Here is a 144179-nt window from a genome sequence, read left to right on the forward strand (position 1 = left end):
CTACGCTGGGCCTTTCCTGTCAAGCACCGCTGGGCCCTTCATCTCAAGCACCGCTCCGCTGGGCCCTTCCTGTCAAGCACCGCTCCGCTGGGCCCTTCATCTCAAGCACCGGTCCGCAGGGCACCGCCGTCTCTGAACCGCTCCGCTGGGCCCTTCATCTCAAGCACCGCTCCGCTGGGCCCTTCCTGTCAAGCACCGCTGGGCCCTTCATCTCAAGCACCGCTCCGCTGGACCCTTCCTGTCAAGCACCGCTCCGCTGGGCCCTTCATCTCAAGCACCGCTGGGCCCTTCATCTCAAGCACCGCTCCGCTGGGCACCACCGTCTCTGAACCGCTCCGCTGGGCCCTTCATCTCAAGCACCGCTCCGCTGGGCCCTTCCTCTCAAGCACCGCTGGCCCATTGGCAGAAGGGGCAGGCCCGGATCTGTGTCGGGCAGGGCTTCACGAAGCACTCTGGGCACCATGCCTCCTCCAGAACCAGTGGAGTCTGTAATCCACTTGATAGACTGTGGCTTTGCACTCCCCAAGATGGTCCAGTGGGCAATCCACCCACTGTAGAGACTTGTGAGACTGTGGCTTTGCACTCCCCAGGATGGTACAGTGGGCAACCCACCCACTGTAGAGACTTGTGAGACTGTGGCTTTGCACTCCCCAGGATTGAACAGTGGCCATGAAGGCCCCTCGTGGATCTGGCATCGTGGACTCATCTGGCTGAGGTGCCCCCCCTTCCCTTCCCCCTGAGGTGCCTGTAGTTTTACTATCTGATGCCCCTGCAGTGTTCTCTCCCATGGAATCGGGTCTCGTGTATGGGCTTTGCCCATGTGTTTAGGCCCATTGGCCCACAGACAATGGCAGATAGCCAATATGGGCCGGACTTTTGACCTATGTATATATTGTTCATGTTGTAATATATTTTATTTATATATTTCATATTTCACTTAACTTCAGATATGCTATAATATACTTCAATTTTAATGATTGTTTTATGTTGTCTTTGCATTCTTCCGAGGGGCTTGGGGGTGTCACTCTGAGTTGTTGCTCTGCATTGATGTGTGTGTTGTAGTGGGTGAGGGTGGGGGTGAGTGTGTCGCGTATGTGTGTGCCCGTAATTTTTTGCCTCCCCCCTCCCCTGTGTCGTAGGTGCAGTACTCACCGTTGTCATCTGTGCCGGCGTTCGTGCTCCTGGTAGAGGAGCAGGAAGACAATGGCTGGGAGGATGTGGAGTTCCGGTTTCATGCTGTCCAGATTCCTCGTGGAGTGTGTAGAGGTGAGCGTTTTCCATTCGAAAAGTCTGTTTCCGCTGTGTTTTTATCGTCGGGGCAACCGCCCCGGAAAAGGTGGCGGATTGGTGGGTCGTGATAGGGTGGGTGGTACATTGTCTCCCGCCTGGCTGTTGGCGGTGACCGCCGAGCTGTTTGTTTGTCCCGCCGTGGCGGTCGGAGTGTTAAAGTGGCGGGCTGTGTTGGCGATTCCCGCCAGGGTCAGAATTCCATTTTTTAGACCGCCAGCCTGTTGGCGGATGGGCTGCCGCATTAACACCGACCGCCAGGGTCGGAATGAGGGCCATAGACTGCAGTAAAAGCAAGCCAATTGTATACATTTGAAGTCAAATGTTTATAGGAGCAGGGAGGTGTTATGTGGTGTGTTTACAAAGGTTTTTAATTAAAAATCTAATGAATGAAAAACAATCACCTGTAGTCAGTCAGAAGTCTGCAAGAAGAGAGTTTCCTCATTAGGGCCAGATAAACCAATGGATTGAGACTAGAAAACAATATCGTACTTCTTGAATTGTACCAGACATCAAAGGATATTGATTTATACAATATGCTGTGAAATACAAAAAAACTGTGCTGTTCAACAGTTGGGATATTAATTTATAAAGAATGCTGTGAAATACAAAAAAAAAACAATACCAGTCAACAGTTGAAAATCCTGGTGTCAAGCTAGTCATCTATAAACTTTAGTTCATGTTCCCTATCTTTAAACCCGTGCGGTGTTTGTTAGCTTCACTTTATTTCAATAAATGATTGAGAGAAGCTATTCCCGACTAATGTCTGCAGCAGTTACACCAATAATCAAACATTATGTAAATGAATGTTTAAAATTTGAGCATGACCAGGGCATAGAGACCTCTTTCACTAAAATATTTACCCACAAGATGAATGTCTGTAATTCAAGGATTTTTGTATGAATTGATGCCTACTTTGTATTTCATACCTCCAGTTTCATTTATTGGCAATAATGTGCATTCACAAGGGCCGGTGATGTGTTCATGGCATATGATTTTGCTCGACTGGAAATACGAAGGTGAGTGCTTTGGCGTATATGAGGGTGGGTCTACTGGTGAAAGATGTTTGTGAGGATGGTGTGTTAGCATGTAATAGTGGATTTGTCTGTGTATGATGTTAATTGTGTGTGGCCTTAGATAGTGAATGTGTCGGTGTATGATGTGTGTGTGTGTATTTATGAAATTGGGTATACAGGGAGTGCAGAATTATTAGGCAAGTTGTATTTTTGAGAATTAATTTTATTATTGAACAACAACCATGTTCTCAATGAACCCAAAAAACTCATTAATATCAAAGCTGAATATTTTTGGAAGTAGTTTTTAGTTTGTTTTTAGTTTTAGCTATGTTAGGGGGATATCTGTGTGTGCAGGTGACTATTACTGTGCATAATTATTAGGCAACTCAACAAAAAAAAATATATACCCATTTCAATTATTTATTATTACCAGTGAAACCAACATAACATCTCAACATTCACAAATATACATTTCTGACATTCAAAAACAAAACAAAAACAAATCAGTGACCAATATAGCCACCTTTCTTTGCAAGGACACTCAAAAGCCTGCCATCCATGGATTCTGTCAGTGTTTTGATCTGTTCACCATCAACATTGCGTGCAGCAGCAACCACAGCCTCCCAGACACTGTTCAGAGAGGTGTACTGTTTTCCCTCCTTGTAAATCTCACATTTGATGATGGACCACAGGTTCCCAATGGGGTTCAGATCAGGTGAACAAGGAGGCCAGGTCATTAGATTTCCTTCTTTTATACCCTTTCTTGCCAGCCATGCTGTGGAGTACTTGGACGCGTGTGATGGAGCATTGTCCTGCATGAAAATCATGTTTTTCTTGAAGGATGCAGACTTCTTCCTGTACCACTGCTTGAAGAAGGTGTCTTCCAGGAACTGGCAGTAGGACTGGGAGTTGAGCTTGACTCCATCCTCAACCCGAAAAGGCCCCACAAGCTCATCTTTGATGATACCAGCCCAAACCAGTACTCCACCTCCACCTTGCTGGCGTCTGAGTCGGACTGGAGCTCTGTGCCCTTTACCAATCCAGCCACGGGCCCATCCATCTGGCCCATCAAGACTCACTCTCATTTCATCAGTCCATAAAACCTTAGAAAAATCAGTCTTGAGATATTTCTTGGCTCAGTCTTGACGTTTCAGCTTGTGTGTCTTGTTCAGTGGTGGTCGTCTTTCAGCCTTTCTTACCTTGGCCATGTCTCTGAGTATTGCACACCTTGTGCTTTTGGGCACTCCAGTGATGTTGCAGCTCTGAAATATGGCCAAACTGGTGGCAAGTGGCATCGTGGCAGCTGCACGCTTGACTTTTCTCAGTTCATGGGCAGTTATTTTGCGCCTTGGTTTTTCCACACGCTTCTTGCGACCCTGTTGACTATTTTGAATGAAACGCTTGATTGTTCGATGATCACGCTTCAGAAGCTTTGCAATTTTAAGAGTGCTGCATCCCTCTGCAAGATATCTCACTATTTTTGACTTTTCTGAGCCTGTCAAGTCCTTCTTTTGACCCATTTTGCCAAAGGAAAGGAAGTTGCCTAATAATTATGCACACCTGATATAGGGTGTTGATGTCATTAGACCACACCCCTTCTCATTACAGAGATGCACATCACCTAATATGCTTAATTGGTAGTAGGCTTTCGAGCCTATACAGCTTGGAGTAAGACAACATGCATAAAGAGGATGATGTGGTCAAAATACTCATTTGCCTAATAATTCTGCACTCCCTGTATTGAGATATGGTGGTGGGTGTGTTGCCTTTTGATTTTGGTTGTGTGGACCCATGATGGTGAGTGAGTGGCCAAAGGCCAGGCCCTGTGGTCAACCCCTGCTGTGCATGGCCAGAGGCCAGGAGCAGTGAGTGGTTTGCTGCATGTGGGGGGTTGGGTTCAGGGTCTTAACTTTTAACCCACTCATGCCCACCCGAACACTATTTTAAACACTAATTTATTGAAAACAACTTAAAACCAAATCACAAAAAGCACACTTTGAGTGAAGTTCTAACTCTGTGCCTAATTTGGTGTAATTCATTTCAGTCGTTTTTTCTGTATCAGAGGGCACTTTCCATTTGGAATTAAAATGCTAAATACCACTTCTAGAACTCCACCCTTTTCTTGCCCCACGTGATGGATGAGTGCAGGACTTTCAATTAAGGAGCCAAAGTGGTCAACTTTAAAAAAAAAAAAAAAGATTTTGTGCAAACACATCTTATGGCGCCAAAGTTATTAAGGAAACAAAAATGCCTTTCCTATGAAAAGTCTGATCTCACTCTAACTACACTGGTGCTAATGGCAATAGCACATCTGTATTATATTAGGTAAGAGTTTCCAATGAAAAGGCATTTTTTGTTTTCTTAATAAGTTTGGCACTGTTCAATTATTTCTTTTCTTCTAGTTTCCATTTCCCTTTTTAACCTGTTTCCTATTATTGTGACTGTTTCAGGGGATCCTCTTTAATTGTCTGATTTCATGTTCTAGGGGATTCTAAAGCCGCTGAACAGTCTAATACGCTTGGAAGAGTTTATATTTGCTTCATCCCATTCATGTAACATTTCTTTGGTTATATTTCGGTAGCTGGCCATCACACACATCCTCAAGCCTCCAGGTACTCTTCACACTTGAATGCACTTTTCTAAGGTAGAAATCACTCACCATTTGTTTAGTTATATCTTATTGAGACATTGTAGCAATTGTAGTTGTAATTTTACATACTGTTTTTCTCGCTGAATGTTTTTCCTCAATATTCTCAGTACTTTCCATTTTTTGTTTAATAATTCATTAGCTTTTCCCTTCCTGGAAGACATAGGGGGTGATTCTAACCCTGGCGGTCGGTGTTAAAGTGGCGGCCAACCCGCCAACAGGCAGGCGGTAAAAAAAATGGGATTCTGAGCCTGGCGGGAACCGCCAACACAGACAGCCACCTTAACACTCCGACCGCCACGGCGGTACAAACAAACAGCGCGGCGGTCACCGCCAACAGACAGGCGGCAGACAATGTAACGCCCACACTATTCCAACTCACCAATACGCCACCTTTTCCGGGGCGGGAGCACCGCCGATAAAAACACGGCGGAAACAGACTACGGACGGGAAAACGCTCACCACTACGCACTCCAGGAGGAAGGAGGACAGCATGGAACTCGAATTAAACATCCTACCTGCTCTCGTCTACCTTCTCATCTACCACGAGTACGAAGTCCGGCGCAGACGACAACGGTGAGTACTGCACCTACGACACACGGGAGGGGGAGGACGAAAGGTTACGGGCACACACATATGCGACCCCCCCAACTATGTACTCACCAATGCAGAGCACCAAGTCACAGTGACACCACCCAAACACCCCTGAAAAATGCTAGGACATAATCATATTTGGAATAAATATTTATGTACCAAAAAGCTCCAGAAAATTATCGTACAACCATGAAAGATATTCACAACAAAACTAATGACATACACATCAGTGTATAACTGAAGTACCAAGTCCTGCACATCCTACGAATTCAGCATGTCCGTGGGCCAAAGTCTTGAGAAATAAGGGCAAAGCCCACACATGAGACCTGAGTCCTTTGGAGAGAACACTGCAGGGGCATCAGATGTAAAAACTACAGGCACCTCAGGGGGAAGGGAAGGGGGGGCACCACAGCCACATGAGTCCACGACGCCAGATCCACGAGGAGCCACCATGCCCACTGGACCATCCTGGGGAGTGCAAAGCCACGGTCTCTCAATGTCTCTACAGTGGGTGGGCTGCCCACTGGACCATCCTGGGGAGTGCAAAGCCACAGTCTCTCAATGTCTCTACAGTGGGTGGGCTGCCCACTGGACCATCCTGGGGAGTGCAAAGCCACAGTCTCTCAATGTCTCTACAGTGGGTGGGCTGCCCACTGGACCATCCTGGGGAGTGCAAAGCCACAGTCCATCAGGTGGATGACAGTCTCCACTGGTCAAGGAGGAGGCATGGTGGGCACAGTGAACCATAAACGGTGCTTGAGACGGAGGTGCCCAGCGGAGCGGTGCTTGAGAGGAAGGGCCCAGCGGAGCGGTGCTTGAGAGGAAGGGCCCAGCGGAGCGGTGCTTGAGAGGAAGGGCCCAGCGGAGCGGTGCTTGAGACGGCGGTGCCCAGCGGAGCGGTGCTTGAGAGGAAGGGCCCAGCGGAGCGGTGCTTGAGACGCCGGTGCCCAGCGGAGCAGTGCTTGAGAGGAAGGGCCCCGCGGAGCGGTGCTTGAGACGGCGGTGCCCAGCGGAGCGGTGCTTGAGAGGAAGGGCCCAGCGGAGCGGTGCTTGAGAGGAAGGGCCCAGCGGAGCGGTGCTTGAGAGGAAGGGCCCAGCGGAGCGGTGCTTGAGACGGCGGTGCCCAGCGGAGCGGTGCTTGAGAGGAAGGGCCCAGCGGAGCGGTGCTTGAGAGGAAGGGCCCAGCGGAGTGGTGCTTGAGACGGCGGTGCCCAGCGGAGCGGTGCTTGAGAGGAAGGGCCCAGCGGAGCAGTGCTTGAGAGGAAGGGCCCAGCGGAGCGGTGCTTCAGAGGAAGGGCCCAGCGGAGCGGTGCTTGAGACGGCGGTGCCCAGCGGAGCGGTGCTTGAGAGGAAGGGCCCAGCGGAGCGGTGCTTGAGAGGAAGGGCCCAGCGGAGCGGTGCTTGAGAGGAAGGGCCCAGCGGAGCGGTGCTTCAGAGGAAGGGCCCAGCGGAGCGGTGCTTGAGACGGCGGTGCCCAGCGGAGCGGTGCTTGAGAGGAAGGGCCCAGCGGAGCGTTGCTTCAGAGGAAGGGCCCAGCGGAGCGGTGCTTGAGACGGTGGTGCCCAGCGGAGCGGTGCTTGAGAGGAAGGGCCCAGCGGAGCGGTGCTTGAGACGGCGGTGCCCAGCGGAGCGGTGCTTGAGAGGAAGGGCCCAGCGGAGCGGTGCTTGAGAGGAAGGGCCCAGCGGAGCGGTGCTTGAGACGGCGGTGCCCAGCGGAGCGGTGCTTGAGACGGCGGGGCCCTGTTCAGCGGTGCTCTTCTGCACCGCGGGCCCTGTTCAGCGGTGCTCTTCTCCACGGCGGGGCCCTGTTCAGCGGTGCCTATCTCCACGGCGGGCCCTGTTCAGCGGTGCTCTTCTGCACGGCGGGGCCCTGTTCAGCGGTGCCTATCTCCACGGCGGGCCCTGTTCAGCGGTGCTCTTCTGCACCGCGGGCCCTGTTCAGCGGTGCTCTTCTCCACGGCGGGGCCCTGTTCAGCAGTGCCTATCTCCACGGCGGGCCCTGTTCAGCGGTGCTCTTCTGCACCGCGGGCCCTGTTCAGCGGTGCTCTTCTCCACGGCGGGGCCCTGTTCAGCGGTGCCTATCTCCACGGCGGGCCCTGTTCAGCGGTGCTCTTCTGCACCGCGGGCCCTGTTCAGCGGTGCTCTTCTGCACCGCGGGCCCTGTTCAGCGGTGCTCTCCTCCACGGCGGGGCCCTGTTCAGCGGTGCTCTTCTGCACCGCGGGCCCTGTTCAGCGGTGCTCATCCAGCAGGTCAAGGGAGCCAGACCTGGCCTGGACCCCCTGCTCAGTCGCCCTCGGACCGTGACGTTTCTGGACCCTTCGGGGACGGACTCCTGGCCTCCTTAGTGTCCTCCTTCCCAGCTGGGATGTGGCATGTGGGGTCCACCTTCTCTGCGCTCCTGCTGCCCTTCCGCTCCTTTGATGGGGCTCTCGGGCCCTTGCCTCCCCTACATGGTGTGAGTGGTGAAGTGGCCGCACATTGCTCCTTGGGGGCAGCCCTGTCGGTCCTCGCACGGCGGCCCTTGTTTTTGCGGGTCCTCTTGCCGGGGGGGGGCTGGACGTGTCCTTGCTGCTGATCGATGTGTCACTGCTGGCAAAGGGTGGGCTCCAGAACCCAGGCACAACAGTGACACCCGAAGCTGGGCTGGTGGTGGCTGCGGTGCTCTTGGGACTCTTTGAAGATGGATGGGGGAGCTCATCGGGGGGAAAGAGTTTAAGGTTAGCCAGGAAATGTTTTTTAGGGCCAAGGTAAAGGGTAGGAGAAGTGGAGATGGAAGTGGAGGTAGAGGAGGTGGTTGTAGGAGAGTCAGGTGTGCTGTCATTGGGTGAAGGTGCTGGTGCTGTAGGCTGTCGTGAGGTGGATGGCTGTTGGGTGGGTGTCTGCCTGCGTTTGTGTGTCTTGGAAGAGGGGGTGACAGACACAGTGGGAGAGGACACAGGGGACGTGTAAATGGCAGTGGGGGTGGTGACTGCACGAGTGTGGACTGTCCTGGAGGGTGAGGTGGTGATGGAAGCACTGGCTGATGTTGGGGTGCATGCAGGTGTGAGTGTAGACGTCACAGGGAGGGAGGAGGAAGACGAGGAGGAGGGGGACACAGGGGTGGCAGTGGCTGTTGGCATGTCTGCATCTGGGTGTTGCTTGGGTGAGTGTTTGTGGGATCTGTGGTGCTTGTGTTTGGATGAGCTGCTCTTGGGTGTTGAGGTGTGTGCAGGCTGGGCTGATGGTGTGGATGGGATAGGCTGAGGAACAGGAGACAGAGAAAGGCTGGAGGCAGTAAGAAGAGGGAGGCTGGAAACAGGGACAATGGCTGCCGTCAGTGCTGAGGCCAGAGCAGTGAACGCTCGTTGATGGGCAGCCTGACCCGAATGAATGCCCTCCAGGTACGCATTGCTCTGTTGCACCTCCCTTTGCACACCCTGGATGGCATTCAAAAGGGTCGTCTGCCCAACAATGAGCGTCCTTACCAGGTCAATGAGCTCCGCACTGAGGGCAGCAGGGGCAACAGGGGCAGGGGCTGAGGTGCCTGGGGCGAAGGAGACACGCGCCTTCCTGGGCGAATGGGCACGGAGCGAAGACTGAGGGGCTGCTGGGAGGGCGGGGCTGGTGCGCTGGGTGGCGGCTGTACCTGTAGAGGCGGGGGGCACGGATGTTGCCGCCACCCCTAGGGAGCTCCCATCCGAGGACGTGTCGCTTTCGCTGCTCTCACCAGCGGTCCCCGTCGTGGTGCTCCCCTCGCCCTCCGGATCACTGGTGCCCTCGGTGTCTGTTCCTGGGCCCACCGGGGCCTTGTGTCCTGCAGCTCCCTCGTGCTCCGATGCCAAATCTCCTCCGCCTGATGATGCTAATGCACACATGCACAAGAAGATGAAGAGAAAGGGTGGGGGGAGAAAAAAGAAGACCAGGTTGAGTGCATGCAATGTCAACACCGTTGGCGGAGAGGACAGACACAGGTGCCTAATGCACTAAGCCGCGCATTCGGGGTACACTACTCAGTACTACTGACTAAGACAACAGGCCAAGAGACGTCAAACGCGCACATGGGAGATGCTGGACCTTCAATGGCTGTACTTGTCACCCTACTGAGGTGGGGGCCGGGGGCACAGGGCCATGCCTAAGGGAGAGGACTACACTACAGAAAGCGCCCTGGCCTAATGTCACCCACAGCCCTCCTCCCCCACCCAGACGCCTCCACTGCGCAGAAAGATAGGAGAATGTGCTGATACTCACCCCCTTGTGTCTGCTGTGATGTCTTAAAGCGCCCATCCAATTCAGGGTAGGCCACCGCCAGGATCGGGGACATCAGGGGGGTCATGGTGCGACTGGCACCCCTCCTAGGTTGGGAGGCCATCCCCAGCAGTGTTTCTGCGGTCTTCCTTGTTCCGCGGCGGATGTCCTCCCACCTCTTGCGGCAGTGGGTGCCCCGTCTGTTGTGGACCCCCAAGTTCCGGACTTCCTTGGCGATGGCACGCCAAATCTCTATCTTCTGATGGGCGCTGACCTATTTGACATGTACAGGGTGGAAAGGAGGAAATCATCAATGACCTGCATGTTAGATGTAATTGGCCCCCCCCACCCACTTTGCCATATGGCACATGCTCTCATCTGTCGGGCGTTGCACTCCTCATTCGCCCCCCACCCCACAAACTTACATCCACCCCAATCCACACAGGCATAGCCCATTCCATGTGCACCCGGTGTACTCACTTGTTGGTCTGGAGGACCGGAGTAGCGCATACTGGGGGAGGACCCCATCCACGAGCTTCTCCAACTCTTCAGACGTGAAGGCAGGGGCCCTTTCCCCAGTCGCAGCAGCCATTGTATCTTCCAGACCGAGGTCACAGCAGCACTTGCAGTATAGGTCCTCTCCTGTGGATGATCAGGTCTCGAGTGATTAAGCAGATAGAAAATGGCGGTCACGCCTGCGGCGGTGCGTACCGCAGCGGTGCGTACCGCAGCGGTGCGTACCGCGACCGCCGGCGCACTTCGTCATTGGCTCCTGAAACCCATAGGCTTCAATGTTAACCAATGCGGCTTTGCGCCGCGGTCTTCGACCGCCTACCGCCACGGTGTGCCCCGCCAGCGCATTGACCTCACATCCCATTGTCCCACTTCACAGGTCAGGCAGCCGCCATTTCAAGGGCCTACATGGCTTAATTTTGACTGCGACACACAGGCCTAGGCCTTGCATTGCCACACATACACGCCTTTCAACCCATTGCCATTCTTTAACTGTGCAAGCTGTCTGTACGTACCTGTGGTTTGGCTGACTCTGTGCTCCATGTTGTCCTTCCTAGGCACCGTCCGCTGGGACTTGCGATGAGAAGGAGGAATCCTCGCGTGTACCGACCGCTGGTGGACCTGTCGACAATGGAAGAACGCCATATAATACTTCGATACAGACTTGACCGTGCCACTATCCATGAACTGTGTGCCCAGCTGGAGCCAGCCCTGATGTCCCCCATCCGCCAACCCACAGGGATTCCCCCTCTGGTGCAGGTTTTGTCAGTCCTCCATTTTTTGGCCAGTGGGTCATTCCAGACCACAGTGGCCATGTCATCTGGAATGTCTCAGCCTATGTTTTCTAAGATTTTGAGCAGAGTGTTGTCTGCCCTGATGAAACTCATGCGGAGCTACATCATTTTCCCCGAGGAGGGTGACTTGCCTACAGTGAAGGGTGATTTCTATGCCCTTGGACATATCCCCAACATCATTGGTGCCATTGATGGGACCCATGTGGCTTTGGTACCCCCAAAAGACGATGAGCAGGTGTACCGAAACAGAAAAAATTATCATTCGATGAATGTCCAGGTGGTCTGTTTGGCTGACCAGTACATCTCCCATGTAAATGCCAAGTTCCCAGGGTCAGTGCATGACGCGTATGTGATGCGAAATAGCAGCATCCCCTATGTGATGGAGCAGCTACAGAGACAACGTGTGTGGCTAATAGGTGACTCTGGTTACCCCAACCTGCCGTGGCTACTGACCCCAGTGAGGAATCCCCGGACAAGGGCAGAGGAACGCTACAATGAGGCCCATGGGCGTACTAGGAGGGTGATTGAGCGAACCTTTGGCCTCCTGAAGGCCAGGTTTAGGTGCCTGCATATGACAGGTGGATCCCTAATGTACTCACCAAAGAAGGTGTGCCATATCATCGTGGCGTGCTGTATGCTTCACAACCTGGCTTTGCGACGCCAGGTGCCTTTCCTGCAGGAGGATGGTCCAGATGGTGGTGTTGTAGAAGCCGTGGAGCCTGTGGAGAGTGAAGAGGAGGAAGACTCAGAGGACGACACAGACAATAGGGACAGAGTGATACAACAGTATTTCCAGTAACACCCAGGTAAGAATCACCCACGCCATTTCCCAATTGCTTCTAGCCTCCTGCATCTGTACTTTCTGTAGTTCCCACCAGATATTTTTGGGTAATTTTTGATTTTCCCTTCCCTTCTCAGTGCTGTATGACGCAGTGCCTGACTTCTGCTTGGTTTGCCCATGAACTACAGCGTATTGACATTGGTATGTTGTCATCACTAATTGACAGAACAGATATTGAACAGTAATATGTAATACATTTGCTAATAATACAGCATGACTCCAAACTGATTTGTGTGCAATATGTGATTTATTTACAGGGCTAGATATTGGTACATGTGATTCTAAGGGTGATGGGTGGGGGTGGAGTAATGTCCATGGCAGAGTCCAGTTCTCAGTCTCACAGGTGCATTGTCCTTTTGCCTGTGGAAGGATGGAGCAGAGGCAGTTCATGGTTGGACAGGGTGGCAATGTGGGACAGTGGGAAGAGTTCAGGGGGTATGTCCTGCTGGCGGGGGTCTTGACATCCTACTCTGTCTTTTTTTTGGATCTCAGGCTCCTCTTACGGGGTGGTTGTTCTTCAGCAGGAGGTGGGGTTCTGGTGGCCTGCCGTGGTGTTGGGGCCTCCTGTCCACTAGCGCCGGCGGAGGTGGTAGGCTGTTCCTGGTCAGGGCTAGTGACAGGGGCCCTGTGTGGTGCCACATGGTCCCGCAACGCGTCTTCTATCCTGTTGAGGGCCAGGACGATGGTCCCCATTGCGGTCCCGATGATTCTCAGCTCCTCCCTGAACCCCATGTAGCGTTCCTCCTGCTGTGCCTGGATCTCCGTGAACCTGGCCAGTACCGTCGCCATCGTCTCTTGGGAGTGGTGGTAGGCCCCCATGATGGTGGTGAGGGCCTCTTGGAGAGTGGGTTCCCTGGGCCTCTCCTCCCCCCCCTGTCGCACAGCAGCCCTGCGAGCTGCCCGGTTTCCCCCGGCCTCTGTCCCCTGGACGGTGTGCCCGCTACCACTGCCCCCAGGTCCCTGTTGTTGTTGGGGTGTTGGGTTAGCCTGGGTGACCTGTAGTGGCAGACACACCGCTGATTGAGCTGTCCTAGAGACAGAGGCATGGGCCCGCTGGGTGGGAGCTGTGCTGGTGTTGGCAGAGAGGGTCGGGTCTGGTGTGGCCTGTGGCTGCCTGAGGGGAACCGACTGCCCAGAGGTCCCCGATGGTCCGGGCTGGTCATCAGGTTCACTGTCGACAGAGCTGCTATCCTCAGTGTGGGCCTGTTCCGGTGGTGGGATGGACACTTCTGGACCCTCCTGGCTGGTGTGTTGTCGTTCGGGTCCTGCATGGGGTAGGAGAGTTTGGTTATTGTTTCTGTGTGTGCAATAGCGTGCGTGTTATGGGTGCCCTTGTCCCCCAGTGCAGGCATTCCCTTGAGGGAGGTGTTGTGAGGGTAGTTAGTGGGGGGGGGGGTTAGTGCAGTGGTCATGCTTAGGTGATGGGTGCCCATGATTTGTGTTGGCATGCAGGAGTTGGTGTTGGGATGGGTGGGTTGTGCTGGTGAGACATTGTCAGGGAGGATGTGTGCTGGGGGGTTGGGGGTGAGGGTGGGGGTGTGGGTTGGCATGCTGGTGGGGTGGGGGGGATATAGTAGTTGAGATGGGACTTACCAGAGTCCATTCCTCCGGCTACTCCAGCGAGGCCCTGAGGATGCAGGATGTTCAAGACCTCTTGCTCCCACGATGTAAATTCGGGAGGGGTGGGTGGGGGTCCGCCACCTGTCTTCTGGACCGCGATGTTGTGCCTGGAGACCATCGATCGGACCTTCCCCCGTAGGTCGTTCCATCTTTTGCGGATGTCCTCCCTATTCCTGGGATGCTGTCCCACCGCGTTGACCCTGTCCACGATCCGCTGCCATAGCTCCGCCTTCCTGGCTATACTGGTGTGCTGCACCTGCGAGCCGAAGAGCTGGGGTTCCACTCTTAGGATTTCCTCCACCATGACCCGGAGTTCTTGGTCCGAAAAGCGTGGGTGCCTTTGGGGTGCCATGGGGTGGTGTGGGTGAGGTGTGGGGTGGTGTATGTGATGAGGAGTATGTTGGTGAGTGGTGCTTTGTGCTACTATGTGGTGTGTGTGATGGTGTAGTGTGCCTCAGTGTGTCTTGCTATGGATTGTCTGCTGTGTCTCTCTCTCCTTCTCTCAGTAATTATGGTCACAGGGGTTTGTGGGTGATGTGGGTGTGTGTTTTATAGTTGGTTGATTGTGTGGGAGTGGTGTGTGTATGTGTATCAGGTGTGTGTATTTCAAATTGTCCAATGTGGCTGTGTTTTGGTGATGTGTGTGTATTCTGACCGCGGTGGTGTGTAGCGCCAATGGAATACCGCGTTTGAATGACCGCCGTGTGGATTTGTGGGTCGTAATGGCATGGGCGTATTTCTGTTGGCGTGACGGTGGAGGTTTGGTCATCTCCAGTTTATCGCTGCCCGCAGATGTGGCGGGCTGCAGTGGAGGACGGATTTTTGGAGGTTTGGCCGTTGTGGGTCAGAATGACCGTGGCGGTTGACCGCGGCCGCGGCGGTGTTATGGCGGTCTTATGACCGGCGGTAAGGGCATTTTACCGCCGAGGTCAGAATGACCCCCATAGTGTGGCTTGTATTGCACAACAGAGTGTTTCACATAGTTTCACTAATTATCTGGTAATGCTTTACAGCACTGTTCCTTGTTCTTTTGTAACCCAACAATCATCATCCTCATGAATGAGAGTATTTGACAGCACTGATCAAAACCCCAATGATACACTAGCAGTGATTGGTGCTAAAGTGCATCTGCTGGCATTGCTATCTTTCAAATCCAATGCGAACAAGATGCTAAGGCGCTACCCCACTGCTTTCTCATAAACTGCCACAAGATGATTACTATTGCCAACCAGGAGCTATTTAGTTCCATGTTTCAATTAAAAAACACAGTAAAAATTAACATCAAAACACTGACATTCACCACTTATTTTTAGGTAACAACTATAACTTATGCCACTATCAGGCACTGCTTATGGCCTCTCCTATGACATCACTGATGACCTCTCAAATGACATAATTGATGACATCACTTACGACATCATCCAATATACTGCTGTAGTTAAAGGTTTTGATTACTCTAATGATGTGAATGATCATTTTGGTATTGGCAATATCAAGTAGATTTTGACATATTAGCATTTGAAAAATGTGTCTAGAGGGCATCAAATAATTAAGAGGGGAGCATACTTATGGGGGTTAAAAGATTGTTCACTTGCAATTAGTTTTGGTGCTGTTTTATGAATCTGCATAAAAATCTTTCAGTTCTTCCGCCAGGTCCTGCCCACAACTTATCATGGGTGGGCAAGCATGGGCCGGTCCCTTATATTTATTTTTTATGTAGAGGAAGATAGATAGATAGATAGATAGATAGATAGATAGATAGATAGATAGATAGATAGATAGATAGATAGATAGAGAGATAGATAGATAGATAGTGTATAACTATGTGATATGGGCTTACAATCCCATTGAGGGGTTCCGGTGGCATCAAAAACCACAAGTTCAAAGTCGAGTGGTTTACACATGCCACCTGTACCCCAAAAGCTCTTATCTGTGAACGATGAGTTTTGAAATTAATGGCACAGATTCAATAAGAAGATATACTTTATACAATATTATTTATTTTATGAGGCTCATGAAACCGAATCTGAGTTTAAGCCCATAAGGACTTGTGGGCCCTTTTTGGCCCTCCTGTTTCCCCAAAGGGTTTGCAAACCCAGAGAGAATTGTCAAACCCAAGAAGGAAGACTACAAAGGATCCAACTGCCCTTCCTTGTTGTCTACAGACCCAGGAGAAAGATTTGTGAAATGTAAATCCTCGCTCAGAGGTTTGCAAACCCTGGACCAGAGTCTGCAAACTCCTCAGCAAAATAAAGAAATAGGAGTCCCTTCGGGAATGTTAACAAGTTTTTTATCATCCTTCACAGGAATCAGAAATGCTTCACTGGCGTTGATGTACCTTTGGACCCAGTGAAGAGTGTGGGTAACCATACACAATCATTTCAAACTTATCTCAATAAATGTAGACATCATGACCAATATAGTCACAGAAAGAAAATTCCACTCAGTAAAGGTTCAAGCTTTATTTCACATGCACAAATCTAAAGTTACATAAATTGTGCGCAAAATCAAATTGCAAAGATAAATGAACACCGTTGGTTGCCCAAAATGGCAAAACAAGTTTGATCTACTTAGCATCAACACCATTAAACATTCAAGCAGAATAACACATAGTGGCCCTCATTCTGACCCTGGCGGTCAAAGACCGCCAGGGCGGAGGACCGCGGGAGCACCGCCGACAGGCCGGCGGTGCTCCAATGGGGATTCCGACCGCGGCGGTAAAGCCGCGGTCGGACCGGCACCACTGGCGGGCTCCCGCCAGTGTACCGCCGCCCCATTGAATCCTCCACGGCGGCGCAGCTTGCTGCACCGCCGCGGGGATTCCGACCCCCCCTACCGCCATCCAGATCCCGGCGGTCCGACCGCCGGGATCCGGATGGCGGTAGGGGGGGTCGCGGGGCCCCTGGGGGCCCCTGCAGTGCCCATGCCACTGGCATGGGCATTGCAGGGGCCCCCGTAAGAGGGCCCCTACATGTATTTCACTGTCTGCTGCGCAGACAGTGAAATACGCGACGGGTGCAACTGCACCCGTCGCACAGCTTCCACTCCGCCGGCTCGATTCCGAGCCGGCTTCATCGTGGAAGCCTCTTTCCCGCTGGGCTGGCGGGCGGTCTGAAGGCGACCGCCCGCCAGCCCAGCGGGAAAGTCAGAATTACCGCCGCGGTCTTTCGACCGCGGAACGGTAACCTGATGGCGGGACTTTGGCGGGCAGCCTCCGCCGCCCGCCAAGGTCAGAATGAGGGCCATTATTACCATTATTATTGTAACAGAAACATGTCTCAAATCAGACTCAAGATATCACGAAAAAGATAAGCACAGTATGTTTCTACTAAGTTTAGTGCTGATCTGTATAACAGTGCCAAAGTTAATCAGTGATTTTTGTACCCACCCTTTACTCTTTCCCCTGTCCCCACAGTTGGATTTTTATAAACCTCAGATCCCTTGCTATTCTACCATATTGCCAAATGCCATACAGATTTAGAAAACAGCACCAAAAGTTATTAACCCTTGAATATGTTTTTACACCCCCGTTAACTTTTCCACCCCTTTATGGATTTGCACAGAACTTGCCATACCCACATTAGACCAAACAGGATAATTGTCAGCCAAGTTTCATGTGGATTAGCCAAATGACAGCATAGTTATTATCAAATAAGCAATTTTTTGACCTCCCCTTTTAACAGCTTACCCCACACCATGACAAATCAGTACATATTACCAAGAGTTATCTCAGCATATTAAACATCTACCACATTTTGTGCAAATTCATCAAGAGGCACTAGCAATATAAGCAAATCAAAAATTAACCCTTTGTCAACTGACAAGATAGCTCTACTTTTGATTGGCAGTTCTCAGACACTTTTCTAACACTAGCTCATTAAAAACTACTGAATAAATTCACACCAAATTATGCAAAGGCACTTCCTTCATTAAAGGTTTACTTTCATGCTAAGTGTGGTGTAATTCTGTTTAGCTGTTTTCACTGTATTGGATAGCAAAGAACGCAGTGGGAGTTAAAATAGAAATCTTCACTTTTTTTTACCCTTTTTAGGTCGAGCATGGCAGCACGCAAGCGCTGCTTTTCCGAAGTGTTGGTATGTATCTGGGCTTTTAACCACGCCCACCTCACGCCCATCAGTATCACTCGTTCATGGGCTTGCCCTTCAAAAATGCTTTGATGACATTGGTAAATGGTTTATGCTTGTCCCTCCTTGTATCAATTTTGTTACCACCTTGGCCATCGCCCTGTTACATGGCTAATTGCACTTTCGCCAATCAGTTTGACTGCGATGAAACTTCTTTTTCCTTTTGTGTGTCTCTTCACGCTGGTGCTAATAGCACCCATAGTGCTATGAATCGGATCACTTCAGTGAAACTGTTTTTATTTTAATTTTTAATTTATTTGGCAAGAAAAGTCCGGTTAGGAGTTTACAACGCTAATAGCTCTAACTCGAGCAAATCCGAGACCCATTGCAATGCAAATTCTTGTTAGGTTTTGCATAACATCTTGTTTTGTTCTTCTCCTTGAGCATAGCTCATGTGCCATCCTTTGTATTGACTGACTTGTATCCTTCCATTGTTCACTTTTAGGGACCTGTTTTTTCCTTTTTGCTTAAACACTTCATGAGCATGCATGTGTTTTCCAGATTTCTCTCTCATGTGTTGCTCTTCCCCAAATATCCAACACTCTTTGATCCATTTTGCTATCTCCCTCATATTGCAAGTGCTGTCTCGTAAGCTTCTCTTCCATGCCAAACCCTCATCCTCTGTGTTGCTTTCTCGCTCGTGTGATTTTTCCCTCACCTCCAGTGTTGTTATACCTATGGGGCTGCTTTTCCCGTCCCCCTCATGCCCTGTTGCTTAGCCCCTGTCATCTGCTCTTTCTTTGTCCCCACGCCACCTCTGCAGCCTTTGTTTAAAAAAATGTATATATTTTTACTATGTTGTTTTAGGGAGACCAGGCAGCATAATGCTTTTGGCCTCACTACTTTGAGAAGGGTGGTTTTGTGCTACTTTTATTTAACTTTTTGTAATTTACCAATCTATCTCAGATTGGTTAATAGAAAAAATGGCACCTACATCATTTTGTAGTCATGCACATGCGTAATAATGCCTGCAAGCACATACATTATCACGCATGCATGCCCCACTAAAAATGACAAGGCTGCGTCATTACGTCTTTTTATGTTTCATGCCCCAAGGTAACTATAACTCGAGGCCTTGCCATGCACAGTTTTTTGTCAATAATTTTACTGCAAATGTTACATTGATATTATCAATGATGTTATACAAGATGTCATGAGTGATGTAATATCTGGGGTAATTAGGAGTGCATGGCGAGGGCGCAAGGTTTAGTTACCTTAGGACACGAGTTATAGTTACTTGAGATAACCATAACTATAACTGTTGAATTTTTATGGTTTTTGTGTGAGTAAAATGTGAACCTAATTATAACGTCTCTGTAACCTTTGGTTTGTTAAGTGAATTTTTACTTTTTTGTAACATTAAGTAATTTTTATTACTTTACGTTAATCCAACCACTGCTGCGCACAATATAGCAGGAGCTGGCCCTGGGGGTTGGCGGTCCCCAGGGCCAATAATGGCTACAGAAGGACCTCTTAATAATGTTACTGACCTTGGGGAGGTGGCGGTCCCTGGGGCCCAGGGTGCCCGCGCAACCCCCTCCCCAAAAGGGCAAATAAGCTCCAGGGAGGTTGTGGTCCCCAGGACATGATTAAGTCCCAGGAGGGGAGTTTGCGCGGTCCCCCTCCATTTTAATAATAAAGCCCAGGGAAAGTGGTGGTCCCCGGGGCTCAGAAGAGTTAATTAAAGTGGGGTATGTGCTACACCCCTTCCATGTTTTAATAAAGCCCCAGGAAGGTGCTGGTCCCTGGGGCTCAAAAAAGCCCCTGGAGGGGGCCCTGTGTGCCCCCTCATTTGTTTTTAAATACCCTCATGTTCCTGGGACATGGCCCACCTGGGGGCTAAACTGAAAACAAGCACTTTTTTTAAACAAAAATTTGCAGCGGATTTACAAATCCGCCACGTTTTTGCAGCATAAAATCTTTTGTAAATGCTTTTTTGCCATGTCGGGGTCCCAGAGGGAACCCAGCACCAAGGCAAGGGGGTCAGGATATTCCTACCTTGCCCCCTTTTCTTTATTTTGTATCTTTTTGTTTGGGACTCGGCTGAGTCCAAGTCCTGGTTGAAGTGTGGGCAGGCAATCGGATCTCTGCACGAGATTGGGAGGATTGGGAGGATTCGCAAAGTGTTCACACCTCTAGATATACAATACTAGGTATACAGATTTGGTTTTCAGTTATAATCTCTAAAACTACAGAACAAATTTACCAAAAGTAACAAATAGGGCTCTTTCTGGACCAAGAGCTACCTTTCTACCAACTTTGGGCTGTAGTCCTGTCTAGTTCCCCCCCCCCCCCCTTTTTCTCAGACCCAGAAAAATGGGGATCCTAGCTATAACTACCTACTGGATATATATATATATATATATATATATACATATATATATATTCACTCAAAAAAATGGTGGATCACTGGGCTCAAATTTTTTAACTCAAACGCTCTTGCTGGACACCAGCGAGGCTCTCTCAAGCCCAACTGCCAAAATATACATTTATTATTTAACCTTAATTTCTCCAAAACTACTGAACGAATTTACACCAAATTGTGAAAAACTCAATCGGCGGACCAAGCTTTCTGCCGAGTTAGGTGTAATTCCGTTCAGCAGTTTTTGCTGTAGCCCGTCTTGGAGAAGTCTATAGAAAATGCATTAGGATTTTGCATTTTATAAATCTCCAGCAAACTTTCTGAAAAGTTGCTACTTTTTGACTAGTTTGTTCATGGCAACTTTCTGGTGATCCTTCAAGTGGGAGTCGAGAAAAAGGGGTTTCAAAACGCAAAATTCCAATTCATTTGCCATAGACTTTTCTAAGACAGGCTACAGCAAAAAATGCTGAACAGAATTACTTCCAACTCAGCAGGAAGCTAGATCTTGATATATATATTCACAGAAAAACCAAAGGTTAGAGGGACCTTATGGTTAGGTTCTGAACGATAGAAATTCAGCAGTTATAGTTAGAGTTATTTCAATTAACTATAATTTGTGCCCTAAGATAACTATAACCCGGACCTCCGCTATGCACAGCTTTCTCACCAATAATTTTACAGCAAATGTTGCAGTGATATTATCAATGATGTCATAGAAGATGTCCTGAGTGATGTAAGATTTGGGAAATTAGCAGGCAATGGCAAGGGCACAAGTTAGTGTTACCTTAGGGCATAAGTTATAGTTACTTGAACTACCTCTAACTATAACTGCTGAATTTCTTTGGCTTGATGCGTGTAATTTCTGAACCTAACCATAATGTCCCTCTAGCCCTTAGTTTTTCTGTGAATTTCGAAGGTATTTTAAATGCCAATACCTAACTGTAACATCCCTGTAACCTTTGTTTTTTTCTGTGAATTTCTATGGTTCTTTTTTAATGTTAAGTAATATTTAGGGGCATATTTATACTCCATTTGCGCCGAATTAGCGTCGTTTTTTTTTACGCAAATTCGACGCAAAACTAACGCCATATTTATACTTTGGCGTTAGACGCGTCTAGCGCCAAAGTGCACGGAGTTAGCGTCATTTTTTTGCGTGAACGCCTTCCTTGCGTTAATGAGATGCAAGGTAGGCGTTCCCGTCTAAAAAAATGACTCCGACGCATATGCGTCGTATTTATACTCCCGGGCAAAAATCACGCCCGGGAGTGGGCGGGTCAAAAAAAACCGCATTTGCGCCTCTTTTTAACGCCTGGGTCAGGGCAGGCGTTAAGGGACCTGTGGGCTCAGAATGAGCCCACAGGTGCCCTCCCCTGCCCCCAGGGACACCCCCTGCCACCCTTGCCCACCCCAGGAGGACACCCAAGGATGGAGGGACCCACCCCAGGGACAATCAGGTAAGTTCAGGTAAGTATAAATTTTATTTTCATTTTTTTTTTTTTTTTGTGGCATAGGGGGGCCTGATTAGTGCCCCCCTACATGCCACTATGCCCAATGGCCATGCCCAGGGGACATAAGTCCCCTGGGCATGGCCATTGGGCAAGGGGGCATGACTCCTGTCTTTGCTAAGACAGGAGTCATGTCAATGGCGTCTGGGCGTCGTAAAAAAATGGCGCAAATCGGGTTGAGGCGATTTTTTTGCCTCAACCTGACTTGCCCCATTTTAAGATGCCCTAACGCCATTTTCCCCTACGCCGGCGCTGCCTGGTGTACGTGGTTTTTTTTCGCGCACAATAGGCAGCGCCGGTCTGCTAGCGCCAGCTAACGCCATTCAATAAATACGGCGCCCGCATGGTGCTTCAGAATGGCGTTAGCCGGCGCTAAATTTTTTGACGCTATACTGCGTTAGCGCAGTTTAGCATCAAAAAGTATAAATACGGGCCTTAATTACTTGACATTAATCCAACCACACCACACACAGCCTTTGGCTGCGTGTGGCAGAGGTTGGCTGAGGGGCCTGTGGCCAACCCTGCCATTAGGTCCAACCCTTCGTAAGCATCCAACTCCGTGTCATGCACTGCCTTCGGCTTGCGACGGGGGTTGGCCGCAGAAGATGGCCAATCCCTGTAAGCGCCCAACTCCGTGCCACGCACAGCCTTCGGCCTGCGCAGTGGGGGTTGGTCAGAGGGCCTATTGATCAAACCCCCATATGGCACCCCCTCACTGGCCAATTTGGGCTTCTACCTCATTTTACAACCTGCTATGTTCTCAACAGCACATAGCAAGAAAAAAAACACTTGTCACAGTCACTACATAAGATATTGCGCTCGAAAGAGCAAGGATGCAAACACTTTCAGCAAGGATGTCAGATACTTGTGAAGGTGGACCTTCAGAGAGAACAGAAGTGCTTTCTTTTATCCACATTCAGCTACTAGTTTCAATGATTTGTACTTAGCAGACAGAAGTGGAGCTTGGGCATCTGCGTTGTTTATATTTGTAAATGCTTCCTGTTGAAGTTTAATTTTTGTGAACTAAGCATCAATGCCAGAATCTATCTAAGTATAAGCAACAGTTTAGCAAAAAATGTCACCCCAACTTTTTTTAGTGATGTTTGCCCCCGGCCCTGGACCACTCTGGACAAACAAGCGCAGGCGACGGCGTTTGTTTTTTTGCAAAATTTGAGGATCCTCTGGGAATTTCTGCAAAAATGTTTTAAAAATCTTTTTTGCCCTAGTGCTAACGCCTGGGCCAGTGGGCCAGGGGGTTCACCCCCTGCACGCTTTTCTTTTTTTCTTTTTTTGGGACTCAGCTGAGTCTGAGTCCCAGAATGTCTGCCGACATTTCCTGGTTGAAGTGTTTGCAGCTAATGAGATCTCAGCATGAGATCTCTGGGATTCCCTGACCCTCAGTTTGCCTAGATATAAAAATGTGGTTTTCCTTAAATATTTCTAAAACTACTGAACAGATTTACACCAAATCACAAAAATGGTGCCTTCTGGACCAGGAGCTACCTTCCTGCCAAATGTGGTGTAATTCCGTCAGGCGGTTTGGGCTGTAGTCAGGACTAAAAATCCCTATGGAAATTGCATGGGGAAAATGCATTTTGGGACCCCCTTTTTCTTGGCCCCCTAAATTTCGTGAAGTTTCATCAAACTGCATCAAAGTTATTGGCAAGACAAAAATGCTTTTCCAATGGAATCTAGCTCCTAACTATGACAATCTACTTTCAGCTCCAGTAGGTAATACATACGACATTGCACTCACCAGTAGGTAATACATAACATATTGGCCCTCATTCTGACCCTGGCGGTCGGCGGAGAGACGGCGGTCGGACCGCGAACAGACCGGCGGTATTAAAAATGGCATTCTGACCGCGGCGGTCCCCGCCGCGACCGACCGCCACTTCTCCACTCCGACCGCCACGGCGGTCATGACCGCCGGGCTGGAGTTTGCGCACTCCGGCCCGGCGGTCGTCCCAAGACCGCCAAGGGTATTATGACCCTGCCTACCACCGCGGTTTCTTGCGGGCGGGAACCGCCGTGCGAACCATGGCGGTAAGCACTATCGGGGCCAGGGAATTCCTTCCCTGGCACTGATAGGGGTCTCCCCCACCCCCCACTACCCACCCGAGTCCTCCCCCCACACCCTCCACCCCCCTGCCACCCCCCAGAGGTGGTACGAACCCCCTCCCCACCCCCAGCCCGACATGCACATACATGCACCCCGACATGCACACACCCCCAACATGCACATATACACACCCCCTACACACACATACACAACGGGGACACATACCCGCACACATACATGCAGACATGCGCACCTGCCGAACAGCACACATTACCCATAGACACAGCAGCACCCCCCGCCCGCATACACGCACTCACACACCCCCTCTACACACTCACACGCACACCCCCATGCACGCCCACATCACACAACACACCCCCACCCCCTCCCCTCACGGACGATCAACTTACCTTGTGCGTTGGTCCTCCGGGAGGCGACGGGAGCCATGGGGAGGTGACCGCCAACAGAAGACCGCCAACAGAAGACCGCCACACAGAAATGTGGGTCGTAATTCTGTGGGCGGTGTTCTGCTGGCGTGGCGGTGGAGGTTGACCAGTCTCCACTTTCCCGCCGACCGCCAGTGTGGCTGCTGGCGGTTTTCCGGCGGAACGCTCCCAGCGGTCAGAATGCGCACAGCGGCATACCGCCGCGGTCGGCGGTCTTCACCGCGGCGGTAACTCAGCGGTCTTGCGAAAAGACCGCCAAGGTCAGAATGAGGGCCATTGTGTTCAAAAGAGCAATGATGCAAACACCACCAGCAAGGATTTCAGATAACTTGTGAAGATGGAACTTCAGAGAGAACTCAAGTGCTTTCCCTTGTCCAAGTGTAAATTGCTGTGATTTGCACCTAGCAGAAGTGGGGCTTCAACTGGGGCACCCTCTTTGTTTATATTAATAAATGCTTCCCGTTGAGGTTTAATTTCTGTGACATAAGCATCAGTGCCAGAACGCATTCTAACCACCTTCTTTATCTGAGAATAAGCCACAGTTTAGCGCATAATGTCCATTGAACTGGAATACTTTGTAATGGGTATTTAGTAACTGCTACTTCGTTGGGTAAATGTATAGTTCATATTCTACACTATAGCTCTGTAAAGGATGCTGAGGTAATGTCTCCAGTGACCTTGTGTGTCTGATATTTTGGCAATGTGATTATTCCTCGAGCATCTACTTACAAAAAGCAGTGTTACATCAGCGTGGTAATCACTCCCACCGATGTTTGCGTGATTTTTGCATTTCAAACTGTAAATAAAGTGCAAATATTTCAGACTTATTTCACTATGATAAATTATTTAGAGCCTTGAAGAAGATATAGGCTGGTGCTCAGGTGAGGGGAAAAATATGTGTTTGCTGACCACTCTTCATTGTCCCAGCAAAGCATTGGAGAACAATGAAAATTGACTGGATTGCAATGTATTTTTTTTTTTTTTAATTATGCTAAATTAATTTGCTTGGATAACTACATTATTGTGATCCACATCATATGAATTAGCAAAATAAATATGCATTTAAGCTGAAGTGACTGCTTTCCAGTTTATGAGTTCTACAGAGGCACGTCGAGGTCTATGTTCTGCATAGCTACCTTTCCACACACCAAGTGCTCAATTTGCAAAATAATAATTGCCGGTGCCCTAAGGGTTGCTCAGACGGCCGCACTGCTCAGGTGGTCACAGCTAGTGCTATTAAATGTCAGTGTGCCAAATTCCAAGGCTGCATAGTCCTGAATCCACCCCATGCCTCTTTAATCCACTGCCAGACACTCCTTGTCACTATGGGCCTGATTCTAACTTTGGAGGACGGTGTTAAACCGTCCCAAAAGTGGCGGATATACCACCTACCATATTACGAGTTCCATAGGATATAATGGACTCGTAATACGGTAGGTGGTAAATCCGCCACTTTTGGGACGGTTTAACACCGTCCTCCAAAGTTAGAATCAGGCCCTATATCTCACTCTTGCAGGCTCCTGCTTTCTCCTTTGGTGACCGTGTCTTCCTCCTTCTTGCCCTCCTTTGAGTGTTTTTACCTCTTTTGCTCTTGGAAAATGTCTGATGAGGAAAAACAATTGCCGGCTCCCCACAAAAGAGTTCAGCTTGCCCCCACTGGCAACCATTGGCTCAAATTAAGCACTGCACACACCAAGTGACCCAGTAACCCATGTTCAGATTAGTGAATTTCTTGTGATCTCTTGTGAGAGTTTGTACATTGTGCTTTAGGGTCTGGACTCAGGGTTCCTAGTCTCACATAAGGATTTCCATACAGTGGCCTGGAACACATTGTGACTCAATTGTGTTTGCTTTGATGGATGTTTCTGTAGATTTTATTAAGCATCACCTCAGAACACACTTTCTAAATGGAGGGTCGTAGTCCCCCTCCTATCCAGAGAAAAATGTAAATATCTAGAGGCTCTAACCATTTGATTGAATTGTAAAAATGAAGATCCACAACATCTGGCAATGTTTTCGTCCTGGCCAAGTGTGTTTTCTGTTAACATCTGGAGTCGCTTCAATCAATGTGGAGTCTAGGTGTTTGTGAAACTAATTGCAAACAACATATGGAGCTGTGAAATACGGTACTAAAAATGGCAATATAATGATATTGGAAAAGAAGAAAGTGGTGGAATCATCTGGATGTTGCTAGCAGGATCCATATTAGATCTAAAGAGAGCACCACAAGCCTGAATGGAGATATTGAATAACTCCCAAGTGGTGATGACAGGACAAGTCCCAGCTTCTGAAGACACCCAGGGACCACTGGGCCTCAATCAAGGTGATTACGCCCATTGATAACTGATTTCCAAGGGCCATTCTACTGCAGACATTGATAAATGAACAGCAATTACACGTATTTATCACTTATCGCTCAGAGAAGCTAAATGAGGAGGCAGAGGTTTGCCCAGGGAGGGAAAGTTGGGTTAGAGACTTAGAGGGATATTTAAGAGCCCCTAGCACCACCATAGCACCCCCATAGCGTCATATTTTCAGGCTAAGGCGGCACTAAAGTGGCTTTTCTGCTGCACCATATTCACAAGGTGGCACAATGCATGCATTGCACCACTCTGCAAACAATTGCGCCACATTATGCCTGCACCAGGAACAGTGTATGCAAGGGGGGCGTTCGGCGCTAGGAGATCCGCCAAAATGGTGCAGTGTCATTTAAAAGATTTCACTGCGCCATTTTTGGTCTCATTTTGTAATGCCTGCTCAAGGGCAGACGTTAAAATTATGCTCCTATAGTAACCTATGGACCTCCTTGCACTTTACTGCACTAGCATCAAAATGTTTGACAATAGTATAGCAAAGCGCCACCATAGCGTCAAAGGTTTTGACGCTATTGTGCTAACTACCAACATGGTGCGCCGGATCATAAATATGGCACAACCATTGTGTCTTTAGGTGACGGTAGTGGGGGTGCAAGAAAAGTGGCACATCATAGCTGATGTGCCACTTTCTCTTAAATATGGGCCTTAAAAGTCAAGAAGTTACAAAATATGATTAAATAGCAAATTGTCCAGCCATTACTTTAGTCTACACCTATACAATACTACATAACTGTATGCTCCAGAATGCAAGCATTCAGCAGCTGGGGCTGTGCACGTTTTGATCAGGGTTCATGCAGCTCTCAGTACACGGATTGAGTTGAAGCTGTGCCTTTTATTATTAGTGCTGTTGACTGGGGTCAGCAATGGCTCCAAGTGGAATTAAAAGAGGCCAGTAGTGCCTACTCCATCCTCCAGCCTCCGTTTCCTTTCTCAGCCTCTCTAACTTCGGAATTTCTAGATGGTTTTCCTTGTGCGCTCTCTGGTGATTGGCCACCAAGGTAAAATGTCTGTCTGAGGCTGAGCTGGTTACAATGTTGCTGCATCAGGTCGGTCTCATCCTTCCCTGGTGTTTGATAGCAAGGCTGTTGGACAAACAACAGAACATGTCTAAGTGAATCCTGTGGCCAACATGTCTAGGTCACATTACAGACAGGTCAGGTCTTCTTTGCTTTCCAAGTGTATATCTGCTGGCCTATCTTAATCTGGGGCGTAGGTTTTTCTCTCCTCCCCCCCCCCCCTGTAACCAATCACTGGTGGCATAACTTTTGGTTTCTCCACAGAGGGTAAAGAACATATGACGCCTGGCTAAGAGTTTTCTACATCCCATTGCACTTTAGCTTAGTAGCTCTTTCTACTAGGCCTCATCTATTGATCATGAGTGATAAAAGTCTTATATTTGCTAGCGACGTTTGTGACTTGTCCTGCTGAGCCTCAAGGTCATTTAGACACCTGGCAAGAGCAACCATTTTCTATTGCAGTATGCTCAGCTGGAAATGAGATTGTCTGGGAGACTGAAAGCAGCGACCTACCACCACAAATGGTGGGAGATGGCAAGGTGGCGAGAAGGGAATGAAGGTGAGGCGCTGCAAATTGTGCGGAGAGTGTCTGTGCTCCACATGGTGGGAGGTGTGGAGGTTAGGGGAGTGGTCAAGGGGTCCTGGGAGTTGGAGACAATGATTAGGGTGCAGGGGCTTCAAGGAGAAAATACCTTCCAAGCAGCAAACATGTACTTATTACCTAGGTGCAGGGCCACTGGAATTATGCAGCAGGGCAGAGCCAAATTATGTGGCAGGGTTGAGTAAATTATGCGGCAAGGAAAAGCAAGTTACTCAACGTAATATGACACATTTTATGATAGCATTAGTTCATTATTTTGTCATTTTTACAATTGTTAACACTGTCTGTATATTGGTTGCACCTCAATAGTATCCGTTTAACACCCAAATATAGCAATAAGCAACAAAAAGCTGATCAGTCAAGCTTTTCAAAGGGCCTTCAACTGCTCAGCAACATGTGGCATTGTGCTTCTGGAAACTTTTGAACAGCTTGAGCTAGAAACAAAAGCCATAAAGCCTTTGATGCAGCCGGCCGAAATAATTCTGCTAAGGCTGATAGCTACTACCACCTACCAGGTCTTGGCTCCGTGGATGTCAATTCACCAAAATGCCAGGGTTAGCGGAAGTGACATCACACGCCCTTTGACCTCTACTTTAACTCACACAGACATACTTACACATACATACAAATCACACTTACATACACTCTCACATAAACACACGCTCACCCGCAAGCACACACAAAAAGCATTTTTACTTACTTAAACTGCAACGGAAGGGCATATTCCAGCTAATTGTACTCCACTATAATTACACTTAGAGTGAATAATAACATATTATTCATGTTAGAAATGGGATCTCTAGTTGGCAGTCAGTTTGCACCCTGTCCAAGTAGGAACCCTCACTCTAGTCAGGATAAGAGAAATACACAGCTCAGATAACCCCTGCTCACCCCTTTGGTAGCTTGGCACAAGCAGTCAGGCTTATCTCAGTGGCAATGTGTAAAGTATTTGCACAAACACACACAGTAACATAGTGAAAACACCACAAAAGAACTCCATTCACCAAAAGGTTAAAAATCCAACACACACAAGCAGAACTATGAATTTTAGACAATTAAATCACAATAAATACACTTAGAAACACAATAGCTCCAAATGGGGCTATCACAATGTAGTTGACGGAGTCGTTCCCAACAGTCCGACACCACTCTCTGGGAGGGCGGTATCAGTCATGGAGTTGCACGGATCCCCCAGACACAGTACCTTTGGTAATGTGGAAAACAAGCCGGGGCACGGAGTCGTGGAGGTAAGGTGTTGCTAGGTCTGGTGTGGCGTTGACTCCTTACTGAAGAACGGGGAAGGTGATGTCTTCTTGGGGTTGCGGTCACGCGATGGGGCTACAGATGCCACGGCAGAGTCAGGTGTCACGGATGACGGTGGCACGGCACTCGAGACTCATGATGTCACAGGACTTCAGCGAGACTGCGCAGGCGTCGGGCCTGTGGCGTCAGTCGGGGGCCATTGTACTCCATTGGAGACCACAGCTTTGAGTTGCAGGCAGCGGAGCGGAGTCGTGCAGGGGTGCTAGTTCTGGAGTCGTGCGGTGTCGGTGTGCCTGGTTTTTCTTGGTTTCAAGTCAGTTTTCACTCCCAAGGGCCCCGGAATTAGATTGGCACCACTTGGCAAGTCAAGGTTCTCAGCAGGAGTACCCAGGTGCTGGCAGGGGAAGTCTTTGATGTCCCTGATACTTCTTAGCAGGAGACAAGCTCAGTCCAAGCCCTTGGAGAATCTTCACAAGCAGGATATTCACTCCCAGGGCAGAAGTAGCAGCTGCAGGCCAGCACAGCGAAGCAACAAGCAGAGTGGCAGGTCCTCCTCAAGCATTCAGCTCTTCTCCCTGACGGAGGTTCCTCTTGAGTCAGAAGTGTTCAAAAGTTGTGGGGTCAGCAGTGAAATACTTTACTCATTTCTGCCCTTGAAGTAGGCAAACTTGAAAGGAGTCTTTGTAAAGCACACAGCCCTTTATTTTCCTTGTCCTGCCCCAGACGCACACCAGGAGGTTGGAGACTGTACTGTAAGAGGACAAGCACAGCCCTTCAAAGTGCAGGTGTCAGATCCTCCCTCTCACTTTATCCCAGGAAGACTCATCAGGATATGCAGGACACACCTCAGCTCCCTTTGTGTCACAGTCTAGAGTGAATTCACAAACAGCTCAACTGTCAGTCTGACCCAGACGTGTATTCAGCAGCCAAGCAGAAGCACAGAATGGTTAAGCAAGAAAATGGCCACTTTCCAAAAGTGGCATTTTCAAACAGACAATCTAAAAACTAACTAATTGTGAGTTTAGAGACCCCAAACTCCAAATCTCTGTCTGCTCCCAATGGGAATCTGCACTACAAGATCTTTAAAGACAATCCCCATGTTAACCTATTGGAGAGATAGGCCTTGCAATAGTGAAAACTGTATTTGGCAGTATTTCACTACCAGGACATGTAAAACACAACAATACATGCCCCACCTTTTAAATACACTGCACCCTGCCCATGGGACTACTTAGGGCCTACCATAGGCGTGACTTACATGTAGTAAAAGGGAAGTTTGGGGCCTGGCATGTGGGTACATTTGCCAGGTTGAATTAGCAGTGCAAAACTTCACACACAGACACTGTAGTGGCAGGTCTGAGACATGTTTACAGGGCTACTCATGTGGGTGGCACAATCAGTGCAGCAAGCCCACTAGTAGCACTTGATTTAGAGGCCCTGGGCACACATGGTGCACTTGTCTAGGGACTCATCAGTAAATCAAAAGTGCCAATCATGGAAAACCAATAGCCAATATCATTTAGACAGTGAGCACTTGCACTTTAGCACTGGTTAGCAGTGGTAAAGTGCCCAGAGTATCAAAACCAGCAAAAACAAATTACAGCACAGGATCCAAAAACAGGCGGGCAGAAGCAAAACAAAGTTCAGGGAAACCACGCCAAGAGCTGCCAGGTCTAACAATTCACTATTAGTGTAATAAAAATTGACAGAAAATAAAGAGAGTGGAGTCCCGTAAAACGACGAGCTGCTACTATGTACCTGGCCCTGAATTTGCCACCTCTGAGGCCAGGGGTCGCAAAGGCAGAGCCAGGGGCTGCCAGTGACATCTATGCTAAACTTGCTCAGAATCAGTGCTGGCAGAAGGAAATATTGCATTACTCCTACCACAATGCAACTGTCTTGTGAAGGAAAGAAGGCTACACTACTAAAGCAACCTGTTCTGTATATGTTCTGTAATGAGTAAAACTTCCTACTGTTGTTGATTTAGGTGTATCTCTCTGGGAGGGAATAAAGCCTGCACTCCTGCTGCCCTGCTGTTCCTATACTGTTAGGAAGGGATTATTGCATTAATGACAGGTAGGCTTCTCATCAAGGCTAGCTCTCCTCCACCCTGGATCCAATTCTACTCCCTCCAGACCAATCAAGGCCCCTGTGCTGTGCCCCTCAATTAGTGCCTTTGATAGCTCATCTGTCTAACACCACCAGCTCGTCTTGCTCGCTCCGTCGGGGAGATGGAGCATGAGCGTTTGTGATAGGACACACAATATGGTGAGCTATGCTCCATCCTCCAGGACGGTCTGCTTCTCCTGCCTTCCTGAACTCTGAGCTGTTGCTCTTCATAGGGAAACGTCCCTGTTCATCCTCCATGGGCCCTGTACTTCCACCCTTGACACCATCGCTGTTATTCCTCAGCATGCACTGCTGCAACGTGGGAAATATAGTTCTTTTGATGTTCCAGTGCTGCCTATGCTGCTCATTTTGAGATGTTTAGGGGCATATTTACACTTCGTTTGCGCCGAATTTGCGTTGTTTTTTTCGACGCAAATTCGGCGCAAAACTAACGCCATATTTCTACTTTGGCGTTAGACGCGTCTAGCGCCAAAGTATGGACAAATAGCGCCATTTTTTTGCGTGAACGCCTTCCTTGCGTTAATGAGATGCAAGGAAGGCGTTCCCTTCTAAAAAAATGACTGCGACGCAAATGCGTCGTATTTATACTCCCGGGCAAAAATCACGCCCGGGAGTGGGCGGGGCAAAAAACCCCGCATTTGCGCCTCTTTTTAACGCCTGGGTCAGGGCAGGCGTTAAGGGGTCTGTGGGCTCAAAATGAGCCCACAGGTGCCCTCCCCTGCCCCCAGGGACCCCCCCTGCCACCCTTGCCCACCCCAGGAGGACCCCCAAGGATGGAGGGACCCATCCCAGGGACATTCAGGTAAGTTCAGGTAAGTATAAAAAAAACATTTTTATTTTTTATTTGGTGGCATAGGGGGGCCTTATTTGTGCCCCCCTACATGCCACTATGCCCAATGACCATGCCCAGGGGACAGAAGTCCTCTGGGCATGGCCATTGGGCAAGGGGGCATGACTCCTGTCTTTACTAAGACAGGAGTCATTTAAATGGCGTCTGGGCGTCGTAAAAAATGGCGCAAATCGGGTTGAGGCGATTTTTTTGCCTCAACCTGACTTGCCCCATTTTAAGACGCCCTAACGCCATTTTCCCCAACGCCGGCGCTGCCTGGTCTACGTGGTTTTTTTCCACACACACCAGGCAGCGCCGGTCTGCTAGCGCCGGCTAACGCCATTCCATAAATACGGCGCCCGCATGGCGCTTCAGAATGGCGTTAGCCGGCGCTAAATTTTTTGACGTTAAACTGCGTTAGCGCAGTTTAGCGTCAAAAAGTATAAATATGGGCCCTAGTTTCTTTATCTGGTACCAACCTATCTCCAGATGAGCCAGAGGCAGCATCACCTCTGAGGTCCACCCCAAAGCAAAAGCCCACTACAAGGAGCCTATTCTGTCTTGTCCCTGCCAGATGAGGAAGTAAAGGCAAGTATCTAAGGAATAACAGCGTTTGTCTCTTGCATCTGGTGTAACATCATGTAGGGCCTGGATGCAGCTGTGAGATGGGTTCTGAGGTGAGGGCATGTGGTAGTACCCTGTTCTCTGAGCCCTAATACACTATCCTGCCATACTGTTGCTTAAAAGGTGCAAATCTTCTTCCTGCCCATACCCTTTCCAGAAGACCTGGAATCACAAATTAAAACCATGGCAACAAGAAATAGGGGTGCCGGCTACCTCGTATTTGGGAAAACCACCAAACCCAGAAGTGGGAAGTACTATGACCCAGATTTAAAAGGGCCTACCACCATCTAAAGACACATTGCATCATTTTTTTAATTCTAATGTGGTTTTAGATGGCCAAAAAAGCAGTGCCAGATTTACAAAGTGGCGCAATGCTTGTATTGCGCCACTTTGTAATCCCTTGTACCACATTATGCCTGCGCCAGGCATAGTGTATGCAAGGGGGGGCGTTCTGGCATTAGGGTGGCCGAAAAAATGGTGCAAAGAAATCTAGGAGATTTCTTTGCGTCATTTTTTCTGGCATTTTTAATGCCTGCACAGAGCAGGCGTTTAACGCCTCCGCAGAGCAGGCGTTAAAAGGAGGCTCCTATTGGTTTCAATGGGCCTCTCTGTGCTTTGCAGGATTAGCGTCAACATTTTTTATGCTAATCCTGCAAAGGGCCAAAATAGCCTCAAAAGATTTGATGCTAGTTCCCTAACTACCGCAATGGTGCGCAGTATATTAAATATGGCACACACATGGTGGTATTAGGGGGGGCGCTAAGGGCACAAGAAAAGTAGAGCCACTTTTCATAAATGTGCCCCTATGTGTGGACATCACCGATTTCAACAAAGAAGTTGGAATGCTGGTTGTATCCTCACTTAAGCCACCAGGCATAGTTTGTAGCCTACAGGACCAACCTGAGACATCTCAGTTTCCACCCCAAAACATGAGCTATAAATAGTTGTGGGAATTGAATGACAGGTTCCACATGGACAACTCACTTTGCACCAGGACAGTACTCGGGGACTGGGAACCGCTTAGTGCTTGTCAACCTCTTCTAGTAAGATTTGGCTTCTATGAGATTACAACAGGCCACACAAGCACCCAGTTCTGTGCCTCAGAGTCACCCAGCTCATTCATAGGGATAATCAAACGAACTGAAATCCAAAAGGAATAAAGTATCTTTGTATTTACTTAGAGGTATACCAAGAGTTATTATAAGCAAACTTGCCCACCGAAAGAAGATAAAACCAAAAATGAGTATTGGCTAATGGGTAGAATGCCAGTATGGCTTATAGTTTGGCTCAAACTCTCAGTTTGAGCAATGTTGGAGAGTGAATCTGGTAGAAATGAATGGTTTACGGTGAAATATGTAATGCAAACAGTTCCAAAACCAAAAGGTGGCCTGTGTACTTCCATCCAAACCAAGGCTTTATGAAAGCCATGCATTTTGATAAGGACTTTCCAAAAGAGGAGGGCCAATTTGAGTGCACTAGGAAATATGGGTCAAGTGATAAAATTGACCAGTTTAGTTAGGTTGTCTAGCTCTCCTACAATGGTGATCTTGTCTTGATCAAAAGGAAAATATGTAATGTTTGTTTGCTTGCTTCATTTTTATTTGATCTTACTAAGCAGATAATAAAAGGTAGACATATCATAAATTGTAAATAAATCCATGGAGACAATCCTCAAGTTCTACTCTGGACTTCATAGTGGCTGTAGAAATATCAATAGTTCAGATTTATTTTGCCATGAAAACAGAATTAATTTTTAAATGTGATGTGTAATCTTTTTAGACTGATGCCCACCAGAAGTAGCATCCCACTAAATCGTGTGTTTTAGGCTCCTGGATTGCTCTGCCTGTAGGATCTCATGACACCACATTAGATTGTGTTCCCACAATGTGGATGTACATAAATGAAAAGCATGGTGATGAACGGGCATGCCCAGTTGGAGTGCTTGACAAGATTCTTTTACCACCCAACTGAGCAAAGACATAATGATTAGTACATAATGTACTATGATTAACATGATATGGTTATCTACTGCCCCAGAAATACACTGAGCTGGAATAATGTGCTTGAGTTCCAATCCCATGATAGTGCTGTCAGGAGTTTCATGCCTAAATAGGACATCAGCTTTTTGGTTAGCAACTCCAGGTCGAAAGAATAACATCCACTTTACTGTCACTGGGAGACAGCACTAGCTCAACATAAAAACTGAAGGTTGTCATGCTTTCTGAACACCGTTACATGTTACAAGTACAAGTACGTTGCTGCAAGTGCCCTTTGAGGCAGAAGTGTACATTGTGAGGCAGATATGCAATGAGAGTCTACCTACCAGCGTGTTTGCTTGTGACATCATGGCACACAAATCTGTGTCTGAGGCATTAGCCTCTACCATAAAAAGTTTTGCAATGAGGACTGGCTAGTACTGGGTCTATTGTGATGGCTATTTTCAAGGTTGGAAAGGCTGTTTCCAGTTCAGAGACATAAAGAATGGAACATTTTCGTAAGCCTCTTAGCCACTGTTGTAAAGTCCCATTTTTGAATGGTCAGACCCCACTTTTTGCTTCTTGATGCTGTTGTTTTTGATCTGAAAGTGCACTGAGGCCAGCTAATCACACCTCAGTGCCAGTGCTCTTTCCCTTAAATTCCACTGTGATTTTGTAAATACAATTGTCAAGGACTTTACCACCCTTGTAAAGCCTTAGCAAATGGTACCAGTGGCACCCATGACAGGGATGGTAAAGGGGCCACCAGGGCTGCAGCACTCATTGAGCCAGCCTGCTTGGCCTGAGTAAAGGCAAAGCCTGCAGAGCTGCCATGTCAGTCTGTGCAAGCAGCTTGTCTGCTTGAGTTTGACTCTGCCCACACCAAGGTCCCTTCACCTCCTATAGCACAGGTCAGCCACTCCTAAGGCAGGCTTCCTATAGCCTAGGAGGCAGGGTGCACTGTGTTATGAGTGAAGACATATATGCATGATCACATATGATCCTGTGATAGCATTTAAAATGTAATACTACTGCAAGTGACCAGTGGTCCATAGGACAACATGGGCTGGCACCAGGGCAAAACCCAGATGTCCAGCCCCATTATGGCCCAACCAATTTCCCCCATGTTTGCTGTCAAACACTGTGCTTTTTAACCCTAAGCACGATTCTCGTGCCCAGGATTAGCTAGCATGTACCCTGGGGGCATCCTTAGAGGATGACCTTCAAAATGACAGCCTTCTCTTGCCTTGGCAGGCTCCCCCAAGCTATTTGACACCAAGGCTCCCATCCTGCTGGTTGTGCTAACACTTCCCTCAGGATGGAGACAAAGGACCTGGGCAGGGAGGCGGTCACACCTCTGCCCTCCCAGGATGGCTAGTGCTTACAGTAATCAAGGTGGTGAGCCTCAAAGGCTTTCACTACCCTTGATATGTAATCTCTTGACCCCCACTTGAGGACAAAGCCCTTCACGCCCTGTCCAGGCTGACAGGCAGTAAAATTAATTATTCATGAGGCATACACCACCAAGAGGCTGGCCACACCTTTAGGGTACAGCCGAGGAAAGGTTCTGACATGTTTGCAAACCTTGGAATTAGAGAGCTCTGGTAGAAAAGTGATGTACTCCCACTGGAAGTCATCTCTTCGGAGGCAGTCTAGCCACAGGGACCAGTAGCCCATTAGCCACTTCCCCACCACCTTAATGCCCCCTTAACTAGGATTTAAGATACTCCTCTGGCACAAGAGCCTCAGTTCTGACTTTGAATCCAATAAGAGGCACATAGAAGATGCTGTCACTGACAACAGGACTTTGGACTCCACCGCAGCACAAAGAGAGGACACTTAAGTTCCCTGAGGAGACCATATACTGGAACTGTGTGTTTGACGTGTGCACATGGCAAAAGCTCATTGCCCCTAGCAAGAGGGATTCAAGTGGACACCAGAAACTGAAATGGACTCCCCTGACTGGTAGAACGAGTCACCTCCAACCTGCAGAAGAATCGTTGTGCTGTGTCACCAGAAAAGCAACCCATCAGGCCCCTCTTATGTGAGCCCAAAGAAAATCAGTAACCTGCACCCCGGAAGCTGTAGTGAGGCTCACACCATGTTTTGAGCCACTACACCACTCCCGACAACCTCCAGCCAACGAGGTACCCGTAGATTACTTTTGCCGCTGCCAAGGCTTGTTGGTCAGCAGCCAGGTAACCGAGCTGTCCCCGGATGTTGCCAACTCCAGAGCAACTCCCAGCAATAGTGACCATCATCAGCAACTACCCTACTGCTGAGATCCTGCATATTGAAGAAGGCGACTTCGACTTAGTGGCAAAGCATCTTTGGCGCGTCTCTTCCGTGATTGACAGCTGCAAGGCCACCTCTGAACCCTGAGCCACCAGACGTGGTGGCAGAGTGCAAGCTGTGAAATCCATGTCCTGGGACCCCAAAAGCATCTACTCTCTGAGGCTAGAGTGTAACTCCATCTCCAAGTGTGGTTTTGTAGAGTGCTGCATCTTAAATTGACAGCACTCGCAGTTACCGGTCTCTTCTAAGGACAGCAAGGCTACCTCTGCACCTCGACTCCTTCGGCAATGTAAAAAAGTGTCTATAGAAACTTGGTCTAGGTACCCCTGAGGATTTAACTCCAGGTGGGTTCCACAGAACTCACCTCACAAGTGACCGATTACACACTGTGCTTTCCCCCATTGACTTTAATGTTATTCGTTTGACAAGTAAAAGTACATCTTTCTTTAAATGCTTTAAAAATCCATAAATCCAGTTGTATGCAAGAGACAAAGTTTGTTTTGGTGTCTAAATTAAGATAACAATCTGATTTATTTTTCTAAATTGGTGTTGGATTTCTTTCCGGTCATGCCAACTACTTATCATCCATGTTGGTGTCACAAAATGCCTTACAAATGTTCCTCTAAGTAGTCGGACTGCTATTGGCCACTCTACCAGGGCTAAGCTAAGGTTTACTGGTGTGATCCCGAGGTCCTCTTCTGGGTAATGTGTTAGTATTACATGGTAAGACCCCCCAGTCATTCCACATAATACTGCCACCTGGCTACAGTGACAGATGTAACAATTTGAGAAATGGCTGGTGAAACCCATAAATTATACCTCATGTTCTCTGTGCATACACAAAAGGTAATGTTTTCTGAGAACTGCTAGAATGTTTTTCAAATATGGGACATGGTCAGTTTCGGTGTGAAGTATATCAGAATATCATTGATATGACTCATGGAGGTACTTTTGGAAAACAGTGTTGATCAGATATTGAAAGATGACCAGTGCACTGCACAACCCTAAGGATTTAACACAGTATTCAAATAGGTTGTGCCTAGTACAAAAGGGCATTTTCCATTCATCACCAGCCTGCATACTTACAAGATGATATGTATATCGAAAGTCCCCACTGTGTATGTTAAACTGTTCTTAACATATTTCATATTCAAAGGCAGAAGAATAAGGGCCTATGGCTAAGTATTATTCGTAATGATAGTATTCTAGTCTATACAAGGTCTACTGTACCCATTTGTCTTTGGCATAAAAACAGTGACAATGTCCCTGGCAGCATGCAATGCCCGATAAACTGAAAAGACATAAAAGGTATTGTTTTACGTTTTGTGAATAAGCGTGGCTCCATTGGATGTCTGTCAATGTGCATTCACCGGGGCAGTGGCAAAGTCTCTGTCTCAGCATTTTTATAAATGGCATGAAATACACTATACTGTGATACAGGTTGTATGTCTGTTTTTGTTGCAGATGCCACCACAAGTATTGTATCTAGGGCTGGGTTCAGGAAAATGAAAAATTGACAGAAGGCTCAAATAAAGTGAATGGAGCACAACTTTGAACTATAATGCAGTATGGGTACTCCCTTGCATACATTCCTTCATCTTATTCCTAGAAGTGCTGTGACAGTTTTAAACACTTTTGTAAATGTGTTTTCTGTCAGTGACTGCCTCAATGGTCTTTTGATTGCTCACTGATGCCATTGTCACTTAATGGTTCATGCATGTATCTAATATGTTTCAGTTCTAATACCAGAAAGGTGAACATTCACAGATAATGCAGTAGATAGTAAGACAGAATTAAAGGCTATCTGGCACTGCATTAACACCAACAGAAATTCATTTTGTTAGGTTGCAGCCTACTAGACAGCCTACTGTCTGCGTTTGCTAAAGACATCTTGGGGACTTTCAGAAAGTTGACCTAAGATTCCATTTCACCCATTGCTTGCTATTGGCTTTGTGGTTTGTAACTCATGCTTTCTTGCTTTCCATTTGCTGGCTTTATTTGCTTTAGGCTGTCAAGGTTCAGTTCATTCCTCCCGTTGCCTAAACCATATAGGCGGTATTCTTCCACTCACTTTTTTTCTGTAAACAGGCCTTTAAATCTTGTTCTTATCTGATCTCTGTTTGCTGGGCATTCAAAGACCGAGGTCAAATGTCAGGCGCTGTCTTATCCTTCCAAGTGCTCCCTTTCTGTAAACAGGCCTGTAAATTTTGTTCTTATCTTGTCACCTTTGCTGTGCATTGAGTGAACAAAGTCAAATATCAGGCGCTGTCTTCCAAGAGCGCTTGTTTACTTTTCTTTCTCTGACTTTAAAGTGAGATGATTTATGTAACAATCTTGCTGGATACTGGGGGTAGGTAGGAACTAGTTTTTTTCTAGCACATAATAACATTTAAATGAACTGTGTAAGTATTTCAGAATAGATCAGAATTAGGAACACAAATGATTTTATTATTGCAGAACTGTGTTGGAAACAAATACTTTAATATGATCAAAACAAATGATAACATTGAGGTGAGGACATTTCCACACATTTTCATCTGTGCACTGTATGGTTGTATTAGTAAAAGTGTATGCCTGAGCAAATGTAATGGTCATTTCAATTGAAAATGTGTTATCTTTAATGGCAGTTTCTACCACACATGCATACTCCACTGTATGCCACTCCACTTTACACAGCACCACTGCACTCTAGGTCACTGCCCTCTACTCCACTCTGCACCACTGCACTCTATTCCACTGCACTCTACTGTACCTAGAATCCACAACATTGCACTGTACTCTGCACCACTCCACTTTACACTACTCTATGCCACTGCACTCTATGCCACATCACACTAAGCCTCTCTACTCTGCCCTGTACCACTCCACTCTACACCACTGCACTCTTCACCACTGCATTCTACACCACTCCACTCTAGGCCACACCTCTCTACTGTGCACAACTCCACTCTACACCACTGTACTCTACACTCTACTCCACTGAACTCTATGTCAATACACTCTACGCCAATGCACTTTATTCTGTAACACTCAACTCCATGCCCCTCCCTTCTAGGCCAATCCACTGTACGCCACTCTAATCTACTCTTCACCACTGCACTCTATGCCACTGTACTCTGCGCCACTTTACTCTATGCCATTACACTCTATGCCACTCTATGCAACTGCATGCTACCCTGCACCACTCCACTATACGCCACTTCACTCTACTATGACACAATCTACTCTATACCAGTACACTTTATGCCACTCTACTCCTGCTGCGCCACTGCATTCAATGCCACTGCACTCTATGCCTCTCTACTCTTTAACACTCTACTCTGTTCCACTGCACTCTATGTCACTGCACTCTACGCCAATGCACTATACTCTGCATCACTGTACTCTACATCACTGCTCTCTACACCACTCTACTCCACTCTACACCACTGCATTCTGGCACTCTACTTTGAAACGCTGCACTCCCCGCCACTGAACTCTATGCCACTCTACTCTGCACTAATCCACTCTATGCAACTTCACTCTATGCCACTGCACTGTATGCCACTGCACTTTATTCTCCACCACTCTGTACCACTGCACTCAATGCCACTCAGCTCTACTCTGCGCCACTGCCCTCTGCATCACTCAACTCTTCACCCCTCCACTCTTCACCACTCTATGGCACTCTACACCACTGCACTGTACGCCACTGCACTCTTCGCCATTGCACACAGTGCCACTGTGCTCTGAGCCACTCTACTCTGCACTGCTCTGCTCTGGCCCATTCTACTCTGCACCACTCCACTCTGCACACTGCACTCTACTATGCACCACTCTAATCTATGCCAGTGCACTCCACTGTACACCATTCTACGCAATTCTACATTATGCCACTCCAAGACACAACACTCTCTGCCACTCCTCTCTACAACATTCTGCTCCACTCTTTGCCAGTCCACTCCACAACACTGCACGCCACTCTTCTCTACGGCACTAACTTTTAGCCATGCTGAACACCAGCCACGCTTGTGTACAACATGGCTAAAACACAATGGCAAAGCCAATAGTACTTGCATAGGTAAGACCTGTTGGCTTTGCCAATACTTGCTAAGTATGGTTTGTGCATGTTCATGTATGCAGGGAGCAGGGTGGGGGGTGGAGGAGGTGGTCGCTCTACTTGGTGGGGGGATTGTGATTGCATGGGGGTAGAGAAGTCATCTACCGGTGACAGGTAAGAAATTCCCTGCATTTCTGCTAGGGTTTCTGTGGCGAACCCTGGTGGAGAGGCGGCTCATAATACTGCCGGCGGTCTTCTGCGGACCGCTGCTAGCGCGTCAGAGCCTTGATAAGTAAACTTACAAGGAGACGCGTTTAGGTTGACGAACCTTTGGGCCTCGTTCGGGGACTTCCCAGTACAAGATGTCTTTTTAGCATCACCAATCAATAGATCAATAAACCAATCAATAATTTTCAATAACTAATTAGCAACCTAATCAATAACATTTAGTAAGACTCAATAAGTTGAACACACCATGACCTTTCAGTCATGAATAACCACACCAATCTAGTTAAGTGTTAGGATATTTATTTCCCTATTAGTCACAATCTAATGTAATTTCTGTTAATCTCATTAGCAATTCATCTCATTAGTAACTCTTCAGATTTGCAATAAGAACGCAATTAATCAATGCATAGAGAATATTCATTCAGTACTAACATGTCATCAATAAGAAGCAATTTAGCAAAGTCTCAGTAGTACATGATTCAACAAATCGAGAACTCAGTCATTTGTTTATTTGCGTAGGATATTTGTGAACACCTTAACTAACCTCTAATTAGCATTAGCATGTTGGGCTTCATGCAAAACATTTTAGCAAACACAAATTTGGAAAACATCTAAACTATGGCCTCTATCAAAAGAGCAGTTGGTACCTAGAAAGAAAAGGCAAACAGACAATTACAATTTTGCATCAGATAGTTACCAATCCAACAGATCAGAAAACAGCGTCAGTCTTCATCCTCAGTACATCAGTCGTTTTCATCATCAGCAAAGATAGGACGGGTTAAAGTCTCAGTATAGCATAGCTAAGGAATAAGATCTTCCCTCATATGGAGGAGAAGTAAGTATCAGGTAAGGAATAGGTAGAGGATGGTTTAGAGTATCAGGACGAATAAACGGCAAAGTGTCAAAGAATGGCCCCCTTCTCCTTGGGTTGTGCTTTTAAATCAAAACTGCCTAATCTGCTCTTAATTCCTCATTGGTTCATAATTGGTGCATCGTTATCTCTGTCCAATAATTCTCCACACACTTCACTAGAATTTTCCACAAAACACAGTTCTCATATCGCTGATTGGCCCATGCTATTGACGTCTTCATTGGTTGGAATGTCAGGTAAGAAAAGTTACACTTTACGCTCCAGTCAGTGGCTCCATTGTTTCTCCTACTCCAGGCAGTCTTGCACCTGTTACGAATTACACTGTTGCATTCAGCAAGAATGTCTCCTTGAGCAAGTCGGGTCTCATGAGAAAGAATTTACTACGGCTACACACATAACTTCGGGAAAAGTACAGCTTTGTGTCTTTCAGGAAAACAGCACATTGCACGTTAGAAAAATGCAGTTTAATATGAGACCAGGCAGCTAGGCCCAGACCCTCGCTAAGCTAAGGCCTAATGATTAATGAGCAAACCCCTAATACATGACTCTAATTATGATATGCTAGTACAAATTCAAAACATTAGTACATATTTAATTCCGCATTAATAACTTTCATTAGTCTTCGTATACATTGGTAGCCACTCCCCGTGGGCACATTTCAACGCGTGCATTATTTTCTACGTTAACACATTTTCTATGCAGCTTCATCACACAATATTTTGCAAGCTTTTCATGTTATTATTTCTTTTAAAAGACGCACTCCAACACCGCCGGGTCAGACATGCTCATCTTCGGCCCAGCTGCTCTGACCACCCTGGTGGAACGAGTGGAGAGGTGGCAGAGGCCAACCCGCCACACTCATAATTTGGCGGTCTTCACCGCCAGCCTGTTGGCAGTGAAACCACCACCTTTACCCTTATGATAATGAGGCCCTAGGTTTCTGGACCTGCTCAGCACTTTACTTTGTACTGAATAAAGCTCACGTTTAGGTTCTTTCATTCTTCACCGCTGGCTCATTCCTTTTTCACACACCACTCCTATGGATGTTTTTTCATTCTCTCATGTCTTCTCTTTTGCTCTTCCTGTCTCTGTTTCTTGCTTTTTCTCATGTCTATCTATCTATCTATCTATCTATCTATCTATTTCCTTTCTTTTCCCCTTTCTTCCTACCATTCTCTTTCTCTCTTTGGTGGGCCCTCTCTCTATCCCTCTATCTCCCTCTCTTCTCTATCTCTCGGGACCTTGTCTTAATCTTACTCGTGAATCTCTTATTTTCTCTCTCTCTATCTTAATATCCCTGTTTCTTTCTCTCTCCCTCTAGGCTACCAGCCACCCCTTCTACTTGTATTCTCTCCCTTCATCTTCCTCTACGTTGTCAGTATTCTTCCTATAGCAGCTGGTCTCCCACAATGAGTCAGTTTGTTTAGCTCCTCTCTTAACTACCAGGCATTAACAGGCACATCTCATTTTCTTCGGCATTCATAGGATTACCATGTCAACCAAATATGAGATTATGTTCCTATATGAGGTGAAAAACAGGAAACGAAGATATCTCACAATTAACATTCTTTGAGAATTCATAGGAGGATGCACTGGCTTAGTTCTAAAAGGCGATGATGTAATGGTCCCTGTCTCATCAGTACATCATTATGGGGTGTTAGGCAGCGTGCTGTCCACTCGGACAGAATAACACTGCAGGATTATCCTGTGCGTAATGACGCTTCTTGGTAACACGTGACGTCTCCTCTTCCTGATGTCATGTGATGGGCATGGCTGCTTGCCCTGCACGCAGGGGCGTGGCTTCAGGGGTGGTGTCTGGGGGTATTACACCCCTTCTTATAAATGTTTATTTTAATAAATAGTTGGGTTCAGGAGCTGTCAATAGGGTATGATAAGGTGTGTCGGATTTCACCTGGGATTTTTTAATACTCACTCACAAAAACACGCACATACACTCGTCTCTGTTTTGAAAGTCTTAAAACACGGTTATTGTACTAAATACTATGTTTTAAGTATCCCTAACAATCTGCACTCCTTTTCTTTTTCACTGGCCCTTAAGCCCCCATCATGCGCTGATTCTCATATAACGATTGACATGATACGCCAGCGTGACTGTAGAGAAATCAGAAGCTCACGCGCAGAGCTTAATTTGTAAAAAAAAAAAAAGTGTCAGAGCCCTCGTCAGGGGGCCGCAGCAGCTTGCACCACATATTGTCACTGTCAGCGCTGCCAATGGAGGTACTTACACAACTCCTAACCATCACACTGTTGCAAATGTGACAATTCACACTTTTTGAGGTCCCCAAAGCTATAGGAATGGCTTGGGTGCCAGGTATATTGAATTAGTAAACAACTGTTGTTCTGCTCATCTTTAAGTAAAAACAGCGCCACCATGTGGCAGCTATCAAGCGCCCGTGCTGGCAATTTTTTGCTGATGCCGAGCACCGGAAAACACCGGCTCAAATTAAATACTGCTTACATCCTTACAGTCTTACTGAACAAGCAAGCCCCTGCCTGCACACCACCTTTAGTGGTGTGCCAAGGGCTGTTCTATTCCAGGAGCCCTCCTCGCTCTCCATTGGACCATGAATACTTATAAAACCAGCTAACAGTGACAGGATCTGGCATTAAAGTGGCTATGCGTTGCAGAAGTATGACACTCTCCAGGCAAAATGGAGGCCAAATTGTACATTTTGCAGCACTCTTTTTCTAATATATTGACTAAAACAGCACAGTTTTTCCAAGCAGTCCAGAAGGGTAAATATTGAACTACTGCATTCCCTCAGTCTACCACAGTACCCCGGGGCTTTATTTCTGCATAGACATTATCATGCTTCTGATACAGCATACTAGATGCGCAGAATCGAATACATTTGTGCCATAAAAGCAATGCTCATCTAGTACACTGTGCTTCACCGGGAAGGACAGGGCTCTCACAATCTACTAACCCGCACGTATATCCCAGTACTAAGGCATTCAGAACAACACTCTTCTAGGTGATAACATAGGCTAGGGTTCTTAACCTTTTGACTGAGTAGAACCCCCTGAATCACTGCTGGAAGCCAGGGGCCTGACCCTGAGCAAGTTCTATGATTTAAACCGCAAAACAATACATATACAGAAAATTGTATATCAAACAAATAGAGAAGATATTAAATATTGTATTTAATTCACAAACAACAGAATATACAAAATTTGAAATGTTAATTTTAATGGGAGTGTTGTAGATTTTATAATTTATTGCTAAAATATTAAATGTGTCTTTTTAACTCCTTTTACAGTCTCTTTTTTTGTTTAAGCAAACCAGTCCTTCAATTGAGGCCACCAGGTTTCCATACTAGTACTTGCTGTGTTCCAACAAATCAAGCTAAAAAATACTACCTTAATTGTTAGCCTCCTATTTCAAATTCCTTACGTTTATACGGTGTTTTAAAAATTTGAATTTTACATTTTGCTTTTTTATGTATATATACTTTATTAATCTATTAACCATATTTAGAACTCTAACCGGTTAGGCATCATCTGAGTTGGCATTATGGACCCTAGATTAAGAATAGCTGACCTACCACATGCATCACTAAAACAGTGCTAAGCGGTGGAGTTGTACACTGGTCACTGGTCTCTCCCAGTTCTCCCCAGTGCATCACAGTAAATTCAGTGCAAGGCAGTCCACATCTTACTTTTTTTCCTGTGGTCACTGCAGTGTTGAAGCACAGCCAGTGTTGTTAGCCCTTGACACCAGTGTTTCATTTTTCTGAATCCTTTGGTAGGAACAGTGCCTAGTGCTTAGTGATGAGGATAAGTAACAATTAGCTCCCAGAATTACTCTCAAACTCCCAAGGCACACCCACATCACACCACACCTGAAGGAACTCCAACGGCTCCCCCATACACAAATGAGCACAATTCAAAACTCTCACCCACAATTTCAAGCCACTACGTAACACAGGCCCAGCTTACCACAATATCTTCTTTCACAAACCATCTGCTCATCTGAACATCTACTTTCACACATCACATGCATACGAAAACCCAGATTCAGCAGTCAGGTCTTCTCCTACATCACTCCTAAAGCATGGAACGACCTGCCCTACACATAAAAGCTTAATCCTCACTTCTTGAATTCCACAAGAAGCTCTAGACCTGGATTTTCGAGTAGGCCCACTAGATCATAGGCTTGGCTAGGCTGACACCTGCGCAGCACCAGGATTCTCCCCCCACCCCGGATGATAGTGCGTTCTACAAATCTGCATAACATAACTTGAGCAATAAGTTAGTTCTCTGAAGCTTGAGATCCTACCATCTGTTTCATCTAAGGAACTGCTATCTGTTGGGGGGGTCATACACTATAAGGCTTATATAGCTGTAGGAATAACTTTGGTGTCAAATGGAGGATCTAATAAGATGACTTTTGCCATTGATGTGGGTTTGCATCCTGTTCGTCACATATGGGAGGTATAGCTATAATGTTAAAGGCCTGAGACTGCAAAAATTATACTGATGAGCCCCACTGGCAACCACCGGAACAAATTAAGCAATGGAGTGAGGTGTCTGTGACTGAAGTGTTAGAAGCAGCAATGTGGAAGACAAGCATTTAAAGGTAACATAAATGTGTAATAGCGCAATCAATAGCCAAAACAATCCCTAAAAGAAAACCAAATAATGCCCATAGTTTTAAAGCAGCTTTTAAAGTGTTATCCACCTGAAAGTGAGAGCTGTCACCATTAGGGGGATGTTGAATAGTCTTATAAGATAAACTAAAGAAGCATCAATAGAAACATGTCCCAGGACAAGCAGTAGAAGTGGAAGCTACCTTGGCACCAAAATCTAGTCACACAGCATCATCACTCCCACACTGAAAAGATGCACTGCAGGCAGCAGGACTGGAGGATTATCTCACACAAAGAGCAGATGCTACACAGGGAAGGTAGCTGTGCTAGCCTTCCTCGCACATAGTAATTCTAGGGTTTTTGCAAGTAGAGAAGAACAGGTGTGCATCACACATACATCCACACTTCATTACACATTTGTTTATAAGTCTAAACACAGAGGGCATGTTCTTGCTTGGGATGGAAGAAGTTGTCTATTTTATGATGTTGGCATGAGATAGCATAAAGGAGGTCATTTCGAGGCATGGGCTAAAAGCAGTGCCTTATTTGTGCACCCAAAATGTAGGATGCTGTGGTGTGTACTATCTAGCGGGTGCGCAAGAACCCAAACATTCCGAGTTTCCTACCTTGTAATAAGAGATAAATTGATTATTGCATATGTTTCCCCTGCTTTACCTGTCAGAAACTGGGCAAGTAGTACGTTTTGGGGTGCGCACTCTTTGGGGCCAATCATGATGGGCTTGTGTGCCGCATCGCAGAGCTGAAAGTCTGTTTAATCGCCTGAAAGGCGTAAAGTGAAGTCACCAAACCCGATATTTCATGGAGTTATCGCTTTCTATTCGGATAGCACAGCTCAGAAACAGAAAGAGGCAAGTCTTGCTGAATATCATCGAGCTGTTACGTGAACATAAGGCACCAGCTCAGAGAAATATCGGGGTAAGCGAATTCACTTTGCGCACTGCGAGTGCCTAAAATAGGAGGTCGGCCCTGCGCTGAGCCAGCAAAGAGCATCACGACGCAGCTTTTGATATCGAAACTGGGATTTGCGGCAAAACTGGAGTGAGGACAAAGCGGCTGAAGATTAGTAAACAAACAAAACATATGAATATCAGCCTCTCATGAGATAGTGCCCTGAATCATTTTACATTTCTTATTTAAGTCCACGCGGTAGGGGTCAGTACAATATGCATTGTAAATAGTCAGTGACTAGTGGTTGACATGAACAATCTGTACAGATCCCTCCACTTACTTCTCAGTTACAGATGAGTGGGGATGTATCCTGGATCTCTAATTATACCTACTACGCACTACGGGCCAGATGTAGCAAAATTTTGCGAGTCGCAAATGGCCCGAATCGCTATTTGCGACCCTGCAAAATCGGAAATGGGATGCAAAAACCCAATTTCCGAATCGCAAATAGCGACGCAAGCCATTACCAACTCGCAAAATTTGCGACCCCATTGTGCGACCCGAAAATAGGAAGTCGCAATTTGCGAGTCGCAAACCATATGAAAAAGCCACTCGCAAATTGCGACTAGTCGCAAAAAGCCTATTTTGCACACCCAATTTACCACTAACTCAGAGCAGGTGGTAACCAGAACCAAAGTATAAAAGGAGACCCAGAAGGCATCTGGGTTACTCAAGATGGCGGAGATATATGTGATAGCAAGGAGGAGGAGAGTCCACGCCGCACAGCAGAGGAGGAGGAGGAGCCAGAGACAGGAGACGATATACAGAACCAGGTAGACACTTTTCCAACAAACTGAGGAGGAGATTTATGATAAATATAAATACAGACTCAGCAGTGCAGCAATATTAGAATTAATAGATCTACTCAATCCGCAGCTTCAACGCCAGACTGTGCGCGGCAGCGCCATCCCCACACATGTGCAAGTGCTATGCTCACTGCACCTCTTGGTCTCGGGTAGCTATCAGGGGGTCATTGCTGTGGCAGGTGGGGTATCCCAAAGGGCACTCTCATGGTTCTTCAGATGTTTCTTGGATGCCATATTCACACACATGTCCAGATACATATACCTACCCAGGAATGAGGCAGAAATCAACAGCACCAAGTTGGAATTCTACAGGATTGCCAACTTCCCTCATGTAATAGGGTGTGTAGACGGGACACATATACAAATGTGCCCTCCTGCAAATCTGGAATATCTGTTCCGCAACCGGAAGTGTACCCACTCACTGAACATCAAGGTGGTATGTGGCGCCCATTATGTCATCACTGACATGGTAGCCAAATTTCCAGGGAGTGCACATGACTCGTACATTTTCAGGCACAGTGGGATACACCAACATCTAGAACGTGGGGAGTTTGGAGACGGATATCTCCTAGGTATAGCTGAATACATCTTGAAGACATACACACAGGTCAATGTGGAAACCATCCATGCCCTGCTAACATTGTTAATTTTTGCCAAACAGGTGACAGTGCATATGCGCTACGACCATGGATACTTACCCCGTACTTAACACCCAGCAATGAGACTGAGAGGCGATACAACAGTGCACATAGGAGGACCCGAAATGTTATAGAGAGGACCTTTGGACTGTTGAAGGCAAGATTCAGATGCCTCCACAGAAGTGGAGGTGCCCTCCAGTATGCCCCAATAACAGCATTCAAGATCGTTGGCGCATGCGCTATACTGCACAACATTGCCACCAGATGTGGGCTACATCTCACCCCTGAAGTCCCAGATTCGGAGGATGAAAAGCAAGAGCTACCACATCGCCATCATGGGGATAGAAGCTTTGCAAATCAAGGCAGACAGAGACGGGACCACATTGCAAACCAATACTTTGGAAGGTATGTGCTGCCTGTCACCACACACACGAATGTCACACACAAAGAGCCCAGGTGTGAAGTGGAACCAACAAGAACTTTTATTAAGTGAACCAAATAACTATAGAACTGAACTATTGGTCAGGAGCTGTAAATGTCCACCTGCAATGAGGACACATTAACCTCATGTGCCTCAATTGTCCGTAAGTGCGTGGCTCAAATCCTTCGCCTGGGACGCCCAGCATGGCTAGTGCCTGGAGCGTCAGCAGATCCCTGCTGTGCACTGTCACTCCTCAATACCCTGGTGTCCGTGGCAGATGCACTACTGATAGTGGAGCCCTCCTCATTATCTTGAGGCGTGTCTGCCATGCCCCTAGCCACCTGTCTTGCCTCCATCATGTCCACAGAGTGGCTTATCCGTCCCAGGCCGCGAGCCACATCGCCTGCAAAGTGGCCCATGTCTACTTGTAGACTGACTGTCCGGCGTGACAGCCCTGTAGTATTCACAGCCAGGCGGACGATTGAGGCAGCCATGCGGTCCAATCGGTGGATAAGTTGGCGTTCACGGCGCATTGCACTCTCTCTCTCTGTAACAAGTTCAGTCACTAGTTGCCTGATGAAGAGTGCAAGGTCACCAACATGACTGTTCAGGTTCTGAAAGTCAGTGTGGACCTGTGCCAGCCCTGTTGTGTAATTGCTCTCCACTCGCCGCATGGCCCCTGATATCACTCTCATCTGCCTTGTTTGCAGGCGCTGACCTCTGATGAGAGCTGCCTTGGCGGCGGACATGGAGGAGTCCCCTACATCTCCCTGGGACACTGCAGGGACATCGACACATCGTCTGCGACGCGGTGGAGCATCAGGGTCCTGTTGGCTGGCACTGTGGCTCGGACCTGGTGCTGGGTCAATCTCCACTATGTCCACTGGTGCATCTGGAGGGGACTGTGGTCAGGTGGTGCAGGGCCCTGTGGTGGCTGCTCCTGGGTCCTGTGCTGCCTGTTGGCTGACCTCTGCACCCTGGACGGTGTGTCTGGTGGTGGTGTCTTGTGGGAGACCTGTGGGACATAGGGAACACACTGTCAGTATCTAACATCTGTTGTATGCTTCCTAGTAAACTGTTGTCTATCAGCTGCCTACTGGACTACATTGCCCATAATGCACCATCAGCTGCCTACTGGACTACATTGCCCATAATGCACCGTTCTGGTGGTTGCTACTCTGAAATGGAGCTCATTTGGTTGTGCATGCTGTTGTGTACTGGGTGGGTGGGGGCATGGCAGATATGGGTGTACATGCATGTTTCATGGTACTCACTGGTTGATGGTCCTGGCGCTGACGTGTCCAGCTCTCCTATTCCAGCCACTGCCTCTGGCTCCAGGGTCTCTTGCACTCGTTCCTCCAGGGGTGTGGGTGGTGGGACAGTAGATGGGCCTCCTCCTGTGCCCCTCATCTCCCGAAGGCGCTCTGCCACCCTCTCCTTGGTCCTGGAGCGCAGGTCGTACCATCTTTTTTTCAGTTCGTCTATGCTCCTGTGGCTCACCCCGATTGCATTCACCTTCTCCTGGATGTCCGTCCAAATCCTCCTTTTGTCAGACTCAGGCACACTGAGGGCAGCCCTTCCAAATAGTTGATCAGGGTGCTGGCAGCATTCATCTGCCAGCACCTCCAGTTCCTTCTCTGAAAATGTTAGTTTCCTCTTCCTGCCTGAGTCCTCCATTGTAGCTGCTGTTCCTCCTGGTGGTTGTTCAGCAGTTGGAAATGGGTGTGGTCCTCCCTCCTCCCAGGTGTATTTGTAAACTTCCTGGCTGTGATGTCATCAGCAGGAGCCAGGAAGTGTTTTCCAGAGTGTTCTGCTGCACCTGCATGCAATTTGCGGCACAGTCGCAATTTGCGACACCCACTCGCAATTTGCGTGTTCGTTTTTAGCGAGGTCGCAAAAAGCGACCTCGAAAACAGCGGACTCGCAATCTGCGGTGCGACTTCATTTGCGAGTCGCAAAATGAAGTCGCTTCTTCTTGTTGGATACCTGTTTGCGAATCGGAAATTGCGAGTCGCAAAGACTCACAATTTCCGACTCGCAATTTTTTAGCTACCTACATCTGGCCCTAAGTCACTGGATTCAATTACTGGTACCCTGCCCCTGCTCTGCAGAATCAACCCTGACAAGTCCTCATCATTTGTCCTACAGCAAGCTTGTCTTAAGGTGTAAGAATTCACTGAGTTGGTAGAAGTCAGACTTGTATTTATTATTTAATATTGTATTAGTTGTGCAAGGCCCAGTGGGTGCCAGGATGCTTAACATAAGAACCAGCAGCATCCCTCAACATTTTAAGCAAACACAGCACTGTGACTGGGATTTCACAGCGCCTGGTGCACGGGCATTCAAAGAGTTTTCAAACAGGTTAACAAAAACATGGAAATTTTCATGAGGTTAGGTTAGATTTTTATAATATTTTATTTTCACAAGTGACTTTTTAACATATATAGCTTTGTGAATAGAGCATACAAATGTTACTTTAACTGTGAGTGCATTTGAGTGGTGTATTGGAAATTATAAAAGTATATAACATAGGTGTTACCTACATCTCCAGCTACGCAATACTGGGTGTGAGTCTACTTAGGATGGTGCTTGTGGGGATGGTGTTTGGGTTTGTGGTGGTTGAGGTGGTAAGTATGTATGTGCTGCGAGGTGACTGACATCAGGGTTTGTGTGTAGTGTGAGCCTCCTAAGTTGTAGTGCCTCTGAAGAATTCTGTGCATGCCTTGGCCCTGTAGATTGACATTAGCACTTTTTGCCTATATAAGTTTCATGGTCAAGGAATGTTGTCTTGCACTCTCTTTGCACATACTACTGATGGGTTAATTTGCAATGTTGCCATGTCTTGGAAGCATTTCACAATGTTATCGAAGGCACGGATCTGCTTGACTACCATCTGAAGACGTTTTCTAAAGCGATTTACTATCACACAGATAGTTACCCTCATAATATAAATATCCCCCCCCACCCCAAACTGATGTTAGAAAAACTGATCCTCTCAGAAGGCTGGATTTCACTGTGCCAAGAGACCCCCCTTCCCATCCTGTCATGGGTGGCCATCTGCATTCGCCAGTAGGTTGTCCAATACGGGGAAGGCTGCCATCTGAGATGTTGTGGAGAGGAGAAGGATGAAGGGAGAGAGCTATTCCTCACCAGGGTGTCCTCTCATTCAGATAATTGAGAGAAGACCACAAATGCGCCTGCATGCGAGGTGTCTTTATTGGCCTCTGCAGAGGTACCAGTAAGCTGAGGGTTTGTGATAGTGAGTGTTGCGTAGGCAGGACATGCATCTGTGGCTGGTTTGCTGGGGCCTGACAATTCTCAAAAGCCACCTTGGAGGAAGACTGCTTGCCGGCCAAGAGGAGGTGTTGTCTCATTGTTTCTGTGTGGGGCCAACAATGTCTTCCTCCTTATCCTCTTCCTCACCACCACCTCCTCCTCCCTTTTCTTTTGCACTGTTGGCTGTTGAGATAGTTGCTGGAGAAGAATTAGGTTTTTACCTAGGATTGCGTACTGTCTTACAATTGTGGATAGTATAGCATTATTGTAAGTCTCAGTGGGCCAGATGAACGAAAATGCAATTTTGCATTTCTTAAGTAGCGACTTCACAGAAATTGCTATTTAAGAAATGCAAAATGCTATGTACAAAGATACTGATTTCCTAATAGTGATTCCTACAAAGTAGAAATCGGTATTAGGAAATCCCATTGATTTCTTGTTAAGAAATCGCTATTTAGGAAATGCAAAACCAGGGATGGCAATAGGAAAAAGGCCCTCCTGGTGCACCCCAAAAATAGGAGTGCACCTGGAGAGCACACATATGTCTAAGGGGCATGTGTGTGCTCAATTGCAAATTACAAAAAGCACCTTGGGGTGCTTTTTTATTTTTTATTTGCACCTGCTTACCACCAACTTCAGGTCGGTGGTAATTTTATCTCCAAAATGCCCAAATCGCATTTTGAAAATGCATGATACATCAGAATAGGAAATGCAAATAGGAAATCCCTATTTGAGATTCCTTAAGGGCTTTGTTCATTAGAAAAGGCCAATTGGCATTTCTCAAAGGCCCGAAATACCGATTTGGACTGGTAAGAAATGTAAACAGGCTTCGTACAGCTGGCCCAGTGTCCCTAGTACCTGCAAGAAAAAGATGATAAAAGTTGAAATACATGAAATATTTTTTTTTTGATTAACACTTCTACAGACTAGTTTCACAAAACACTCATGAAATAAGTCTTACTTTATGTTAGTACCATGAGAGTTTACAAAAACATATGAAAATAGGGTTAATCCTTGCATGGAATTAGTAAATATCTACAATGTCAACACATATTGCCCTCCCCAGCTCCTCTGGCTGCTGCTGCCTCTGCCTTGCTTGGGAACAAACTGAGAGTCTGCCTGACTCTCAGTTCGAGTGCAAGGCCCTCCTCCATCAGCAGGCTCCTGCCTGCGCCTCATCCCTGGTGGTCTAGTGGCCATCAACAAGTAAGTATCTCTCTCTATCTCTCCTTTACTTTCTCCTTTACTCCTGCTTCTAAACTTCTGCCTTTTTTTCTTTCACTCGTTTTCTACTTTGTGTGTGCTCAGATTATAGATCTTAGTTGTAGGGCATATAGGTGCCCTGCATGTGATTGGTCCCTCCAACTCTGTACTGATACACAAAAGACTAAGGAGTATTACAAACTTCCTATTTTTTTAGCCAATTGCCACTCTTTAGGGGCTCATTAAACGGACATCCACCTTCTTTTGGAACAAATAAAACCGATGGCTCTATTTTAACAGAAACATGGTTGGATGAAAGTTCTGCACCAGACATTGTGAGGGCACTACCTACTGGCTATAAACGTAGCAGAATTGACAGGTCTAATAGAGGGGGCGGTATTGCAGTTGTTTATAGAGATACATGCATGGTCACAACAACTCCTACATTGATTAAAGGCTGTGAGAGCATGTTTTTCTCTATTAGTGCGAACCCTCATCATACCCTGTCTGGTGTTTTGGTCTCTCGTCCACCGGGCCCTATGGGAGACTTTATAGCCTCACTGGCAGAGAATATCTCGTAACTAGCATGTACTACATCAAATTTTATACTGCTTGGGGATTTTAACTTACATGCAGAAAATGCTGATAATGTCTCTGCAAAGATGCTAATAGCAGACATGAAGGCATGTGACAATACAGTTAATTCAAGGTCCCACTCATAAAAAAGGTCACACTCTTGATCTTGTATTCTCTAACGCTTCAGAGTTAGAATTTCTATCATCCCGTCCGCTAGCATGGTCTGATCATTACTTGCTAGAACTAGAATTAATCATTCCTCGGCATAAGATCATAAGCGCCAGGGCCCCCCAACGCAAAAGAAAATAGCACAAATTAAATGCTCCTGAGTTTATTGACTCACTGCAAAAAAAATATTTTAAAATATCATTGAAAATAATATAACAGATTTGACACATTCTTTTAATAAATGGATTAGTGATAGCCTGGATGAACTCATACCCTTCTCTGATTCTAGAAAGCTGCCACGGAAGAAGTCTTCCTCCTGGTTTACCTCAAGCTTACTTGAGAAGAAAAGAGAATGTAGGAAGCAAGAGAAGAAATGGAGGCAAACGCAAGATGGTTCCATGAAAAAGGAATATAAGAATCTGATTCGAGCCTATCATACTGAAATTAAAAATGCACAGGCTAAATATTATTCTTCAAGAATTGAAGCAGCAGCCAACTGTCCAAAGGAGATCTTTAAGGCTTTAAAATATCTTACCCACCCCTCTGAGGAGTCAGAAATTATGGACTCCCCGCAGCAACATGTTGATGATCTTGCAACTTTTTTTCATGAAAAGATTCAGGATATTTACATATCCTTTTCTAATACTCCAAAAGGAGACTACTGCATCAGGGATCAGGAGGGTAGGGAAGAGATTATTCTAACAAATGTTACTCCTATCAGTACGGATAGAGTAACAAAATTACTGGGATCCATTAAATCAGGCTCTCCTTTGGAACCTGCAACTCCTCAGATTCTCTTCATGGGAGTGCCAGTGTTAGGTCCGGTAATTACAAGTCTTATTAATGTTTCACTATCCTCTGGAGTAGTGCCAGACCTATGGAAACAGGCCATTGTTAAGCCTCTCTTAAAAAAACCTAATCTGGATTCAAAGCTATTGAATAACTACCGACCGATCTCACTGCTACCTATAATAGCTAAACTAGCAGAGAAGCATGTACATACTCAGCTCTCTGCTCTTCTGGAAGAAAGAAAGATCTTACATCCCACACAGATGGGTTTTAGGCCATTGCATGGGACAGAGACCGCACTGATCGCTATTACGGAGGAAGCAAAAAAGAGGATGAAGAAAGGAGAGTTGAAACAGCCATCATCCTCCTAGATCTGAGTGCGGCATTCAATACGGTTGACCTAAACATTCTTAAAGATAGAATGCAGGGGATTGGAATCTATGGAGTAGCCTTAAATTGGATCCTATCATTTACTCATGGAAAATCCTTCCAGGTGTTGGACAGATCTTGTACATCCAAACGTATCATAAGCAGCTGTGGAGTCCCACAGGGTTCTGCACTGAGCCCTCTGCTTTTTAATATCTATATGCTGCCATTAGCGGAGATTGTTCTGTCATTTGGTCTGAACTTAGTATCATATGCAGATGATACTCAACTTATTGTCTCCCTCTCCAACACACAACCGGATCTGGGGACAGCATTAGGTCCTTGCCTAAAAGCAGTTGCTGTATCGATGTCGGGAAGTAAATTGAAGTTCAATGATGGAAAAACTGAGGTTATGTTTTTTGGGAAAACAAAAAATTCATTAGCTAATCCAATAATAACAACAGGAGTGGCCACTCTCCCGCCCCCTAAAGAACTTATAAAAAGTCTCGGGTATGGCTGGACCCCCAACTCTCAATGTCGCAACACGCCAACAGAGTAGCTGGAACTTCCTTTACCCTGCTTAGGACTCTGAGGAAGGTTTTAGCAATCCTGCCTTTTCTAGCCAGAAGACTGGTTATTCAGGCATTAATAGGACTGCGTCTTGATTATGGCAATGCTCTGTTTGTAGGATCACCAAGATACGTAATACAAAGACTACAGAGGGTGCAAAATGCAGCCGCACAAGTGCTTTTAAAAACACCCAAGCAACAATCCATACGGACCGGAATCTCCTCCTTACATTGGCTACCAGTAGCCAAAAGAATTCAATTCAAGGCATTATACCATATTCATAGAGCTTTACACAATCAAGGCCCTGAAATGCTAAAAAAACTGGCCTCTTTTTACACACCAGGCAGATATCTCAGATCCTCCTCAGCTATGTTAGTCACAGTTCCAACAGTGAAGAAAGCAAGATGGGGAGGAAGGTCGCTGTCATATCAAGGTGCTATACTCTGGAATAGTCTTCCTCTTAATATTAGATTAAGTTCTCAAGAGATCCCCTTTAGGAAGGCCCTAAAAACCTGGTTATTTAGAGCATGATTTCCTATGTGGTTATGAACAATGATGATTCTGCGTTGCAGTATAAACGCTACGAGGCCCCTGGGCAGTTTAGGCGCTACATAAGCCACGCCAATCCTGCCCCTGGGGCCTGCACCCTTCCCCTATATAGCGCCTTTCCCACACTCCTGCCTCCCAGCTGACCCACCGCCCTCTTCTTAATGGCAGCTGCAGTGCGGCAAGAGGGCAACTACACTGACCTCCTGGTCAACGTCTGTTGCCCTCCCTAGCTCATCTGGCTGCTGCTCCTGCTGCCTTGCCTGGGAATGAACTGTGAGTCTGCTTGACTCTCAGTTTGAGTTTCGAGGCCCTCCTCCACCCACAGGCTCCTGCCTGTGCCTCACCCCTGGTGGTGTAGTGGCCATCAACAAGTAAGTATCTCTCTCTATCTCTCCTTTACTCTCTCCTTTACTCCTGTTTCTATACTTCTGCCTTTTTTTCTTTCAATCATTTTCTACTTTTTGGTTTTTCTCTTTTCTATCCTTCTCTGTCCCTCTCCCTCCTGCGCTGCTCCTGCAGCCCCGCCCTGCTCCGCCCTGCTCCGCCCCACAAAGTGCCTTTCCCACCATCCCAGCTGATCATGAGTCCCCACCCCACACCCCTTCTTAATGGTGGCCAAAGCCAAGCCCTTCTGCACCCGGACCACACCCAGTGCCAGGAACCCTGGATCTCCGTCAAGCCATCCTCTGGCCAGCATCCATTACGACGCCATGACCCTCCACCGTCTTAACACCGGACGTCTCAGCGACTGCTGCACCACATCCCCCAAGGATACCCACGGACCTTTTTTGTGCAGGAACTGCAACTTCAGTGCTGGCCACAACAAAAAATAGGTACTCCCCACACCAGGAAACAACAACACCCACCACAACTCCATCAACTGCCTCCTCCTGAACATCCACTCCCTCCACAAAAGCTACCGAACTCTGGGATTTGATCGACACCACCCGACCGGACATTTCCTTCCTTACAGAGACCTGGACCAACCCCCACCTTGGGACCAGACATCGCCATCCTGGAGGGATACAGCATCCTAAGGAGGGACCGTCCCTCCCGCCCGGGCGGAGGACTCGCCATCAACACAAGTTTTCACTAAGTATCAAGGCCAACTCAGAAGAACAGTGCACCACCATGGAACACCTTTACTTCCTGGTCCACACCAATCACAGCTCCTCCATCCACAGCACCCTGGTCTACAGACCACCCAGCCCTGCTCAGCATTCATCTACGACATTGTAAACATTGACCCCCCAGGCCCTGGCATCCAATGACTACCTCCTTCTCTGCAACCTGAATTTCCACCTTGAGGACCACAACAATCCAAACACTAGCGCTCTACTCGACGACTTCGCAACCCATGGCCTCAGACAGCTGATCACCACACCCAAGCACATCGCAGGACACACACTGGACCCCATCTTCACCTCAAGCAAATGGATTACCATTGAGACCATCTCCACACCAGGCTGGACCAACCACCGCTGCCTACACTTCACCATCACCGCACCCAGTAGCCGCATCCGCATCCCAATGACACCAACACCTACGCACGCAATCTCAACACATGGATCACCGGATACGCCAGTACTCTAGCCCCCCTCCGTCTAACATCGGCCGAGCGCATACCAAAGGAAGCCAGGTGGTTCACTACCTAAGTCCAAGAATCCAAATGCACCTGCAGTGGCTTAGAGAAAAAATGGAGTAATAGCCAAATCAGCGAAGACCTCGCCTCCTTCAGAGCCGCAACCACCATCCACCGCCGACATATCAAGAACGTAAGAAAGAACATACTTCGAGAACACATCAACTCCTCCACACACAACACAAAGGAACTTTTCTCTGTCATAAAAATCCCCCCTCCGAAGCCACCAGCATCTGCCCGTTGCAAGACCACTGCGAAAAACTCGCCACCTTCTTCCACTGCAAGATCCAAGACATCTATGACAGCTTCCTCCCAGAAAACCAATCCAGCACCAGAACCTATGTAGGACCCAACCCCCCCAGAACCCAAGCAGACCATCCAGAGGTGGTCCACACTCACCACAGAAGAAACAGAAAGCACCATGAACAGCATTCACTCTGGATCCCCCACACACCCTTTCCCGCATCACATCTACGTCAGAGCCATCACATCCATCGCCCAGAGCTCCGGAACACAAGAAACCACTCCACCAACACTGGTTCCTTCCCTGAGGACTGGAAACACATCAAAGTGCGCCCCCTCCTCAAGAAACCCTCGGCCGACCCATCAGAACTAAACTTCCAGCCCACCTCACTGCTAACCTACCCAGCCAAAGTACTGGAGAAAGCCATCAACACACAACTGCGAAATTTCATCGAAGTCAACAACTCTCTGGACAGCTCCCAGTCTGGGTTCCGCAGCAACCACAGCATGGAGACAGCTCTTCTTGCAGCCACTGACAACATCCGATCACTTCTAGACCGCAGCCACACCACAGCACTCATACTCCTTGACCTCTCAGCGGCCTTCGACACGGTCTCCCACAGCACACTATGCACCAGAAACCACAACGTAGGAATCTGTGGAACAGCCCACAATTGGATCCACTCCTTCCTTTCTGTAAGGACTCAGAGGGTCAGGCTTCCTCCCTACACATTTAAACCCACAGGAGTCAGCTGCAGAGTTCCCCAAGGATCCTCTCTGAGTCCAACTCTTTTCAACATATGCATGACCCCACTCGCAGCCATTGTCAGAAGCCCCGGAATGGACATTGTGTCATACGCTGATGACACACAACTCATCATTTCCCTCACCGAAGACCTGGACACGGCCAAAAGTAATTTCCACTCAGGAATGGAAGCCATCGCCACCTGGATGAGAGAAAGCTGCCTCAAGCTCAACTCTGACAAGACAGAGCTCATCATTTTTGGAAATGCCACTTCAGCATGGAGCGACTCCTGGAGGTCCACATCTCTCAGCACCCCGCCTTCACCAACTGAGCACGCTCGCAATCTAGCCATCATCCTCGACTCCTCCCTAACTATGACCAGACAGGTAAACTCAGTCACCTCCTCCTGCTGGCACACCCTCTGCAAACTCCGGAAGATTTTCAAATGGGTCCCAGCAGACTGCAGTATGACAGTCACCCACGCCTTAGTCACAAGCAAGCTCGACTACAGCAACGCTCTCTACGTCGGCACCACAACAAGAAACATCAAAAAGTTGCAACTCATCCAGAACGCCACTGCCAGACTTGTCCTTAACCTCCCATGCCAAGAACATATCTCCCAGCACCTGAGGACCCTTCCCTGGCTCCCAATAGAAAAACAAATCACCTTCAAGCTACTCACCCACACGTACAAAGCCATACATAACGTCAAACCAGCATACCTGAACCACTTTGTCTCCTTCCACACCCCGCCAGATCCCTCCGTTAGCTCAACTGGCTCTGGCCACTATCCCTTGATTCAGAAAACCACCACCAGAGGACGATCCTTCAGCTACATCGCAGCAAAGAGCTGGAACAACCTTCCCCTATACCTCAGACAGAGCCCATTGCTCACCATCTTCAGGAAAAACCTCAAGATGCAGCTCTTCAGATGAGGCTCCACTCTTCCCCCCTCCCCAGTGCCTTGAGACCCTCACGGGTGAGTAGCCGTGCTCTACAAAAACTGATTGATTGATTGATTGTTTGACACAAGCTTCAGTCACAGACATGTCCTTCTGGGTGATCTCTTTGATGGCAGCTGCTTAACCTGTGTCCTCGATGCTGGGGTTAGTAAGGTATCCTGTGATCCACAAGCTTAATAGATGATTAATGGGGAAGAAAGAGTTATAAATTTAAAGATAACAGTGGTATTTGGCAGATATGTTGTCAATGCAGAAAGATATACATGAAAGCTAATCAATAAACCATAACAAAATATAAAACTACATAAAAGTGGTACTTGAAAAAACGTTCAAAAGACACTGAGATAGAAAAATGAAGATGTAGTAGTAAAGATTTGACGTTCACAGGCTTATTTATGTGATCAACAGATGGTAGAGGGCCTGACTGCTGCTTCCAGGGTGTACCTTCATGTCATCTGTGGTGGCGATTGCAATGTGAACACCAGGAGCTGCTGTCTCACTGCAGCTGACAAGAGAGGCTTATATAAAGGAATAAGACATCCAAAGATACACAAGTTGATAGTATGGTGATATGTTGGATAAAGACTAAGGTCCTCATTATGACACTGGCGGTCAGGGGTAATATGGTGGAAACTACTGCCAACAGGCTGGCTGAAGCCAAACCGCCAATGTACCACACCGACTGCAATGGTGGTAATGGCCACTGGGCTGGAAATATCCATCTCCAGCCCGGTGGCCGTCACTGTACCACCTGCAAGATAATGACACCTCCTACTGCCATGGTTTTCGTGGCTTCCTTACCACCGTGAAAACCATGGCAATAGTCACTATCAGTGACAGGGAAATCCAGCTGTGGTTATAATACGGTGGATGGCTGGTAGCCGTGGCGACGGTCTTTTGACGGCCGTCGCCGCGGTGGTAGGCGGTTTTTACCGCTAATATCATAATGAGGGCCTATGTCTAATCCACAGATTCCTCTCCTGAATGTTAACACATGGGCTGAAGAAAATATTGTTCTGCCATTAAAAAGTCAAGCCTAAAAATAAAGAAAAGTGGCCAAGGATATTACATGCAGTACTGGAATACAATGTGAACACAGGTGGCGATAGGGATGTGGGAAGCGATTGTATCACTTACGGATAGATAGGTTTGACCAAATCCCAAAGGATAGATGGTATTATCATCTCCTTCTGTTTATCCATGCCTGGTTTTTGGTGCAATGATAGGAATAGAAGTAGAGGTGGTGGCAAGGGGCAGATAGACAACAATACAAGCCCTTAACAGTTGAATAAAACAAAACGTGTATGAGCATATGTGTTAAAATATGAAAACATAGGTTATAATTAAGCAAAGTAATTCATCATAATGTAACACAAATACATTATATTGTTAGGATGCAACAAGCAAAGATATAGAAATCCCCTATAGTTTGTTAGTACATGCCTAGCAAAATGAAATACCTGTGCATGATATAGGGTTGTGTACGGAAACAGGCCCTTTCTGTTCCCCTACCACATTAGGAAGTACTCCAGCTCCAACAGTAGCAATCAATTTACTTGCAATGGTGACAGTATGAGAGGAAGGAAGAATAAAAAAGAAATGACGATAAACAGCATCTTATTTAAGTGTGTTGTAGATGGTCTGAGGAACCCAGATCCGGAGAGGAAGTACCCCTGGGGCACTGTCGACAGCATTGATGCTGACCCGGAAGAGGTGGGGACGGTTGAGTAGTGTGTCTGCGAGAATGACGCAGAACCTAGGGGGGTTTTAAACCCCAAGCGAGACGAGGAAGGGGAAGAGTCGTTTTCGCCAGGAGCAGAAGACGTGGCGAGGAAGGAAAGTAGGACGGATGGACCAGAGCTGAACCCCGGAAGAAGACGACGTTGCGGAGAGGCACCAATCAACCCCGAGGCAGAGACAGCAGAGGATGTTCTGGAGGAAAGAAGGAGCAGACAGGCCGGCCACATTCTGGGAAGAACGTGGCCCAGTCAGGTACAAACCACAGATGAAACGGGACACAGAGAGGCGGGAATTTGTTTCTTTTAATAAAATAGAAGGGGGAGTGGGGACTGAAGGGAATTCATCAAGGGGGCGCACAAAATTGAGGTTTTGTTAATTTCACTTTTTTCACGGGGCACAAAAGATGTTACTAGAAAAGAGACTCAGCTACATATAGAAAACGAGAGGGAAACTGAGGAGAACAAAGCAGCTAGGATCCTTAGTAGTAGAAGAAATACAAGGAAAGGAGAAATACAAACAGACAATATATACTATGGAGAGAGACAGGGGATTATAGAAGAGCCCTGAGAAAGAAAGAAAGGAAGGAAGTCCGAAACACAGGAAAAGAGAAAGCCAAGGTGTAGGAAAATGTCTCCCTGTTGCAGTTACCCCCCAAGTTTTGCCTGATACTGATGCTGGCTTGACTGAGAAGTGTGCTGGGACCCTGCTAACCAGGCCCCAGCACCAGTGTTCTTTCATCTAAAATGTACCTTTGTCTCCACAATTGGCATAACCCTGGCACTCAGGTAAGTCCCTTGTAACTGGTACCTCTGGTACCAAGGGCCCTGATGCCAGGGAAGGTCTCTAAAGGCTGCAGCATGTCTTATGCCACCCTTGGGACCCCTCATTCAGCACATGCACACTGCTTTACAGCTTGTGTGTGCTGGTGGGGAGAAAGACTAAGTCGACATGGCACTCCCCTCAGAGTGCCATGTCAACCTCACACTGCCTGTGGCATAGGTAAGTCACCCCTCTAGCAGGCCTTACAGCCCTAAGGCAGGGTGCACTATACCACAGGTGAGGGCATATGTGCATGAGCACTATGCCCCTACAGTGTCTAAGCAAAACCTTAGACATTATAAGTGCAGGGTAGCCATAAGAGTATATGGTCTGGGAGTTTGTCAAACACGAACTCCACAGTTCAATAATGGCTACACTGAAAACTGGGAAGTTTGGTATCAAACTTCTCAGAATAATTAACCCATACTGATGCCAGTGTTGGATTTATTATAAAAACAAATGTACACAGAGGGCATTTTAGAGATTCCCCCTGTATTTTACCCAATCCTTCAGTGCAAGACTGACTGGTCTGTGCCAGCCTGCTGCTGAGAGACGAGTTTATGACGCCCTGGGGTGAGAGCCTTTGTGCTCTCTGAGGACAGAAACAAAAGCCTGCTAGGGTGGAGGTGCTTCACACCTCCCCCCCTTGCAGGAACTGTAACACCTAGCAGTGAGCCTCAAAGGCTCAGGCTTCATGTTACGATGCCCCATGGCACTCCACCTAGTGGAGATGCCCGCCCCCTGGACACAGCCCCCACTTTTGGCGGCAAGTCCAGAGGAAATAATGAGAAAAACAAGGAGGAGTCACCCACCAGTCAGGACAGGCCCTAAGGTGTCCTGAGCTGAGGTGACCCCTGCCTTGAGAAATCCTCAATCTTGAGTTTGGAGGATTCCCCCAATAGGATTAGGGATGTGCCCCCCCTCCCCAGAGGGAGGAGGCACAAAGAGGGTGTAGCCACCCTCAAGGACAGTAGCCATCGGCTACTGCCCTCCCAGGCCTAAACACACCCCTAAATTCAGTATTTAGGGGCTCCCCAGATCCCAGGAAATCAGATTCCTGCAACCTGAAGAAACAAGAAGGACTGCTGACCTACAAGCCTGCAGAGAAGGAGGAAGACGACAACGGCTTTGGCCCCAGCCCTACCGGCCTGTCTCCAACTTCGAAAACCTGCTCCAGCGACGCATCCGACAGGGACCAGCGACCTCTGAAGCCTCAGACGACTGCCCTGGACTAAGGACCAAGAAACTCCCGTGAACAGCGGCCCTGTTCAAAACCAGCTACTTCTTTGCAACTTTCCAAGACTGCTAGTTTCCCGCTGGAAGCGTGAGACTTCTCACTCTGCACCCGACGCCCCCGGCTCGAGATCCAGAGAACAAACACCTTAGGGAGGACTCCCCGGTGACTGCGAGCCCGTGAGTAACCAGAGACGACCCCCCTGACTCCCCACAGCGACGCCTGCAGAGAGAATCCAGAGGCTCCCCCTGACCGCGACTGCCTGTAACAAGGGACCCGACCCCTGGAACCAACACTGCACCTGCAGCCCCCAGGACCTGAAGGAACCAAACCTCAACACAGGAGTGACCCCCATGCGACCCTCTGCCTAGCCCAGGTGGTGGCTGTCCCGAGAAGCCCCCCCTGTGCCTGCCTGCACCGCTAGAGTGACCCCCGGATCCCTCCATTGTTTCCTACCTGAAACCCGACGCCTATTTGCACACTGCACCTGGTCGCCCCTGTGCTGCTGATGGTGTGTTTTGTGTGCCTACTTGTGTCCCCCCCAGTGCTCTACAAACCCCCCCTGGTCTGCCCCCGAGGACGCAGGTACTTACCTGCTGGCAGACTGGAACCGGAGCACCCCCTGTTCTCCCTAGGTGTCTATGTGTTTTGGACACCTCTTTGACCTCTGCACCTGACCGGCCCGGAGCTGCTGGTGTAGTAATTTTGGGGTTGCCTTGAACCCCGAATGGTGGGATGCCTATGCCCCAGAACTGAGACTTATAAGTGTTTTACTTACCTCCTAATCTAACCTTTACTTACCTCCCCCAGGAACTGTTGATTTTTGCACTGTGTCTTCTTTGAAAATAGCTCATTGCCATTTTTACAAAGACTGTACATGATATTGTTTTCATTCAAAGTTCCTAAAGTATCTAAGTGAAGTACCTTACATTTAAAGTGTTTGATGTAAATCTTGAACCTGTGGTTCTTAAAATAAACTAAGAAAATATATTTTTCAATATAAAAACCTATTGGCCTAGAGTAAGCCTTTGAGTGTGTGTTCCTCATTTATTGCCTGTGTGTGTACAACAAATGCTTAACACTACCCTCTGATAAGCCTACTGCTCGACCACACTACCACAAAATAGAGCATTAGAATTATCTAATTTTACCACTATCTTACCTCTAAGCGGAACCCTTGGACTATGTGCACACTATTTCTTACTTTGAAATAGTATATACAGAGTCAACTTCCTACACAAGGATAGAAAGAGTGTTGACAACAAACAAAAGAAAGGCAGAAAAGAAAGAGAAAGACAACACCACGGAACAACAGAAAGACAGGAGAAAGAAAACAAAGGTCAGAGAAGACAGGAGAAAGAAAACAAAGGTCAGAGAAGACAGAGAGAGAGAAAAGTAAACAATACCTACCTCCTAAAGGTCTTCTATGTTCTTCTTTCCTCCTATGCACCTCCTGGGTGATACCTGAGATTCCACCTGAAAACCAAGAGAAAAGAAAGACGGAACAGAGTCAAGAAGCTGAAGACGTACCAGCACAGAGAGAGAGAGAGAGAGAGAGAGAGAGAGAGAGAGAGAGAGAGAGAGAGAGGAAAACAAAGAGGCACTCGTATAGAAAGACTGTAACACATAACATTACGAAAAAGAAATAAAACCATAAACTACTACAAACAAGCCTCCATTATTTCTGACCCTTGCACAAGGCTGTTTTAGAATGATATATGTGTAAACTGTGTAGAGTTAGGGAAAAGACAGTTGTGAGGATAACTTCTAGAGACAGAGAGGGGTTTGACTTTTTACCTGGCATTACATGAGGGATGTCTGTAACAGGCAGCACATATGCTCTGTGGAGAGGACAGACGTCTTGAGGGGAGTCAGAGGGAGAAGTGATTCAGATCCACAATCAGGAACGGGCTTTTAACATCTGAATCCTGGAGAACTTCTCCTTCCCTTGACTCCTCTTATGTCTTTTAATGTACCCAATGGTGCAGGCCTTCTCCCCAGTACATTGCCTTGGTCTGTGCACCACTGGGGATGATTGGAGTTAGAACATTTAGAGGGTCATTCTGACCTTGGCGGTAAAAACCGCCAGGGCCAACGACCGCGGGAGCACCACCAACAGGCTGGCGGTGCTCCCATGGGCATTCTGACCGCGGCGGTACAGCCGCGGTCAGAAACGGGAAACCGGAGGTGTACCGCCGGTTTCCCGCTGCCCTGGGGAATCCTCCATCGCCATGGGGATTCCGACCCCCTTACCGCCATCCTGTTCCTGGTGGTTTCGGCCGCCAGGAACAGGATGGCGGTAAGGGGTGTTGTGGGGCCCCTGGGGGCCCCTGCAGTGCCCATGCCAATGGCATGGGCACTGCAGGGGCCCCCGTAACAGGGCCCCACTGAGAATTTCAGTGTCTGCATAGCAGACACTGAAATTCGCGACGGGTGCAACTGCACCCGTCGCACCCCTTCCACTCCGCCGGCTCCATTCGGAGCCGGCATCCTCATGGAAGGGTGTTTCCCGCTGGGCTGGCGGGCGGCCTTCTGGCGGTCGCCCGCCAGCCCAGCGGGAAACTCAGAATGACCGCCGCGGTCTTTTGACCGTGGTACGGTCTTCTGGCGGTTCCCGCCAGGCCGGCGTCTTCCGCCGCCGGCGGGGGTCAGAATGACCCCCCAAGTTGTTTGTAGTGTCTGACCACTAATTTCACTACAAGGACTATCTCCTCCTCAGTGAATTTCCTCTTCAAAGTTGTCTGCACAGTGAAGGTGTGTTTGTATTCCAGAGGGTGAATGTGGTTTCCCGTGGCTGCAGGCTTACATATTCCAAAGGGAAAAAGCAGTCACTAGGGTGTGGACTGTACGCCTGGGTTTTGAAACAATCGATGTCAGATGTTCGTGATTTGGATCATGGGAACAATTCTTGCCTATTCTATTCCATTTTGATGTCTCCGCCTAGGTGGCAGAGGTCTCCAGCTCTGCGACGGAGGTCTCTGCCGTGGTGGCTGACATGTCCGCCAAGTAGGCACAACATAAAATATAGTTATCAAGTCACTTGCAGTAATCTTTATAGACATAAATATCATAGTAAGACGCTCCACTCTGTTACTAGAGGGGTTGGAGACATGAAAGTTTTCACCCAGGTGTAACTTTTCCCTCTGAAATAATGAATACCAAAAAAGTGGAGATTTACACCTCCGTGTAGTGGTAAATATGCATATGTGGAAAAGTGCACATGTATGTTTACCTTTGTGAATCTGGCCCACTAAATGTGATTACAAAATCACACGGGAGAATAGTGAAAAGCAGTGCTAGAGGCATTCTAATAAGAGAGTCTACTCATATAATCTAATAGACGGGAGGTAGAGTCTCACTCACTTTCAGGCTACAGCCCTAACCAGCTACCCATTAGAAACATAACGCACACTCACTTCCTCACTTGTTGGCCCACAGGTGGTTCCTAGACAAAGTGGCTACTGAGTGGAAGGTGAAAAACAGCTGCTGGACTGTCTGACAGTATTAGTTGAGCAACTTGTCAGCTTTCACCCTCTTCCTTTTTGTGCTCATTCTTGCTATTTCAGAAGTGATTTTCCATGAAAACATGGCCATAAATTAAACTGTTTCCCTAGTGCCGAGGTGATATTCCAGAGACAAGCATTTTTATTTTCCTGACAGTTTTTATGAAAAGTTAATGTGCACTGTACAACTGCATAAAATGGTAATTTCAACCATGTGTCAAATACCACTTCCTGAGTCCTAAATTAAACAAGTGTGCACATTTAAATGTGAGTTGTAAAGTGTCTGTTTCAGTATAAGTTTGTAAACAAAGTTGAAAGCACACTGAATGAGTCGGATATACAAAGCGTTCAAGCATTTGCAAACCCTCCCAATAGGTAAATCGAGAGATAGGCCTTACACAGTGAAAACCCGAATTTGGCAGTATTTCACTGTTAGGACATGTAAAACACACTAGTATATGTCCTACCTTAAACATACACTGCACCCTGCCCCAGTGATGCAGGCCCACTAGTAGCATTTGATTTTCAGACCCTGGGCACCTCTAGTGCACTTTACTAGGGACTTACCAGTAAATCAAATATGCCAATCATGGATAAACCAATCAACAGTACAATTTACACGGAGAGCATATGCACTTTAGCACTGTTTTTTATAAATCTGCCCCTAAATGTCTTTAGAAATGGATACCGATTAGGCATTTGGAAGGGGTTTGTTGTAGGCAAACCTTCCAAATACTGAATTGGTATTCTATCTTTCAATGTTTTCTGACTCAAAGAAAGTGGTAACTAATTTGCAAAAGGGAAGGGTTCTGCATAATACCCCTTTCTCCTTTGCGAAAGTAAAAGAAAAAGTTTGCTTAAGAAGAGGCAGTGAACCACAGGACCACTGTCTCCTCTTAAACACCCAAACAAAATAGGTTTTTTTTTAAATGCAGTCCCGTTTCCTTAAGGAAAATGGGCTGCATTTTAAAAAACGTTTGCTTTATTAAAACGCAAACACAGACATGGATGTCTATTGACAACAGCAGACTAATATCCCTGTGATGGCCTTCAATATCAGTGGGTCGCAATTTGCAACATACCGCATTAATATTCATGAGGTCAGAAGAATTAGCACATAGATCTGTTTGCAAAAAATACCACAATAGCTACAAAAATATTGGTCACAAATTCCAACCGGTATTTTGCGACCAAGTTTAATACATCTGGTCCTCCATGTCTGAAATAAATACAACACTATATTTGCATCTAACAAGCTAGCTGAAGAACTAACTTTGGATTAGCGAAGCCATGGAGGTCACTTAGGGGTCACCAGGGGTCGCAGCTGAGAACCCTGGCTTGCCCTCTGCAACCCCTGGCACTGCATTTGCGACCCCAACCTCAAAGGCAACAAATTCTGTGCCAGGAATACAGGGGAATCTCGTCCTTATGGACATCAATTGTGGATGAAATCTCCGTGTTTTTTTACATTGTTTATTACACTAATAACGAATAATAAGTCTGATAAAAAATAGAGTACAATTAGCTGGAATATAAACCTTCCTGGAAGCTGAGATAAGTAACAAATATCTCAGCCCTAGTGGCAGACTGCACCACCAGAGCATCATTTTTTTTACACTCCATTGAAGCAGTGTGCCAGCCCCTATTTACAAGGCCACGCAAAGCCACCCTGCGTGGCATTTCATAGCCTTGTAAATAGGATCCCATTTCATGCATAACACTGCGTGAATGGAACGTTCCATGTGTGTTGCTTGGGGTTTTCCCACGCAACACCCATGGAACTCGAAGGAATCTGATGCATTCCTAGATTTACAAGGCTGGGAATGTGTCATTTTCCTACACCACCTCAGGGGTGGCGTAAGAATGACGCAATGGTGAGAAATATATTTTTTTCTCCACATTTGTTCCTCTTTCTATGTGTGCTGCTTTCTGCACGAAAACAATCATCCCCATAACGCAGGCACCCTTGCACTATGGTGCAAGAGTGCCTGCATTGGCGCTAGGCAACAGTTTGTGTGCCAGCGCAGGGGAAAAGTATAGAATTGCACCATATCTTGTGGATATGGCCTTTTCCCTGTGGTGCCGGGCAGCGCAGAAAGCCACTTGCTGCGCGGCTCTGCCCCACAGGTCTTGTAAATTAGGGCCTTCAGTACCATATGCCAGTGCGACTTCTTTTCCTTTAACCTACAAGTATTCTCTCTTGGGGATAAATCCTACCCTCTGAGTGTACCAACAATATGTGCTAATTAATTGAAACTACTCAGGATAATTGATTATGAAATGAATTCAATGTGTTACCATATATATATAGTATAAACACGAATTTTGCGAAGCATAGGTACACTGAATTTAAACTGATTTTTATTCATGATTACATAAATGTTATATTAAAGATACGAGACAGTGTTCCCTTACCCTTTGCGCTTGTACGAGTAAGGAACCATGTCCAATGGAAATCAGGAAATCAAGAGAAACTGTGCATGTCTGTTTCCCATGTGGTAATGGACACATTTGGCTCTCTGGTTGTGATTTGGGAGGCGGTATAGTGAATCACAGAAACCCTTCGCAAACACAGTGAAAGATGTACTATCAGAAGCTTGTTTTTCAGAAGGTCTCCCACACATGCCTCAAAAAGGTCTGTCAAAACCTTCAGGTGAGTATGCTAAGCGTGTATATGCATCTCTGCAGATGCAGTGTTCATTTTGGAAAGATCACAATGGTGAAACTTTTGATTAACCACTTTTGTGAGTAAACATGCTAGTCAGTAACGTTAGGGAATCGATCTATATATAGCCACTACCCTTCCAATAACTAACTACTACCAGCAGACAATGGCTGCCCACCCATGGAGCTGGACCCAACTTTCTTGAAAAAAAAGATGTTGCCTTATTATGTCAGGTCCCGGTGGAGGTGCGTTATCTTACAGCATTGAAGAGTCTGCTACTAAGGAACAGAAGAGAAGATGGCCTTCAGTAATTTGGCTAGGAAGCATATTATTATGGCTAAGACTTCTGAAGGACAAAGATAATGCTTTGTGGACCGACCTTAGGCCGACAGCAGCTCCATCTTGATGACGGCAATCTTCTTGGAGGAAACTTCTGGGTGCGGGACAGAGTATTGTCTCGGAAGGCCAAGATGTCTGCAGTTTTGACAGGGATGCAAGTGTACTTCTTGATGTTCACAGCGTAAAATAGATATGCACGGGAAGAAGGGCTGAATCAATTTGAAATGGCACAGGTTCTTTCAGAATGTCATCTAGCATATGGTGATTTGGACCCTCATTGAATGGAGATGGGTGGCCACGGGTCTAAGCACCTGGGTGAAGCACCACTGAGTAGAGAACAGCCTGAAGAGGATGTAGTAGAATGGCTTCAGTTTGGACTTCTATGTGGATGGTGACCCTTGCACATTGGGAAATGGAAATAGGCACCTTTATGGTTGAGTAAGACTGTCATTCCCCTGGTACTATGATGTCCCGTAGAGGTAGATACATTCATTTTTCAAGTGACTGTAAATCACCAATTGACTGAAGGCAACCACATTTATCTTATGTCAATTTTTTTAGGAATGAACGAAAGGGAACTTATAGCTGATATAACAAGCATTTGCAATGCAATGGGTCTCCCGTTTGCTCGAGTTAGAGCTGTTAGCGTTTTAAATTCCTAACTGGACTTTTCTTGCCGCATAAATTGAAAATGAAAAGTAAAACAGTTGACATAAGCGAGCCGATTCAAAGCGCCAGAGCCGCCATGAGTGTGAGTGCAAAGGAGAGACACAAAAGGATAAAGAAGTTTGCTCACAGTCAAACGTACTGGCAAAAGTGCAAATATCCATATAACAGGGTTGATGGCCAAAGCGGTAACAAAACTGCCCCAAGGAGGGACAAACGCAAAGCATTTACCAATGATAACAACGGATTTTTGAAAGGCAAACCCATGAACAAGTGATAGTGATGGGCCTGAGACGGGTGTGGTTAAAAGCCCACCGACAGATCACAACAGGCCAGAGCACCTACGCGCTCGACCTAATAAGGAGCCAGAACTGTGGTGCCTTTCACAGCTATTCTATCAGCATCCTGACCTACCAAAGTCTTCCCTCAATGGGAAAAGAAGCGGAGGTGTGGGTAAGAGGCTTAAAAAGAAAAGCCCCAAAAATGTAACCAGTAGCTGACAGAGGCTCATCAAGTAAAGTTCTGCCAATTTAGGAGAAACAAAGTGATAAAAATCTGTACCCAACAAGGATATGAAGAGTACAAGTGGACTACCTTAATGCCTGAAGATGGAACTGTAGGAAAGTACCATCTTGCCTGGCATGTTACCCCCATTTTTCACTGTATATATGTTGTTTTAGTTGTATGTGTCACTGGGACCCTGTTCTCCAGGGCCCCAGTGCTCATAAGTGTGCCTGAATGTGTTACCTGTGTAGTGACTAACTGTCTCACTGAGGCTCTGCTAATCAGAACCTCAGTGGTTATGCTCTCATTTCTTTCAAATTGTCACTAACAGGCTAGTGACCAATTTTACCAATTTACATTGGCTTACTGAAACACCCTTATAATTCCCTAGTATATGGTACTGAGGTACCCAGGGTATTGGGGTTCCAGGAGATCCCTATGGGCTGCAGCATTTCTTTTGCCACCCATAGGGAGCTCTGACAATTCTTACACAGGCCTGCCACTGCAGCCTGAGTGAAATAACTTCCACTTTATTTCACAGCCATTTTACACTGCACTTAAATAACTTATAAGTCACCTATATGTCTAACCTTTACCTGGTAAAGGTTAGGTGCAAAGTTACTTAGTGTGAGGGCACCCTGGCACTAGCCAAGGTGCCCCCACATTGTTCAGGGCCAATTCCCCGGACTTTGTGAGTGCGGGGACACCATTACACGCGTGCACTACATATAGGTCACTACCTATATGTAGCTTCACAATGGTAACTCCGAATATGGCCATGTAACATGTCTATGATCATGGAATTGCCCCCTCTATGCCATCCTGACATAGTTGGCACAATTCCATAATCCCAGTGGTCTGTAGCACAGACCCTGGTACTGCCAAACTGCCTTTTCTGGGGTTTCACTGCAGCTGCTGCTGCTGCCAACCCCTCAGACAGGTTTCTGCCCTCCTGGGGTCAAGCCAGGCTTGTCCCAGGATGGCAGAACAAAGGACTTCCTCTGAGAGAGGGTGTTACACCCTCTCCCTTTGGAAAATGGTGTGAAGGAAGGGGAGGATTAGCCTCCCCCAGCCTCTGGAAATGCTTTCTTGGGCACAATTGTGCCCAATTCTGCATAAGCCAGTCTACACCGGTTCAGGGACCCCTTAGCCCTGCTCTGGCGCGAAACTGGACAAAGGAAAGGGGAGTGACCACTCCCCTGACCTGCACCTCCCCTGGGAGGTGTCCAGAGCTCCTCCAGTGTGCTCCAGACCTCTGCCATCTTGGAAACAGAGGTGCTGCCAGCACACTGGACTGCTCTGAGTGGCCAGTGCCACCAGGTGACGTCAGAGACTCCTTCTGATAGGCTCCTCCAGGTGTTGCTAGCCTATCCTCTCTCCTAGGTAGCCAAACCCTCTTTTCTGGCTATTTAGGGTCTCTGTCTCTGGGGAAACTTTAGATAACGAATGCAAGAGCTCATCAGAGTTCCTCTGCATCTCTCTCTTCACCTTCTGCCAAGGAATCGACTGCTGACCGCGCTGGAAGCCTGCAAAACTGCAACATAGTAGCAAAGATGACTACTGAAACTCTGTAACGCTGATCCTGCCGCCTTCTCGACTGTTTTCCTGGTGGTGCATGCTGTGGGGGTAGTCTGCCTCCTCTCTGCACTAGAAGCTCCGAAGAAATCTCCTGTGGGTCGACGGAATCTTCCCCCTGCAACCGCAGGCACCAAAAAGCTGCATTACCGGTCCCTTGGGTCTCCTCTCAGCACGACGAGCGAGGTCCCTTGAATCCAGCAACTCTATCCAAGTGACTCCCACAGTCCAGTGACTCTTCAGTCCAAGTTTGGTGGAGGTAAGTCCTTGCCTCTCCACGCCAGACTGCATTGTTGGAAACCGCGTCTTTTGCAACTACTCCGGCTTCCGTGCACTTCCGGCGGAAATCCTTTGTGCACAGCCAAGCCTGGGTCCACGGCACTCTAACCTGCATTGCACGACTTTCTAAGTTGGTCTCCGGCGACGTGGGACTCCTTTGTGCAACTTCGGCGAGCACCGTTTCACACATCCTCGTAGTGCCTGTTTCTGGCACTTCTGCGGGAACTACCTGCTGCTGAGAGGGCTCCTTGTCTTGCTCGACGTCCCCTCTCTCTCCTGACGCAATTTGCGACATCCTGGTCCCTCCTGGGCCACAGCAGCATCCAAAAACGCTTACCGCACGATTTGCAGCTAGCAAGGCTTGTTGGCGGTCTTTCTGTCCAGTAGAAGCTTCTTTGCACCCACAGCTGGCATTTCCTGGGCATCTGCCCATCTCCGACTTGCTTGTGACTTTTGGACTTGGTCCCCTTGTTCCACAGGTACCCTAGATTTGAAATCCATCGTTGTTGCATTGTTGGTTTGTGTCTTTCCTGCATTATTCCCCTATCACGACTTCTTTGTCCTTTGGGGAACTTTAGTGCACTTTGCACTCACTTTTCAGGGTCTTGGGGAGGGCTATTTTTCTAACCCTTACTATTTTCTAATAGTCCCAGCGACCCTCTACAAGGTCACATAGGTTTGGGGTCCATTCGTGGTTCGCATTCCACTTTTGGAGTATATGGTTTGTGTTGCCCCTATCCCTATGTGTCCCCATTGCATCCTATTGTAACTATACATTGTTTGCACTGTTTTCTAAGACTATACTGCATATTTTTGGTATTGTGTACATATAACTTGTGTATATATGCTATCCTCACTCTGAGGGTACACTCTGAGATACTTTGGCATATTGTCATAAAAATAAAGTACCTTTATTTTTAGATAACTGTGTATTGTGTTTTCTTATGATATTGTGCAAGTGACACTTGTGGTACTGTAGGAGCTTCACTCGTCTCCTAGTTCAGCCTGAGCTGCTCTGCTAAGCTACCATTATCTATCAGCCTATGCTGCTAGACACCCTATACACTAATAAGGGATAACTGGGCCTGGTGCAAGGTGCAAGTACCCCTTGGTACTCACTACAAGCCAGTCCAGCCTCCTACATTGGTTGTGCAGCGGTGGGATAAGTGCTTTGAGACTACTTACCACTCTTGTCATTGTACTTTTCATAAGAGAAAAATATACAAAACAAGTTCAGTGTGTGTACACATTGCTAAAAAAGTTTTGCATTTCCTCTTTTCACTCTTTTCTAAGTGCTGAAAAGTACTTGTAACTTTCTAAAAAGTTCTTAAAAAGTTTTAAAAGTTTTTTTTCTCTTTCTAAAAGTTCTGAAAAACTTTTTCTTCACTTTTTCTGTCACTTAAACTCTTTCTAAAATGTCTGGCACAGGCCAAAATGTTGATCTGTCCAAACTAGCATATGACCACCTTAGCTGGAAAGGAGCAAGGAGTCTCTGTATAGAAAGAGGTTTGAGTGTAGGGAAGAATCCTTCTTTGGAATTTTTGCTTAATATGCTTAGAGAACAAGATAAGGCCTTAGGGGCCACATCTGTTGAAAAAGCAGCAAATGGTTCCCAATCTGATCCAGGGACTCCCCCAGGAAAAGATTCAGGAAAGAAACTTCTCAGCCTGCCCATTACTAGACAGTCTAGCATAGTTGGTACAGAGGTTGAATCACACCATACAGATGGTGAGCTCTCACATTATACTGTTAGCCAAGCTTTTAGGGTGCCTTCTGTAAGGGACAGGTCTCCTTCTGTCCATTCTCACCATACTTCTGTGTCTAGGAATGTCCCTCCCACCCACCCTGAAGACAGATTGTTAGAAAGGGAGCTCAATAGATTGAGAGTGGAACAAACCAGACTGAAGCTCAAGAAGCAACAGCTGGATTTGGATAGACAGACCTTAGAAGTAGAGAAGGAGAGACAGAGGTTGGGTTTAGAAACCCATGGTGGCAGCAGCAGTATTCCCCATAGTCATCCTGCAAGAGAGCATGATTCAAGGAATCTGCACAAGATAGTTCCCCCTTATAAGGAGGGGGATGACATTAACAAGTGGTTTGCTGCACTTGAGAGGGCCTGTGTTGTACAGGATGTCCCTCAAAGGCAGTGGGCTGCTATCCTATGGCTATCATTTAGTGGAAAAGGTAGGGATAGGCTCCTTACTGTGAAAGAAAGTGATGCCAATAATTTTACAGTTCAGTTTGTACAGAATGCACTCCTGGATGGTTATGGCTTAACAACTGAACAATACAGGATAAAGTTCAGAGAGACCAAAAAGGAGTCTTCACAAGACTGGGTTGATTTTGTTGACCATTCAGTGAAGGCCTTGGAGGGGTGGTTACATGGCAGTAAAGTTACTGATTATGACAGCCTGTATAACTTGATCCTGAGAGAGCATATTCTTAATAATTGTGTGTCTGATTTGTTGCACCAGTACTTGGTGGACTCTGATCTCACCTCTCCCCAAGAATTGGGAAAGAAGGCAGACAAATGGGTCAGAACAAGGGTGAACAGAAAAGTTCATACAGGGGGTGACAAAGATGGCAAGAAGAAGGATGGTAAGTCTTCTGAGAAGGGTGGGGACAAATCTAAAAATGAGTCTTCATCAGGCCCACAAAAGAACTCTGGTTCTTTCTGGGTGGGCCCAAATCCTCTTCTAATCAAAATAAAGAAAAGAAACCATGGTGCTATTTATGTAAAATAAAAGGCCATTGGACAACAGATCCCAGTTGTCCAAAGAAAAGCACCAAGCCTCCTACCACTACAACCCCTACTGCTACACCTAGTGTCCCTACTAATAGCAGTGGTGGTGGGAGCAAGCCTACTAATAGCCAATCCAAGGGAGTAGCTGGGCTCACTATTGGTAACTTAGTTGGGGTTGGTCTGATTAGGGAGACCACAGAGGCTGTGTTAGTCTCTGAGGGGGCTATTGATTTAGCCACCTTGGTTGCTTGTCCCCTTAACATGGATAAGTACAAGCAACTACCCCTAATAAATGGTGTTGAGGTTCAGGCCTACAGGGACACTGGGGCCAGTGTAATTATGGTCATAGAGAAACTGGTCCACCCTGAACAACACCTACTTGGTCACCAGTACCAAGTAACCGATGCTCACAACAACACACTTAGCCACCCCATGGCTGTTGTAAATCTCAACTGGGGGGGGTTTACTGGTCCAAAGAAAGTTGTGGTAGCCACAGATTTACCTGTAGACTGTCTACTAGGAAATGATTTGGAGACATCAGCTTGGTCAGATGTGGAGTTGGAGGCCCATGCCGCAATGCTGGGCATCCCAGGGCATATTTTTGCTTTAACCAGGGCTCAGGCCAAAAAGCAAAAAGGACAGGGAAGCTTGGATCCTGGAACAATGGACCAAGTGCTCCCTAAAGCTAGGGCTAGTAGAAGTAAAGCACTACCTACTATCCTTCCCTCTACAGTGGATTCTACTTCTGAGGAAGAAGAATTCCCTCCCTGTGCAGAACCTACACCAGAGGAGCTTGAAGCAGACACTGCTGAGCTTTTAGGTGAAGGGGGGCCTGCCAGAGAGGAGCTGAGTGTGGCACAGCAAACCTGTCTCACATTAGAGGGTCTAAGACAGCAAACTGTCAAACAGGCTAATGGGGATGTCAGTGACTCTCACAGAGTTTACTGGGAGGACAACCTCTTGTATACTGAGGCAAGGGATCCTAAACGTGGAGCTGCCAGGAGATTAGTGATTCCTCAGGAGTACAGAAAGTTCCTCCTAACTCTAGCCCACGACATTCCCCTAGCTGGACATCTGGGACAAATGAAAACTTGGGACAGACTTGTTCCCTTGTTTCATTGGCATAGAATGTCTGAGGACACAAAAGATTTTTGTAAGTCCTGTGAAACCTGTCAAGCCAGTGGCAAGACAGGTGGCACCCCAAAGGCACCCCTTATTCCACTGCCTGTGGTTGGGGTTCCCTTTGAAAGGGTAGGGGTTGACATAGTTGGCCCCCTTGACCCTCCTACTGCTTCAAGCAATAGGTTTATCTTGGTGGTAGTGGACCATGCCACAAGATATCCTGAAGCAATTCCTTTAAGGACCACTACAGCACCTGCAGTGGCAAAAGCCCTCTTGGGAATATTTTCCAGGGTGGGCTTCCCAAAGGAAGTAGTATCAGACAGGGGAAGCAATTTCATGTCTGCATACTTAAAGGCCATGTGGAAATAGTGTGGTGTGACTTATAAGTTCACTACACCCTATCATCCACAAACTAATGGACTGGTGGAGAGATTTAACAAAACTCTCAAAGGCATGATTATGAGTCTCCCTGAAAAACTCCGCAGGAGATGGGATATCCTGCTACCATGTCTCCTTTTTGCCTACAGGGAGGTACCCCAGAAAGGAGTGGGCTTCAGCCCCTTTGAACTTCTTTTTGGACACCCTGTTAGGGGTCCACTCACACTTGTCAAGGAGGGTTGGGAACAACCTCTAAAAGCTCCAAAACAAGATATTGTGGACTATGTACTTGGCCTCAGATCAAGGATGGCTGAGTATATGAAAAAGGCCAGTAAAAACCTTCAGGCCAGCCAAGAGCTCCAGAAGCAATGGCATGATCAGAAGGCTGTTTTGGTTCAGTACCAACCAGGGCAGAAAGTGTGGGTCTTGGAGCCTGTGGCCCCAAGAGCACTCCAAGACAAATGGAGTGGACCCCACACAATTGTTGAGAAAAAGGGTGAAGTCACCTATTTAGTTGACTTAGGCACTGCCAGGAGTCCCCCTAGGGTGCTCCATGTCAACCGCCTGAAACCCTACTATGACAGGGCTGATCTCACCCTGCTCATGGCAACTGATGAGGGACAGGAAGAAGACAGTGATCCTCTACCTGATCTCTTCTCTTCCACAGAACAAGATGCTCTTGTGGAAGGTGTAGTTTTGGCTGATTGTCTTACTGCTGAGCAGAAAGACCATTGCATAAATCTCCTAGATCAATTCTCTGAACTCTTCTCTACTGTGCCAGGTACCACTTCTTGGTGTGAGCACACTATAGATACTGGAGACAGCTTGCCTGTCAAAAGTAAGATCTATAGGCAGCCTGACCATGTCAGGGACTGCATAAAGCAAGAGGTGCAGAAAATGTTAGAACTAGGAGTGGTTGAGCACTCTGAAAGTCCATGGGCTTCTCCTGTGGTACTTGTACCAAAACCCCATTCCAAAGATGGAAAGAAGGAAATGCGGTTTTGTGTAGACTACAGAGGTCTCAACTTGGTAACCAAAACTGATACTCACCCTATACCCAGGGCAGATGAGCTCATAGATACACTGGCACCTGCCAAGTATCTAAGCACTTTTGATTTAACTGCAGGGTATTGGCAGATCAAATTATCAGAAGATGCTAAACCTAAAACTGCATTTTCAACCATTGGAGGACATTACCAGTTCACTGTAATGCCTTTTGGATTGAAAAATGCACCTGCCACTTTTCAGAGGTTGGTGAACACAGTCCTGCAAGGGCTGGAAGCTTTCAGTACAGCATATTTGGACGATATAGCTGTCTTTAGCTCCAGCTGGGATTATCACCTGGTCCACCTATGGAAAGTTTTGGAGGCCCTGCAAAAGGCAGGCCTCACTATCAAGGCTTCAAAGTGCCAGATAGGGCAGGGTAAGGTGGTTTATCTGGGACACCTTGTTGGTGGGGAACAGATTGCACCACTTCAGGGGAAAATCCAAACAATTATTGATTGGGTTCCCCCTACTACACAGACTCAGGTGAGAGCCTTCCTAGGCCTCACTGGGTATTACAGGAGGTTCATTAAGAACTATGGCTCCATTGCAGCCCCTCTTAATGACCTCACTTCCAAGAAAATGCCTAAAAAGGTATTATGGACAGCAAACTGTCAGAAAGCTTTTGAGGAGCTGAAGCAGGCCATGTGCTCTGCACCTGTCCTAAAAAGCCCTTGTTACTCTAAAAAATTCTATGTCCAAACTGATGCATCTGAATTAGGAGTATGGGCAGTCCTATCACAACTTAATTCTGAGGGCCAGGATCAACCTGTTGCTTTTATTAGTAGGAGGTTGACCCCTAGAGAAAAGCGTTGGTCTGCCATTGAGAGGGAGGCCTTTGCTGTGGTCTGGGCACTGAAGAAGTTGAGGCCATACCTGTTTGGCACTCACTTCATTGTTCAGACAGACCACAAACCTCTACTTTGGCTAAAACAAATGAAAGGTGAAAATCCTAAATTGTTGAGGTGGTCCATATCCCTACAGGGAATGGACTATACAGTGGAACATAGACCTGGGAATAGCCACTCCAATGCAGATGGACTCTCCAGATATTTCCACTTAGACAATGAAGACTCATCAGGTCATGGCTAGTCTTATTGTCCTTCGTTTGGGGGGGGGTTGTGTAGGAAAGTACCATCTTGCCTGGCATGTTACCCCCATTTTTCACTGTATATATGTTGTTTTAGTTGTATGTGTCACTGGGACCCTGTTCTCCAGGGCCCCAGTTCTCATAAGTGTGCCTGAATGTGTTACCTGTGTAGTGACTAACTGTCTCACTGAGGCTCTGCTAATCAGAACCTCAGTGGTTATGCTCTCTCATTTCTTTCAAATTGTCACTAACAGGCTAGTGACCAATTTTACCAATTTACATTGGCTTACTGGAACACCCTTATAATTCCCTAGTATATGGTACTGAGGTACCCAGGGTATTGGGGTTCCAGGAGATCCCTATGGGCTGCAGCATTTCTTTTGCCACCCATAGGGAGCTCTGACAATTCTTACACAGGCCTGCCACTGCAGCCTGAGTGAAATAACATCCACGTTATTTCACAGCCATTTTACACTGCACTTAAGTAACTTATAAGTCACCTATATGTCTAACCTTTACCTGGTAAAGGTTAGGTGCAAAGTTACTTAGTGTGAGGGCACCCTGGCACTAGCTAAGGTGCCCCCACATTGTTCAGGGCCAATTCTCCAGACTTTGTGAGTGCGGGGACACCATTACACGCGTGCACTACATATAGGTCACTACCTATATGTAGCTTCACAATGGTAACTCCGAATATGGCCATGTAACATGTCTATGATCATGGAATTGCCTCCTCTATGCCATCCTGACATAGTTGGCACAATTCCATGATCCCAGTGGTCTGTAGCACAGACCCTGGTACTGCCAAACTGCCTTTTCTGGGGTTTCACTGCAGCTGCTGCTGCTGCCAACCCCTCAGATAGGTTTCTGCCCTCCTGGGGTCAAGCCAGGCTGGTCCCAGGATGGCAGAACAAAGGACTTCCTCTGAGAGAGGGTGTTACACCCTCTCCCTTTGGAAAATGGTGTGAAGGCAGGGGAGGAGTAGCCTCCCCCAGCCTCTGGAAATGCTTTCTTGGGCACAATTGTGCCCAATTCTGTATAAGCCAGTCTACACCGGTTCAGGGACCCCTTAGCCCTGCTCTGGCGCGAAACTGGACAAAGGAAAGGGGAGTGACCACTCCCCTGACCTGCACCTCCCCTGGGAGGTGTCCAGAGCTCCTCCAGTGTGCTCCAGACCTCTGCCATCTTGGAAACAGAGGTGCTGCCGGCACACTGGACTGCTCTGAGTGGCCAGTGCCACCAGGTGACGTCAGAGACTCCTTCTGATAGGCTCCTCCAGGTGTTGCTAGCCTATCCTCTCTCCTAGGTAGCCAAACCCTCTTTTCTGGCTATTTAGGGTCTCTGTCTCTGGGGAAACTTTAGATAACGAATGCAAGAGCTCATCAGAGTTCCTCTGCATCTCTCTCTTCACCTTCTGCCAAGGAATCGACTGCTGACCGCGCTGGAAGCCTGCAAAACTGCAACATAGTAGCAAAGACGACTACTGCAACTCTGTAACGCTGATCCTGCTGCCTTCTCGACTGTTTTCCTGGTGGTGCATGCTGTGGGGGTAGTCTGCCTCCTCTCTGCACTAGAAGCTCCGAAGAAATCTCCCGTGGGTCGATGGAATCTTCCCCCTGCAACCGCAGGCACCAAAAAGCTGCATTACCAGTCCCTTGGGTCTCCTCTCAGCACGACGAGCGAGGTCCCTTGAATCCAGCAACTCTGTCCAAGTGACTCCCACAGTCCAGTGACTCTTCAGTCCAAGTTTGGTGGAGGTAAGTCCTTGCCTCTCCACGCCAGACTGCATTGTTGGAAACCGCGTCTTTTGCAACTACTCCCGCTTCCGTGCACTTCCGGCGGAAATCCTTTGTGCACAGCCAAGCCTGGGTCCATGGCACTCTAACCTGCATTGCACGACTTTCTAAGTTGGTCTCCGGCGACGTGGGACTCCTTTGTGCAACTTCGGCGAGCACCGTTTCACGCATCCTTGTAGTGCCTGTTTCTGGCACTTCTGCGGGTACTACCTGCTGCTGAGAGGGCTCCTTGTCTTTCTCGTCGTCCCCTCTCTCTCCTGACGCAATTTGCGACATCCTGGTCCCTCCTGGGCCACAGCAGCATCCAAAAACGCTTACTGCACGATTTGCAGCTAGCAAGGCTTGTTGGCGGTCTTTCGGCGGGAAAACACTTCTGCACGACTCTCCAAGGCGAGAGGGATCCGTCCTCCAAAGGGGAAGTCTCTAGCCCTTTGCGTTCCTGCAGAAACCTCAGCTTCTTCTGTCCAGTAGAAGCTTCTTTGCACCCACAGCTGGCATTTCCTGGGCATCTGCCCATCTCCGACTTGCTTGTGACTTTTGGACTTGGTCCCCTTGTTCCACAGGTACCCTAGATTGGAAATCCATCATTGTTGCATTGTTGGTTTGTGTCTTTCCTGCATTATTCCCCTATCACGACTTCTTTGTCCTTTGGGGAACTTTAGTGCACTTTGCACTCACTTTTCAGGGTCTTGGGGAGGGCTATTTTTCTAACCCTTACTATTTTCTAATAGTCCCAGCGACCCTCTACAAGGTCACATAGGTTTGGGGTCCATTCGTGGTTCGCATTCCACTTTTGGAGTGTATGGTTTGTGTTGCCCCTATCCCTATGTGTCCCCATTGCATCCTATTGTAACTATACATTGTTTGCGCTGTTTTCTAAGACTATACTGCATATTTTTGGTATTGTGTACATATAACTTGTGTATATTTGCTATCCTCACTCTGAGGGTACACTCTGAGATACTTTGGCATATTGTCATAAAAATAAAGTACCTTTATTTTTAGTATAACTGTGTATTGTGTTTTCTTATGATATTGTGCAAGTGACACTTGTGGTACTGTAGGATCTTCACTCGTCTCCTAGTTCAGCCTGAGCTGCTCTGCTAAGCTACCATTATCTATCAGCCTATGCTGCTAGACACCCTATACACTAATAAGGGATAACTGGGCCTGGTGCAAGGTGCAAGAACCCCTTGGTACTCACTACAAGCCAGTCCAGCCTCCTACAGGAACTACCAGAGATTCTTCAGGAGCATCTTCTGCTCTAAGTAAGAAGGTCAGAGCAGAACAGGAGCTGGAGCTGGAGATGTCCCCATGTCAAAGCAGAAATTGAGGACAGAGAAACTGGCTCTAGCACCCAGAGCACTCCTCAAATCACAGGCTGAACCAAAAACATGCATTCTGCAGAACAGGTGCTTGATGTTGGGTTGAGCTCTGTCCGGACTGGTGGGGGTGAGTGCTCGCTGTTACAGGAGTCTGATGCACTTATCAGTGAAGACGAACCCATCTTTTTGGAACAAACAACTTTCCTGGGCAGTTACTCAAATTTGGGTTTCACGTAGAGGATTATGGAAAAACGTAGGAAGTAATAAGGATGGTTTAAAGGCAGAATGCTTCAACATACATTAGATAATGCAGAAATCCATGCATAGAATCTGAAGTTTAAGCGATTTGGATTCCAGGAGATCTAGCTAGCCTCTGAACGAGCAGTTCAAAACACACTAGTAACTAGCAACTTTTCAGTCTGCGATACGTTTCTTATAAATATATATGATAACCTAAAACTGCATAAAGCTATTTGTTCAGGGTGTATGGATTTGACAATGTTCCCATCCCAAACTGCACTGGGTCTACATTTATTTTTTGTTCTTCTCATATTTTAGAGCACATTCTACCAATCAGTTTTAGGGGGCCTCATCACTCCCTGCAAACCGAGGCAGCGGTACACGAGCCATACAGGCAGCTCGCATTACACAAACCAGATGGCGCTGAGACCGCAAACCAGAGTCAGGACTGAGTGTAACTGAGAGCACCAAGATATTAGCACAGCTGTGCTTTTCTCTGGGCTCAGACCAGAAGAACTCTGGCATAACTTAAAGCACAAACACACTCTGAAGCAGATTATATTATGGCCTTGCTTGCTTTTAGGGAATGCACTAAAATTGTAAGGTAGCCTAATATGACTCCTGCTTTTTTAAGCGTTCTGGCATTTTCCAAGTTGAATGTTTTCCTGTTTGGGACTCGCTCCAGTACAAGGCCCTTGTTAGGTCTGGCACTAGCCAAGACCTCTTGATTTTACAAAAATTATATGGTTGACATTTTATATTGTGTTTGATTATATTCCAAACTAAGCAATACAAACATTATTCAATATATACATAAAATTAATTACAACTATATTTACTATACCCCTGGTCCAGGGACTTTCCAGCTAAATTAAAAAAACGTGCCTAGTTTAAAGCATAAAACAACATTTTCACAATTCATTATGACAACAAAAAGTTCCTTTACATTTCCTATTTGCAAACGTCAAAGTACAAGAAAAGGCAATTCTTTAAGAGCAGCTATCAAATGCGGACAAAGTCAATTCAAATGCATCAATGATAATACATCAGTATTATTAAATAGTTAGTTATTATTTTTGTTTTCATTGTATTTCATTGTCAATTTCCAACTGATTTCCTGAGGAAATTGTGCAAGTCTTAGTGTTAGGATTATACTCCTCCCTTTTCTGGGCTGGATATGCTTTAGGTAGGGTTGCTGGTGTCACCCCTGCTTTGTATTACTTATATGTATCTTGGGAGTTTAGAACAAGCTTGATAGTCCCCTTCTTCCTACTCTTTTTTAACCACTACTTTTATGACTATCTTCCAACCCACAATAGTTTCAGTGCCATCACCCATCAGCACAGGAAGTGACATCACTGGATCTCACATTCAACCTGAACAGGACGTGACATCACTGAATTACCCATCATTGATCTCGAGAGGAAGTGACATGCCTGGTTTTCCTGTCAAAATGTTCTTTAAAAGAAGAAGAAAAGCAAGAGGACTTAATTTTCCATTACCCATCAGCGCAGAAAGTGGCATCACTGGATCTCCAGTCATCCACCTGCACAGGAAGTGACTTCATTGAATTCCCCATCACCCATCTGAACAGAAGTGACATTACTGATTTCCTTGCCAAAATGTATTTAAAAGAAGAAGTCACACAGGAGAACTTCATTTCCTGTCCCATCAGCACAGGAAATTACATCATGGCACCCTACATCCTTCCCCCTCCTAGGACCTACACAATGGCAGCTGCAACAAGGACGCACAACGGACTTGCGCAGTAGGTGTGCCACTGGTGACCAAAGGTGCACCACAGGCAAGCAGCCTGCACCCATCCACACCCAACGTCAGGAACCCTAGTCCGATCGCTGCCCAGTGATACTCCAGAGCACTCCTCCTTAGGTATCTAGACCCCAGACGCCATTTCTCCAACTGCTGCCCCACTGCACCTCACACCACTGTAGGAGCTTTCAACTCCACCTACTGCTGGTTCTCCAGCAGCCACCCACCTAAAACCTCCATGCAAATACTAACACTCTCAACTCCCACTCCCAACACACACCCACTGCACAAGCACCAACACCTACACCCCCACCATACACCACACGCCCCAGCAAGCACGCACATCAACACCCACTCAAATGCATGCTTCTCAACCTACAATCACTCAGCAAACACACAACCAAAATAGGGGTCCTGCTGCGCAGCGAGGCACCAACAACCTCTTCATCATAAGGACTTGGCTCAACCCCTCATCAACTTCTGACATTGCCACAGCAGTCCGAGTGGGCTATAAAATCGCTCGACAGGACCACCTTCACAAGCCAGGAGGAAGACTTGCTTCATCTACAAGGAATCCATCAACATCCACGAGAACACCACCCCTATCATGGAATACCTGCACTTAAAGCTGCAAATATCCGATAACTTCACCCTGAATGGAACCCTCACCTTCTAATAACCTGGAACATGAGCCACTTTTACCAATCTCATTACCGACTTCGCCACTTCGCTCACCATCAACTCCAGAGCCTACATTCTCCTCGGTGACCTCACCTTTCACTTGGAACACCAAAACAACACCTGCTCCACTGAACTCTTTGAAAGCTTGAGCAACATCGGACTCACCCAGCTTGTCTCAGAACCAACACACACCACAGGGCATACACTGGACTGCATCCAACCTCTCACATGGACTCCATCATCCCTGCAGGTTTAATGTTCCAAGCAGCAGCTGGGGCAAAATCACAGTAGCAGACTTGCTCAGCGCCGTCAGCACAGATCAATCTAGCATCACAGACAATCTTGACAAGGACATCAATAATTTCAACAACTGGATCAAGAACTGTGTAGATTCCCTGGGACCCATCGAACCCAGCAAGCATAGAACATCAAATAAGCAGGCACCCTGGCACTGGAAACAGCTAGAAAGGCATACAAGGATTCACTCTCGTATGAATTTGTTCCTTCCTCATGGGAAGAACCCAACAGGTTAGGCTGCCACCCTTCACATCAGAGACTAAGAAACTGGTCAGGGATTGTCCCTTATCCCCACCCTTTTCAACATATGCACGCCATCGCTTGCCAATATCATATGACTGTCAGGGGACTGACACCTAAAACACCAGGTCTTGACTGTTCTGGTCTGCCAAAGGCAAGAGCAACACCTTCTAATAGCCACTCCCAGAAGGAATCCCAACGGTGGAAAAATCCTGAGGGCAAAAACCAGCTGACAAGGTAATGGAGTTCCAGGGAAAAGCAAACCAGAGGGATTCACAAGGAAGAGGATGCAGGATAAATAACTAGAACCACAGGAGAAGACTAAATTAGGGGTAAGCTGCAAATGATTATTAGAGCAAGGAGCACTAATCATTGTGACACAAGGAATAAGCTGAACATACTTCCTTATATAGGCCCTCAAACAGGAAATTACTAGGAATCAATCTTGGATTCGGAAGAGGTAATGGGGGACCATACAGGGGTAGCCATCTTGGATTGGGCTGTCTAAAGACCCAGAATTCCTCCTAAGGAATTATAGGAAGAAGAAAGCTGATGGGAGGGAGGAGCTGATAGCACCCTATAAGTGTGCCTCCCTCCAGGTTACAGGATGGGTTTGTAACAACACCGGTGGTTCAGCCACTTTAAGGTAAGTGCAGGCATGCGGTGCAGTGACCTGCCAGTGTGGGCAGGCACAATTGGCAATCTCCTACATTGATGACACCCAAATCAACCTATCCCTAATGAACAAGACAACCACCACTAGAACCAACTTGATCAACTGCATGACCATGGTAGCAGACTGGATGAGGACAAACTGCTTGAAACTCATCTCCGACAAGGCAGAAGTACTGGTCTTCAGCAACAACCCCTCCCCATGTAACCTCACGACCTGGTTGTTGGACCTAGGACCAATGCCCACACCCACAGACTATGCAAACAAATCTAGGGATCATTCCAAACAACAAGCTCAACATGACAGCTCAAGGCAACGCAGAATGCATCTCCTGCCTACACAACCTATGCATGCTGCAAAAGATCACAAAATGGTTGCTACAGAACACTAGACAGACTGTCACACATGCACTCATCACCAGCAGGCTAGACTACGTTCTACTCCAGAGTTTCCAAACAACTCCTGCACAGACTTCAGACCCTCCAGAACACAGTTACAATCCTCATACTCGACCTGTCAAACTGCACCCACATCACACAGCACCTCAGGAAGCTACATTGGCTCCCCATTCACAGGCACAGCTAATTCAAAATTCTCTCACACACATATTAAACCCTACACAAAAGAGGACAAGAATACCTGAACAGCAGCTTACACTTTCACCAACCCACCAGACACCTAGACTCTGCCTCACTTTCACTTTCACACACTCCATGCATCACCAAAAGCAAAACTGGTGGTCACTCATTCTCCCACGTCGCACCCAATACCTGAAACAATCTCTCTCAACACATCAGATCCTCCTCAACACTCCTTGAGTTCTGCAAGAAGCTGAAGACCTGGCTCTTTGTAAAAGAACCATGGGGACCACACACTTACACCCTTGCCCAAGCACCTGGATACCCTCTACGTTGATTAGTACGCTATACAAATCAACATAACATAACATTAATAACTTCATACAACTGTGATTCTGAGAACTTAAAGGGTATAATGACGATAACAGCTGTGAGATTTATTTGGTATTTTGAAATTATATAAGTTAGTGTCCCCTCTTTTGCCAAAAGACTACGGCACCAGCAATTTAGATTTTTAAAATAATATTTCTGAGTTATGCTTATCGTACCCTGGTCTAGTCGCAGGGCATATTCTGCCCCCTTGAGCAAGACCATTCCAGTTCTTCGAGATATTAATTTCAGTCAACAGTATTTTTAACAAGTCCCTTAGGGACGGAATCTCACTTACATAAATCAATAGAATTAAAATGTTTGAACTATATGTTTCTATTAGTACCTTCATTGATTTTAATCAGAGTTTTTTGTTCAACCTTCCTAGAGCACATGCTGCAGCCTTTGCATGCCCCACTACTGAGTCTCTAAGGTTTTAAAAACATAGATTTCTGGTGAAAATTGACCCCAGGAAGGAAGATTTTCTAACTATGCCCAATTTATGGTGATTGAGTGACCAAAGACAGGCCTATCTTTTTATGTGCTGAGTTCTCTGGCCTGACTGCGGAGTCCCCATAGTAGTAAAATTACTATTAAATTGTTTGTTTGGGTATATTCAAAAAGAATAAACTGACACAAAAGTGTAAGTTTACCTTTGTGAATCACGCCCCATCTCTTTAGTTTTCAAATAAATATATTAGTCAAAGCGATTTGTCTAAAGTAATGATTCATAGAACAATATACAATTGCCCTCATTACAAGTCTTGCGGTCTTAAGTCTTTTATGACACAGTGCATGTCTTTCCTATGTATATATTCAATTGAGTGAAGCTATAATTAAATACTCCTGGAAACCTTTTCAATTGAGCATTGCAGGTTTGCTCTTGTGCAAATCCCTTTAACAAAGTGTTCGACTCTTGCTAAAGACCACACACTGTTCAGACAAAAATGTTCTCTTATGCCAATATCTGGAGTGCTTGTGTTCTGTTAACCACTGATGTCCCAACATGATTCATTTTTGGAAAGTGTCAATTAAATGTAATTGCGTACCTCTAACTGTCCATCATGTCCCACCATAAGCAACTTTCTAGTTTTTGTAGTAGGTCCGGATGACAACTGGGAACCATCCACAGTACACACCTGCTCCTCAAACAATTTTCTTTCTATAGCGATCTGGTGTGCATTAGTAAAAGGCAATTAACAGTTCCCTGTTGCCACAGAGTCAGTCATAACAGAAGCATTATCTAACAATATTGTAGGACCAGTTAAGGATATATTCATTGTTACATGTGCAATTGCCAGTGGGGGATTGTTAGCAGCTATTCCCTTTAAAGAATTGGCATTGTGCTAACTTTTCTTTGTTTTTTGTACAGTTCTTCAGAAAATGCTCTTGGCCACATTAAAGGTACAATCTGTGCCATTGTCTCTTATCTTTCTCAGCTCTAGTTAGCGGAGGAAGGGTGGTTCCGATCTGCATCGGTTCTCTAAAATTAGAAAAACGTTTTGGACTTTCTGAGCGAGATAGGACAGGAAAGGACTGGTTCTCTGAATGTTTTTTTCTCTCTTTGATATTCTGAAAGATGGTGGTTGAGTTGCGACATCAACGTAATTAAGGTATCACAATCAATTAGATGATCCAATACTACTAACATATCTTCAACTAATCTTAGAGTCCAGAGTTAAAGCTATTTTGGTTTTAGGCCATTCTTTCATCACAACTAATCTATTAAACTGGGCTACGTAACTGAGCAAGTCTTGATTACCCTGTTTTAGCTGCAACAACTCAGTGTCCACAGTTTGGGTGAAGGATCACTGACTCAATAACTTGGTATACAATATTGTTGACAAAAATATTGTGTCAAAAATATCGTTTACCACAATATTGTGCTCCTATACTTATAATGGTAAGTACAAAAATAGTGGAAAAAATATTGTTGATGCTAATATTGTCCAAAAATATTTATTTTTTAATATAGAGTTTAAAGTAGTAAATGTTGAATATAACATACAACCACATTAAAACCATAAACACTCTAAACAATTGTATAGGAAAAAATATATTAATTAATGTAGACAATAAATATAATATTATAGGCTGAAAATTTCAAATAATACATTTACAAAAAATTCAATAAACATTCAAATAAATTGAGAAATAAAAAAGATATAAAATATAAAACAATAAAAAATACTACAAAATCTTCTTAACCAATTTTATAAAAACTGATGGAGTCTAAGAATATGAAGTATACTATTCCCACTCAAGTAGGGAAAGTGATAGACTTCAGAGGGGTTAGATTTACTATTCTTACTCCAGTCACCACAATAATATACAAAGTACTGGACTTCGGAAGAGTTAGATTTACTTTTCCACTCCAGTCAGTGAAACAGTAGGCAAAGTGTTGGATATCGGAGGGGTGAAACTTACTATTCCCACTACAGTCCAAGCAACAATAGGTAAAGCACTTGACTTCGGAGGGGTCAAATTTACTATTCCCACTCCAACCAGCACAACAGCAGGGAAAGTGTTGGATTTCAGAGGGGTGAAATTGTTTATTGTCACTCTAAACAGAGAAACAGTAGGGAAAGTGTTGGACTTTAGAGGGGTACAATTTACTGTTCCCACCTTGTGCAACAGTAGAGAAAGCGTTGAAGTTTGGAAGGGTGAAATGTATTATTCCTACTCCAAACAACACAACAGTATGGAAAGTGTTGAACTTCAAAGGCATTAAATTTACTATTCCCACTCCAGTCAGCACAACAGTAGGGAAAGTATTGGACTTTGGATGAGTAAAATTTACAATTCCCGCTCCAAACACTGCAACATTGAAGAAAGTGTTGAACTGCAAAGAGGTTAATTCTACGATTCCTACTGCAGCATAAGCAAGAGTGGGGGAAATACTTCACTTCAAACACACTACCCCATGAGTAACCCCATGAATGCAGAAAAAATGCAGAAAAAATATTCAACTCTTAATAAAAAAAAGTTAATAATATTATATATATAAAAAACATAAAAATATATATTTACCTACTGGCGGTCGCCAGTAGGTAGTTATAGTTAGGACCATGTTTCCATGGGAAAAATGTTTTTTGACTTCCCTATATCTTTGGCACCGTTTGATGAATCTTCATGACATTTTCCAAAACAAGTGCCCCGGTGATTCTTGTTGCAAGTGGAAAGTTTTGAGTTGATCTGTCAAGCGGGGCAGAGAAAAAGGGAGGGGTCAAAAAACATGCATTTCCCATGATTCCCATAGGACCTTTGAACACGACTACAGCCAGAACCACTGGATGGAATTACATCAAATTTGGCAGAAAGGTAGCTTTCGGTAACCAGATTACGCTTTCAGTTATTTGGTGTAAATCTGTTCAGTAGTTTATGAGAAATTAAAGAAAATCCAAATGTGTATGTCTGGGGTTGCAAGTAAGTCATGAATATTTGCGAATGCGGATGCAAATAGAAGCACTGTAATTGGCTGGCCACAATCTAAACAGAAAGTTGCAGCTGCCATTTTAAGGTTCCAGGACATGGTCCCTGGGGCTGAAAAACAAAATAAAAAGTGGCATAAGGGGTCAGGGTGGAGGTACCCTGACCCCAGGAGTGTGATATAGGGGTGTTTGAAGGTCAAATTATAGGTTGAAAATGATTTTTCTTCAACATGCGTGATATTTGTGAATAATCAAGATTAATCTAGATTAATCAATATTAATCGAGATTAATCAAGAGTAAACAAAAAAAAACATTCACAGACTCATTTATACACTAATACATTCACTCATAGTTCCGCTGAGACACTCATGCACCCACTCAGACCCACACATAGACTCACACACCCACTTTCAGACCCACTCAGACCATCACGCACCCACTCAAATATCCACTGACAGAGACAGTCCCTGTGGCCAACCACACGGGCACGTGTTTGGGTGGTTATAAGGGCTTGGCTGCAGGGTCTGGACACAGACCAACCCCTGTGGACAAACTCTGCCATGCACGGCTTAAGTCTGTGTGCGGCAGTGGTTGGATTAATGTATAGTAATTAAAATTACTTTAAAAAGCACATAGAAATTCACCGAAAAAAAACAAAGGTTACAGGAATGGTATAGTTAGATTCTGAGTTTACACGTACAAAACCATAGAAATTCAACAGGTATAGTTAGAGTTATTTCAAGTAACTATAACTGGCACCCTAAGGTAACTATAACTCATGCCTTCACCATGCACATCTAATTACTCCACATATTATATCATTAATGTCACCTTCCATGGCATCTTTGATATTATCACTGCAACATTTGTAATAAATGTATTGATGAGAAAACTGTGCATAGCAAGGGCACGAGTTATAGTTACCTTAGGGCACGAGTTATAGTTACTTGAAATAACTATAACTGCTAAATTTCTATGGTTTTGTATGAGTAAATTTAGAACCTAACTATAACATCGCCTGTAACCTTCGGTTTTCTTCAGTCAAAAAAAAAAAATATATATAATATATATATATATATATATATATATATATATATATATATATATATATATGTATTTGCACAATAATTCTTGCTGATTACTGACTTCTACCACCAAGGGGATCGGTGCTCAGCAGTGGGCGCAGGACCCACTAATATCCATAATTGCCTTCCGCGTAGTCTTGAAAAAGGAAAAGCCGGCACTCCAGACTTGCTTTTGAAATTGGTTTATTTCTCACACATTATCGGCTGTATTGTACTGGCTGACGTGTTTAAACCGTTGTGGTCTTACTCTTAGCCCACAATTTTTTAACAAAACCCCACTACCTTTAGAAAATATATTTCTGCAGTTCAATAGACATCAAGGAAATATTGTCCGCTTTTCTCATATAAACAAATGAAACATGTTGTTTTTTTAATATTATACAACATTAACCAAAAATATCACCCATCTTTTATATTAGATATAAGTTATCCATCCAAATATTTTTCATCCAAATATTTTTGTAACCAAAGAAATTTAAAGCATACCAAAATACAATGAGCAGTGGCAAAAGATATATGTATCTTATGTACAAATTCTATTTACATTGAAAATAATTGAAACATGCCAATTACAGTGTCCGGTGGCATTACTTTTCATGTACTTCAAAACACCACATAATAAAAGAATGTATGGTCAGTTTTAATCTGCCTCATACGTAAACACAGAAATAATACCAAAGTGGTGTGAACATAATAATACAACAAAGCCGATTTCACAAAACCAAAATATTAAATGAAGGAACCCACATTGCATTGGCCATATACCAATGGCCAAAATCCTGCCATTAATTACATCGAAAACTCCAATTTACATCCATATTTGAACTTTCAACCCACATGTACAAAAACTTCTTCATCCTGGTTCAATCCCCATGGAAATCTGCTATTTAATCCGACAATTTACTCAGATTCCATCTTCCTTAGAGTACGTTCCCTGACTCCTCCTCTCGGGGACTGCACCGCCCTGTCAATTTAAAAAAAAGACATGCCATCAAGGTTTCCATTATGTAGATGTCGTGCTACCGGGTAATTTACATCATTATTCTTTATGGCACGTCAATGTTCTAAAATACATTTTTTCACAGGAAAAATTGTGCTGCCCAAATATCGGAGTTCACACGGACAAGATATTACATAAACTGTAAAATCAGAATTACAATTCATTAATTCATTGATCTTGACTTCACCTGTGGGTAAATCATATGTCTTACAATTGGTACTATGTGTACAGGCCTTACATTTGGTACACCTGTAGAAACCTTTCTGGTTACCAAAAAATGAATCCTCCTTCTTAGTTGTGTAACGATGTACCAATATATCCCGCAATGAACTACTTTTCCTGTATGTAATTCTAGGATAAGGGCTCACCAACTATCCTATCACCTTGTCTGCTCTTATCAAATGCCAATATTGTTTCATAATCCTCATCACTCTGAATCTGAGTTAAAGGTAGTAATACATCTCACTGTATCATCTTCTCTTTCCTGTTTTTTAGGGATAAGTAGACTATCTCATTGCACTTTAGAAACCTTTCCAGAGGCTTCTCTGATAACTCTCACTGGATACCCCCTAGATCTAAATCTTCCCACCATGTTCCTTTGTTCTTTTTGGAAAATCTGATCTGTACTGAAATTTCTTTTCGCTCTGAGTAATTCACCACAAGGAATACTTCACTTCAATCTTGGTGGGTGATGGCTTTTCTTGTGCAAAATGCTATTACCAGCTGTACTTTTTCTAAACAGACCGGTATGCAGACTCTCCCCTTCCACTGTCACTAAAACATCCAAAATTCCATAGCAAAACTGTCACTCTTACATGTGAAACTCAAATTAAGATCATTCTTTGATAGCCAATCTAGAAAATCCTGTAATATACTCTCAGGACCATCCCAGATGATAAATAAATCATCAACATATCTTGTCCAAAGAATCACATGTTCATCCATCCTTTATTCTCTTCCCACATCACATGTCGGGTCTCCCACCAGCCAATAAACAGACATGCAAACCTTGGAGCAAAGCAACTCCTCATCACCGTCCCTATGCCCTGTCTATACCATTGATCCTCATATAGGAAAAACGTATTCTCCAAACAGAATCTCAACATTTTCAAGAGCATTTTAGAGTGTTGATATAAACTCAATGGTTTATTACTGAAAAAATGTTCACAAGCCTTAATACCTAATTCCTGTTTGATACTTGTGGATAAAGATACAACATCAATGGTTACCATAATGTAACTTGATTTCCAAGGGATAGCCTGTATTTTAGTAATAAAATCAATGCTATCCCTACAATATGAGGCAAGACTCAGTACATAGGGACATAACAAATGATCCAGATAAATAGAAGTATTTTCAAGGAGGCTGTCTTTTGCTGACACTATAGGCCTACCAGGTGGGTTGGTACTGTCCTTGTGGATTTTTGACCACATATAGAAGCGGGGTACCACTGGTTTCTTAATTGTCAAAAATTGTAGTTCATCATCAGTGAGGCAGCCATGATCATACCCATCCGAAAGCAAAGAGTAATAAGACTCCACAGAGACTTTATATGCTGCCATTGTTGACTTCTCATAACAATTTGATAGTACCAATTGTTTCATTGCTTCTTGTATATATTTTTCCAGATCCCATAGTACCACATTCCCACCTTTATCTGCTGGTTTGAATATAAAAGATGTAGCATCCTTAAGCGTGTTAAGTGCTCTATGTTGGCCTAATGTTAGATTATTAGCAAAACTCTTCTTACTTTCCTTCCATAGTTGCAGCAAATCAAATACCACCACCTCATGGAAGGCATCAATGTTGTCATGGGGGTAGTGGGATTGCACCTAGACTTTGGCTTAAAATTACTACCACTCGAAGTGCCCGTTTCTAGTCCAAGATCTGTCAGTAACTCACTTTCGGTGTCCTACAATCTCTCCCCTACTTTCAATTCTCTCAAAATAGCCAAAGCTTCGACATCCCCAATACATAGTTCTTTAGACAAGTCCATGAAATTCACTTCCATATCCACTTTATTTGTATACACACCAGGCTTATACTTTAGTTGAGTAAATATTTTCAATAATTTTAATTTTCTGATAAATCAGAAAATATCAATATGAGTTTTTGTATAATCAAAGCTCACTACAGGACAAAAGGATAATCTGAGTTCTAATAAGGAACGTTCATCAGGAGTAAAAATATGAGGGGAAATATTAACAACTGTAAGTTTTTTCTCACCCATTACTTTTTCTTTCTGCTCTGCCGAGTACTTTTCCCATGCAGCACGTTGTTTCCTTCCGGCTGTCCCCCCCTCTCCTGTTCTTTTTCCATTGGCATTTCCTTCTTTTCCTCTTGGGGGCTTCCTTTGGGGCCGTTGGTTCAATTGTAAAGAACGATATTCCTCTAACGTGGTGAATGGCTGCCCTACGGCACTCCTTGTGCCTGGTTGTTCCTCAAGGTCTGAAATATTCTCTGAACTTGCCCCAACGATATTAATTCTTGTTGTCTAAGAGATTCATTCCGTCGGAACTCCTTCCTTGTCATATCATATACCTTACCAAACGTTAGAATGCGGCCTGTGGAATAATCAATTTTATCCCTTATGAATTTTCTTTTCTTTTTAATCTTGATTTCTTCCTCATATTTCAACAATCTCATTTCCATCTCTTTAAAAAAAGTAGCAATTTACTCTTTTGCCAGATTGTTTTCCAATATGGCCCTCAATCTCTTAATCTCATCACTCATCATTGCTCTAATTCCATGGCTGCATATTTCGACAAGAGCTCCAACACCCCCTTACAAGTAAATGCCACTAGGACAGACCATTCCTCCAACAGTTTAGGATATGGGTTCAAATATGTGGGAGTGATTAATATCCTGAGTGCATGTGGGACTCTTCCTACCTCAATGTAATTATTCAATGATATAACCTCCCAACTTCTGTAAAAAAAAAATCTTACATAATTTTTCCAAATTCCACTTTTCCTGTTTTATACTTGTAACTCCATTGGTTCCAACACTTACCTCAAAAGATTAGCCTGTCTCATTTTCATTAAAGAGGCTACGAGCTGCTTCCAATCTTTAATGAATTGCTTCACTAATGTTTGTAAGCTTACTGATAACCTTTTAAATGTCAAATTGTAACTCGTACATGAATACCATCCTACACGTGTATCGCTTTCTCCTTCACCTTCATTGTCCTGTATTTCCAAAGATTTTACTTTATGGTGTTGTGTATATGCAAATATATGCAAGTTCTTGGATTCTTTCTTTCAATAAACATCAAACGTCTGCTGTATATATAGTAATGGTAATTGTATTGATGTAGCGCTTACTACCCCTGATGAAACGTTGAAGCGCATTTCGATGAGTAGCACGCTACTCCAGAACCCAGGAGGAATTACTGTAGGAAAATACGAGTACAGTATTAGTATGAGTTAATTTGAGCAGAGGATATGTGAGTTTGTTAGTTGGATTGAATAGAGTAATGGAGGGATAGAGGAGGGAAGAATCCAGAAGTGTTAATTGGGAGTTTATAGTAATAGGAAGAGGCTTGGGATGAGTAAAGGAGAGATGGAGGAGGGAGGAGTCTGTGGAAAGGGGTTAGGAAGATCTTAGTAGCAGAAGGGGTTTTGGATGAGCCGAAGGTGAGGTATATATGGGAGAATTTAGTAGGGTTATTTGAGAGATCATAGTAGTAAACTGAGGTGTGGGGTGGGGTGAGCCATGAGTGGTAGAGGAGGGAAGAGCTTAGGCAGGGTTATTTTGGAGATCAAAGTAGTTGAATGGGTTTGGGGTGAGTCAGAGTGGGGATAGATGCTAGATTGATAGAGGAGTTTGGACGAGAAGGGGGAGAATAGATAATATCAGTTTGTAAATATATATATATATATATAGAGAGAGAGAGATACATAGATATATAGATAAAGATATATAGATATATGTCTGAGTTAAAAAAAAACTACAAATGAATCAATTTACATTACTATTCAATGAAAAACTACTAATGAGATTCCTCCAGTATGTTCTAAACTTTTCAAACTGATCAGCGCTACGAGGCCTCCGGGTAGCTGGCGCTATATAAGTCTCAATAACATAACATAACATAACTAATTAATAAATATTTGTTATTCAATAATTAACTTCCCACTCTGTAACCCTACAAACCCAGCAGCCAACACCTATAATATAACTAAAAAAAAGCTAATCCCAATTGACATATTTACAATTCAATTAAATAATTAATGTACAAATGATAAGGTATAGTTAATTAATTATTACTCAATTAATTTCCTGCCCTATAGTCCTACGGACCTAGCATCCCACAACTAAAATCTGTCAATAAATCAGTAGTCAATACTCTACATAATTACAAATTAATTGAATAATTAATTACCAATTAATAATAAACTGTTAATTAACTATGAATTAACTTCCCACCCTATGCGCCTACAAACCTTGCAGCCCACAACTTAAATATACGTAAAATAAATATTACATAAATTATATAATTCAAAATCAATTAAATAATTAATTAACAATTAATAATTAATGGTTAAAGAATTATTACTTAATTGACTTCACACCCTTTACCCCAACAAAACTAATAGCCCGCAAATACCATATAACAGAAATAAATCAGAATTACATATTAAATATCAATCATATAACGAAATAAAATGTATTAAATAATTCTTAATTAAATATTACCTATTTGACTTCCCGCCCCATCCCCCTACAAACCCAACAACACTATAAATTACTGTTAAAAATTAAAACAAAATTCTATATCACTTAAATGTGCAAGCTATTTTTTAAAAACAATAATATTATATAAACAATTGTAACACATAAAATTAATATATATAGTAAAACACATTAAATTAATTAAAAAACAATATTTTAACTACTATGTTAGTGATAATGATATTAAAAAATCAATATTATTTACAGCAATATTACTTGCCTTAAAAAACAATATTCTTGTCACCAATATTTGTGCATCATGCTATTTCTGTACAACAAAATTTAATTTCTGGTGTGTCTGTCTCTTAATATTTTTAAATCTATATTTTGTCCAAACACTTTGGGTAAATGTATGATGTTCAAAAATACATTGAAGCTCAACTTAAAAGAGATCGAAAGAATACAACATAGCATCATTAACTGTCATCAGCCAAATCAACCATGCTGCTATATCCCCAGAGAGATACAACAGCATTAACACAGCTCAAGACTCTAGAGCTGGAAAGGTGCAAGGTGTGCACAAGAAGTGAAGTCTACAGTGTGCAAGAAATATATTCAGTTTCTGTGGGTCCCCACAATAACTTTCAGATGGTCCCGAAGAATGGCTAATTGGTTGATAAACAACGGAGAAGGAGTTTGGAGCATGGAGGGACCTCCACCAACCCTAGGAATGAACTCTGCCCCTTGAATATTAGTAAATCTGCTACAACCTAGCTGTGATCTGTCTAAAGGTCATGACAGACAAACACCATGTGACCTCAGGATTTGATTCTCCACAAGTGCCAACTCCACCTTTCGTTAAAGGTCCCATAGGGTGTAATTTAGGGCAGAAACATCAAAAGACTCAGACATCATACTGCCTGGGCATTATAATTTTGTGGTCTTCCTATTATACCATATGAATGAAGGCTAGAACGTGTTCTTCTCACAGCTTTGTTTGCATCTGGAACTCAATAATCCCCCAACGACACCCTGTGACCACTGCAATCTGGTTTATCTGTTACCAAATGGTGACCCCAGTGGAAGGGAGTTTGGGATCAAACAATAAACTAACTAAATAAACTAAAATAAAGAAGATCAACATGTCTGCATTCGTGCCTGTGGAGAAAACAAACACAGAGGTTTTACCTTTGAACAGAGTAAACGTCCTTACTAAAACATAATAAATGCCAACATGCTCACATGCGATATTGCACGTCAGTTATCCCCCAAAAAGGGGATCACTGACATGCAATGATCAGCCTCAAAGCGAACCATCGACGTTCCTGAGGGCATGTATTACATAGTCTTTAGCGATACCAAGATGGCCCCTGAGATTTCAATGTCTTGCAGTATAAAGCCCCGGCCACCGAGAGCCCTTTTCAGTGTTGCTGCACAGCCGCAGCAACTAAGGGCTGTTTCTTAGGTTCCAAACTCACCACACCTGTCACTACAGGAGTGGCATCATAAGGATTTCAGCTTTACATCAGCCTGGGATATTGGTAAGTTCTTTATATCAAGGAATCTCTACAGTTATGTATATACCAATGAGTAGTTTCATGTTGCCATTACCTTGTATATCACATATCTGGTAGTGGTTGCGGCATTCAGCTGACCAGACTGGAGCAGGGATTGATATTTTGGGTACGTATGAAGTATATGAAAGGTTGCATGGGCACAACATCTTCTTTAGGACACTGGCTGACAAGATGGTGAGAATTCCTGACACTGGGATCCAGATTCCAACTGGTGGAGGAGTAGGTAGTTGGCAAAGGGGAAACATAGACAACATCTTTATTCACTGAGGTGTCTTATTTCGGCCCTTTGAGCACCTTACTATACAAAGCTTCACCAGGCCTATCTCACCCCAACTCCTGTCAGATCTCAAACACAAACCAGGGTACATTTTCAACTTTCTCAAGAAAATCTCAAACCAGTTCACCAAATGATTGTCTCAGAAGCTCATAAAGTTGGGAGTTTTTAAGCTCTGGATATATGTACCCCACAGCAAGCAAGTATCTGAAGCAAATGACAAGCTGTCTCTTTGGAGTTCACTCAGTTAATCTTAACCCAAGACCACACAACTGGACCTACCCTCTGATCTAATATTCACTTGCAGCCTAGAAACATCAGAGCTGGCAATTAAACTCAAATCTTGATCAGGTCATTCTCTTGTCACATTATCCAAAGGAGTTTAAATTGAGCCACTGGCATTATCCATTTCATAAACTTCAGGACAGAAACACACCCCACTTGATGGGAATCCTTCAAGACACTCCAGTCCTTGCCTTTAAAGGATGCAAGCTGGGATCAACTCATCGAGAACTGATACAGGGAAGATACCAGAATAATAATTATTACAGCACTAGCTTGACATAAGATAAAACATAATGCTGCCATCCCAGGCATATCCTAGCTTCAGCCAAGACGAAAATACTGGGTTTGAAGAAAAAAGAAAATACTGGGTCTGAATCTAAAAGGTGGTTGTAAAAATTAGGCAGATGCGCCCAGCTAAGTCTATTGAAAGGTCCATCTGCAAAGGTGTGAAAGCTGAATTAATCCCTAATAAATTTGCATTGATTAACTTTTAAGACTCCACATGAATTAAAATAACCTAGAGAAAATGTTTGCCCACTGATATGGCCACCATGAGATGTTTGAAAATCAATAATAAACTCACGTTTATAGTCTAAGTGATGTGCACATGTAGAATAAAATGTATTAGTTGGTCACTTTAACACATTAGTGCTATATATTTGCTTAACTTTATATTAGGCATTGATTAATCATGTAGTTTGGGCCTAGTCGACAAGCCTCATGTTAAGTTACATGGCCTGAATAAATGGTCGTAAATATTTTTGTGAAAGCCGAGAATTAATATTGTACACTGTTCCTATGGCGCTGACCAAGCGATTTGTAAATGTCTTAAACTTTCTCATGAAAACTGCCTGTTAGAATGTCTTGCACTAGAAAATGTTACAAAAGTATCCTTGATGCGTGAAACAGCGATGTTCCCAAGAACTAACAATAGACGCACTGACTACAGCTAGGATTGCAACAAAACAGTTACCTGACGAACCTGACGATGGCAACAAGAGAAGAGGAGCCAATCATCGACATGTGAAAGGCTGTTTAGTTATGCTTTAGATTTATAGTTGATAGCTTATTGGTCCTACTGTAAACATACAATATTCTGACCAATGACGGTGTGAGAAGGTACTTTATGGGAGTTTAACTTAGTCTGCCTGCCCTTAGAGCCTGTAGTCCTTTTTCTGAAGCGCTCCCAAGCATTTCCTTCCTGTCCCTGTTAGAGTCCTATTCGTGGAGCACCATAGTTCCATGTATTTTGTTAATTTGTGTTAATGCTAGTTCTTTAGCTTAATGTCCCTAGGCGGTTCAGTTAACTTAGAGCCCAACCGTGGCTGACCCATCCCCTTTCACTGCCCCATTCCTGATGCTGGCCAGACGGATGTCCACCTGACGAAGAGATCACTTCTTGCTGACTCATCGAGGAGAGGTATAACAAAATGCTACTCTTTCTGTGCTATATTTGTGCTTTCTTTTAGGTACCAACCACCATTTTGATAGAGCCTTAGATGTTTTTTCAAATTAACTTGGACTAAAATTGTTTTTTGCATGAAGTTCAAACATGCTATTCTAATTGGCAGGTTAGTTAGGATGCCCAAATGTTGACCATTGTCATTAACAACTGTAAGTTTTTTCTCACCCATCAAGACCTGATTCTGTTCATCTGTCGAGTCTAGATGCATACTATCTCTGTTTTTTTGCAGTTATTACTGTTATTGATTTGTACTGTAACCCTTGAGTGTTTAACTATAATTGCTTTAGCTAAATTGAGATTCTTTAGACGCTTTGGTTTGGTCAGCCCGTGTTGTTTGTATAAGTTTATCATTTGGTTTTGAGACTAATATACGTGATATTAGCATTGTTAATCTAGGGAAATAAACATTTTAACTTTACTAAAAGGTGTGGTTATTCATGGCCAAATGGGTCATGGGGTCATGGTGTGTAAAGATCATTGCCTCCAATACATTGATGGTGTTTATTGATTATGTTGTGCATATTGCTGTGAAAAGATGAAATATGGTGGAATCACTCTAAGCGTAGTCAAAAGGTCCATCGAACCTCTAACGCATCCCCTTATCAATTAAACTATAAACAATAAAATAAGGCCAGACGTGCTCACAAAGGTACAACCTAAGTGTACTGAGGTCAAAGAGTGCACATTATGTTGCACCAATCAACCATGCACACGAGTCTACACATCCTTAAATTCCTTAAATGTTGCCTAAATAAAAGACCTTGGTAAGTAGATGTGCTTATATCAGAAACATATTAGGCACACATAGAGCAAATTATATTTACCAAGGCACTCTGGGGGATGCTCTAAATTCCTAGGAAGAATCAACACTGTCCTTATATATTATCTCAGCTATTAGACCATTCTTGACATCTGTACAGAAGAGGCATGCAACCCACAGCTTGCCATTTATCCTCCTGTAAATGAACCCAAAGTCCCCCTGAAACTAATAGAATGCCCCTTAAAATTTGGAGATCAGGTGCCTAAAAATATCCTATAAAGTAAGCAAAAAAAATCTCTCCATTGCAAAAACGATGTTAGAATGAGCAAATAGTGCTGGCTTTGTTATTTACATAGTAATTTCTATGTCCTAAACCCAGAGGGGAAAGTGTGATCCTCATGAGAGGAGTTAAACCATCCTCCAGCGTCTAAGGATATGATACCAGCAGTATCCTGCCCTTTCCAGCAGAGGGCCCAGAATACCGTGAGAGTAAATGGGAGACTGAAGCAGAGATCAGTGTCAAAGTACCAGCAGTATGCAAAAACATACTTAGATAACACTCCATCCCAGTCACAATAAACATTAACGATGGAATATGTGTTGGAAGGGATGTATCCTGCATAGAAAAGTGCCTTCAGTCGAAAAGAGAAGAGAGTATCTGTTGTGCCCACAGAAGGGGAGTAGGCCAAATTAGCCCATCACAGCCGAACTTAAGTGTCTCTCGCTTCTTGCCAACTGCCCTGGGGCTGGCAGTATCAACAACCCCACCTCACGGGTATTGATGCTAACCCAAGCCATTCACCAGTGTCAGCAAATACTTAGCCAGGGGATCTAAAAAAAAAAAAACGAGAGATACTTTGGACACTTCACACAAAAATGTTGGTTTTCAAGATTTCCTGTTAGGTTTGACTGGGCAGATATACTGCAATACAACTGACAGAAAGGGCCTCCATCCTGAAAAAGACAGTGAAATGTCCCTTGGGCCAGCACAAACGAGATACCTTGGACTGACTCGTGCACATTTTAACTTCGTCTTCTACTGGCATGTTTGGCGGGAAGCAGGTTCTGGGCCCAGCCTCGCCCTGTATGGAGCGGAAATGGCTGCTTGCATCCTGCAGCGTGTTTGCTTGTTTTGGAAGTCCCAGCAGCGCGTTGCTCATCCACGCCGCCATTTTAGAACCTCCTCGGCCTCCCCTGGATCACAGGGAGGCTGCGGGAGGTCCTGCTGGAGGTTTACAGACCGCGCTGCCGGGACCCAGGGGACATGAGCAAGCAACTTGGCCTCGAACGGGGATGTGAACGGTTTCCCTCCTCTCTTCCGAATGTGAACTCGTGCTCTGTTCCACTTTACAGCCTTGTGGCACGCTTCTATAACTTATGTCAGCTTTCCGCAAGCAGCCCTTAGCTCCTTTTATGTAGAGTCAGACATTGAAATTCTATAAGCAAGTTTGTTTTTGTATTTAGAAACTCAAACTGTGAAGTAGTGGTAAACAATCGTACATCTATGTATAAAATAAGCACATTTATACAATGTCCTCCGCGTAGCGCAGCTTATCATCCTTAATGTTCTTCTTGGCAGAAATAGAAAACTGCATTTCATCACACTTGCGGAGGAAACAATCAATGGACTTTTCTCATGCAGGCAGGGGGCATTTTTTTCTTAAATTAATTAAAAGAAAAACATTTTTGGGCTGGGTACGTAAGAATATGCCTGTAATGGCGCCTGAAAAATGAGGCGCTTTGGGTTGGCAAAGGTTTGATAATCACTGAGCTGCCCATGTCCCACCCCAGCAGCTCGTGGGACGATGTGTTAAAAATTCTCCTCTGGAAGCCATGAAACATTAAATGGAGCCACCCTGAGGGCTACTAACGTTTACCCAGCTGACTGCAATTAGGGAAAAAAGTTACTAACTCCAAACTACAGGATGGTAAGTTTTTCTGGTGGGCGAGCAACGCTGTGATGTAATCTACAAGATGTGGTGCAGAATACAGGGGTGTAGCAGGCTGGGCACGCCTGGGCGCGGGACTACTTGAGCAGGAAGTTCTTACAAGTCCTGCATTCCGTGGTGATGAAGCACACACACAAGAAGGTTGGGGCATGGAGGACATTAAAACATTGCTCTAATTAATGCAGTACTTTAGGATGGGGTCTTATCGAGGAAGGACTACACAAAGTGATTTAAATCCTGGCAGATAGCCCGCCAGGTTGATGGAAGCATTTGCCTTTGCCCTACCCTCTGATGGAGGACAGCCCACCATATTGAGCGATCCTCTCCTAAATGACAGACATCTCTTTCCCTAAAGTGTGTCCAAGGGTGTGGCAGATGCAGTTTCAGCAAAGCTCAATGACAATCAAGGGCTCCATATTTTTTGGGCATTCCTTTTTCTTTTCAGAGACAAACTCGCAAAGTCGGAGATTGTTCCTAAAAAAGGAAAAAACAATGGTCTGGACATAGAGGGAATTTTCTCCCTGCAGGTGGCACCATTATTTCCTAAAACTGCTTGGATCCTCCAAGGCATGGGTACTCACAAACATTTTCACGGGGGCCGCAGAGTTTGGTCTTCGATGTGACCGAGGGCCGCACTGATGGCAGCAGGGTGGGAGTCGGGGGTTGGTAGTAAAGTGGGTGTAAGGGACGCAAAGCTATACTTCTAGTGTGAATAGCACAACGTGAAACCATAAACTTGGGAATAATCACGGCTTCTCCACTTAACCAAACTGTGTGATCGTAAGCAAATGTTTTATTTCACTTTCCCTGCTTTTTGTTCATTATCACATATGAGGGCCTCGCATGACTTTAGGATGTGTGCTGCACAAAACCTTTTTGTATTTGATTTAATAAACTATAATGTTTTTGTATAATTGAAACCTAGGCCACCGAAAGAGTGCACATAGCTGACTTGCCTCGTAGCTCATCAAAGGCATTGTTTTCGGGGTGGGAGATGGGGGAGTGAATGTTTCTAAATTCTTTTTAGAAAATTAACACTTTGAAAAAATATATTTCTTCAATGCACTGATATAATCTGGTGCACTAAGGTGAAGTTTCTGCGTGTTAATGAAATACACTTTTTGAATTTTGAGCAGACTTGATCGTGCTTTTACATTTTTGCTTCAAATATGTCTTTAAAAATGAAGGTGTTTCTGATGTTACATTATACAGAACCCCTCTCATCTCTTTTCTTTACCATCAACTCGCCTTAAATAAATGCTTGCCTGTTTATTTAATTTTTTTTAATGTTAGTGTTGAGTCTAGTTAAGAGCAGCCCAGTGCTGCTAGGCCGCATGTTAAGTTCGAAAGGGCCGCATGCGGCCCCCGGGCCGTACTATGAGTATCACTGCTCCAAGGCAACCAGGTATGGAAAATGGTAACCAGAGGGCTTATCTTACAGCGCATGAAAGGTGGATACCCTGAGCCACCACCACTACCTTTAAGTGTGGCAGTAGCTCAACCAGTGGTCAGTCTAACTTAGGCAGGGGAGCCATGAGTTTGGTGGGTGAATCACCAACAGGTGGCAACTTTCCCATCCCATCAGACTCCAAATTACACCTACAGTCTTCGTGAAGGCACAAGTGCAGTCACCAAAACCCCAAATTAGGTGATAATGCATTAGACGGCATAAGGAAAAGGCACATATAGATATACACACTTATGGTGGTAAGCGTATCCATATGTTCATGAGAAGGAAAAAGGTGAGCATGGGCAGACTTTAGCCGCAGAGCTGTAGTACTGATATTTGTGGGTGCTAATGGCCAGAGGAGACAGAACATGTAGGCACTTTGGCATCTGATAAACACACTTGTCTCAGCAGAAGAGTTGGGATGAAACAAAAAAAAAGTAGTATAGCTAAAGCACTTTTTAAAATAACTACAATACAATGGATTTAAAAACATAAAATTGGTTTCAAAACATGTAAATCAACTACCTAAAAACTGGATTTGAAAGTTAAAACGTAAGAATATGAAGGATGTAAGGCAAAACTGCAATAGTCAATTGTTTAACAAAACAAAAATATTTTAAAAGGTCTTTAGTTTAGTATCTAGGTTTTTAAGGGAGAATATTTTATTGCAGCAGGAATGGTTACAGCAGGTTACAAATGTAGTCATAGGTTACTTCTGTCTCTCAAGTGAGGCGGAAATTAAATTCACCTGTATATCTACCTGCTTATGTATGAGCTATACCTGCTCGTGCAGCTGTTTGTTTTCTCTACACCAGGGTGAAGACCCATAGTTTAGTATAAAGGTGGGGAAAAAGGTAAGGCTAGAGACGTTTACACACAAAACGGTGCATAGTAAATAGTGAATTCTAGAGTTTCCATCATGGCCTACAAAATTATGAGAACATTTTAATTTCATGAATTTCAGTAGAATTTTTCTTTAATCATATTTGGCCCCCTTTAAAACCCAGTGTTAGAAATGGGGGTTCTGGTTCGCTAGGGGATGCACCTAAGCCAGGTAGAACTCACCATTAGAGTCAGGGCAAGTAAGTTACACACCAAAGAAAACCTCTGCTCAGACCCTTGATAGCTTGGCATGGAGCACTCAGGCTTTTCCCCAGAGGTAATGTGCAAAGCATTTGCACAACACACTCACACAGGTGACACACTAAAGACACCACAAAAGAGACTCCACACGGAATTATATAAAATTTATAGGGGGTTATTACAACTTTGGAGGAGGTGTTAATCCATCCCAAAAGTGACGGTAAAGTGACGGATATACCACCAGCCGTATTACAAGTCCATTATATCCTATGGAAGTCGTAATACAGCTGGTGGTATATCCGTCACATTTGGGACGGATTAACACCTCCTCAAAAGTTGTAATAACTCCCATAGTGTATATTGTACATCAAACATAGACCAGGAACATCATAGTTCATAACTATTGTGCAGCTATAACAGCTATTGCAGTGGAACCCAGTATCCTCATAATGCAAGAATCCACATGATAGACATTATAAGATCAAGATGTACTTTGGTTATAAACTGCACCAAGTTATAGAAAAATGGCACATAGGTTACATAACCAGCACAAGTAATGTGAGTAGAAAGGTCTTAAAAATGACATAAATTAGATAAATAGCCAAAGTAATGGAGATGAGTTTAAAACACATAAATTACCACAGATATTAATAAGGCACTGGAGCACCTGCGCTCCTATTAGGCAAATTATGGTAGGTTTTTGTGAGCCTTCTCGACAGGAAGGTATTCAGATTCTTAAACACAAGGCCCAGGTAAACTGTTTACCTCTTAGGTTGTTTACGGCAGTGCTTGAAATGAAAAAATAGAAGTGCAGGTACTCTGTAACAGAGTACCTGCTTGTTTCTGAGAAGTGCCGGTACTCTCCAAATAAAAGTATTGTAATTTGAACTGAAGCGCTCCTTACACGCACTGAACAAATCGCTTACCATTTGCTAATAAAATAATAAAAGAAGATGGCTCAGTTGGGCCAGACTCAGTCCCACAGCTATTTCTGCGCAGCCCACTCCCAGGAGAACACTTGAGGACACCCAGAGTCAGGCAGGCCAGCACATCAGAGCAAACAATGGTGGTTCCTCCGGTCAGTCCAACAGTACTTGGTGACTCACAGTCAAGAAGCAGCTGGCAGCAGGGCAACAAGCAGAAAATCAATCCAGTGAGTCCTTTATGCCACCCAGCAAGTAGTAAACAGCAGGACAACAACAGAAGAGAAATCCAGATGAGTCCTTTGTGCAGCAAAACAGTCCTTCTGACAGATGTTCAGTCACAGTTCCAAAGGTGATCTAAAAATCATGGGGTCAAAGCCCCTGTACTTATATTCCAAAATGCCTTTGTTCAGGGGGTAACTTCAAAGGAAACCCTTCATAGCGTAGCACAACCTCTTTCAGCCCAGCCCTGGCTCTAGATAGCAGTAGGGGATAAATCAGCCCATTGGCAGCCTATACAAATATAAGTGTGCCTCGCATCCCTCTCTTCCAGCCCAGGAAGACTATCATTATGCAGATGCCTCTCCTGTCATACCTAGCCCCTCCTATGTTATGGCTGTCTGGCAAGTATGCACAAAGTATAACTATCACTCTGCCCTAGATCTGGATTGGAGTCAGGCTGCAAAACACTAGAGTTATAAGCACAGAGGAATGCCCAAATTCTAAAAGTGGCATTTCTAAAATACGTATGTAAAATCCAACCACACCAGTAAGCAGGATTTCTCACTTCTATTCCAAACATACCAAACATGCCCACGCTACCCATTCCAGATCAGACATTAGCACTGTAAAATATATAATGGAATTCCCAGTGCTAACCAATGGGAGGAGCAGCCCTCACAGTCGGGAAAACCAAATAGACTGTCACTACTAGGACATGTAAAACATATCAGTACATGTCCTAATGTTTACATGCATAGCACCCTGCCCATAGGGCTATCTAAGGCCTACCGTATCATTGATTTAGGTGTAGTAAAAAGGGAGTTTAGGCCTTGGCAAGTAGTTTGAAATGCCTAGTCAATGTGGCAGTAAACTGCACACGCAGGCATTGCAGTGGCAGGCTTGAGGCAAGTTTGAAAGGGTACTTCTGTGGGTGTCACAATCAGCACTGCAGGCCCACTAAAAATATTTAATATACATGCCCCAGGTATATGGTATACCACTTTACAAGGGACTTACAGGTAGATTAAATGTGTCAAACAGATGTAAGCCAATTATACCAAGTGTTAGGAGAGATAGCACATGCACTTTTAGCACTGTTTAGCAGTGATAAAGTGCCCGGAGTCCTAAAGCCATCTAAAAGAGGGTAAAAAAATAGGAGGAGAAAGGCAAAACATTTGGGGATAACGCTTCAGAAAGGGACGTTTCCAACACCCAGTCAGATTTGGATATTCAGTGACGATCCAAGCCCCACCCACATTGTTATATATTTTTATTTCCCCCTTTTTTTCCTCACTCGTACCCTTTTTCGCTCTCTGTTCACCATTTTGTGTTTTTTGATGTCTCACTGTTGTTTCCTCATTTGTGGAAATTGAATTTTTGCCTACTCGTCTGCTTTTTCATGCCTTTGTGTTTCTTTGTAGCCTCAGTTACACTCTCTTTTTGCTCCCTGTCTACTTCTGCACCTGTTAAAACTTCCTACTCTCCTTATGAGAACAAACTCACTATATGTACTTGTATGTCCATGTAGAGGTGTGACGTTAAAGGGAGGAAGTGGGGTTTACCTTAGGCAGGAAGAATAGCTATTCAACACTGCAAGGTGAACACCTTTGCTATATTTCAACACACCTTGTTTCAGAGGAGGAAGCAACACCACATGAAGTGGCTTAGAACGGCTCTCAGGATGCAGCTGTCATAACAACAGTCACCAGGTGTCAGTCCTGCTTCTTTGCACAGGGAAACATGCAAAAGGTGATGGAAGGAATGCTTGTACTTAATGGAACCTCAGGAAACACTTGCAGTAGCTTCCCATCCCATGGTTCATTTGCTCACCATGCCACCTCAGATTAGATCCATTCACATGCAAATCAGTCTTGACCCTGCTCCAATAGGAATAGTCCATCCCGCACTGAAAGGTAAGGAACTCTCTGAACTGGAACATATGCAACCCAAGAACAGCTTTTCCCTGATTGGGGCTTGTCAGTCAGGTGCAGCTTAATTTCAGTGGTACAGTGAGCAAGGGACATAACCGTGGCCACTTAGGGTGTAACATCAATTACACAAAAGGTTATGGGAGGAACACTTGCAATTTGTCCAACAATGGAAAATTGCTTGGGGTAATGTTCCTACCTACTGGTGGCCAGTAACATGGCCAGATAGTCCTATTGAGTGCGAGCTCCCGCCTCACCATTTACAATCCGCCTGGAATCCAGCCCTTCAGGACCTGGATGCAGGATCACCGATGGCCCCCGATACAGTAAGGAGGCCAGCATGTTGTTTTTTATGTCCACAGGTGCCCGACCATACACCCAGCTGCTGTGAATAGTGGGGGAGCAGGCCCGAGGAGAGGCCTACACCCCGAGTCGGCTTCCCACGAGGGCGAGGAGGAGGAACTGGGCTGAGGTCACTGGGCGCAGTGACGACACCCCCCTGCGACTGGTCCCTTAGCTCCGGGACTTGGGGGCCACTGCTGGGAGAGCAGCAGAGTAAGATTCTGGATGTCTTGCCACCGCTGCCCGATTATCCACCCACATCCTTGCACCTTAAGCTGCTGCCGCTGCCACAGTCCCCGGAGGGGCAGTGAATCTGTGAGTGCTGGTAGTAAGCCTGCAGTGAGCGGTGGCCTGGAGGATCTGTCTCCGCTTCCCCCTCGAGAGTTGAGATTCACGGGAGAACCCCACTGCAGTTGGTCCCCCCTGCGGCTGGTCCCTTGTCTCTGGAGCCAGGGGCCCCTGCCGGGAGAGTGGCGAGTTGGATTGTCACTGCCTCCCCGGCCCTGCCTGATTGTCCTCCCGCGGGCTTGCAGGTTGGGCTGCTGCCGGTGCTGCGGTTCCTTGAGGGGCTGTGGGCCCTGAGGAGCCAGGGGTGGACCTGTGACCTGCGGTGACCTGGGATCTCCCCTTCTGCTGCCCTCCCGGGAGTTGGTATTTGCAGAGTGGTTCCCTGCCCTACAGAGGAGAGTGCAGCCGGAGATGATTCGTTGTCGGTGAGGAGGTGGGGCGTCAGGGAGGGCACAATGCGGGCCATGATAGACAGCTAATTGTTTCCTCTTCCCCCGGGCCTAGGAGCAACATTACAGGTGCTACAGTGGGGGGACCCTGTGTGGACTTGGGAGGGGGCCCCTCCACACTCTGCCTTCTACGTTTTAAAACCTTGGCGCAACATCTTGGTCCTCGAGGGCGACCACCTGCATGGTCCTATGATCTCCCTGGATACCAAAAAGTGTCAAGGGGTGCTGACTGGATCCCTCTGTGGGTGGGGGGGCTTGACCGCGATGGAGGGGCTCCCCTGGGCCCTCTGAGATGGTGCACTCAGAGACCACAAGAGACTACAGGTTTGCTGTTCTGAACCACATAAAAGAGGCCAATCCCCCCCCTTCCACTTTTCAAATCTTGGCTCTCCACTTGGCTTCTCAGGGGAGCCATATGTTTGGCCCTGCGATCTTCTGGGGCAACCAAAATAACCCTATTAGGTGCTGCCTGATTCTCTCTGTGGGAGGCCTGACCACGGTGAGGGGGCTCCCCTGGGCCCTCTGAGACGGAGAACTGAGAAAATACAAGGAACCACTGGATCAACTGTTTGAACTCCAATAGGACACCCCGGCTCTGCAGAGGGCTTGGTTGGTGCCATGGCCAGAGATAAAGAGCCCAAACAAACTTGACAGGGGAAATTGTACCGTTACACGAGGGCAGTCACGGGCCCTAGCAATGCGGATTTACTACAAGCCAACCAGGCCTCTAGGGACATGCTTGATACCAAAATTGGAGAGGTCCCTGTTAAGCTATGGGATAAATTCCTTTTCTTTTTATTGTCAAGGTTTCATCGTCCTATACGTAATTTTGCTTTCTTTTTGCATCCTGTTATTTCAAGGGAAATCCAGAAATTAAAGAAAGCCCGTAATAAAGCTGCTAGGGCAATTAGGAAGTGTTCTGATTCTGAGTTGCTAGTTACTAAGTTTAAGGATTCCCAGAAAGGGTGTAGGAAAGCGGTCTTTGAAGAGAATCAGAGACGTTCAAATTTGTTTTGGGCAAAACTGATAAGTGCAAGCAAAGGCTCAAAATCAAGAATGTTTTGGGGTCTTATTAATAATCTAACAAAGAACCAGTGGGGGCTTGGCTCTGCTAATATCTCGGAAGGTGATTGGACTGTTTTTTTGACTAAACATTTCTCAGTAAATGTATCTAAAGGAATCCAGCTGGGTGTAGGGGTTCATTTCTCTAGGGTAATCTTGGCAAACTTGCAGCCTCATTCTTTAGGATCTTTGCTTCCCCCCTCAGAAGCTACGATCTTACCCCTGTCTCGTCTCAAAACAGGATGGAGTTCCAGGCCCCAACAGTATTCCGTAGGCGATGTTTAAACAGGATATTCCTTTTTGGGCTGATCATCTTGCAAATCTTTTTGATTATTGTGCCTTATCTTCAAGGATTCTGGAGTCCTGGCATGATGCCATCATTCACCCAATCTACAAAAGTGGCTCAAGGTCCGATCCAGCCAACTTTAGGCTGATAGCCCTCCTCGATAATGAGGCTAAGTTCTACACCAGTCATCTGCTAGAAGATCTTTGATCTTGGGCTGAGTCGAAGGCCTTAATTCCTATCGCCCAAGCGGGGTCCTCTGCTACATCAGGTACATCCACAAACCTATGAGCCCTGTCTGTTCTGATGGATAAGGCAAACCTATCAGGCTCGGTGCTGCACTGCTGTTTTCTTGACTTTAAGGCAGCTTTTGATCGAGTCCCCAGGATCTCCCTTTGGTTTAGACTACGAAACTGGGTAATTTCTCCTGTGCTCCTGGGAGCCATTATAGAACTACACACAGATTCCTGGGTCTGCATTAAACTAGGAGGCGGTCACTCTATCTCCAGGAAAATTCCAACCTTTCGTGGAGTAAAGCAGGGTTTTATACTTGCTCCCCTGCTTTTTTATCAGTTTATTGCCTACCTGTCACCCGCTCTTGATGTTGTTAAGTCACATCCCCCTAAGATCGGTGGACTCCAGCCTAGTCATTTGCTTTACGCTGATGATTTGGCAATGTTTAGCTTTACCAGGGTGGCCTTCAATGGTTGCTCAACCAACTGGCCCTTTATACAGCTGCAAATTATTTGGAATTAAATCTGCTTAAAACTAAAGTGGTTTCCATTGGCAGGAAAAGGCAGCTTGGAACCAGCTAGTTTTATAAGAGCAACAAATTTACTTCTGATTTGTCCTATAAATACTTGGGAGTGCATTTTGACACTAGAGGTAGCTTTGTTAGGCACAGGAAGGAGATTGAAGTTAAAGCTGCAGCTCTGCAAGTGGCCTTCTCAAAGTTATTTAGGGTCACATGTATGAATTTTAGGTTTTGCGACTCACAAATTGAGAATCTTAGCGACTCGCAATTTGCAAGTCGCAAAACCTGTTGTACAAGCGTGTCAATTACACTGTTTGCGATTCCCAATGGGGTTCGCAAATGACCTACCTCATAAATATTCATTAGGTAGGTCGCAATTTTCAACCCCACCGGGAATGGCTGCCCTCACAGGGCTGGTGACCTGCTGGGGACAATAGACCACCATGTCTGTGACTGCTTTTAAATAAATCCGTTTTTTTTTTTTTTTAAATGCAGCCCATTTTCCTTAAAGGAAAACAGGATGCATTTCAAAATGAAAATGAAAAGTTTTCTTCTCATTCTTTCAGAGCAGGCAGTGGTACATGGGACCACTGCCTGCTCCTAAAAAATATTTTCGCTACCATTCACAAAAGGGAATGAGTCCCATGGGACCCCTTCCCATTTGCGAATGGGTTAGCAACAATTTGAAATTGGTGCTAACTGCGATTGTTTTGTGACCACATTCACAGTCACAAAACAATACTACATCGCACTGCGACTCGCAATTGGGAAGGGAATGCCCCTTCCTAATTGCGACTCGCAAACCTATTTTGCGATTCAGTAAATAGATTACCGAATCGCAAAGTAGGGTCTGTACATACCAAAATGTTTTTTACCTATCGCAAACGGCCCAATTCTGAGAATCGTGCTGTTTGCAACAAGAAAAATGGTATGTACATCTGGCCCTTAGATCTCTGAGGGTACCTAACCTGCTCCCGCTACTGAAAGTTATGAGAGCCAAGATCATTCCCTCATTGTCTTATGGTCAAGATGTTATGTTGGGTATAGGTTCATGTTTGTTAAATAGGTTGGTCATTAAGATTTACAAGAAGGTCTTTCATTTACCGCAAACCGCATCTCCTGCGCAGATGCGGTTGGAGTTTGGCCTCTTAGACCAGCGAGCGGTAGGTGCAGGTGCCTTCCTGAAACTTTGTCACAAATTGCGCTGGGCCAAGGTGGGTAGTTCGGAGTTACTATTGTAGCTCGCAATCAGTGCGACCGAGGCAAAAGGATCCCACCACCGCTTTCTGACCGATTGGATACAGCTACTAAAGGTTGATGACCTTTGGGCTATCAACTCCTCCCAACCCCCTTTTAAATTGGGTATTAAAAAGAGTATTCAGCTTTGGTCTTACTACTCTGAACGAGCTCTTCGTGCTAACCATAAACACACTTGGGCGGTCAACAATTCATTTCCGCCAGGTACTCCAGCTAGTTATCTTTCTTGCTGTTACGGCATCCATTTGAAAGAGAAACTCATGGCTTTAAGGATGGGTGACTTTTTTTTTTAAGCCTCTCCCCTATGACGGTCAGTCCCAGGGGAGAGTGTTACGTGTAGGGGCTGTGATAATGGGGAAGAATCCCTTGAACACGTGGTTTGCCTGTGTCCATCCTTGCTCCAAGAGCGTAGAATCCTGTTGCAGAATAAGTGGGAGGAACTGGGGGTCCGCTCCTGTTGGCAGGCTGTCATTATGGCCCTCATTATGACCCTGCTGGTCTTCTGACCGCCAGGGTAAATGTGGCGGTTTCACCGCCAACAGGCTGGAGGTGAAGACCGCCACATTATGAGTGTCCCCACTTGTACCGCCAGGGCGGTCGGACCCGCTGGGCCGCAGATGAGCCTCTCTGACCCGGCAGTCTTCTGTAGTATTAGGAGTCGCCCTTCCTCTAGGGTTTCTGTGGTGGTAGCACCGTCACAAAAACCCTTGCGGAAGGGCTAACGGTGACAGGGAATTTCTTCCATGTCACCGGTAGATGACTCCCCTCCCCCAGTAATCACAATCCCCTCCACCCCGTCCCCCAACCCCTCCACCAAGTACAGCGACCCCCTCCCCGCATACAGACACCGACATGCACCACGCACTCATTCATCTACACTTACATACACGCATTCACTCACACGCATCCTTACTAACATTCATCTCAGCACTCATACATGCATTCAACCATGCAGACACACACCCATCCAAACACGCATACTCACACGCATACACACCCATCCACACACGCATACACACACGCATTCACCACAACACTCATACTCGCATACACACATGAATACAGAATTACATGCATATACGCACTCAATTTTACATTCAGACAAACATACAACAATGCATACACACATTCATGCAAACACGCAGACAACACACACTCACACACGCGCACACAACACCCCCCTCCCCTGTTGGACGATCACCTTACCTGGTCCAGAGAGAAGGTCGTCCAGCAGGGAACAGGAAGGGGTGCTTCCACCGCCGGCAGCGCCCCACCATCATGACACCGCCACGCCGTATTTTTGGACATAATACAGTGGCCGGTGTCCTTCTGGCGGGGCAGGTGGTGGAACCGCCCCAGCGCCTCTGTCCGCCAGCATGACTGTTGCTGGATTTCCACCCAAAGTGTGGCGGAAAGCCAGCAGTACTCGTAATATGGTGGACAGAAGACCGCCAGCACAGGTGCTCTTCTGGCGCCCGTGGCTTTGGCAGTCTTCAAGGAAGACCGCCAAAGTTATTATGAGGGCCTATGTCTTTGGACCCTAGGAACACAATGTTGAATGTAGTGTTGATTAAATTCATTAGGGCCGCCTAGGCCAAACTTCTCCAGGGCACTGCGAGCACATTCTATTAATGTGCAGAAATTATATTTTGCTCTTGCTCCATTGGGTTTGAATTAACTTTGCACATCCACTGAGCTTCTACCTTGGCACTTTGGTTTTTAATATTCATTGGCTGTCATTTTACGGTCGAACAACCAATGCACGTAAGCACTTTAAGGGCCCGGGTTACTGTTGTTTTTATGTTACCATATATTAGGTGGGCACTGGGCTGCCAGGGGTCCCGGAAGCAATTTTAATTATACTTATGTGCAAAGTTACACCTTTTCTATGGGATTGCCTCCATCAATGGTCTGTTTTTAAATTAGTGACAATGTGGATAAATTAACTAAGTACTTATTATGTTTTATGTCTGATTTAATACCATGTTCATTGGCAACTAGGGTTTTTCTAACTGTGTACTGTATTATTTGACTGTTCTTGGTTTTAAATTGTAATGAATTGTAATATCTGTACAATAAAAATACTTTAAAATTGGAGAGGTGCGCTCTGAGATATCTTTCCTTCAGCAGGATCTACGCAAAGTATCTGACAGAATCGGTCGAGACCAGACTCACCGATATGGAGGAAACGGTCCAAATCCACAAAATGGGACCATGGGACCAACACAAAATCAACGCGGAGGTCATGTAGCGGATTGAAGATGTGGAAAATCAACCTCTGCTTTGTTGGGTTCTCAGAAGGGGTCAAGGGCACCACCGTCGCAGGATTTCTTTCCACCTGGCTCAGAGCCACTTTCCCTGATGACCAATTCTCCTCCTGTTCTGTGATCAAAAGGGCACATAGAGCCGTGCGGGGTCGACCCCTTCCAGGTGGCCCCACCTTACCTCATCATTGCCAAGCTCCTTAATTTTCTGGACAGTGATATGATCCTCCACCAGGCATGCAAGATGGGAGAGATCCACAATGAGGGCTTTAGGATCATGATATTCCCTTACTACAGCCTGGAGGTGCAACGCCAACGCCAAGCCTTCGACTCAGTGGAGACAAAGCTCTGTGCCCTACACCTCCAATACATTCTGCTTTTCCAGCCAAACTTAAAGTCCTCTACCAGGGTAAATCAATCGTTTTCCACTTCGCCGATGAAGCCTGGACCTAGCTGGAGGAACGCCCCTGGCTTGGCCTGGCCTCACAGGTGAAATGAGTCACCTGACAACTCACTTAACTGGAACCAGGCCCAAAACGTGTCAATGGAGACAACGATGTCGAATCCACAGAGCCGCCTCCATCTGAACCCCTTACTCGAACACAGGCTTGCAAAATGATAGACACTGGTCATCAGATATGGATGGAAATGACTGGCAAAAGGTCGCGGTGCCTCGGAGCGGCTTCTCCTCGAAAGGGGCTCGGGCTCAAGGGAAAAACATGGATTCCTCATCGGAGGCGGAGAGCATCCACCCCTTAATTAAAGACATCACAGAACTGGAACAGGGCCAGGATGGAGAGGTCCAAAGGGCCTAACTCCAGTCGGTGGACGCAAAGCTTCAAACTCCAGAAGTAGCAACAGATTAGCTAAAGGGCAAAACAGCACCATGGTGCAGGCTCAGAGACACCACCTCCCTCCAGTAATGCTTGCTTTGCCACAGCGCACTAGTGACTTACTAGCACTGTTTTTTCTCCTTCTCCCACCCCATCTTCTTCACCCCTTTCTCCCTTGTTCCTCCCCTGTCTTTTCTCCCTTCCCTGGCTTTGCCCCTTTTCCTCTGTTCCCAGATCCTATCCCTCCCCCTCCTCTCCACTTTGTTACTGAAATTTGAAGTTTGTTTTACTTGGTTAGGATGGGAGTGGTGACAGATCCCCTGTATTGGGCCTGTTTCATGTATGCCTTAGATGTTTGCGGGCTTTCATTGATGACAGGATGGGGTGGAGGAGGGTTAAAGATACACAAATATGTTGTTTTTTCTGAAAAAATATTGTTGAGGCATCAGTTGATTAGACGATTGCAATGACAACTTCACACACGCTGTGGGAGTAGACGAAAGACACTACCGACCAGGCATGGCATGCTCCGCTGATGGGGGAGTACAGCAGCACTCTGTCCTTACATGGAATGTAAACGGGATGGGGAGGAAGATCAAACGGGGACTGGTCACAGTCTATCTTATACGCCTCAAACCCGATGTGGGCCTTTTTGGAAGAGACCTATCTCAACACACCGTCCCTTCTTGAGAAGAGGGACATACTCTGTACTGGCCCATGACGGCTTCACAAATGGGTCCAGAGGGGTAGCGATATTGATCAGGAAGTCCCCGCCATTCCAGGTGCAGTAACACTGGCTAGATCCTTTAAGAACCTATGCAGCAGTTCAGGGAACATGGGGCAGGACAACAGTGACCCTGATTAGTGCTTATGCCCTCCCCTCAAGCATGCACACTAACTAACCTTACCAATATCCTGCTTGAAACGGAATCGGCATTACATTTAGAGGGAGGCGACTTTCATGATGTGATGTCTCCAACATAGAAAGAATGCATGCGTCTCTGAACCAGCCCAGGAACATGCCCCTGGCCCATTTTCCTGGGCCTCACAGACTTATGGAGACGTCTCCACCACCATAGTCGCACCTAGTCTTACTATTCTGGAGCACACAGTGTTTACTCTAGACTCGATTACATCCTAGCAGCAGCCGGGGAGGTAGCCACGATACACAGTGCAGAATATTTGGCACGAGGACTCCCAGACCAATCCCCCCAATGGGTGACGTTAGGGACAAAACCCCGGTACACTTCCCGGGCCTGGAGACTCAACATTTGGGCACCCCGTGAATCCACGATGCATGAGGTGCGTACCGAAACTGAGCTGTATTTCACCACCAATGTAGGCTCAGTGACATTTCCTGCCACGCTGTGGGAAGCATACAAGGCAGTGATGCGAAACAGACTCCAAAACATTGTTGCATTTCAGAAGAAAAAAGATACCCAAGCAGTTGAAGCTATAGAAGACAGACTCCGAACATTACACACTACTTCACTCAAACCACTACTGACTCGCCAACTAGAAGCCCTATGCCAGGAATACCGGGAATTGTCTACTGATGCAGTCTGTGTCCAAATGCTAGCCACTCAGCATCACCTCAATGAGGCCGGGTAAAAGGCTGGGAACCTGGTGGCCTGGTTGAACTGCCAAGAGCTGGAGACTATATGGGTTCAACAGAGCCGAGATGGAGAGTGCTCCCTGCACACCACTGATGAGTCCATAACGAGAGCTCTTGCATCTTACTATGCAGCCCTCAATGAGACTCATCCCCTAGCAGACGCTACCCAGATCAAAGACTATCTTGCGGGGATAGATCTCCCAACCCTTTCTACAGAGAGCCACAACTTACTTGACACAGACATTACTTTAACTGAAGTCCAGAATGCGATAAGTCTCCAATCTGGGAAAACTTTGGGACTGAATGGCCTTCCCGCTGAATTTTTTAAGAAACAGGTGGATCTACTTGCTCCTCATCTGCTCCAGCTTTACCGTAGGGCACGGGAGGAGGGGATACTCCCCCCGGACCTCCGGAAGCCACGTTTGTGGTCATACTTAACAGGCAAACCGCTGACCTCTTGTGGCTCCTACCAACTGATTTCCCTAATAAATGAAGAGACCAAAGTCCTAGTCAACATTTTAGCCTCCAGACCCCTCGGAGTGATCACCTCACTGATACACAATGATCAATCAGGCTTCATGCCGCAGCCCTCTATCAGGGGAAACCTGCGTGGGTTTCATAACTGTCTGATGACAGTTATCCATGACAGGATATCCACCTTCTGGTCTCTCTCCACTCTGAGAAAGCTTTTGATGCCATCAACTGGCCCTTCATGATTCAGACCCTAGCACGAATGGGCTTCGGACCACACTTTAGGGATTGGGTATCTTTACTTGATCAAGACCAAGTGGCTGCGGTGAGGGTGAACAGGCAATTGTCTTCCAATCTCCCTGTTAGGCGTGGAACCCGACAGGGGTCCCACCTCTCCCCACTTCTCTTTGCCCTGATGCTGGAACCCCTTGCTTGCATGATCTGTGCCCATCTGGGGATAAATGGCTTCTGCCAATTCCGGAAGAAAATATCTCTCTATACACAGACAACATCCTGCTTTCCCTCTCCCATCCCGAGCACTTACTCCCGAAGGTCCTTCACTCCTTTGAATGATATCGAGCCCACTCCATCTACACGATTAATTGGGAAACATATGTTGTATTCCCCCTTGGAGGAAGTGCCGATGAATCCTGTGGGTCAAAATGCGATGGGTGACCTCTCAGGGTCGCGGTCATGCCACAGGGCTTTAGAAGCCGCAGCGGTGTCGGTTGTGACAGATGTCAGTGACACAGCACTTTGGGACTCACGGAGCCCAGGACTTCAGTGAGGCTGTGGCAGCGTCAGGCCTGCGGTGTCAGTCGCGGTTGTCTCACTCCAGCGGGGACCACGGCTTCGGGTGTAAGCGGCGTCGCTGAGTTGGACAGCGGCATTAGCCCTGGTTCTTCTTGTTTTCAGGTCAGCTTTCAACCCCAAGGACCCAGAGACTGGAATAGGCACCACTTGGCGAGTTAGGGTCCAAAGCAAGCAAACCCAGAGGCTGGTAGGGGAAGACTTTGATGTTCCTAAGACTTCTTAACAGGCGACAAACTCAGTCAAAGAGCTTGGAGAAACTTCACAAGCAGTATTCAGAAAGCAAAATCCAATCCGGTCAGCAGAGGTTCCTCTTGATCAAGAAGTAATCTAAAGTTGTGGGGTCAGCAGTCCAATACTTATACTCATTTCTGCCTTTGAAGTAGCCATACTTCAAAGGATAGTCTTTGTAGTGCACAAGATCCTGCCTCTTCCTTGCCCTGCCCCAGACACACACCAGGGGATTGGAGATTGTATTGTGTGAGGGCAGGCATAGCCCTTTCAAGTTCGGGTGTCAGCTCCTTCCTCCCACTCTAACTCAGAAAGACTCACCAGGATATGCAGGACATACCTCATCTCCCTTTGAGTTACTGTCCAGAGCAAATTTACAAACAGCCCAACTGTCAGTCTGAACTAGACGTGTATTCAGCAGCCAGGCAGAGACACTGAATGGTTAAGCAAGAAAATTACCACTTTCTAAAAGTGGCATTTTCAAACAGACAACCTAAAAAACAACTTTACCAAAAAGATGTATTTTTAAATTGTGAGTTCAGAGACCCCAGTCCCCAGATCTCTATCTGCTCCCAATGGGAAACTGTACTTACAAGTTATTTAAAAGCAATCCCCAAGTTAACCTATGGGAGACATAGGCCTTGCAATAGTGAAAAACGAATTTGGCAAAATTTCACTATAAGGACATGTAAAACATAACAGTATATGTCCTACCTTTTAAATACAATGCACTGTGCCATGGGGCTACCTAGGGCCTACCTTATGGGTGACTTAAATGAAATAAAAGGGAAGGTTTGGGCCTGGCTAGTGAGTGCACTTGCCAGAGCGACTTGTCAGTGCACAACTGCACACACAGACACTGCAATGGAAGGTCTGAGACGTTTACAACGCTACTCATGTGGGTGGCACAAACAGTGCTGCAGGCCTACTGTAGCTTTTGATTGACAGGCCCTGGGCACACATGGGGCACAATACTAGGGACTTTCTAGTAAATCAAATAGGCCAATCATTGATAAACCAACCACCAATACAATTTAGTCAGAGAACAAATGCACTTTAGCACTGGTTAGCAGTGGTATACTGACCATAGTCATAAAGCCAACAAAAACAGGTCAGAAAAAGTAGAAGGAGGAAGGAGAAAAAAAGTTTGGGAATGACCCTGCAAAAAGGGACAGGTCCAATAATCACCCTCCTGAAATTCCTGTATGCACTACAGAACATATACTATAAACTTCCTGACGACGTTTTCACCAAAATAGAAAGTGAACTACAGACACTGTTGTGGCTGGATTGCCACCCCTGAATTGTCCTTCGTAAGTTCCAACTAAATGCCTACTGCAGTGGCATTGCCCTTCCTGCATCAGGGCCTACTACTTGGCGTCCTGTTTGATAGTTATTAATGAATGGGACTCTGCAGACAGTGACCACCCCTCCTACGCCCTGGAAAAAGTACAATTTCACCTTAGGCACTATCAACATTACCTTTATGGAGGTGAAGAGCGGAATGACCTGCTACCTGCCACTCAAGTAATGCTGCAGGCTTGGGATAAGGCAACCACGTATACGGGGTGGAAACACAAGATCACCCTCAAAATTCTGTTGTGGTTGGGCAAGACCTTGAAAGAAATAGCCAAGCAAAAGGGCTTCAAATCCTGGGATCAACTGGGTAGTTCCAAAGTCGGTGACTTCCTAGAGGGGGGATCCCTCGTGCCGTTCGCCTTCCTACAGAACGAATTCAAATTACATGACATTCAATACTATAAATAGCTTAAATTTTCACAAGCCTGGAAAGTTGAATGCATCCTACCAGACATCCCAGAGTATGCACCCTTGGAAAGTAGACTTCTCACGGGGTAAATACCACAGAAGGCTATATCCTACACTTACAAGACGATTAACAATAACGTGCCTGATAACTTCATAACATTGTGGGCTCAGTGGGAGACAGGCGTTGGTACACTCGACAATCTAGATTGGGAGGCAGCACTGATGTTCCCCTAGGGAAGTGGCGATTAGGGCCAGACTATGGCCCTCATTCCGACCCTGGCGGTTTCAAACCGCCAGGGTGGAGGACCGCGGGAGCACCGCCGACAGGCCGGCGGTGCTCCAATGGGCATTCCGACCGCGGCGGTAAAGCCGCGGTCGGACCGGCAACACTGGCGGTCTCCCGCCAGTGTACCGCCGCCCATAGGAATCCTCCAAGGCGGCGCAGCTAGCTGCGCCGCCGAGGGGATTCCGACCCCCCCTACCGCCATCCAGTTCCCGGCGGTTCTCCCGCCGGGAACCGGATGGCGGTAGGGGGGGTCGCGGGGCCCCTGGGGGCCCCTGCAGTGCCCATGCCACTGGCATGGGCACTGCAGGGGCCCCCGTAAGAGGGCCCCTAAATGTATTTAAATACGCGACGGGTGCAACTGCACCCGTCGCACAGCTTCCACTCCGCCGGCTCGATTCCGAGCCGGCTTCATCGTGGAAGCCTCTTTCCCGCTGGGCTGGCGGGCGGCCTGAAGGCGGCCGCCCGCCAGCCCAGCGGGAAAGTCAGAATCACCGCCGCACGGTATTCTGGCGGCCCCCGACAGGCCGGCGGCGACCGCCGCCGGCCAATGTCGAAATGAGGGCCTATGTCTCTACAATTCAAAATTCTACACCGGATCTACTACGATAGGCACCGCCTGCACAGAATGGGGAAAGCAGTCTCCCCATGATGCCTATGCTGTGGGTATGAACCGGGTGACTTCCCCACATTTACAAGTCTACTAGCTCTGCGTGCTCTCTGAGCCATCCTAGGGCTACAACTCCTGAACTATCCCAAGTATGTGCTGCTGGGAATACCCACCAATGTGGACATACCAAGAATGATATTATTGCTATGTAACATGGGTCTGGTGGTCGCTAAAAGTGACCTTGCTAGGCAATGGGGTTCACTTGAGGTTCCCAATCTAGGGGAGGGGCGGAAAGGCATGGACTTATTTATGGTGGTAGAAAGCGTAACGTATAAAAGTAGATGTAGCCCTCGCAAATTTCTCCAAATTTGGGGAAGTTGGATTGATTTTTATGGCTTGGACGCCGTGGAAGACGATGCTGCTGTATTGCACAAATAACTTTGCCACTGTGGTTAACATTTCATGTAATGTTGATATCCAACTACTTCAAATGCTGCTCCCACTAATGTTGATTTACAGTGCAACTGTTTTGAGAAAATGCTGTCTCGCTGACATGACACAAGGTTCCGATGGAACGTCATATGGAGCCCCCTACATTTCTGTCCATGTTTTTTGTCATAAAAACACTAACAAAAATATTTTTGGGAAAACATTGTAACCCACTGTTCTTTTACCCATCATGTCACCCCTGATTAGACCATATGCAAATAAGTCTTGAACCTGCTCCAAAAGGAACACTCCACTGACACTCCAGGCCCTCTCTAAACCGGAACTCAAGCAACCTAGGACCAGTTTCCTTTGCGCAGGGAAATACAGGGGCACACAAGCAGGACTTCAGAAAGCCCTACTCTTGCAAAAGGCATCTAAACATCATGCTTTCTACATCCTGACTTCGGACTGGCTGTTGAGTGCCAACTCAGTGTGTATGTGCCATGGTGGATGAGAACTTAGAAGGATCTCCATGTCATCAAAAACAAAAACCTACCACCTGTTGGGGAACTGGAATTTAGGGTCAGGGCCCAATGGTGAATTCAAACTGTGGTACCTCCAGAACTGTGAGCGCTCCAGAAGTTCTGAAATCAGGACAACTGTCCTCGGGCGATAGGGAGCTATCCTAAGAGGGAGGGTGAAGAGAAACTCCTCTACTTCTTAGGTGGTTGTAAATGGGGTCATAAAGGCTTCCCCAGAGTTTCCCCAGAGTTAGGTATGGTGTGGGATGGGTTGGGGAGCTAGACACCTCTTAAACGTTCTCGTCCCATATGTCTTGCAGATGTTCTTGGATCAGTCCGGACTTCTGGTCCACAAGATTCTTGTGGCGTCTGGCAAGCAGACTTCCTCCAGGCGGCCTCCATGTTGGAATCAGCTCACCTGGTTTCCACACAAGGCTGTTCATATTCCTCGTCTTCCCAGGCAGATTGCAACAGATATCCAGGCCTTGGGCTTATCCCCCCCGCAGGAGAGACAGCAACACAGAAGCCTTCCGTGGTCAACAACTCACTTTGTTGCGGCAACAGAGGTTATTACTGGCTCAAAAGTGCCAGTACTTATTCATCTTTTGGGGTAGTAGCAGCAACTCAAGAGCCACCCAAAGTGCATGATCTCTCTACATTTTGAAACACAACCCAATCACAGAAGACTGTGTCCAGTGGTTAATTTGTAAACAAAAACGTGCAGATAACCAAAACACGTCTCAGAAACACGCAGCTGCTGCATTTAAATGTGCGAGCACAGAATACAGATGCAGCTTAGCCCTACAGCCATCTCAGGCCTCTTTAATCATTTACAGCCACTCCCTGCCACTTCAGCTCACTCTTGCAGCTTTCTCCGTTCTCCCTTTGTAATGCTTTCTGTCCTTCTCCTCCTCCGTCTTTCCCATATGTGCCTTTTTCTCACTGTAAATGCCTGATGCAGAAAAATAAGTGCCGGCCCTCAAAAATAAGTGCTGGTGGCCCGCACCAAATACCACCAGCTCATATTAAGTACTGACTGCGTCATTTTCTGCATTTCCTATTGCGCTATTCCTGGGCTGGGAGGGGGACAGGTACTGAAATTCTCAGCTTGTGTAGTTCAGAGATAGTCCAGAGATTCTAGGCCAGGGCCCTCTGTTGCCAGGCAACACTGTGATATTATTGCCGGGCAGATGTACAGTACATGTGTTGGAGTGTAGTTTTTATATTCAATAGTAACATGAAATGCTTGCAGAATAATGTATAACGAAACTGCCGAGAAAATGTATTAATGTGCTACTAATGTACATGTTTGAAATGTGCCTACAGGGAGTGGCCATCAATGTATACGATAATTAATGAACTTGACTAATAATGAATAAATAATGTGCTCATGTATGATGTTGTATTATTGTTAAGAATTATATGTTAAGGTTTTGCTAAATTAATCACTAGGCCTTAGTTAGCAAGGGTCTGGGCCTGGCTGCCTGGTCTCATATTAAATGTGTTTTCTAACGTGCAATGTGCTGCCTTCCTGGAGGACATGGAACTGTATTTTTCCAGAAGCTAGAGATGTGTGTGTGTAACTGTAGTAAATTCTTTCTCATGAGACCCCACTTGCTCAAGGATACATTCTTGCCGAATGCAACAGTGTAATTCGCAACAGGTACAAGGTCGCCTAAACTGGTGAAGACAATGGAACTACTGACTGGAGCGACGAGTGTAACTTTTCTTACCTGACATTCTACCCGTTTAAGGCGTAAATCACAGGAGCCAATAAACTGCATGAGAACTGTCTTAGGTGAAAATTCTAGGAAGGTGATCCACGGATTATTGGACAGAGATAACGATGCACCAAATATTGGCCAATTGGAAATTAGAGACTTGTCTGGCAAATTCCATTTAACAACGTAGCACAAAGAGAAATCAGCCATTAGAGGGACACTCTTGCTGTTACTCTGATATTCCGTCTTAGTCTCTGCTATTGATACTTTAAATCCTCCTCACTTCTTGCCTTGCCCGATACTTACTTCTCCTCCTTATAAGGGAAGAACTTTTTTTTTGCCCTGCCTTGCTGAGACTTTGCTGTTCTATCCTGGCTGATGGAGAATGAACTGCTGTCCTGAGGACAAAGACTGACTCTGTATGCTGACCCATTACGAAGGGTAACTATATGATAATGAAATTGTAATTGTCTATTTGCCTTTCCTTTTTAGGTACCAACTGCTATTTTGATAAAGTCCATAGTTAGATGTTTTCCAAATTTATGTTGCTAAATTGTTTTGCATGAAGCCCAACATGCTGATGCTAATTAGAGGTTAGTTAAGGAATACACCAAACTGATGAAAATAGACAAATGACTGGATCTTTGCTTTGTTGAATAATGTGCTAATGATACTCTGCTAAAGTTGATTCATGCTGACTTCGTGCTTTGTTCTAATGTTCATGATCTTTGCTTTGATAAAGTCTTATTCGAGTTGCCATATTGTAGTTTTGCTGATGTGTTTATTGGTATTGAGACTAATGAATATGCTAGTAGGTTGGAACTAATAGGGAATAAATATACAAAAACATACTAGATTTGTGTGTTTATTCATGGCTGAGAGGTCATGGTGCATTTGGTTCTTATTAAATGTTATTGATTAGGTGGATTGATTAGCTATTGCCAATATTGATTAGGTTATTGATTCATATTAGGAGATGTTCATGAGTTATCTCGTATTAAGGAGTTCCCAATCAGGGTCAAAAGATTAATTGGCCTAAAACGGGTCCCTATGTAAGTAAAGTTATCAAGATTGGGACGCGTTATCACATGTCAGGTAGGAGTGTTAATCATTTTTATATAGTAGCAAAATGTGCAAATAAGAAAAAATGGCGTAAGGCCCGGTTGGTGGCCTGGGAGCATCCCACATCCTCAGTACTGTAGCACCTGGCCTCTCAGAAACCGTTGATGGACTTGTGGGATGTCACAGTTAATCCTACATAATAGCCGGCAAGGTGGCTGCATGAGCTGAATGCTCCCCACAGGTGCCATGGTCTGCAGGTCACGATTTGAAATTGGCAAGGCCAACTCAGACCTCCATCCTTCCAAGTATGGAACTCAATGAAAGCCACGCTCGGCGCTCTGAGATGGCAATTTGTGGCTTGAGAGCTTTACAAAAACTAACATACATTTAAAAAAAATAATAGTAGAGCAGCCAGGGTAGCGGTTGGTAGTTCTGACACTGCCCTTGCTAAGACTTTCTTCAGGAATTACGCCTGGTGACTCTGGGTCCATGTTTTGGAGGTCGGTAAACTGAATACACTTAGATCGGATAACAGCGTCAGTTGTTATTTGCAAGACTCAGCGGTGAAAAAAGTGGAAAGATCAACGTTCTAGAGAAAAGAAATTAGCATCACAATTTTAAATGCAGTAACTGCAGTAAACTAAGCGCATCCTCACTTCGGCAGCGCGATGCCCTGTTCTCTTGTTCTGATTAGACTTAATCTTAACCAAAAACAGTCCGGCAGTCGTCGTGTTCAGACCCTGTGCTGCTGGAGGGCACATTTACCGCTAAACATGTGTCTAATACTTCCTGAAGTGACTAAAGAGTAGCACGTGCTCCCTGGCGCGCGCCGGGGGTGATGCAGCTGCATTCTGAGTGACCTCACTGTACGAAAACATGACCCACGGAAGGAAGCCTTCACTTGCCCTTGGGATGCGTTCACTCGCCGCGCCTGGGAGAGTAATGGCGCGGGGCTGAGCGAAGTATGGTAAATGGTGTCAGTGTCTGTCTCCATTGAGCAGGCTCTGCCATTGCACTAGGCCTCGATGTTTTCGCGCGGCGCTGGCCCCGGTGCAGCCTGCTTCCGCATATCAGCACGTGCCTGTGACGAGCTGTGCTGTTAATTGAAGCCTGAGACAACTCAGCCGGTTCGGGCACAAGCTGCGGTACTAGTGTGCCTTGTGCGGTTTCATGTGTATAACTGACTGGATGGCTCAGTAAGGTGAACTATTACCAGTGAAACAGAGCACTTTTGCATTGGGTAACAGTAACTATTGGTATCTACACAACTTAGAAAGGACACAAGTGAGGAATGTAGCACAGGAGTTGCTGGGATCAGGGGTGTAAAGCAGATCCCTGTAGCCCCGCGTCACAAGGGGCCCCTCAAACCTCATTGGGGCCCCCAGCCCTTTAAGGGGCCCCCTAATCAGCCAAAGGCCAATAAATATCTCTAACATACAAAAGTCTCAGGGGCATCTCGTCACATCCTCCAGAGGGCCCCTTTATTTTTAGGTCTCGGCTAGACAGTGTATGCCCTGGCTCTTCAAGACTATTGTATTCTTACAGTGGGCTTAGAGCCCGCCAGTTTCTTACCATTTGTTGGCTTGCATGGCACTCTTCTTTACAGCCTTGTAATTGGTCACTGCAGGCCTCACATAATTTCTGTTCCTGTCTGTGGAGCAGGGACCAACCACTGATTTATTCATCTTAATCACTGCCCGTCTGCAGCTCCCAACTTGATTGAGGTACTATTTTGTTCTTTTTAACTTCTAGGGTTCTGCAAACAGAAGATTTGTGACTGGCAAAAACGTGCCCAGCAGGATAAACAAAATTGCAAAGTTTTAATTTCTATAGTTAACTTGTTTCTTTTACTTTGCGAAGTATGTTTTTTCTCGCTTTGCCATCATGTTTTTTTGCTTGTGGGCACTGGTCTCAAAAGATGACGATTATCTTGTAATATGTCGCAAAGCAATATTGTTTCTTTCCTATGTGTAATTTCCTAAATTATGGTTTGACACATAATCGTGCAGTACACCTGAATTCAACCCACTCCAATCCAATCCGCCTCACTCCAGTCCACACCAATCCACCCCAACCCCCACTAAATCCATTCCACCCCAACCCAACCCAATCCACCCCAGAGCAATCCAATCTAAAGCACTCACCCCTATCCACTTCAATCAACCCACTCCAATCCTCATAACCCACCCCATTCAAATCTGTCCTACTCCAATCTGCCCCACTCCAGTCCAAAACAATACGCGCAATTCCAATCTAAAACAATCGGCCGCACTCCAATCCAAAATAATCTGTCCCACTCCAGTCAAAAAATCTGCCCTACTCCAGTCTACCCTACTACAATCTTAAACAGTCTGTCCCACTCCAATCCAAAACAATCTGCCCCACTCCAATCCACTCCAATCCAAAACAATCTGCCCCACTACAGTCAAAAAATCTGCCCTACTCCAATCTACCCTACTACAATTTTAAACAATCTGTCCCACTCCAATCCAAAACAATCTGCCCCACTCCAATCCAAAACATTCTGCCCCACTTCAATCCAAATCAATCTGTCCCACTCCAATCCAAAAACAATCTGCCCCACTCCAATAAAAACAATCTTCACCACTTCAGTCAAAAACAATCTGCCCACTCCTGTCCAAAAAAGTGCCCCACTTAAATAAAAACAATCTGCCCCACTCCAATCCAAAACAGTCTGCCCCACTCCAATCTGCCCCCACCAATCCAAAACAATCTGACCCATGCCAATCCAAAACAATCTGACCCACTTCAATCTAAAATTATCTGCCCTATTCCAATCTGTCCCACTCCAATCCAAAACAATATGCACCACTCCAGTTCAAAGCAATCTTCCTCACTTCAATAAAAACAATCTGCTCCACTCCCATCTGCCCAATCAATCCAAAACAATCTGCCCCACTCCAATCTGCCGAATTCCAGTCCAAAACAACCTGCCCACTCCAATCTGCCTCACTCCAATACAGTCTACCTCACCCCAATCCAATCCACCCCACCACATCCCTGCCCCACTGCAGTCCAATCCACCTCACCCCAATGCAATCTACTGCACTACATCACAATTCACCCCACTCCAATCCACCACAATCCACCCCACTCCAATTCAACCCTCCCCACACCAATCCATTCCACCCCAATCCAGTCCAATCTAATCTAACCCACTCCAATCCAAACCCCTCGCACTAATACAATACTCACCCCACTCCACTCCACCCCAGTCCAGTCCAATCCAATCCACCACACTCCAGTCTAATCCACCCCATTCTGATCCAACGCATCCCATGCTATTCCAATCCAACCCACCCCACTCCAGTCCAACCCACCAACCCAAATCCATTCCACCCCATTCCACCCCATTCCAATCCAATCCAATCCACCCGACTCCAATCAAATCCACCACAAACCAAGCTACCAAGCTAAATCCACCCACCCCACTCCAATCCATCCAACCTTATTCCACCCCACTCCCAATCAGTCCAGTCCACCTTAATCCACCTCCAGTCCACCCCATGCCAAGCTACCTTAATCTAACCCACTCCAGTCCAATTCATCCCACACCAATCCAATTCACCCTAGGCCAATCCACCCCACTCCAATCGCCCACCCCAAAAAGTCCACCAAACTCCAACCCAATAAAATCCACCCCACTCCAATCTAATCCACTCCACACCAGTTAGAGTCACCCCACTCTACCTCACCACAATCCACTCCACTTCAAATCCAAACCACCCCACCCCTCTCTAATTGTATCCCATCCACCCACCCCAGTCCACCCCACTACAGTCCACCCTCCTCCAATCCACTGCACTCCAATCCAACCCACCCCATCCAATTTACCCCATTTAATACAATTCACCCCACCCCACTCCTATCCAATGCACCCTACTCCAATCCACACCTGCAATCCACCCGCCCCACTCCTATCCAATCTACCCCAATTCAATTCACTACAATCCAACCCAGCCCAATCCAATTGACCCACTCCGATCCACTCCATCCAATCCACCCATCAAGTTCACCTCACCCCAATCCACCCCACTGCACTCCAATCCAATCTACTCCAATCCACAATACTCTATCTCAATCCACCCACCCCACCTCAGTTCAGCCCACCTCACTCAAATCCAATCCAGTACACCTACCTCCAGTTCTATCCACTCCATCCAATTCACCTCACTCAATCCAATTTACCCCAATCAAATCCACCCTACTCCAATCCGCCCAGCTCCAATCCAATCCACACCACTGTAGTCCAGTCCACCCCTCTCCATAACACCCCATTCCAATCTAATAAATCCTACCCACCCCACTCAAATCCAATAAATCCAATCCACCACACTCCAGTTCAATCTAATCCAAACCCACTCCAGTTCAGTCCACCCCACTGAAATCCAGCCCACTCTACTCCAGTCCAATCCAGTCCACCCCACTCCAATTCACCTCCCTCTAATCCACCCCACCCAATCCAATTCACCCCATCCCACTCCATTCCACCTCACCCCAATCTACCCAATCCAATCCACCTCACCCCAACTCAATCCACCCCAGTGCACGCAATTAACCCCACTCTACCACAATCCAATCCACCTCATTTTACTCCAATCCAGCCCACTACCCCAATACATTCCAACCCACTCGACTTCAATCTACATCCCTCTAATCTACTATATGACACTACACTGTGCAACACTCTCTGCCACTAAACCACTGCATTCCCCCTACTCCCCATACTCCACTCGACAACACTGTACTCCAACAAATCCCCTCTACGACACTACTCCCACACTCCACTCTGTGACACTGCATGCCACAAACTTTTAGCTATGCTGAACAACAGCCACACTGGTGTACATCATGGCAAAAACACATTGCCATGCCAACAACTCTTGTATAGGTGAGACCTATTGGCTTTGCCAATGCTGGTTGTGTTATGCCACTGACTGGGATCATGTAGTTGAAGTATAAATAATATAAATAAAGTGTCCGTCACCTCCCAGGTTTACATACAAGCCATGACGCAGAAATCTAGTAACTTGTTTCCTGCTGACGCAGTGTTGGCCAAAGGACATACCACTACCAGTAGCCGCTCAACAAAACTGGGTCAGACGATTCTAACTGAAGCCAGGACCTTACTGAGCCAGTCAGTAATACCTGAAAATGCCCTCTTCCAGTGGTCTGTTGTAAAATTGTTACCCACTCACATCTCCAATGAAAGACACAAAACAGCTGTCTGACAACAGCAATGACAGACAGGCTGCAGTGTTCTCAAAGGACCATGCCTCATTAATGTAAATCCTGAGACACATCCAGGTCTCATCCACCTGTAAAGAGGCAGATAGTGAAACGCATTGAACACTGTCCCAAGAGGGAGCTCGATGAAGCCCAAGCTCTACATGCCAACAAGAATGTCGCACCATTGTCTAGGTGGCAGATGATTGGTTGACGTGTGGCGCATGCAATGTCCAATTACTGCAAACCATGCCTACTTGGTATCTCCACAAAGGCAATAAGGTGCATGCAAATCTGGAAACACTCAGAGTTATACTTGTATGTAGGCATGCATAATGACTCAAACATGCCAAGCACTTAAGGGCATAATCATTTAGAAACAGGATCAACTGCTAGCCTCTGCCTCTCTAATTTTATTTTCAGAAAAAGAAGTCCCAGCTTTCCAGTTTCTGAAAGTAGCAGCTTTTATAGAAGATTCATCCAAGGACCGGGTGTAGAAGAACAGCATCACACATTGGAAAGGCCCTATTCCCGCCTTAGGGTACCTTAATTGGCCTTCACTAGAGAAACTGCACTGAGACAGAGGGGGGGGGGTGGCATTGCACCAGCCTCCTGTGAGAGTTCCTTGGACTCAAGCACTCAACATCAATTACTCTCTTATGCCAATACTTTCTTTCATAGACAATTTTAACTCAGTCAAGCAATCTACTGGGCCAATTACACTCATCCTGCCCACACTAGCAGCCAGGTCCCTCCCATGCAGGCCCTCAAGCCATTATTCACAAATAACTATCTCATATTCAGAAAACTACTCAAGAGTTTGATCTTTCCTACATGACCACCATACCCAAAACACAAATGAACAGCATAGGCTTGCGCATGTAAACATGTATAATTTGATTATATGTGTGAACTTAGATATATGCATTTCTTTGTACAAGTGTATATGCCACTTATGGTTTAAAAAGATGTAGATATTCTTATAGGTCTGCCTAACGTATGTATGTATGTATGTATGTATGTATGTATTACTTATGGTTAAAATATATATAATTGTATGCTTAACATGTATATAGGTAACTGCATAGGTTACAAATAAGTTATTTAATTATATGCTTATGGGTCTCTGTTTTATTTTATTTTACCCATCACAATGTGTAAATACGGTCATAAAAACTGTTTCTATAAGGGCTTCACTATTGAAATGTTGGGAAAGTATAAAATAAAAATAAATAAATATAAATAAATACACAAAATAAAAAAGAACCTAAAATCAGCAAAACAAAAAAAAAACTAGCTTTCTGTACAGCAACACGTGAAAGTCTGAGTTTCTAAATATTTTCCATGCATGGACATATGCGGCTTTATATAATACAACTGAATATCTCTTTAATGTTTCCCATATACATGTATACATTTTTATGTAGTTATGTATCTATATATTTATTACTTAACTCCCACGTCAGAAAAGAAAAAAATCATCAACTCTGTCCAGTTCACTACTTTATGTCTCATCCTATACCTCTTTCAATATATTCTCTACCTCCACAATTTGACTTATCTTAAACGTCATTTTACTACGGTGATCTCACAAATAACCCTTTCTGAGCTCTTCCCTCCTCTATCCCTCTATTATCCAATAGAGTCCAACTAACAGATTCATATGTCCACCGCTCAAAATGACAATTTACAAACAGTACTAATCCACTGCTAATCCACTTTGGATTCCGGGGCAGCACGCTACTCACTGAAAAGTGCTTTAACTCCTCGTCAGAGCAGTATGCGCTATATAAATACAAATACAAGTACAATTCTAGTGCTCAATAGGTTCTTTGTAGCGCTGATAGCTAAGGGATCCAACAGATGAATGCACACAGAACATCATCATAATATCATCGTTATTCAATTATTAAAAATAGTCATAAAAGAGCAGTCATCTCATAAATGAGACAATAAACATCAGATAAAATAATAAAAATTACACTGGATAAAATGAAAAGTACACAAACTTGTGCCAACATAATGCATTTTTGAAAAAAGCCCTCACAGAGGAACACACAACAGAACAAAAGCGAGCCTACATTGCCAGAACCAAAAGGCTTTTAAAAGAGATAATGAAAATCTGCATCTAAAATGCTAATAATATTTACAAACATAAGTGTTTGTATGAAGGTGCCATGCCAGGGGCACACCAGTATACATTTAGGTGGTCATTACAACCCTGGCGGAGGATGTTAAAGCAGCGGTAAAAAAATTGCAATTACGACCGTGGCGGAAACCGCCAACAAAGACAGCCACTTTAACACTCCGACCGCCACGGCGGTACAAACAAACAGCTTGGCGGTCAGGCGGAAGACAATGTACCGCCCACAGTATCACAACCTACCAATCCGCCACCTTTTCCGGGGCGGATTCACCGCGGATAAAAACACAGCGGAAACAGGAATTTTGAAGGGAAAACGCTCACCTCTACACACCCCACGAGGAACGAGGACACCATGGACCCGGAACTCCAAATTCTCCCTGCAATAGTTTTCCTGCTCCTCTACCAGGAGCACGAACGCCAGCGGCGAAGACCACGGTGAGTACTGCACCTACGACACAGGGGTGGGGGGAGGGAAAAAACAGGGACACACACACGCAACACCCCCACCCTCACCCTCTACAACACACACAAATGCATATCAATGCATCACAGTAACACCCCCCAAACCCCCCCGGAAGAATGCAAAGACAATAGAAAGTTAGTGTAACCATTGTAATATATTAAAAACAAGTAGGCAGAAATATATATATATATACACCATGTACAAAATATATACCAAGCATAGTAGTCCAGGTAGTGCACTAAGATAGTCCGTGGAACACTGGGACCACACGGTATGGGCGAGGCCCACACAAGATCCCCGACCATGACGGAGAGAACACTGCAGGGGCATCAGAGAGCAAGAAAACAGGCACCTCAGGGGGAGGGAAAGGGGGGGCACCTCAGCCGCTTGAGTGCACGACGCCAAATCCACGAGGGGGCCACATGCCCACTGTTCCATCCTGGGGAGTGCAAAGCCACAGTCTCTCAAGTCTCTACAGTGGGTGGTCTGCCCACTGTTCAATCCTGGGGAGTGCAAAGCCACAGTCTCACAAGTGGATGACAGTCTCCACTGGTTCTGAAGGGGGCATGGTGCCCAGAGTGCTTCATCCTGTTAAGGACAGAGGTAGTGGATGTCAGTCTCCACTGGTTCTGGAGGGGGCATGGTGCCCAGAGTGCTTCATCCTGTTAAGGACAGAGGTAGTGGATGTCAATCTCCACTGGTTCTGGAGGGGGCATGGTGCCCAGAGTGCATCATTCACCCCGTGACGGACTCAGTTGCTTCAGTGCCCCTGCCGCTCATGGGCTAGCGGTGCTTCAGATGGCGGGCCCTGTTCAGCGGTGCTTGAGATGGCGGTGCCCTGTGCAGCGGTGCTTGAGATGGAGGTGCCCTGTTCAGCGGTGCTTGAGATGGCGGTCTCCATTGCAGGGTCTCAGCTGATGGCAGTCCTTCATGGCCCAGCGGGGCTGGTGCTGGCGGTCCTTCATGGCCCAGCGGGGCTGGTGCTGGCGGTTGGCTCCTGGGCAGCTGGGCTGGTGCTGGCAGTGGACTCCTGGGCAGCTGGGCTGATGCTGGCGGTTGGCTCCTGGGCAGCGGGGATGATGGCGGTGGCCTCCTGGGCAGCTGGGCTGATGCTGGCGGTGGCCTCCTGGGCAGCTGGGCTGATGCTGGTGGTTGGCTCCTGGGCAGCTGGGCTGATGCTGGCGGTGGCCTCCTGGGCAGCTGGGCTGATGCTGGCGGTTGGCTCCTGGGCAGCGGGGATGATAGCGGTGGCCTCCTGGGCAGCTGGGCTGATGCTGGCGGTGGCCTCCTGGGCAGCTGGGCTGATTCTGGCGGTTGGCTCCTGGGCAGCGGGTATGATGGTGGTCTTCTCCGCCGTGCTGCTCTTCCCAGACTTGCCGGGTTTCTTGTGGCCCTTCCCCACCTTGGAAGGTGTCACAGCTGACTCCACACTCCCAACGGAACCCCCTGGGAGCAGCTTTGGTGGATGGAGTCTTCCCCCTCTCCCGCCGGGCACTGGCCAACTTCTGATGCTTCACAGGTGGGGGACTGTCTGTGCTGTGGCTCCGTGCCACATTGGCTGCCCTGGTGGCCGGTGCACTCCAGATTCCGGTGACTACAGGCACCACTGGTCCCGGAGATGTTGTGGCTGAGGTGCTAGTTCGGGACCTATGAGACGGATGGGGTGGGGGAGGTGTGAGAAAGAGGTCAAGGTTGGACAGGAAAAGTTTTTGGGACACACTGGGACGGGTAGCTGGAGGGGGTTTGGGAGTGGAGGAAGAGGTGGTGGTTGTAGGAGGTGTACGTTTGGTGACTTTGGGTGAAGGTGCATGCGCTGGAGGCTGTCGTGAGGTGGATGACTGTTGGGTGGGTGTGTGCCTGCGTTTGTATATCTTGGGAGGGGGCGTCACAGACACACTGGGAGAGGACACAGGGGACGTGTGAATGGTAGTGGAGGTGGTGACTGCACGTGAGCGGGGTGTGGTGGTGGGTGTGCTGGAGAGGGACGTAGTGGCTGTAGAGGTAGTGCATGCAGGTGTGAGTGTAGACGAGACTGGGAGGGAGGAGGGAGACGAGGAGGATGGGGACACAGTGGAGGCAGTGGATGTTGGTGTGTCTGCATGTGTGTGATGCTTGCGTGAGTGCCTGTGGGATGTGTGGTGCTTATGTTTGCCTGAGCTTCCCTTGGGTGTTGACGTGTGTGCATGTTGGTCTGTAGGTGTGCTTGGGATAGGCTGAGGTACAGGGGATTGGGTCGGGGTGGAGGAAGTTGGAGGGGGGAGGCTAGACACAGGGACAATGGCTGCCATCAGTGCTGAGGGCAGAGTCTGAAAAGCTCGCTGAAGGGCCGCCTGACCAGAATGAATGCCCTCCAGGAATGCATTGGTTTGTTGCAACTGCCTCTCTACACCCTGGATGGCATTCAGAATGGTAGACTGCCCAACAGTGAGGGACCTGAGGAAATCAATGGCCTCCTAACTGAGGGCAGCAGGGGTGACTGGGGCAGGGCCTGAGGTGCCTGGGGCAAAGGTGATGCCCACCCTCCTGGGTGAGCGGGCACGGGGCAAAGGCTGAGGGGCTGCTGGGAGGGTGGTGCTGGTTGGGGAGGTGGCGGCTGTACCTGTAGATGCGGGGGGCACAGATTTTGCCACAAGGGAGCTCCCATCAGAGGACGAGTCCGTGTCGCTGGTGTCAGCTCCTGTCCCCGCCGTGGAGCTCCCCTTGCCCTCCGTCCCACTGGTGAATTCAGACTCCGTAGTGTCACCCTCCAGGGCCATGTGGGAAGCAGCTCCCTCGTGCTCCGGTGCCACTGCTCCTCCGCCTGATGATGCTAATGCACACAAGAACAGGGAGACCACAAAAAGGGGGGGGGGAGACAGAAGAAAGACATGTTGAGTGCATGCATTACTGCTACCGTTGGCGGACACGACAGACACAGAAGCCCCCTGCACTACGCCGCGCTCTTGGGCTCCATTGTTCAATTCCTGGGAAATGGCCTACAAGGCTATGGACGACATCTGCACACATAGATGACATAGGGGCATGACTAGGTGTACTTGGCACTCTACAGAGGTGGGCTGGGGTGCCACATGGCCTGCCTTACGAAGGGGCCTTGCCTACAGAACTCGCCCTGGCCTAAGGAAACCCACAGCCCACCTCCCCCACCCAGACAACTCCACTGCGCGCAAAGTCAGCAGAATGCGAGTGTTCTCACCCCCTTGTGGCTGCTGTGATGTCCTCAAGCACCCATCCAACTCCGGGTAGGACATCAGGGGGGTCATGGTGCGACGGGCACCCCTCCCACGTTGGGAGGCCATCCCCAGCTGAGCCATCGCCGTCTTCTTGCTCCAGCGGCGAATGTCCTCCCATCTTTTCCGGCACTGGGTGCTCTGTCTGTAGTAGACCCCCAGGGTCCGGATGTCCTTGGCGATGGCACGCCAAATATCTTTCTCCTGGTGGGCGCTGACCTACATGAAATGTACAGGGGAAAAAGAGAAGCTATTACCAACTGCACCGTCAAAGTGATTGGCTCCCATCCCTACCCTTGCCATGTGGCACATGCTTTCACCGTCTTTCATGCATGCAGCACTCTCCCCCCTTCCTTCTTACATCCAGCCCTCTCCACACCGGCATAGCCCATACAGCATGCTCCCAGTGTACTTACCTGTTTGTCTGGAGGACCGTAGAGTAGTACTGGGGGAGGACCCCATCCACAAGCTTCTCCAACTCCTCCGATGTGAAGGCAGGGGCCCTTTCCCCAGACACTCGAGCCATTGTCACTTCCAGACCGAGGTCACAGCAGCGCTTGCAGTGTAGGTCCTCTCCTGTCGAAGATCAGGTATCGAGTGATTCAACAGATAGAAAATGGTGGTCACGTCCACGGCGGTGCGTACCGTCACCGCTTGCGTACATCGCCATTGGCTCCTGGGACCCATAGGGTCCAATGTTAACCAATGCAGCATTGCGCCGCGGTCTCCGACCGCCTACTGCGACGGTGTACAACGCCAGCGCAGTTACCTCACATCCCATTATCCCACTTTACAGGTCAGGCAGCCGCCATTTCAGGGGCCCACATGGCTTCATTTCCAACTGCGTCACACATACCTAGCCCTAGACTCAACACACATACAGGCCACCTTTTGTGTATGATTGGTGTTCTGTGTAAACTGTGGGTACGTACCTCTGAGTTGTTTGACTCTGTGCTCGCTGTTGTCCTTCATAGGCACCGTCCACTGGGACATGTGAGGAGATTGCGGCATCCTCCGGTGTACCGACCGTTGGTGAACCTGTTGACAATGGAGGAGCGACATTTGATAATCACCTACAGGCTTGACTGTGCCACAATCCAGGAACTGTGTACCCAGTTGGAGCCAGACCTGATGTCAGCAATCCGCTATCCCACAGGAATCCCCCCTCAAGTGCAGGTGCTGTCAGTGCTCCATTTCCTTGCAAGTGGGTCATTTCAAACAACAGTGGCCATAGCATCAGGGATGTCCCAGCCTATGTTTTCCAACGTATTGTCCAGAGTGTTGTCTGCCCTTCTGAAACACATGCGGAGCTACATCGTTTTCCCTCAGGTGGAGGATTTGCCTACAGTGAAAGGGGATTTCTATGGCCTGGGACACATCCTCAACATCATAGGTGCCATTGATGGGACCCATGTGGCTTTGCCCCCCCCCCACAGGAGTGAACAGTTGTACAGAAACCGGAAGAGTTATCATTCTATGAATGTACAGATGGTATGTTTGGCAGACCAGTACATCTCCCATGTGAATGCCATGTTCCCTGGCTCAGTGCATGATGCCTACATCCTGCGGAATAGCAGCATCCCTTATGTGATGGGTCAACTCCAGAGGCACCGTGTGTGGCTATTAGGTGAGCACCTGGAAGCTACTCAGTGGGAATGGTTGCTGGGTCTGGGGATATCCCTCCAGGTTAGTGCGTGTCTAACAGTTGTCCCTCACCATTTGCAGGTGACTCTGGTTACCCCAACCTGTCATGGCTACTGACCCCAGTGAGGAATCCCAGGACAAGGGCAGAGGAACGCTACAATGAGGCCCATGGGTGAACTAGGAGGGTGATCGAGCGGACCTTCGGCCTCCTGAATGCCAGGTTCAGGTGCCTCCATATGACAAGTGGATCCCTATTCTACTCACCAAAGAAGGTGTGCCAGATCATCGTGGCCTGCTGTATGCTTCACAACTTGGCTTTGCGACGACAGGTGCCTTTTCTGCAGGAGGATGGTCCAGATGGCGGTGTTGTTGCAGCTGTGGAGCCTGTGGCCAGTGAAGACGAGGAAGCAAAGGAAGAAGACATGCACAACAGGGACTCAGTGATCCATCAATATTTCCAGTGAGACACAGGTATGAAGACAAACCTGCCTACTACATGTACTTTAACACTACTACCTCTCTACTGTCTGTCGTTTTCACCCAGTGTATGGTCAATGAGTTGTCACTTTCCCTTACGATTTCACAGATGTGGGTCCCACTGTGTGACATCTGCTTAGATTCCTCATGGACTAGAGCAGTGTGACATAGGTATGTTGACATTAAACTTGAAAGAGCATTTTATCACTGTAATTGCTAATACACTATTTCGAAATCACAGACAGACTCCAGATTGTTTTGTGCTTTAAGGGTGTTTATTTAAGTGCTCAATATTGGAGGGGGTAGTGAAATGGTGAGGGGTGATGGTGGAGGAATGTCCATATCAGAGTCCAGTCTATTAGTCTCACAGGTGCATTGCCCAAATGGGCATAGGAAGTGGAGCTGGGGCAGTTTAAGAATGGACAGGGTGACAAAGTGGGACAGAAGGATGACAATCAGGGTGGTCTCATTTCTTGGCAGGGGTCTTGGCATCGTGCTTTGTCTTTGTCCTGGATCTCAGGGACCGTTTGCGGGGTGGTTCTCCATCTGCAGGGGGTGGGGTGCTGGTGTTGTGGTCCTGTGGCAGTGCCTCCTGTCCACTGGCGCCGGCGGAGGTGGTGGGCAGTTCATCGTCCATGCTAGTGTCAGGGGCCCTTGTAGTGCCACAGTGTCCCTCCTGGTGTTGAGTAGTTCCTTCAGCACCCCTACGATGGTGCCCAGGGTGGAGCTGATGGTTCTGAGTTCCTCCCTGAAGCCCATATACTGTTCCTCCTGCAGGCGCTGGGTCTCATGAAACTTGGCCAGTACCGTTGCCATCGTCTCCTGGGAGTGGTGGTATGCTCCCATGATGGAGGAGAGGGCCTCGTGGAGAGTAGGTTCCCTTGGCCTGTCTGCCCCCTGTCGCACAGCAGCCCTCCCAGTTCCCCTGTGTTCCTGGGCCTCCGTCCCCTGGACCGTGTGCCCACTACCACTGCCCCCAGGTCCCTGTTGTTGTTGGGGTGGTGGGTTATCCTGGATTCCCTGTAGTGGCGGACACACTGCTGATTGACGTGTCCTGGGGATGGAGGTATGGGCCCGCTGGGTGGGTGCTGTGCTGGTGTTTCCAGAGGGTGGAAACTCTGTAGTGGCCTGTGACTGGGTGATGGAAACTGACTGTCCCGAGGTCCCCATGGGATGGGCTGGTCATCTACATCCAGTTGGACAGAGGTGCTGTCATCACTGTGGGCCTCTTCTGTTGGTGGTGTGGACATGTGTGGACCCTCCTGTCCGGTGACGTTGGGTAGGGGTCCTGCAGGGGTATAAAAGGATGGTTATTACATCTGTGTGTGTCATGGTGTGCAATGGGTGGATGACCGTGTACCCCAGTGTTTGCATTCCTGTGTGGGACCTTATGTGAGGATGGTTTAGGGGGTTGTATGGGTATATGCAGTGGGCATGCTTTAGTGATGGGTGTCCATGCTTTGTTGTTGCATGCAGGGCTTGGTTTTGGGATGGGTGGTTTGTGATGTTGGGACATATGTGAGGAGTTGGGGTGCTGGGGGTGAGGGTGAGGGTGTGGGTATGTGATAGCATGCAGGTAGGGTGGGCGATGTAATATTTAAGATTTGTCTTACCAGAGTCCATTCCTCCACCTACTCCTGCGAGGCCCTCAGGATGCAGAATCGCCAAGACCTGCTCCTCCCATGTTGTTAGTTGTGGGGGAGGAGGTGGGGGTCCACCGCCAGTCCCCTGAACCGCCAGGTGGTGTCTTGAGACCACAGAACGCACCTTCCACCGTAGGTCGTTCCACCGCTTCCTGATGTCCTCCCAATTTCTTGGGTGCTGTCCCACTGCGTTGACCCTGTCCACTATTCTTCGCCATAGCTCCATCTTTCTTGCAATTGAGGTGTGCTGCACTTTTGCTCCGAATAGCTGTGGCTCTACCCGGACGATTTCCTCCACCATGACCCTGAGCTCCTCCTCCGAGAACCTGGGGTGTCTTTGCCGTGCCATGGGGTGGTGTAGGTGATGTGTGGGGTGGAGTGTGTGGTGATATGTGGGATGATATGTAGTGGTGTGTTGTGTGAGGTGCGTGGAAGTTCTGTGGGTGATGGTGTTGTGTGCCTGTGGATGCTGTTGTTCTTGCTGGTGCTCTCTCTCTGGCCTTCTTTCTGAATTTTTGGTTGTGGGAGTTTGTGGGTGATGTGGGTGTGTGTTTTATATTGTAATGGGTGTGTGGGAGTGGTGTGTGTATGTGTATCAGGTGTGTGTATTTCGATTTGTCCAATGTGTTAGTGTTTTGTAAGAGTGTGTGTATTTTGAGTGCGGCGGTGTGTACCGCCAATGGAATACCGCGGTTGAAAGACCGCTGCGTGGATTCGTGTGTTGTGATAGTGTGGGCGTATTTCTGTTGGCGTGACAGTGGAGGATTTCTTATCGCCAGTTTATCACTGACCTTTGGTGTGGCGGACTTGTGTGGGTGTCTGAATTTTGGTGGATTACAACATGTGGGTCATAATAGCTGTGGCGGATTTCCGCTGCAGTGTGTTGGCGGTCTTCTGCACGGCGGTAAGCGGCTTTTACCGCCAATGTTGTAATGACAGCCTTAGTTTCATTCCCTTTGGGGGATCCTGGGGGTGTGGGTGCGGCTGCTGGGTGCAGTGATTGTAAAGTGTATGCAGTGGTGGTCGGTCCAGTCTGGGGTGGAGATGGTCTCGATGGAGATCCAGTTGCTTGAGGTGAAGATGAGGTCCAGTGTGTGTCCTGTGATGTGTGTGGGTGCAGAGACCAGCTGTTTGAGGCCGAGGATGGTGAGGTTGTCGAGTAGAGCAGTGGTGTTTGGGTCGGCACGGTCCTCGTGGTGGAAATTCAGGTCTCCGAGAAGAAGGTAGTCATCTGACGCCAGGGCCTGGGGGTAGCAATGTCTACAATGTCATCTATAAATGCTGGGCGGGGCCGGGTGGCCTGTACAGCAGCAGGGTGCCGTGGATGGAGGAGTTGTGGTTAGAGGAGACCAGGAAGTGAAGCTGTTCCATGGTGGTGCATTTTTTTTCTGGGACGGCCTTGACACATAGTGAGGACTTGTGTATGATGGCGAGTCCTCCGCCCGGGCGGGAGGGCCGGTCCCTCCTTAGGCTGTTGTTTCCATCTGGAATGGCAATGGCGATGTCTGGTCCCAAGGTGGGGTTGATCCAGGTCTCGGTAAGGAAGGTGATGTACGGGCGGGCAGTGTCGATCAAATCCCAGAGTTCGCTGGCATGTTTGTGGAGGGAGTGGATATTCAGGAGCAGTTAGTTGATGGGTTTGTGGAGGATGTTGGTATCTTTGGTG

This window comes from Pleurodeles waltl, chromosome 5 (assembly GCF_031143425.1).
Source record: "Pleurodeles waltl isolate 20211129_DDA chromosome 5, aPleWal1.hap1.20221129, whole genome shotgun sequence".
Lineage (NCBI taxonomy): Eukaryota > Metazoa > Chordata > Amphibia > Caudata > Salamandridae > Pleurodeles > Pleurodeles waltl.